A 134,211-nucleotide genomic window follows, 5' to 3' on the forward strand; every position below is an offset into this window, starting at 1 on the left:
TAGTGGCACTTGAGTTATATAGTACGTATTAATTTTAATATTACATAATACATTAATAATTTAATACTATAGACTATAGACTTATATATTAATATTAATAATACATAATACATTAATAATTTAATACTATAGACTTATAGTGATTAGTATAATTTTTTTTTAATACCATAGGTCCATATTAGAGTCTATTAGTATACTAATACTATATAAGTTATAAATTATAACTATATATAATATAATAGATTAATAGTATTAGTAATTTAGTACTAGATTAATAGTATTAGTAATTTAGTACTAGACTATTAGTATATTTTTTTCTAATACCATATTAGAGTCTATTACTATACTAATACTATATATTATATAATAATACATTAATACTATAGACTTATAGTGATTAGTTATTATCAATCATGATTAATATAAGTTATAACTATATAATAGATTAATAGTATTAGTAATTTAGTACTAGATTAATAGTATTAGTAATTTAGTACTAGACTATTAGTATTTTTTTTTTAATACCATATTAGAGTCTATTACTATACTAATACTATATATTATATAATAATACATTAATACTATAGACTTATAGTGATTAGTTATTATCAATCATGATTAATATAAGTTATAAGTTATAACTATATAATAGATTAATAGTATTAGTAATTTAGTACTAGATTAATAGTATTAGTAATTTAGTACTAAACTATTAGTATATTTTTTTTCTAATACCATATTAGAGTCTATTACTATACTAATACTATATATTATATAATAATACATTAATACTATAGACTTATAGTGATTAGTTATTATCAATCATGATTAATATAAGTTATAACTTATAACTATATAATAGATTAATAGTATTAGTAATTTAGTACTAGATTAATAGTATTAGTAATTTAGTACTAGACTATTAGTATATTTTTTTCTAATACCATATTAGAGTCTATTACTATACTAATACTATATATTATATAATAATACATTAATACTATAGACTTATAGTGATTAGTTATTATCAATCATGATTAGTATAAGTTATAACTTATAACTATATAATAGATTAATAGTATTAGTAATTTAGTACTAGATTAATAGTATTAGTAATTTAGTACTAGACTATTAGTATATTTTTTTCTAATACCATATTAGAGTCTATTACTATACTAATACTATATATTATATAATAATACATTAATACTATAGACTTATAGTGATTAATTATTATCAATCATAATTAATATAAGTTATAAATTATAACTATATAATAGATTAATAGTATTAGTATTGGACTATTAGTAATATAGTATAGGCTATAGCTATATGTTAGTAATATACTAATATTAGTTATAGTGATTTAGTATAAGTTATAACTATATTACTATAACTATAAGTCTATAAGTCTATAACTTTTAACTATTGTCTTAGACTCTTACTCTATGTTAGACTATTACTAATTTACTAATATACTATTAGTATATATTTTTTTTAATACCATATTAGAATCTAGAAGTAGAGTCTAGAGTCTAGACTATTAATATAATACTTGTATTAGTATAAATATTAATAATTTAGTATTACTATAAAATTATAAATATTACTATTAGTATAAAATTATAAATATGTGTATTAGTTAATAATTACTTAATGATGAATTAGTGATAGGATTAGGTTAATTAGTCAAATGAAAATTATATACTTAATATATATAAATTATTAAATTATATATATATTTAATTCGGTCCGGTCCGGTCCGAAAAACCGCCGGACTGTGGACCGGACCGAAGCGGACATGGACTAATGAAACGAATCGTTTTGACTTTAACTCAAGCGAGCACAGTTTTGATAATCTTCCTCGCGTGCCTTCCATGCAAAAGCTGGATGGGTCATTTCTTTATGCATTCAACGGGTCAACGGGTACTAATTAATGCAACCTCTTTTAGTTTCCATGAAAATGCGCTTTTTCTGCTTGGTTCCTCAGAAAAACCATGACTACAAAATTTTTCATTTTTTTATGCAGGCTGAAGAACTTGAAACTTCAATAAAAGAGGAGGTAAAAAATCGATCGGAGTTGGAGAAAGAATTAGACGCAGAAAAGGAACAAATGAACGAAGTAATCATCGACATTGAAGAAAGAAAGAAAGCAAGGGGATCTGATTTCGACGAAGGGGATCTGATTTTTGGGAAAATTTGAAAACACTTCCTATGGTGAAATTAGAGCACCCGGCAACTATGAATACAGCACGGACAAAGAAAAATGTAGAAAATGAGAGAGAGATGTGATATCCCTGCATAAAATGACGCCTCCAACTAGAAGTTTTTAGCAGTTTCCAGTCATTCATTCTTTGAAATATAACATCCAACTGATACTTACCATTGGTATGAAAGAAACTATTAAGTTATAGGATGATTCACCGAAAAAAAGGAAAAAAGAGAGATTGTTTTTCATTTCATATTGTTTAGAGAATTTAACTAAGGATACAGTGATAACAAAAGAAAACTAAATTCACGAGAATAACACAAATAGAGAGAGTGAGCCCCAGAGCGGGGCAGACGGCCAGTTGGAGGAGAGGAGGGAATTCGGCGCATTTTGGAGAAACGAGTGTTTCTTTGGATGCCGCAACAATTGTTAAATATCAACCCAACGTGTGAATATGAATGTGAAATTGTCTTGTATAGCTGCCCCATAAATTAAGCTTGTCCTCAAGCATTTATGGTGTCTCCAAAATATCAGAAATGTCTCCCAACAGTGCCTCAAATTGTCAATGACGGAGGCTGTAGATTAGTTTGTCCCCTAAGCTTTCTCCTATAAAAGGAGATCAGTTGTAAATGGAACAGGAGTGTGGAAAATCTAAAGAATGCAGTGTAGAGATAGTTTTTGTTAGAGTTTGTATATTTTGAAGAAGTTTCGAAATATATTGTTTTCGTTACAGTGGACGTAGGCAAGTTGCCGAACCACTTACATATTGTCTCTATCTTGTGTTTGAGTGTGTTTCTGGATGGTTTTGGTACAACAATTGGTATCAGAGCTTCGGTTTTGTGCTATCCAGAAAATTTAAGTTGATCCAAATCAACTTTTGATCACACCAGGAGGTTCGTCTCGAGAAGACGAACACGTTGCCGCAAACGGAATCAACAACGGAGGCCGGAGCAGCTCACACGTGCTCCTAGAAGGTCGGAAGGTGCGATTCACGCGCCAACGGTCGTCCAGAGGTTGAAGACGAGTGCATCACACGCTCCCACGCGCCTCCACTCGCGCCAGAGGTTGAAAACGCGTGAGTTACACTCTCTCACGCGCCCCCACGCGCTCCAGAGGAAGACGACGCGTGAGTTACACGCTCCCCACGCGCCCCCACTCTCGCCACGCGCTACACGTGCTCCACCTGCTGTTCCTGTTCGATCTAGACCGTTCAAAATTTCAGATCTGTTTTGGGCTTGTTTTAAGCCATTCGGAATCCGATTTCAACGATCCAATAGTGGTTTCCAACTATTTGGATCATTCCGGACTCATCCGTACGGTTGAAATTTTGAAATTCATTTTACAGAAGTAAGTAATTTTTCAGATGGAATCAGAAGGAGAAATTACAGGTGATATGAACTCTGGAAATGCTAGTAGCTCTGGGCGTAGATCCATGGTGTCAAATGCCAAATTTGAAGTTGAGAAATTCGATAGAACTAATAACTTTGGTATGTGGCAATGTGAAGTTATGGACGTTTTGATCCAACAAGAGTTGGATATTACGCTAGAGGATAAATCGGAGGACATGACAGAGAGGGATTGGGACAAGCTTAACTGACAAGCTTGTGGTACAATCCGTTTGTGCCTTGCCAAAGATCAAAAGTATTTTGTCATGAGAGAGACAAAATCAAGTGAACTTTGGCGGAAATTGGAAGAAAAATACTTGACAAAAAGTATTGAGAGTCGCTTATACTTGAAGAAGAAGTTCTTCAGGTTCCAATTTCGAGAAGGTATGTCTATGTTTGATCATTTCAATAGTTTCAATCATATACTTGCTGATTTGCAAAACTTGGATGTAGAAATCCAAGATGAAGACAAGGCTTTACTTTTATTAAATTCCTTGCCTGATACATATGAGCATTTGATTACCACACTTTTGTATGGGAAGGAAAATATTAGTTTTAACGATGTATCTAGTGTTTTGATAAATAATGAGTACCGTAAAAAAGATAAGGAGGTACAGCTAAATACATCAAATGAAGCCTTTATAGCAAGAGGGAGATCAAAGTCGAAGTATCCAGGAAAGAAGAAGGATTCTCATTTGAGAACACGGGCCACATCACGTGGTTCATCAGTCGGAAAAGGACTCGCCAAAGATGAATGTGCCTTCTGTCACAAAAAGGGACATTGGAAGAAGGATTGTCCCAAGCTAAAGGGACAACAGAAGATCCAACCCTCCACAGCCAATGTCGCCAACAGAGATGAAGATGCAGATCTTGCCTTGACAGGTCTATCATTCATTTGTCATTCTGATGAATGGATAATGGATTCTGGGTGTACCTATCACATGTGTCCCAATCGGGACTGGTTTACTGACTTCACAAAGAGTGATGGAGCAGTACTTATGGGCAACAATAATGCTTGTAAGACTCAGGGAATAGGTAGCATCCGCCTGAAGCTGCATGATGGAACTGTCAGGACATTAACAGAAGTTCGATACGTTCCAGACTTGCGGAAGAATCTTATCTCACTTGGAACTCTGGATTCAAAGGGATTCAGAATCACCATAGAAGATGGAATTCTCAAGGTGGTAATGGGAATTCAGGTGACTATGAAGGGCTTAAAGCGAGGAAATCTGTATTTCTTGCAAGGAAGTACTGTTAGTGGAAGAGCTTCCACAGTCTGTGAGAAGCTAGATGAGACTGATGATGACACCACCAGACTTTGGCACATACGTATGGGACACGCCGGAGAAAAAGCTTTGCAAACACTTGTAAAGCAAGGTTTACTCAAAGGTGCCAAGACTGGAAAATTGTCTTTCTGTGAAAACTGTGTATTAGGGAAGCAGACGCGGATCAAGTTCGGAACCGCAGTTCATAGTACACAGGGGATACTTGACTATGTGCACTCCGATGTTTGGGGACCTACCAAAAATGCATCTTTGGGAGGTAAACATTGGTTTGTAACATTTGTTGATGATTATTCTCGTCGTGTATGGGTGTACATGATGAAGCATAAAGATGAAGTGTTGAAAATCTTCCTTGATTGGAAGAAAATGATCGAGACTCAAACCGGGAGGAAGATCAAAAGGCTTAGATCTGATAATGGAGGTGAATACACTCTAGACCCCTTCATGGAAGTATGCCGAAAAGAGGGAATTGTAAGACACTTCACTGTACGAGGAACACCGCAACAAAACGGTGTGGCAGAACGGATGAATCGTACTTTACTAGAGAAAGTGCGGTGCATGTTACTGGATGCTGGATTCAGTAAACAATTTTGGGCTGAAGCTGTGACGTATGCATGCCACCTCATCAACCGATTACCCGCAGCTGCCAATGGCGGGAAGACACCCATTGAAATGTGGAAAGGTACACATGCTACTGATTATGACTCTTTACATATTTTTGGATGCCCAGCTTACTATCATACTAAAGAAAGTAAGCTTGATCCTAGAGCTAAGAAAACAAAATTCTTAGGCTTTAGTATTGGTGTAAAAGGGTATAGACTCTGGTGCATAGAGTCAAAGAATGTAATAATAAGTAGAGATGTTACATTCAACGAGTCTGAGATGCTCAAGTCACATGAGCATAAAGACTCCCATGAAGGCAGCCATGATAGTGAAGTACCTTGTGAGTCGCAGAAGGTGAAGTTTATTACGCCAAAAGAATCAGGAGTCGCTAATGGAGAGCATGGACAACTTGAAGTTGATAGCCCAGTCACTATATCTCCAAGCCAACCTGAATCGATTGCAACAAACAGGCCGAGAAGAGAGACACGTTTACCAGCACGTTTTGCAGACTTTGTGACGTATGCACTGCCAGCTGAAGGAGATTAAATCCCAACCACTTACAAAGAATCCATACAGTCTAGTGAATAGGCTGAATGGAAAAGTGCAATGAGCGAGGAGATGCAGTCTCTTCATAAGAACCAGACATGGGAGCTTGTGCCGCTTCAAAATGGAAAAAAGTCAATTGGTTGCAAGTGTTTTTTTAATCAGAAAGATGATCAAGCTGCTAAAAGTGGTGTGCGATTCAAAGCTGGATTGGTAGCCAAGGGCTACGCTCAGATAGAGGGAATTGACTATAGTGAAGTATTCTCTCCTGTTGTAAAACACTCATCCATTCGGATATTGCTAGCTTTGGTTGCACAATATGATCTTGAGTTAGCCCAGCTTGACGTAAAGACAGCTTTCTTACATGGTGATCTAGAGGAGGAGATTTATATGTCCCAACCAGAAGGTTTTAAAGAAGCTGGTAAAGAAAAATGGGTTTGCAAACTGATGAAATCTCTCTATGGGTTGAAGCAGTCACCTCGGCAGTGGTACAAACGCTTCGACCACTTCATGATTGACTTGAAATACACTCGTTGCCAATACGATCACTGTGTGTATTTCAAACAACTTGCAAATGGATCTTTCATATATTTGCTTTTATATGTAGATGACATGTTGATTGCATGTAAAAGCAATGTGGAGTTAGATCGATTGAAAACTCAATTGAGTCAAAAATTTGAAATGAAAGATCTAGGAGAAGCACGAAGAATATTGGGGATGGAGATTAATAGAGATAGGGTGAAAAGCACAGTTCACCTCACTCAGAAGCAGTATCTTGAGAGAGTACTACAACGTTTCAACATGAACTTGGAGACAAAACCTGTAAGTACTCCAATGGCCCCATATTTCAAACTTAGTGCATTGCAGTCTCCTAAAAGTGATGAAGAGCGGGACTATATGAAAAATGTCCCGTATGCAAGTGTTGTAGGAAGCTTAATGTATGCCATGGTGTGTACACGACCTGATATCTCTCAGGCCGTCAGTTTAGTCAGCCGATATATGCATAATCCTGGAAAGACATATTGGCATGCGGCTAAATGGATTCTACGGTACATTCTAGGGACCGTAGATCTTGGTTTAAAGTTTGAGAAGAATGAAGATAGTCTAGTAACTGGATATGTTGACTCAGACTATGCTGGTGATCTTGACAAACGACGATCGACAACTGGATATGTGTTCACTATGGCTGGAGGACCAGTTAGTTGGCGATCTATCTTGCAGTCTACAATTGCACTATCCTCGACAGAGGCTGAATACATGGCTGTAACAGAAGCCGTGAAAGAAGCCATTTGGTTACAAGGACTGGTAACAGATTTGGGCTTTAAACAGCAAGAGGTTACCGTTTACTGTGACAGTCAGAGTGCAATTCATCTGGCCAAGAACCAAGTGTATCATTCTCGAACAAAGTATATAGATGTCCGCTTTCACTTCATACGTGAGATATTAGATGAAGGGGACATTCTACTTCAAAAGATTGACACTGAAGACAATCCAGCAGATATGTTGACGAAAGTCGTCACAGGGATCAAATTCCAACACTGTTTGGAATTAATCAATATCTCACACTGCTGAGCACCTTCAGGTGCATTGGTGCTTTAGGGCGCATTTGATAGCGGAAATCTCTCTTGGCAGATATAATGAGTATTTCAACGAGGGGGTGAAATCATTTGAAGGAAGCATCAGTTTGCAGCAGCTTAAATATGACACACATGGGTGGAGGGGGTGATTGTTAAATATCAACCCAACGTGTGAATATGAATGTGAAATTGTCTTGTATAGCTGCCCCATAAATTAAGCTTGTCCTCAAGCATTTATGGTGTCTCCAAAATATCAGAAATGTCTCCCAACAGTGCCTCAAATTGTCAATGGCGGTGGCTGTAGATTAGTTTGTCCCCTAAGCTTTCTCCTATAAAAGGAGATCAGTTGTAAATGGAACAGGAGTGTGGAAAATCGAAAGAATGCAGTGTAGAGATAGTTTTTGTTAGAGTTTGTATATTTTGAAGAAGTTTCGAAATATATTGTTTTCGTTACAGTGGACGTAGGCAAGTTGCCGAACCACTTACATATTGTCTCTATCTTGTGTTTGAGTGTGTTTCTGGATGATTTTGGTACAACAATAATGGCAGCGGAAGATGCAGCAGCAGACGCAACAACTAACGCGGCAATGGTGGCGGAGGAGAAGCTTTGGGAGGAGTGGTGCTGCTGATGCGGTGGGGGAGCTTCGGGGACTGAGAAAACAAGAATGGGAAGCGCAGAGAGACCATGGTGGTATTTTGGGGAAGACGAATGGGATTTGATTTCGACGAAAGGGATTCCATTTATTGGTTTTTCACAGAATGGCGACTTGGGCGTGTCCTATTTTCTCCTGCAAGGATCCTCTGGTTTGTCCTTTCAGGTATGTCTTCTTCTCCTCTGCCTTTCGTGTTTTGTTTTTGTACTTTTTTTTTAGTATAACAAGCCAGGTCAGCAATCGGTGCACAAATGGTAGACATGATTGCTGGAGTTCTGCTGCACGCAGTGCCGCACACAAGGCTGGAGCCGCGGGCGGTGCTCCTGGCCTGTGCAGTTCCGCTACTGCCTGTAGAGTAGTTTCGCACCAGGCTGGTACTGAAGACTGCCGTGAAGCAGCTTACACCGGAGAAAAAGAAAAGGTGCACCAGTTAGGTGCTGCTCGCAGCACAAGCGACGGAGGTGCGGCACTGCACGCTGCGCCGAGTGAAGCAGCGCCATCGTGATCCTCTGTTGCCGATAGAAGCTGCGGTGGTGATGCTTGAAGGGTGGTGGGCAGTGGCGTTGAAAGGGTGGCATCGGTTACGAATTATTTTTTCCCTTCAGTTACATACGCTGTAGCTGTTAGATGAAGAGGAAGATGAACAGTGGTCTTGCGTTTGTGTTTAAGGATGAAGAAGCAGATTATTTTCGTTTTAAGGCATCTGGACTTGGGCTAGAGCCTTTTTTTTTTATGTGATTTAAAAGCATCTGGGCTTGGGCTAGGGCCTTTTTTAAAATCATCTTTGGGCCGAATTGTTTTATGTGATAAATTGGGCTTTGGGCTACAAAATGATTTGAGTTTGTTTTAAATTTATTTGGGATGAGAAATTTCTTAACTAAGATGAATTTGGGCCAATTTGTTTTGAATTCATTTTTTCTTGGACACGGACACGAACAAGAAATAGAGGCCTGTTTTGATGGGCCCAAGGAGCAGCCCAAGAGATATATGGAATGGGCCATTTTGTGGCCCAACCAGAGAGCCTATGGCTTGCGACCCAGCGCACTGGGTGCACATTGTAGCCCATCCACTTGATCTACGTTCAATTTAAAATTCTTAACAAAGATGAATTTGGGCCAAATTTGTTTTGAATTCATTTTTTCTTGGACACGGACGCGAACAAGAAATACAGGCCTGTTTTGATGGGCCCAAGAGGCAGCCCAAGAGATTTATGGAATTGACTATTTTGTGGCCCAACCAGAGAGCCTATGGCTTGCGGCCCCAGTGCGCTGGGTGCACAACGTAGCCCATCCACTTGATCTACGTTCAATTTTTTTCTTGGGTCATTAGAGAAAATGAAGGTCTATGTGGTGTTTTGAACCCAAGACCACAAACACAAGATCTATAAGCTCAACCATTGGGCTAGATCAAATTGTTAGTGTGTATGCTGTTCTTAGTTATTTAAATCATCATTTCATTATGGCACATGAATATTTTTTCTGAAATATATTTTTGCATGTGCTTATTGAATATATGCATATCATGATATTATGAGATAGTTTTGTTACATTTGTTAGGCATTTTATTTTACATCATAAATTGCCTAGGTTATTATTTTTTGTGAATAATAATTATATGGGCGAAATGTGATGATTTTTTTTTTTATATGTATTATGTTTACATATTAAAGTATGAGCTTATTTTATCACTTGTATTATTAGGCTATTTTTAAGAATTAGTCTTCATTTTTGTTAGAATGTGATAAAATAGAGGATTAAGTAGCCTGAGTATGAATAGTCAATACTTATGATTAGCTCAAATTGATTTTTTCAATCTAGGAATAAATTATTTTTTGCATCTGACTAATTCGGTAGATTGCTTATCCTAGTGGGAGTATGGTTAAGATTGATTTGCAATTAATCTCCTATACGATATAAATTTGTGCAAAAATTAAGTTAGAAAATAATAATTAGGCATTGAGGAGCAAGAGATGATTATGAAGCTTAGCGAATTTTCGATCGTGTGATGTGTATTAATTATTTTTGTTCTAACTTAGATTAATGTGGCAAATTTCTTAGATGTGTGTTAATTAAATGTGCATAGATTAGTAACTTTGAGTTAACTGAGAGGAAAGTCTAGAGATTATTTATGCGACTTAATAGTCACATTAATCTCCTCCATGAACAGTAGTTGGAAACAAATTAAGATTATTATGAGTGTTAGATAATAAACCACTGTCAAATAGATTGTATGCGTGGGACGTAAGCACTACAATTTTTCATAGAAGTTGATAGGATCAACTGTCAAATAGAACTAAACCACTGTTTTGCATTTGAGAATTTTGTGGGTAATAACAGAAGTTGCGCATTATTTTGTAATGCAAAGATTAATTACTTCTATATTTGAGATTGAGCATTATAATCTTGAAGCAAATTAAATTAATTCACATATAAGTACATACTGTTTAAAAATTGCTAGTATGTTTGGGAAGTAAGGACGTTAAAATTTGAATGTGCAAAAGTGTCGAGGAAATTATTGGTTGGCATATTCATTTTAAAGATTTTATCAGTGCACCTCTCTGTGGTATTGACATTGGTAATTTTGCTCAAGTTTTCTTTCTTTCCAGCAAGAACAAATAGGTTCTTGCAGATATATAAACTTAGGAGCATCCCTTAAGAGTAATGTAATACCAAATACCTTAGAGGTTTGTATGGTAACTGTGGAAAAGTCTGAATACTTTTGTACGACTTAATTAAGTCTAAAAATCTTGCTCGTGGTCACACTGATGCAATATAGGTTTTAGGCTAAGATGATTTCTCGCAAAATTTTTCTTTTCTTTCCTATAGTGGATTAGAGAATACAAAAAATATTGAGTAAATGAAAAATTGAGATATTGCTAGCTAGCTGAGAAAATGTCATATACTACGTTTATTGCACAAGGAGATGTTTTTGGCACTTTTAACGTGATATTGGCGGAGTCTATATCGAATTTGGTTTAAGACTCATTACAAATAGTGGAGTTATTGAGAATTCCTAGAGGTTTATAAGGTGGATGGTCACTTATTGACTTGCTGATATTATTTCTTGGGTGGAGAGATGATATATTAAAATATGCCGTGGAGGTATAGGATGATGGATGTGAAGTTTGAGAAATTGAAAGTTTTGTTGCTAATGAGATCCATCTCCTTTATTTAGTAGAGTCAATATGAAAAAGACAATATGAACATTTTTTTTTGTGAAAGTTCCTATACACGCACACTAGGGGACATAGTATTGTTTCATCATATAAATGCGATTCAAATTTTCTTTTAAGAAAATATATTTTTAAGTTAAGATATTTTTTAAAATTGCAATCGTATGAGTTATATGATGAGAACAATTATCTCGCAATTTAATGACTTGCTAAGAATGAAGTTATAAATAAATTATGGCGTAAAACAATTGTTACATCATGTTTGGTTGATGTAATATGGGGTTGTAGCCTTAATTATGACTTGTCGTCCTTGGATCAAGTTCATTCGCCATTAAGAAAGTGAGTGACTATTTTTGTGCAAACATGAATTCTATTAAAAGTCTAGAGGATCTAAGGTTGATCATTTTTTAGTTGAGTCAAGAAAATTACTCATATTTTTGGCGAGGGTGGAGAATTATAGATTTTTGTAATACTTATTTTTTGGAAAGAACGTTTTATTACGTTTCATTCCAAATTGCCTTGACCGTAATATTTTTAAATTTTTTTTTTATAAAAGATCGTCGAAAATAGTGGGAGTAATTCAACAACTAGTGTAATTTTACCTTTGAGTGATGGTGTACCACTAGTGATTGTGACTCTCAAAATTCTTAGAATATAAAGATCTTCATAAATAACGTGTTAGCTATATATCAGTGTTCTCTCGTCGTTTAGATATGAGAAGAGAATATTTGTAATATGACTCCGCTAAAGGTATTGAATTCACATTGTTGAAACCTCAACATAGAATTTTAGATTCACTTCATTTATATGATCCAACCTGAGGTTGTTGATCTGTTTGACAAAGGAAAAGTGGAGCTGATAGAGGTATAGATCTATCTCTTGGCAATAATTGAGTTGCATTTAGATAACTATTGATCGCACATTTATTGAGAGTTATCTTAAAAAAGTCAAATAACTGATTCTTGCAGGCGAATTAGATAGTTATTTTTTGTAATGTTTAGGCACAAAGTACTGGAGCGCATGATTGTTGCTTATACCATTTTGTTACAAAAAGCAAATGAATGCGGTTGGTAGGTACTGTTTACATGCAGCCTAAACGAACCATCTATTCAGAGATACTCAATGTACCTAGTTTTTTTTTTATTAAAGACCTATTGAATAAAATTAGGTTCTTTGAATGCTTTTGACAATTTTAGAAAAGTGTTGTCTTAAGAGATATGATGATCTAGTTGTCTTAAATTATTAATTGTCGCCTAATGAGGGTTTTCTATATACGTGGTGATGGATATGAGTTTGTAAAAAGTAGTTAAGGCTTCACGTCTTGTGAGACTCAGTATAAGAAAAATAGTTTCTATTAGCTTTTGTTCAAAATCCATAGACAATTAATGATATGAAAAATACTAAAGAATTTAGTTTTGCCTATATTATTTGGAGTTTCCATTATAGTTTGCTGATGGGAGTTAATGGTTGAGATTTGGTTAGAGGGTAAATATGGCTTACTTGATTAGGTGAGTTTGTGATGTGATTTAGGCAAGTCATTAAATGTAATGGCTACATTGTTGTGTTCGTCCTTGGGGGCAAAGGCCTTAATCATTTTACCCTTAAGAAAAATAAATAAGGGTTATCTCACATGCTTTTATTAAATACAAAAGATTCATATCAAATCTTGAAGTCACAAATTGAGTTTGCTGAATGATATTTGTGATCACCTTGTAAATTTTTAAAAGTCGCAATAGAAATTGCTAATTACAATCTAAGGTTTATATTATGAGTTTGATCTTAAATGAGATTTGCGATGAGTCGCTGACTTCATGGTTGTACAAATGATTTTTATATAAAAACATAGTCACTTAGTAGGAGCATGTTTTTTTTTGGAAAGTTACTACACATGAGATTGCGCATGGAGAGAAATGGTCATACACCATTTTTGAGTTGTGGTTTGATTTTTTTTTTTTAGTTGACCATGTGATTTCTCTCTCTCGTAGTTTTGCTTGTCGTGCACATAAAACTGATATGTTCTATGATCATGTGGCGTGACTAAAAGCAGCTTTTGGTAAGACAGACAATCACCATAGATTTGGGAGTTATGGTGAAAAATGTATATCGACAAGCGTAGATCGACTCACTCACACGAGCAATCATCTTTGGCGCTACAAATGAGTAGTGAGCAAAGATGAGACAATGTATCACTCGGTACTTGTCCAGAGAGGGATAAGTTATAAGACACAAAAGATATATCACCTTAGTGGGAGCTAAGATGCAGTCTATCATATTTAAAAGGACCATGCATGATTACCTACAATCAATGTAGCCAGTGGTTTAGTCAGATGCGAGATCCTTTTTGGTACTTCGGATAGCGAGAAAATGAAGGGACTTGAGTTAAGCGCTGAGATAGTAACTAGGCTAAGATCTGTACGATGTATTGAGATGATATATACGCTATTTCTTTTGAAAGAGAATTTCAACATAACATGTATTTCATACTATATGTGCTTTTGCCACAAACAATAGAGGTGAGTAAATAAATCCCTGTTTCCTCACCGTATGAGTTTTGTAGGTCATAATTGATGATCTTAACTTATTTATGCCCTTAGGAGACCTTTGACTATGTCACAATATTGATGTTTTAGTGCTGCTACTTTGGCATGTTATCTATGGCCATGAATGATGCGGTCTAAAGAGGCATTGCTGGGAAAGCGATTGGTCTGAAACTAAATGACATGAGGGCGAAGAAAATACTATTTGGTAACACATTGCTATTGGTGTGTACTCACTGTCAGCAAGTTATGTTGCTTATTGGAAGTTGCGACATAACTGTAAGTACATTATGTTTTATGGAGATTGATTGAGTATGGCTCTGAGTCATTTGGACTCTAGAGGGATTAGGGATGTTTAGTTTGATTTGACCAAATGAGTTGGGGCATAACGAGACACTTTTGAGATGTTGCTATGCTGGTCTTCTCTTAGAGAGATTTGGTATAGTGTTCCTATTTTTCTTTTACAGCTGTGCTCGATGGTCGCACGACATATTTGTCAGTATGAACAAAATTGAGAACATATTGAGAGATACAGACTTGGAGTCTTGCCTACTATGTGTGAGTGAGAGATGTAAGAAAAGGGCACCCATAGTGAGCGCTCCTTCACCTTCTCTTGGGGGTTATGAAGTGGCTCTTAAGCCACTTTATGAGACTTGATGACTGGCCCTTGAAGGCCAGCCGGGGCTTACACTAGAGGGGCTATTTACATAGAGCCCCTCCCCCTTTTGGATGCATTACAAGCATCACAAATAAGCTCTCTCTTTCAAATGGTTCTCTTTAGTCTTGACATCTAGGCTGTAGAATTTATGAGTGACGCTCTAGTTTTCTATACCTTACAATAATCTGATGAAATTACCTGCTACATTGTAATCTTTTGGTGGAACTTGGGAGGGGTCAACCCTTCTAAATAAGGCAGTATATAAGTCCTCTTGTTTCTCGGGATAACGAGGAGATCGAGAAAAAACAACAGAAACAAGCATTTAGGAATAATAATACTTTAAACTACAGACAAGAGATAGATTAACGTAATGGATTTGTAACATATCAAAATATTTTCTCACCTTACTTAATGCGATAGGATCTCTTGTTTTCTTTCTATCTAAATACAACCCACTATTACATACCACAAGATCATAGGATTGTAATCAGAGACCAAGACTTGATCCATGTGAATTGGAAAGAAACCAAGACATGATTTCACTATAGGAGATTTGATCTTTAGAGATGAAGTCTTTTAGGGACGAATTAAATTTCATCCCTAAAAGTACTTATTTGGGATGCAAATTAAAATATCGTCTCAAAACATGGATACAGTTTTTATGCGTTTGAACAGAGAAATATCTGTTCAAACTAGACTTTCTGTGACAAAATATGGCGTCTTAAAAAAAGAAAACGGTTCAAACATTAACAAAAATGTTCGAATAGTATTTTAATGACCGTTTGAATGGTTACATGATAATTGTTCGAATAATAGTCGTGGCAGGAAAGTATATACAATTGTGTCAGGGAAAGTTCGAAACCGTTCGATCGAGATATTTAATCATTCGAACTGTAGTTTTGGTGAGAAGTTATAAATAAATATGGTAGGGATATTGCTGTATTGCTCGAACGCTCCAATACAAGTTCGAACAATATTTTAATTCACGTTCGAATGCTGAAATAACAGTTTGAATAATAGTCGTGGGGGGAACATATACACAATTGTGCCACGGGAAAGTTAGATCTCGTTTGAACGCTATATTTAATCATTCAAACCAACTTTTTGGTGGAAAATTATAAATAAATCTGGCAGGGATGATTGCAACATAGTTCGAACGATACTTTTATGTTTGAACGGATATATAAACTGTTCGAATGCTCATAATAGTCATTTGAACAGTACGGTTTAATCAGAAATTTATTGAAAGAAATTTAAATATTTTAAAAATAAATATTATTTGAGTTTATTAGTTATCATTTTCAAAAGATAAAAAAATCTACCTATACAGATTTATTATTATTTATGATAAATTAAATATATTATATTCCTAAGAATTTTATATAATTAACTTAAATATTAATTAATGAGTTTTATTATAGTCAATAAGAATTTGCAATTAAAAAAAACAATTACCTTCTAAGGAGTGTCATTTTTTATATTATCATGAACGGTAAGTAAAATAAGGAAAAATATTTTTGACAATAAACAACCTATCTATATATAACAAAAAAAAAAAAACGATATAATAATTAAATCCACAATGTTCGATACAACACAAAAAGTCAAATAAAAAAATAAAACTACTGTGTAAGATTATCAAGGTCCTCCTGGATGACAGTAATGCGTCCCTCAATCTCTTGGAGTCGAACCATGATGGGCGCAGTGATGCTCTCCACGATCCTTTCCATGACATGGATCAAAAGAATGCGATGCTCCTCGAGCAGGGATCTTATCTCCGTGATAGTAGCCCCTACAACCTATCTATCAACACCGACATCATAAAATTAATTTGAGCCACTATCTTGTGCCGCTGGAAAATTAATTCGAGCCTTCCGCAAGTGGTCCTAGCTCTTGCTAAAGGTGATCTTGTTAAGGGGCCCGATCTGTGATTGCCTCCGCTCTGTCATTAGCACCTTAACCCCCAATTGGACTAGGAGGTCAAAGATCATCAATGCATACGGTAGACCACCTCCACTCAAATATCGTGACTCAGATTGGATGCATGGGTGGAAGTATAAAGGCGAATCAATCGTCTCTCCTCGTGCTATCCATAACATAAATCGAGTTCGTTCGATGCCGAAGTCAGTCTTGTGTTTCCACAGATCAATATTATGGGAAACAACTAAATTCAGCATTCAGAAAAATGCGATACAATCTACCTGTTTGATCACCTTGTTGCCATCATATGGAGGAGATGAATGGTCATGCATCAACTGACGAATCTCATCGTGTGTGGGATCATCATCTGTTAGAGCCTCATGTTTGATGACATCTTCACCATCTGTCCCTACAGTCGGTTGTTGTATAGGGTATGCAGCAAGCTCACATTGGACCCAAGAAAATCAACAATAATGTCTACTGAGATAGTAATACTCACTCCCCGAATGGTAAACGTGAAGGACTCCTCATTAGCCTCTATCTGACCCATGGCCCGATAAAACTCACTGACAATGTCTGGATAGGCGACAACCCTCTGCTGACAAATCGAGCCCCATCCTCTATCGCTAATAATAGAAAAGAGGCTCCGTCCATCCCACACAATATCTCGAAAGTCATCCAATACTTAGGATGTTTGGTGCATGGATATAGATTTTATATGACTGACAGAGAACGATATAGAAAAACTCAAAATTGTGGGGTCATAGTCGAAGACGGAGAGGATAACATTGACTTCGATGGAGTTGTTGAAAATATCATTGGGTTAAAGTACGTGGAGGGGACATATGGTTTGATTGTTTAAATGTAATTGGTGGGATGTCTTAAATCCTAGGTTGGGAGTGCGTAATGATGAATATTTTGTGAGTCTCAATACATCTTGCATATGGTATGAGGACGATCATTTCATTCTCATTTGCCAAGCAAATCGAGTTTTTTATTTAGATGATCCGAAGTACAAAAACTCATGGCGAGTGGTACAGAAGTTTGCACCAAGAAATGTATATGATTACATGCCCGAGGCAGATGAACAACATGAAGAATTTGATGGTCTAACAAATGAAGAAGCATATCAAGAAAACAAATCAAACATTAATCTATTTGTTGATCTTAGCCAATATGACATGATTCCATTGCGTAGAGAAGATGTTGAACCAAAAGTAATTGATGGTGGATTGTCAGAAGAACATGAGTCAATTGAAGTATCTAGTGAGGATGAGGGTGACTAGTCCAACAAAGCTGATAATGAATAAAATTAAATTTTGTGTAAGTATCGTTGTGATAAATATAAAAACATTTTTACGAATAATAATTTATTACAGTTTATAACAGATATGCCTCCCAAACGCACAACAACTTGTGTGCCATCTCCGTCCATTACCGACTCTCCAATTGGTTCGCCTACCATGAATGGTGAGGCAACATCACCAGACCCGGAACAAAGAATTTTACCAATGTAACCTTGAGTTTATGTGATGATTTAATTAATAGTGTTTTAAAATAAAATAATTTGTTGGATATTATGTGCTTTAATTACTGTATAGCTATTGTAAGACATCGCCGAGGTCGAGATACTACTAGGGGTGTTTGCACAGAGAAAATAAGGAAAACGGAAAAAATTAAAGTTGATATTCCTGATGATCACACCGGTGGCTCTATGGATTCAGCAACTTGACTTGCTTTTTATGTTGATACCCTTACTCGCACATATGTACCGATGACTACATCCTCCTAGGCTAACGTTCCCTAAGATGTAGAAGACCACATAAAAAATCCTTGCCTGGTAATAAGTTACTTAGAAAAAAAATTAAGTATAACAGATTAATTTATAATTAGTTTGTATTTAGACTAATCATTTATAATTTTTTCAAGGATGAGTTTGAACTTAATTTTGGTCGGCGAGATGATCGACTAATGGTGGAGGAGCTGATGTCCAATGCATTTTGGAGGTGCAAAGGTAGATGTCATGCACACTATCAGAAGTTCAGTAGTGCAACAGAGGTGCGTTAAAATCCATATCAAGAAATGCCACCAAATAAATGGGAGAAGTTTTGTGATATATTTGAAAATCTTGCATATCAGATAATTTCGCAGCAATCTTTCTTTATGGTATATGATAGATGCATTAAACAAATATAGTAATAATATTGTTTCTTTTATTTTAGCAAAAATATACCATTCGAATGAATTTTTGGGACGAAAATATTTTATCCCAAAAAATATTCTCGTTTGACCGCTTTCGACTGGTTCTGCTCGATTTCATCCCAAAAAAACCTTTTGAGACGGACCTTTTGGGACAAATTAGAGATGAAATTTTTTAATCTCTAATACCCTTTTGGGATGAAAATGCCATTTTTTGGGATGAATGCTTTCGTCCCAAAAAAAGCATTCTCTTGTAGTGTTTGTAGCTAGCTTCAAAGAAGTTTCTTCTAAGCATGATTTGTAAATGTTTTATAAGAGAGATCTTTGGTCTACAAAATAAATCATAAAAAACTAATTTACAAATTGATGGAATTTGATGTTCTACGTCAAATTGTAAACTACTTATTATATGGAGTATATCTGATATCCCACATCAATATATACGTACCCGTCATTGTGTGAGCTTTATTTTTGCAATTCTATTTATAAATCAAACACTTAGATCTCATGATTTCTTACATTTGGAGTGTGAAACACAAGGACCTTCCAATGAAACATCCCATAATTTTTTAATATATATTATATATGAATTATATATTGATCTAGTTTTGGACTAGAAGCAATATCCTTTAGGATCTTAAACCATGATCAGGCTGTTGCTATATATTAGTGGCATGCATGGAGGGTGTTAGTATCTGGTCATTCATGTAGTTCAGACAAAATTAGACATGCCGGTGTCATACAGATTGGTCATGTATTTAACCTTAGAGGTCCTCATTTGTTAGCATTTTTATTACAATGGCATGGTTATCTTTTTTTTTTTTTTTTTTCCCAATAATGGATCGCTTGGTTTCATATAGACATGAGAGCTGATTGTTTAACTTCACCGTGCCATATATATATGAGCATATATGTTCAGAATGTATACATTTTTTGAATATTTCTTCATGGGATCCGCAAGGGGTTCCTTTTTCAATTGGTGAAGTAGTTTTTGGTTATTAATCTTACATTTGGACATGCTGGTCATCATACAGATCATCGGTATGTTGTACCTCAGGAGATCCTTAATTGTATCCCATTGCGTACATTGGCTATATTTGCTTATTTTCTTAACGCATGAGAAATTGTTTCATATAGCTTGAGATTTTCTGTTTATATGCTTATGTTGGTTGTATTAACTTAGGCCTCGTTAAGGGGAATGGGAGAAGATGAGAAATCTTTAAATAATAGTGATATGGTTTGTGTATAGTAGTAAAATAGTTTGAGTTAAGATGTTTTATTAGGTTTTAGGAAAGGAGAGAGTAAAAGTTGAATAACAATATTATAAAGTTAAAAGATTGTTAGAATACAATTTTTTAATATTAATTTTATTTTATAGTTTGAAAAAGTTGAATTTCTTTTTGTGTTTTGTTTAGAAATTTTTGAAAATTGTAATGATTATATAAAAAAGTTAAAAATTTAAAATTAAAAAGTGTTTATGTCTGAGTGATATTTGGGAATGAAATTATAAAAAATTTTGAGATAAGATGAGATGTTTTGTATTCCCAAACGAGGCCTTACTCGTTTTTGGTTTGTTTATGTTGCTAAGTTATGGTGACACTCCAGTTGAGTTACTAACTTGGTTTTGCTTTCTCTCCCAGTGTAAGGGGAGAAAATCTACGGTTGAGTATTTGTACAAGGCACACTAATCAAGAAGCTTTGGTTTAAATTTCTTTGTGCCGGTCAAGTTTGTGTCTACCATGTTTTCACAGTGATTAATAATGTTTAGTAATAACTGCTTATGCTTCCTCCAATTTCAGAGATACAAGTTCAGATTAGAAGATGCAACCATGTAGTAAATTTTCAAATTGCTTCCGCATGCAGCTCGTGATATTTAGATACTTTAGTTTGTTTCTCAACTGGCTAATAATTAGGTTCCTAATTAGATCCTATATCACTACAAGAGAAGTGGTTTTTTGTGGCCAATTTCTTTTTGTGTCAACGACATAATATTGGACGCAAAAGGCTAATTTTGTGCATTTCCGGCATTTCATGAGATCTACTCTGATTAATTTTAATGTTCATTCTCATTTCCCTCCCATGTTTTTTTCATCGGGCAAAATAAGATTGGTTTTAGCAGTTAAACATGCATTGCAATCATTGACAAATTCATATGAACATATAATTGAAATGAAGAACATTGGTTTTTGCACTTATTCCCAAGAAGATTGGGGCATTGGAGGTTAAGGATTATTGACTAATCAGCCTTGTGAATGGGGTCTACAAGATCATTTCCAAGGTGCTTGTAAATCGACTAGGAGGAGTTTTGGGGTGGATCATTACGAAACCCCAAAATGCATTCGTACGGGAAACACAGATTCTGGATTCAGTTCTCATTCCCCATGAATGCCTTGATAGTAGATTGAAATCGGGAAATCTGGGGTCTCCTGTGCAAGTTGGATATGGAAAAGGCTTATGATCATGTCAAATAAGATTTTTTTTGTTGTATTTACTGGAGAGATGTGGTTTTGGGGAGAGGTGGTGCATATCGATGGCGTGGTTCTCAATTTTGGTAAATGGTTGCCCAGTTGGCTTTTTTAACAGCTCCTGAGACTTAAGGCAAAGAAATCCCTTGTATCCACTTCTATTTGTCATAGTCATGGAGGCACTTAGCAGAATGATTTTAGCGATGGGTAACAATGGGTTTTTTGCTGGCTTTTCAGTTGGTGACACACATCGAGATACCATCCACATTTCCCATTTGTTCTTGGCGGATGATACCCTTATTTTTTGCGAGAGAGATCTAAACCAGATTTAGTCACTAAGGGCATTTCTATTTTGCTTTGAGGCGGCCTCTGTAACGCCCCACTTATTTACCCTATTGGGTTAACCCTAGAATTTAGAAGCTTAGCTCACACACTTAGAAGGAACACCGACTTTCACTATGAGAACTTAGTTAGATTTTATTTCTCAAAGCTTTGATTTCGAAATTTCCATGTTTGATCATCCATTTCTAGCATTCATTAACTATACTTGCATTTTTGTTAGCCTTAGCACATGTCATTTTGTGTAGTGACATGTCAAACCCTAAAACCGTATCGATTGGCAACCATGAGTACTTTGTGTGAAATGGACCAATATACCCCTAGCTCGAAATATTTTCATGCCATTTTTATCAAGGGCATTTCTATCCTTAGTCCTTTGAATTATCCATAAAATTTCCTACGGTTGATTTTTTGGAAAACCCTAACCGAAACCCTAAATATTTTGAAAATACCAATTTTAACCTTTTGAATTTTGGCCAACTCATTTATTTTATTTTCTCCAATTTATTTTATTTTATTTTTGGCCACCATTTCACCACCCAATCACCACCATAAGCCACCATAGAGAGCACTTTAGTGTGCCTTGCCTAACCACTAGAAGCCAGGCAAAAGTCTAAGAGAATAAGACGAAATAGCAACACCTTGTGGAGGAACCCTAACCAGTTACACCAAGGGGTGAAACCCTAGCATTTAATGCACCACCTTTTCTCTCTCCACCCTCTACACGGAAACTCTCTCTCTCTCTCTTCCCTTTTGGCTAATTCTTTTCCTACACCTAAGGCATCATCATGGTAACCTACATGGAGGAGCTAACTTGAGAGGCATCATGAACCACCGCCCAAACCACCCAATGAGGAGCCCCTTATGCCCAACGCCACCTTCAATCCATGGGTGATATAAAGCCCTCTTCACCTCAGTCCACTTTACTTCTTCACATATCTCTTGAGTGTTCTTGAGTTATCTCTTTAAGTTCTTCAAGTTCTTGAAGTGTTCTTGAGTGTTCTTAGTGTTTGAGTGGGAAAGCTTCAAAGGGATCCAATCTTTGTAAGTATTTCCTCTCTAGATCTTAGTTTTCATGTTAATTTATGTCTTGAGGTGTTACTAGTCATTTAAGCATGAGAATCCATAGTAGCCGATTTGCATATTAAGGGTAGGGTATTGATTGACTTTATTTTTGAGGAAATTAGCTATGGCATGTCTTAATTATTCATGGTAAGGTTTGATCATGTCATAGGATTATTGAAGGTTTAAAATGAGATAACAAGTGTGCCATAACTAGGCTTTAATTTCTATCTTATGTTTATCATCAAGCATGCATGGATTGATTTTGTGGAGAATAGACTTAGGCTTGAATCATGAGCATTTAGAAAAATCTTCTAATTGGGATAAGAGGAATGCATGATTAATTAGCATGTCATTGGTGGTAAGAGCATATCATGCATCACTAAGGTTTACTTAGCATTTGAGGATTTCATAAGGCATGACTAAGTGTTGGGATGAACTTGCTCAAAGTTAGGATTTAAGCATGTCATTGAGGATTTTAGTGAGCATGTTCCCTTGAAGATTTTGTCTTGCATGCATTCATGAAGATCATTAGTTGAGATCATTTAGGCATCAACTAGAGTGTATGCCATGCATTAAATAAGAATAGGCTATTAATTATTGAAGTTTCAAATGTTTAGATAGCATGCAACATTTAGATGTCTAAGGACATTTTCGTAATTTCTCTTTTATGTCGAGATTATTTTTCCTAAGTTAGTTTCTAACCTAGTATAATTTTATTCACAGCCACTACTTCACTTCCAACTTCAGCAGCCTGTAAGTTGGCCTCTAACTTACACCTTGATTGATTATTTATGATTTATTGATAAATGTCATTTTTACAACTGTCATTTTTATAACTATCATTTTTCCATGAACTATCATATCATTTTTGCATCCAAATGTTATTTTTGTGCCACTCATTTGCACTTCATAAAAATTATTTTATCACAACCCTAAAGGTTAGGATTGAGAAGTATCCCAGTGGAACTCTTCTGTCCACTTTGGAGTGATTAAATATAGAGTGGTAATCCCTGAGTTGACGAAGAACAGTTAACAGGTTTCGAATGAGTTCTTTTTAAAGTGCTGGAGCGAAATCCTATCTTTATGACACTTAATGCTGGTGGGTATACATGTTTTGATGTTATGTTATGTTATGTTACCAATGCAGACACTTGTGCAGGTTGGGAAGCGTTATGCTAACCCGCCTGTATGCCCCTCTAAGTAGCACTGTAGCCATGAAGTTGAATATAACAAATTCGGGATGCTCTTTGTTGCAATGGGAGCCGTGGGGTTGGTCCTTTCTTCGTCGCGGAGGGACAAGGCTGCCTCTGGCTCGACCCTTCTCCTTGGTCCGCGGGGAGGTAGGTTGTCCAAACAGCTTGGGACTGGACCCGCTCCTGCCCTTTGGCATTGCGTATTTAATTCCTGATTGAAAGATAAACATGTCATCATAACTTTATCCTTAGCTTTGTAGGAGTTAGAGTTCAGAAACCTAGGCCCTCTAGCCTATGACGTGATTTGCTTGCCGCTTTTTACTGGGTCGTTGATGTCCTCATTCTTTGGTGTAGTATTCGGGCGGTTGTAGGACTCGGTTCGCTCTTTGCCGCGAGGCTGGTCCCGCTCTCTGCTGCGGGGATACAAGGTGGCCTCTGGCTCAACCCGTCTCCTTGGTCTGTAGGGAGGTAGGTTGTTCGGGCAATCTGTTACTGGAGTCGCTCCTGCCTGTTGACGCCTATGAGAAAGGCAAGTCTTTCCCTTTGAGTAGTTGAGGACTGACCCGCACTCCGTTGCGGGAGGGATAAAGCTGCCTTAAACGTTATGCCCATCCCTTTGGTACCCCGCAGGGGAGGTAATTCGGACAACGATGTGGTTGGTTCACTCTTTCATCCAGATGGGGGTCGGGATAAGTTTTTCGGGCCGCAGGGGGGGCTGGTCTTTCTCTACCAGACGAGGAGGTTGAGCCTCCTTCTCACTTATCATCCTTCGTGGAGAGGTAGACTGTTCGAGCAGTTTGGGATTGGACCCACTCCCGCCCGTTGACATCGCATGAAAGGGTAAGTTTGGGTCAGGCCGGCGCTTATCCCACAATTCGTTATGGCGGAAGTCCGGGGAAGGTTTTCGGGTAGCCTCGAGACTAGACCCACTCTCCGTCGCGGGAGGGACAAGGTGGCCTTAGGCTCAACTTACCCTTTTGGCCCTGCCGAAGGTACGCTGTTTGGGCAATCTGTAACTGGACTCGCTCCCGCTTGTTGACGCTTACGAGGAATGTATGTTTTTGTCTTCAAGTGGCCTAGGGCCGACCTACACTCCTCTGCAGGAGGGATAGAGTAGCCTCTAGCGTGACTCGTCCCTTTGGTGTCCTGCGGGGAGGTAAATGGTCGATGAAGATTTTGTCGATGGAGATTACGTTGATGGAAATTTTGTTATGTCCCTAAAACTTGACATTGAAACACAATACTTCTTTTATTAGGATCTGTAATGTATGCACGAAAACATAAATTCACAATAATTAAGTTAGCTTAGCAAGAAAGTTTTCATAGATGTTCGGCATTCCAGGGGTGCCGCAAATCGTTTCCTTGGGAGTCTCGGAGCCGGTAGGAGCCTGGGCGAATGGTGGCGGTGACCACGTAGGGGCTTCCCATCGGGGGCGTAGCTTTCCCTCGTCTCGCGTCTTTGTTCCTGTTTCTTTGAGTACGAGGTCTCCGACTTTGAATGTTCTCGGATGCACTGACTTGTTGAAACACCGCTCGGCCCTCCTTTTATTGGCAGCGGTTCTTATCTCTGCCTCTAGTCTGACTTCTTCCAGCAAATCAAGTTGTTCTTCTAGTCGCCTGCCATTGGAGTCTTGCTCGAAGTGCTGAACTGTAACACCCCTCTCATTCTTTCTGACGTAAACAAATTTCGAGGACGGGAATTTGTGACTGTCTGCCCTTTCTCTCTAGCGACTGTGAGTCTCGTTATGCGTGCCAAATCTCGATGGTGTGTTTTAAAGATATTATGTGATTTCTAAAGTACACCCAGTATTTTAAATGAGCTGAAAATATTTATATGAGGTATTTTCAGTGTTATTGAACTAAACTTGATTTTAAATAAGACAATTATAATATTTTTGAAGAGCTCCAAAAATATTATAATTGTCAGAAATCATTTTAATATCATTTATTAAAATGATTTCAGTTATTTAAAATATTATGAGATTTAGATTATGTTGAAAACTCTAATTAATTAAATGGTTTTATTCTTTTAAAGATATTAAATAAGATTTGATCATTTTAGTAATGATGAAGGAATATTATTTTATAAACTAAAGTTTAGTTTAAATAATATTCTACCTTAATTCCTTTCTGTGCTTTTAATTAAGTTAATGTTTACGAATTTTCAAATCAGTGTTTTAATTCCCCACCGTTAGATCGTCTTGTAGATCCCAAGATGAAGGGCCTCGATTAAATACTCAAGCCCTCTCTCTCTTTCTCCCTCACTTTTCCCTTCCCTCTCTCCCTCAGCTCACGCGTACGTTGCCCCCCTTTCCTAGCCGTTTCTCCCACAGCCCAGCTCGGTGCCATCGTGCGCTGCCTAGTCTCACCGCTACCACCGGCACCTTCCCCTCACGCCAGCAACCAAGCCAGCCACCACCGACCTCCCCCACAAGCAACTCTCTCTCTCTTCTCACGGTAAGCCAACCGAAATGGGTAAAACCCATTTCTCTCCCTGTGCTCCATCGCCCAGCCCTAAGCCCAAACCGCCACTTTATGTGGTGGATAGCCACCATACATGGTGGACAGCCACCGTATGTGGGTTAGCCGCCACGTACGACCCTTCTGATGTCATCAACCGTGACGATCAGCGAGCAACACATGGGTTAACCCCGACAATGGTATAACCCTCTATCCCTCGTTGTTTATGTTATATGTTGGTTTGTTGGTTAGGTTGTGGACTGTGCTGTTAGTATTGTGGAGTTTGCTGTTTGTGATGTGTCGTGTAATGAAGTGTTGGGCATAGTTGGGAAGTGTGCTATGTAGTGTTGTGGACTGTGCTGTAATGGTGGCGTGGCATCATGTGGATTGGGAAGAGAGCACACGTAAAGTGTACTCTTGTGGTGTAGTGTCGGATAAGGAGAGTATATGTAAAATATACCCTCTTAGCGTATTGTGGAATGGGAAGAGTACACGCTGAGTGTACTCTGTGTGGCGTACCGTGTATGAGGGAGTGCATGTGGAGTGTACTCTATGTGATGGAGTGATGCACCATATGGTGTGTATGCCATAGTGGTGATGTGGCGTAGCGTGTGTGGAGGGAGTACACGTGGAGTGTACACCATGAGGTGAAGTGACACACCGTGCGGCGTGTCGTAGAGATAAGGATGATTGTGTGGTTGATGGGCGTAGAGCGTGGTGAGTAGTGTAGGGAACTGTGGAACAGTGTCCCGAGAAAGTTAAGACGTGGCCTGTAGTCTGAGGTGACAGGTGTCACCATAATTGACTTATGGTAGGGAGTATGTGTGAAGTGACAGAACAAGTGTAAGAGTGCGCAGCAGAAGCATGACTGGAGAATGTCATGAAGTGACATGGTTACTGGCAGTCGTGCTTGTGATGGGTGAGGAGTTAGCGTAGGAATGACATAGCAGAAACGTGATGAGATGTCATAATGTGACAGGAGTACATGAGGGACTGTACTCATGACGAGTTAGGAGTTGGCATAGAAATGACGTAGCAGGATGTCAGGTGACGTGACAAGGTCACGGTGCAGCTTGGGAGTAGTCTTGAGCTATATGACGTGACATGAGGCGTAGTTGTGAATGGAGTCTTGTCGTGTTAAGTGTTGGGATGAACTGTCAAAAAGGGACGGGTAGCATGAAGAGTCATGCTAGCTGGGTTAAGAGAAGGTTGGTATCGGAGTATGGCACTTGTCCCTACAAGTAGGTGATCAACATGCTATATATTGGTCTTAGGTGATAAATGGGTAAGGTACGTGTGTAATCTGGTTAGACACATGCACCGGATGGATTCACCATATGTAATGGGTAATCTATCCTAAGCATGGTTACACGGTGCTTAAGCCTCAGAGTTGGCTTAGAGCTGTGTGGCGTGTATAGATGTGAATGAGGATTTAGTGTGAGTTAAGGTGCATGAAGATAGTGACGGGTGTATTGTCTAGGATTGGGATGCGTGATTCCGTCGGTCGGAATCATGCGTCGGCATGTGGTCAACAGGAAGAGTAAGACGAGGGTCTTAGTGTCTTAATCCTAAGGTGAATCATTGGTTCATTTTAGTGGATGAGCACTCGAGGCAAGACCTTGAGTTTGGAAGATGTAATGACCGTAAGTAGATCCCAAAGGTTTTAGCATAGTAAAGGGCACGTAAGAGCACGGGATAGAAGGAGTGTGTTCCAAGTGAAGTGTAGCTCTATTTATAGTTTAAGTTGCTTATGCATTAGATAGAGAATGACGTCAAGGTTATGTGTATGTATGTAGGTTGTCATCTGACACGCATATAAATGGACTGCATGATATGAAAGTAGCATGGAGTCCAGGTAAGTATTACGTTCATACTCTTCTAGAGTTTTCTAAAATATAAGAAGTGAAAATGAAATGCTTTTCCTTTAAGATGCTTTACGAAACGACACGAAAGATGTTTTACAAAAGTACTCTAAGTGTTCAAAGGTATACGTATGTAACGGCCCCTTCTTGGCAGCCTCTTTTTACGCACCCAAAAGTATTAATTGTACGCATGTAAATGAATGACTATACATGGTATCTATTGTATTTATTTTCCAAGAAAAGAAATGTCGAGGCTCATTTAACTGATATTTTAACGACGCGAAGAAAGTATGTTGTTTTAAAATGTCTCTATGAACTGATGCCATGAAAGATAATGTTTAAGCCCATGCTTTCAAATGATGTTTTCCATGAAGGAATTGTTAAATGAAAATGACTGAACTGAAAAAAAGGACTGAACGTTTAATGTATAAAAACACGTAACGACCACATGAATGAATGAAAAGGGTACCAATGGACTGGGCAGATTGTAATGCCGGGTAAGTAGTACTGGAAGTGCGTCCAGTGTTGCCCCCTGACAAAAAAGGGATTCCCAACGGGTGGAGTCCGGGTCCAAATGAAGACCGCTAACCCCAACACACGGGGCGTAACAATGTGTATCGGCCAATGAAAGTGATAAGAAAGAATGCAAGAACCCATGAATGCATCGAATTCTTTAAGAAATGAAGGCACTGACGGGAGAAACGTTTTACGAAAAGAAAATCACTTTTTTTAAAGAGAAACTCCGTCCAGTGATGTTTTCCAAAGAATGCATGTATGTATGTACGTATAGTATGTATGTAATGATAAATGCTTGAATGAAAACCTATGTTATTATATTTTAACTGTATGAAGTAATGCTTACAAGTCATCGACTCATTTTAGTTTTTATGATGCCCCTCCCCCCACAGGAGCCCAATGAGCAGCATGGTCAGGACGGACACGGCCCATGGGGAAGAGCACGAAAGTCTAGGCATGAGAGTTTTAATTGTGCGAGATGCCTTTTTATTTTACTGTAAGATTGATGTTTTTCACTGTAAACCTCTTTTATTCTCAAAGCACATTTTATTTTATAATGTAGACTCTTGCACCCTGGGTATGGAAGTAAAAAGTTTTAAATCGAACGGTAATTCCCGTCGTCCTTTCTAAAATCATTTTATAAAAAGTCACACCACAAGGACGGGCGTTACATGAACTTTGTAGGTGGGGATCCCGATTTCTATTGGTGGCATCGCCTCGTGACTGTAAGTGAGGGTGAAAGGAGTTTCCCCTTTTGGTGTCTTCACTGTGACCCGGTAGGCCAACAGGATAGCAGGGAGTTCCTCTGCCTACATGCCCTTCTTGTCGTTGAGTCGCTTCTTGAGCATTCCCATCAACGTCTTGTTGGTCGCCTCCACCTGCTTGTTAGATTGGGGGTGGCCCGAAGACGAGTACCAGAACTCAATCCCCAACTCCCGGCACCAGTTACGGTAGTGATCAGAATCAAACTGCCTCCCATTGTCCGATATGATAGTGTGTGGGATGCCAAACCTGCAAATCACCTTCTTCCATAGGAACCGCGTGATGTTGTTCACCGTGATGGTGGCTAGGGCCTCGGCCTCAACCCACTTGGTGAAGTAATGCATAGCTACTACCACGAATTTTACTCCTCCCTTGCTAGGGGGAATGGGCTGACCAGATAGATTCTCCACTTGGCGAAGGGCCAAGGTGAGGTGATCGATGTCAATTCTTTCAGCGGGCAGTGGGGCACTTTGGCATACTCTTGGCACTTTTCGCATTTCTGCGTATACTCCTCGGCATCTCGTAAGTTATGGGGCCAGTAATACCCCTTGCTCATTACCTTTCCGACTAGCGGCTTTCGTCTTGAGTGACCGCCACAGATCCCTTCATGTATTTCTTCCAACACATAATAAGCTTCTTCAGGGGAGATGCACCTCAAGGGAGGCGTCAAATGGACCCTTCAGTACAAAATTCCCTCGATTAGGGTGTAGTGTGTCGCTCAGTTCCTAATCTTTTTGGCTTCTTTCCTATTGTCGGGCACCTCGTTGGCGTCCAAGTACTTGAGGATGTCCCTCGCCCAATTCGGTGCTTCGGGCTGTATCTCCATTAGCTCGATCCCTACAGTAGGTACTTCAACTGTTCAGATCACTGTTTGCTCTAGCAGGGGGAGTTGTCTTGCCCAATTGTCGCACATGCCAGCTTGTTTGCTTTCTGGTTTTCTGCCCTTGACACCTACTAAATCTAGAAGTACCTGAAGTGGGGGTGCTCGCCAAGTATTTTTTTAGTTTTTTTCTCTTCACGGTAAACTCCCCTCGTACTTGATTGACCACCACCTGCGAGTCGGCTTACACTTCAATTTCTACAGCACCCAAAGACCTGGCTACTGCCTGTCCTTAAAGCAATGCTTCATACTTCGCCTCATTGTTCATGGTCTTGAACGCCATCTTGATGGCATAATTGTACTCTTCTCTCTCGGACGTAACGATATGCACCCTCACTCAGCCATCCACGAACACTTGTTAGGGCTTCACGGGAGGTGCATGTTCGCTCTCGCGAGTTGCTCTATGCGGGGGTAGCTGGCTTCTGCCCCATGATATGCTCGACCGGTGTAGTAGACCAACCTTTGGACTCCATCCTCTTCATGCACTAACGCTGAAGAGACTACTTGGGGGGAGACTGACAAGTATAGGGTCAGTGTTTCCCCACACCTGGGTTAGCTGAGGAGCGGGGGGCTTGTGAGATATTTCTTAAGAGCCTCGAATGCCAGGTCGCACTCGCCGTCCCATATATGTGCCTTTCGCAGTACCTTGAAGAAAGGCAGACACTTGTTAGTGGATCTTGACATGAACTTGTTGAGAGCCGCCACTCTCCCGGCCAATCCTTGCACCTCGTTTATGCTTCGAGGTGGGGCCATGTTGAGGATGACCTCCACCTTTTTGGAGTTGGCTTCAATTCTGCGTTTTGACACCATGCATCCCAGAAACTTCCATGATTAGATGCCAAAGGCGTACTTTGCCGGGTTCAACTTCATCTAGTACTGTCTCAGTATTGCGAAAGCCTCCCTCAGATCGCTCAAGTGTTGTTTCGGAGTCCCACGTTTAACTAACAGGTCGTCCATTTTTGAACATACGGTTGACCAGCCGCGAGTAGGTGGCCCCTGCGTTCTTCAGCCCAAAAGGCATTGCCGTGTAGCAATACAGGCCTTGGTCGGTGATGAACGAGGTCTTTTCCTCGTCCTCTGGATACATGCGAATATGGTTATACCCGGAGTAAGCATCCATGAATTTTAGCATACAATGGCCCACCGTGGAGTCGACGTTCAGATCGATACGGGGTAGTGGGAAGCTATTCTTCCGGCAGGCTTTGTTGAGGTCGGTGAAGTCAACATACATTCTCCACTTGCTGGTCGGCTTTTTCATGAGCACCACATTGGATAGCCAATTCTGGATAGTGGGCTTCTCGAATGAATCCAGCAGCTAACAGGCCATCCACTTCCTCAACTATGGCAATGTTATTTTCTGCACTAACACTTCAACATTTCTGCCTCACCTCTTTGGCCTTTGGGTCTACCCTAAGGCTGTGCTGTATGACTTCGAGGGCTATTCCAGACATGTCCTCGTGCCTCCAAGTGAATACGTCTTGGTGCTCGACAAGAAGTTGCTGCATGGCACTCCGTGCCTCAAGCTTCAGTTCGGTTCCGATCCTTGCCATGGCTTCTGGTCGATCCGAGCTTAGGGGAACGAACTCCAACAGCTCGTTTGCTTCCACCTTTCTGAGCCTCTGCTCATCTCGGATTTCGCCTTCTGCCAGGGCACAAAAGGGCAGCGGTGACAAGGTGCAGTCATCCACCGTAGGGTATACCGCATTCACCCTACCATTTGGAGGCATCCCTTCCTGAGTATGTTCCAACCTCTTTTCCGCGGCGTCTCCTCCTCTAATCTTGGGAGTTTGACTTTCTCGTTGGTCAGCTTCCATATTCGTCAGCGGTATTGGTGAGCTTCCGAGTTTTCTGGAATGAGTTGTCGTAGGCATACGAAGTACACACAAGATCTACAAGGATCCTACAGATGGGGCCACTGTTAAAGTCGTGTTTCGCACGCATTTGGGCCAAGTTCCAGTAACTCAGGTATTCAGAACTGAGCCTATGAAAATAGAGAAGAAATTTACTAGGAGAGGGTGGCCTTGGAGCAGGAGAGTCTCCGATGCCAAAGTTAGTAGAGTATTTTGGAAGTTTGTAAATAATAAGAGAGTCTAGGGATCAGAGAGTTTTTCTCGTACCTGAAACTTGCTATTTATACTGGGATTATGGGAGGGGGACAGATCGTGCTTGCCCTGTGGAGTCCATGTCTATTTTACTATTCCTTTTGTCATAATCCTTTAATGCGGCGTGGTTGCTTGATTTGCCTTACTTTGCTGGCATTTTGATGGTCCGTCGATGTTCCCATGTTAGAAGATCAAAGGTCTTCCGTCTTTCCCGCTCTACCCTATTCAAGTCCCCATGAGCGGGGTGCGGCTGAGCGGCGTCAGGTCTGTTCGTCCCATCGGCCATCATTATTTACTTTTCCTTGCAAACGACTTTCTTTGTGGGCAAATTTGGGCCCTGGGACTAGGCATCAGGGCGCAGCCCATTACTTCCTGACAGAGTGCCTAGTGGACTTATGAAGTGGGGAAAATTCCCTTACACTACCCATATTTTAAAGTGCAAAAGGTTTACCTTGGCTTATTGACAAATTTTATTTATTGCGGAAAATGGAAATAAACTTAAAACAACCTGAAAACTACAAAGAAAAAAAAAAAAAAAACGCAAGATAACCATACGTTGAAACAAAGTTGGATGTTTATCAAACATGAGACGCTTATGCCTATTCATGTATAGTTCATTTTCTAAAATTTAAGATCGATGAAAAATAATAATTTTCAACCACAATTCCTAAACAATATTTGAACAAAGTTATCAATTTGATCATCGTATATATATAAGACGTGCTAGGCGGTGGAAACCCACAAAACCAAGACCAAACTTAGGCCTAGTTTGGTTATCAAGATATCTCATCTTATCATTACAACTTTTTCAAACTGATCTCACATAAAATATAATAAACAATTTAATATTTTCAAATCTAAAAACAAAAATAATATTAAAAAATAATATTCTAATAATATTTTATTCAATTTTTAACTTTTCTATCATCTTATCTTATCTGTGTAACCAAATGAGGTCTTAAAATATGCAGTCAAAGTCTTGTGATCTCAAACTTTCTTCGGTCTTTTTTTTGTCCTTATCTTATTCTAAAATTAACTACATTGAGAAAAAAAAATTTCCGGAATATATATTTATAATTTCAAATTGTTCTCTTTCTTTCTTTTTCTAACAAAGTAAATTCATTGGTACTAATATATATATATATATATATATATATATATATATATTGACGTACGTGGTTGTCACATGTTGCGTAAAAATCAACGAAATGATTACAATTAGAATTCACGCTAGTCATTTAAAGAACAAAACAACTATACCTAATCAGCAAGCCATTGTGAAAAGTAAGAAAAGTAAAATTAACATAAAAAACCAAAACTTAGAAACTTATATTAAAATTTAAAAACATTATAAGAATTTAATTAAATCGTAAAAGGTTTATCGTGGCTCAGTGAAAGAATATTATTTATAATGGAAAGTGGAAATAAACTTATAACAGCTACCAGAAATTAGGAACAAAAAAACCACAAAATAATTTGTAGGTTCATATGAAATAAATAATTTTCTTAACATAGTGATGAACTGGAAGACATGACTGGCGCGCACGTCCATTCACCAAGACGAAGGTTCATCGATTCTCAGTCTCTTTCAAATTTTCTTGGCTCTCTTTTTCTTCTTAATTCGTTGAAATTAAGATCACCAACATAAAGATCCCGTTCATATGAAATTAATAATTTTTGGTCAACCGGAAGACATGACTGTCACTTAAAGTTAAAACCCGTCCATTCACCAAGTCCAGGTTCATTGATTCTCAGAGTCTCTTTCAAATTTTCTTCGTTCTCTTTTTCTTCTTACTTCGTTGAAATTAAGATTACCAACAATGGACGGGTTTTAACTTTAAGTGACAGTTATATCACTTATATATCAAACTTCAAATTGGTTGACAGCTACCTCTTGCTGTATCAAAACTAATCACGTAATATGCCTCGTTAAAATACATAATTTGCATTTTAGGAGAACCTAAAATGCCTAATCAACATGCCATGTTAAAAAATCTAAAAAAAAATCAATTAACATAAAATAAAATAAAGTAATTGAAATCAAGAAAATCAAGCTAAAGTTAAAAAGAAAGCCTAAAATTATACAAATGTTTTTAAATCAAAATTAATACTTTGAAAGAAAAAAAAAAAAAAACAGAAAAATAACTTGTAAGCTATTTACCAAATTAACAACTTTCTTAACATAAAACGGTCAGATCGATATTTACCAAATATAAATTTTATGCCTATTTCCCAATAGATTTTGCAGAAACCTAAATTTAAGATGAAGAATAAAATCTTCTAATATAATGACGCGGTTTGCCAAACAATAGATCAACTGGAAGTTTGGACTTGTGATCATGCCGTGGAAGACCCGCGGCCAAGACCATTAATGTGCATCAAATGTCCAAGTCAACTGATCTCAAATTTTCTAACGGTATTGTTCCTATCACAGGCCAAGACCATTAACGTGCATGATCAATTGTCGGCCAAGTCAACTGATCTCAAATTTTCTTCCGTCTTGTTTACGTCTTCTAGGTTGAAATTAACATCAACCCGTGATTCCCACTAATGGTGATGTTTGTTAAATTGTTTGATAGTTTCGAAAGCAAGGGAGCCTCTTTCCTATATATATATATATATATATATATATATATATATATATATATATATCTATATATCTAGCTAGCCTATTAGTACTGCTAGCTCTTCTCATAATCTCCAAGTGATCTCCAAATTACTAGCAACCATTTCTTTAAACAAGTTTTTTTTTTTCAAGTATCCAATGGTTCCCCTAAGCACTCAAAGAGCCTCATCATCAGTACGACCATCTTCTTCCACTTCTCCAAGACCTCGATGGATATATGATGTTTTCCTCAATTTCCATGGTGAAGACACCCGCAAGAGTTTTACAGACCATTTATACACTGCTTTAGAAAAGAAAGGCATTATTGCCTTTAAAGACGACGAGAAACTTGAGCGAGGAAAGTATATTTCTCAAGAGCTCTTAAAAGCAATACGTGAATCCATGTATGCCATCCCCATTATCTCAAAAAACTATGTTTCTTCAAGATGGTGCTTGACTGAACTTGCCCAGATTGTCGAATGCATGAGAGAGACGGGTTTGACAGTTTTGCCTGTTTTCTACCACGTTGATCCCTCTGAGGTACGAAACCAAACTGGGGCTTTTGCAGAAGCTTTTGCTAGGCATGAAGAAGACCCTAATATTGATATGGAGAAGATGCAAACGTGGAGAGTTGCTTTAAAAGAAGTGGGCAACATATCTGGATGGCATTTTCATCTTAGGTAACATTTTTTCTTTTATTCTTATAGCGAGAGCATGCGTGGATATGTTGGAGATTCTCAAATTTGTACCCCCATAAAATTGGATTCCGACCAGTTTTACCAATCAAATTTAATTGGATCCATATAAATACACATGTTAGACTCATGTTGAACAGTTAGTGGTCTAGCTCATGTGACAAAAATTATAAATTCTTGATGTGAAACCTAATCCCTTTAATTAAATAAATTTAACATTTGATCCTTATGATCTATTACTTTTTTGCTAGAGAAGTGCTACTGCCATGATTAGGTTTGGATACAAAAAACATTTCATCTCAATCTCATCTTATCTCATCGTATCTCATCTAGATCATTACATATTTATCAAATTTTTATACAAAATATAATAAACAATTTAACTTTTTCAAATCTCAAATGAATAATAATATTAAAAAGTAATATTCAAACAATATTTTATTTAACTTTCAACTTTCATCTCAACGTACTATCCAACCTCCGGTAAGAGATTTCACAAAAATAAATTTATTAACTAATATGGCTTTACGTGGTACACTAGATTCAGATTGAATATTTGATGATCTATTTATTGTTTTTGAATCAAGATCTGTTTGGTTGCTTTTGCTTGTGGATGACCATGAATTTACGGAAACGATGAGGGAGATCTGCCAGCCCATTAAACTGGTGCTTGCCCCCTAATATTAATCGTTTCATCTTTGACCATTGGCCATCTAGCTATTGCCATCACCCAATTTTCCCTCTTGGTTGGATTTTTTTAAAATATGTATATTTGTTTGACTATTAATTGTATCATCACTCATGGTTCCTCCTCTCTAGGGACTTGACTACTTTCTTAATTTGCATCCATATCTATTCCTCTAAAAATCAGCATTTCTATGGCTTCCCTTCATCCTCAGAGCTACAACATCCTTGCTCTGGCCGCTTTACTATATGCATCAATTACTTTTGACTACATATCATTACATTGCTCCCTAAGTTGATTCCCTTGTACTTTACTATCAATTATATGAAACTGCATCATCATGCCTTGCCCCTTTGGATTTGGCATCAACAGCAACTCCCAGATCATCAACGTACCAAGAAACCCTGATTCCTTATCAAAACCTACAATTCTCCTATGGATTCTAATTTAGAAACAACCCCCCAAACTCTCCTAATTCTCACCAGAAAACAATGGAAATGTAAGGGTCAAAAGTTAAACATTATTAGGGTGCTATAATATTGTAGATATGAGAACGGTACTCTAATTTTATTGACAACCCATATTTATGGTAGAGTAATACCTTATACAAAGGGAGCATGGAGGTTACAACCAAAATCCCAAAACCATGCTCCTTATAATGTGCTATGATGCACATTAATGCATTATCATACATTTGGCTCTTGAAAGGCTATCACTATCTCATAATAATTAATTATCTTATCATTTTTCCCAGGTATGAATCAACAATTGTCCAAGAAATCATTAAAAGGATACTTCAAGGATTGAGTTGTAACTTTTCAACTCTTTCCAAGGACCTTGTTGGAATAGAATCCCGTGTGGACGAAATGATGAACATACTTGGTATTGGATTGGATGATGTTCGCTTTATAGGAATTCATGGTATGGCTGGAGTGGGTAAGACAACTTTGGCAGAAGTCATTTATGATAGAATATCTTACCAATTTGAAGCTAGCAGCTTTATTGCCTGTATTAGAGAAGAAACTAGAAATCGTGGTTTAGTTTCTTTACAAAAACAACTTCTTTCTAAGATCTTCATGGAAAGGGCAATAAATATATGGGACGATCGTGAGGGAATGAATATGATACGGAATAGGCTCTGTTACAAAAAAGTATTTTTAGTACTTGATGATGTGGACAAAGAAGAACATCTAACAACATTAGCAGGGAGCCATGCTTGGTTTGGTCCCGGGAGTAGAATCATTTTAACGACCAGAGATAACCATTTATTGAAAAGACATGGAGTGAATGATATCTATAAGGTTAATGAGTTGAATAATGATGAAGCATTGCAGCTCTTTAGTTTGGCAGCTTTCAAGAAACCCTATCCTGAAGAAAATTATGTGGATTTATCCAAAGGCTTTGTGAAATATGCTCAAGGCCTTCCTTTAGCTCTCAAAGTTTTAGGGTCCTCCATGTTTGGTAGAGGAACAAATGCATGGAAAGGTGCTTGGGATCAACTGAAAGCAAATCCTAATAAAGGAATTTTAGATATACTTCAAGTAGGTTTTGATGGATTGGAGGATTTGCAAAAGAAACTGTTTTTAGATATTGCTTGTTTTTTCAATGGAGAGGTCTTAGATAACATTTTAATAGATATATTAGAAAGTTTTGGTTACTACCCATACCTCAATATTGATATTCTCATGGAGAAATGTCTTATAACCATCTCATCTAAAAGGTTGAGGATGAATGATTTGCTACAAAAATGGGTCAAGAAAGAATTTATGATGAATCCCCTAAAGAGCCTGGCCGGCGTAGTAGATTGTGGCGTTATAAGGATGTCCTTCATGTGTTGAAGAATAATACTGTAAGTGGATTAATCCAGATATAAATGTATAGTGTATTTTCATTCTAATTCTTAAGTTTTTTGCAAATATTTCTCACACAAATTTATTGTTCTTGGTTTTTAGGGAACTGACTTGATTGAAGGCATAGTGCTAAACTTACCTAATCAAAATGAGGAACGATTTAGTGTTAGAGCCTTCTCAAAGATGAAGAAATTGAGAATTCTTAAAATTCACAACACAAGTTTTGTCAACATGAGTTGTTCTAATCTCTGTGATAAGTTATTGAATCTGCATTGGCACAGCGACCCTTTAAGATTCATGCCAACACATGGGTTACGGGTGCTAGAATGGTCTGAATATCCTTCAAAATCCTTGTCAAACAGCTTTCAAGCAGACAATCTTATTGAACTTAGATTTCCGTGCAGTCACATCAAGCAACTGTGGAAGGGAATTAGTGTAAGGTGTTTTCTTCTTGATCTTCTTGTTCTTCTTTCTACTAATGGTACTAAGCTTGTTAATGCTTTTTTTATTTTGTTCAATATTTATTGTTTTATAACAGAGTTTTGGGAGTTTGAAACGCTTTGATCTTAGCGGCTCTCAAAACTTGTTGGAGACACCAAACTTCACCGGAGTCCCAAGTCTTGAGACACTAGACCTTGAAGGTTGTACAAGTTTATCTAAGGTCCACAAATCTATTGGTGTTCTCAAACGACTTAGACGATTGAATCTACAGGCTTGCAAAAGGCTTAAAAGCTTTCCAAATGAGATTAGCTTGGAGTCTCTTGAACATTTTTATCTTTCTGATTGTTCAAGATTTGAGAAGTTCCCAGATATTGTGGGAAACATGAATTCATTGCGGTTACTTTATTTGGATGGTACTGCCATAAAGGAACTACCCCCATCATTTAAGAGTTTATGCGGCCTTTCCATATTGTCTTTACATAACTGCAAAAAGCTCTCAATTTTTCCGAGCGTTATTTGTAGTTTGTCATCTCTTAAAATTCTCGATGTATCTGATTGCCTAGCACTTGGGGGAATTCAAGACATGAATGGTGAGGGGTATCTGGGACAATTGTATAAAGGTGGAACTGCTATCAAATTCACTAAGTTTTTTGCAGTGCCAGAGTTTGGCTCAAATGATGCTTGCTCTTCGCAAGAAATGTTTATGGCCAATGATGACTCTATTGGGGCCTTCTACGTTGGTTTTGATAATAGAGTCTACTACATTAGAACCTTGAATCATGAAGAAAGTAATTTGCAGACAAAAGGCAATGAGGTTGTGTGTCTCTTTGATCTCTTCATAAGATGTTTTGTGGGAGTGGTTATTTAATATACTCCAATTAACATCTTTCTGTTTTTTGTTCTTACTTCACATGCAGGAAAATAATTGTTTTATTCCCAAGGTATTGTGTGGATCTTCCTTCGGAGCTGAAGTTCGAGAGTGGTTCAACAAGGGAAGTTTTGGTTCTCATGTAACACTTCAAATCCATCCAAACTTAGATAATAATAGTAAGTGGGAGGGATATGTTCATTTTACTATTTATGAAGTTGATGAGGTAGATAATTCAAATCCAAGGATTTTCAAGGGTAGTCATCCGGATGAAGGCTAGTTTGTTGAACTTGTTTATCATTTTGAGACTAATGAAGGTCCTCTAAAAGAACCCTTAGTCCTTCGTGCCCCCAAAGACCCGTCTGTAGGGCCAATTGGGTTTGGGGTGTATGTACCAGCCAAGTGGTTTTTGGAGCAGTCAAATAATTTGGATGGATGGAGCTACATTGGAGCATCCGTTAAAACAAGTAGCTCGAACGTGAAGGTGAAAGAGTGCGGGGCATGCCTTGTATCTCAACATCCTCATTCTGAATTCTATATTAATTTCCATATTCCTTATGGTTTAAAATTAGAAATTAGGCGTCATCTTTGTTGCTATTTGGAAATGGGTAGTCATAATGTTGTACCTATTCGTTTCTAAGGCATAGTAAGGAATTAAAATATGTGAGATGGGTCAGTACTCCAGGCCAAGTTGTTTAAATGGATGCAATTCATGTATATATTGAGGCTTCATCAATTCTTAATGCCAGCGATTGGACAAGACGGTAATTTGAGAATGCAGAAGTGTGAGATTTGCAGTGCTCTATACCAACTGTACATTAATTATGAGATACAACTCTTCATTCAGGCTGTACAAAAGAGATCAGCTATGCAATTCCAGATTTAATTTAGGTAAAATTTCCCTTGGGTTAACATTGACCGACCTTAGCAGTGTTCCTTTACATTTTTTCCACAAATTTCTAATTTAACAATATCGACCGCCCTCCTAAATATATGTGTGTATGTAAAAGAGTTTATAATATATTTCTAATATTATTACAGAAGCAAAGTTTTAAAATTTTATAAAAATCTACCATATATAATTTACAATTCATTAAGGTTTTTTTTTTTTTCTAACCCCTCTGATCTCAATCTTTCATCTGTAAAAATGGTTTTTATGCTCTCCAATCACACATCACCACGTCGTGACTTCATTAATTACTTTACAATAAACTAAATCACTAAATCCTAAAATATGAGCCCTAAACTTTTATAAATTCTAATTTTATAATATCTCTTTTATCATTCCATACACCACACAGCATATCTCTTTTATTTTCTTTTTTTCTTTTTTTCATAAAAAGTATGTGATGTATGAATGATGAGCAAAATAACTTAATTAGTTTAGTAAAAATAAAATAAATAAAATCTAAAACATATAAAATGTACCGTGTGAGATGATTTTTAGTATCCCTCCTAATTTTAATTTTAAAAGGCTTTGTAGTCACTATTCGAACTGCCACTTGGAGAGATCGTTCAAATCTCACGGCCATTCAAGCGTATTAAAAGAAGAGCGGTGCTATTCTGCCGCTCAGAGTAGCCCGCTGCAACTTACCACTAGGCCAAATCACCTTTTTATTTTTTTTTTCAATTTTTTTTATTCATATTTTTTTTTATCATTTTAAAACATTTTAAAAAAAATATAAGAAAAAATATCAATATACTAATAGTCACTTTCTTAACTATTAAGTAAAGAAAAAAATTAAAAAAAAAATACATGAGGTGTCAAAATGAGTGGGCAAATTGGGTGGGCAAAGTAGCATTTTTCTTAAAAGAATGGGCAAACTTTTTCCACCTTTAATATTTAGAAAGTTAGCAATCAGTTTATCGGTCCCATCTAGATCAGAGTTGACTGGCCAATCCTATTAAGATATTGTTATTATATTTTATGATAATGTTAGGTGGCACCAAATGTGCTTCTCAAATATGCACACTAATGTAAATGATTTTTTAAAGTATTTTTTAAACATTCTTAATCATTAAGAAAAAAAATACAAATTCACTAAGAATCACTTTCGTAATCACATCTCAAGAGCCTACTTAGATTGAGATAAAACTACACCTAGGAGTTGCGGGTGACTTGAATGCCTAAAAAATAGTGTATGAGAGCCAGATCTTTCATTGCAAACTGTTGACTAAAAGTAGTAGTGAAGGCATTAAGATGTGAGGGGTTTGAACCTGTGAGAAGAATATCATCTACATATAAGAGTAAAAAAATAGTGCTTAGAGATGAGTGATATATGAAAAGTGAAGGGTTAGCAGAGCTATACTAGAAACCATGGGGAATAAGGAAAGTACTAAATTTATCAAACCAGACGCGATGGATCTGTTTTAAGCCATATAAGGCCTTGTCTAACTTCCAAACATAAGAAGAAAAAGTAGGATGGATAAAACCTGGAGATTGGTAAATAAACACGTCCTCCTGGAGATCACCATTAGGGGTGTAACGGGTCTAGTTTGGTCCGGTTTTGGACAAAATTTAGAACTGAACTGGTATGCACCGGTTTTACATTTTCGCACTGATTCCGCATCGGTTACCCCCTAAACCGGTACTTCCGGTTTTACTGGTTCCGGTCCACTTTGGCCCGATTTTTCAGTTTTAATATACTATATTATATATTATATAATATATATAATAGTATATAATACTATAGTGATAATATATTGTAGTATATTATAATATATATTATAATTGTATTATAGACTATAGTGATATAGTATTAGTATAACTATTTGTTTTTTATTTTTAGAAAAGTTGTACTGATTAATCAACGAATGAGGTTGTGAATACATTGAGGGTAGTCCTCTACATGGATAGATTCCTCGAGGAGATCTAGTGAACTTTTGGCCAAACAATGAGCCACTACATTAGACTCATGAGGGACATACAAAACTTTCCTAGCTCCTACTTGAATTAGTAGCTTCTTGAGGTCTGTTATGATCATGCCAACTGAGCTCCAATTCGTCTCCGGACCATTGACGGCATTAACCACATTTAGTGAATCTCCTTTGAGGATGATGGATCTGGGGCCTAAGTCATAGCAGAACTTGATAGCACTTAATGCTGCAATAGCTTCTCCAAGCAGAGGGTCAGGGAAGGAGGAGCAGGTGGACCTTAGAATGGCAGAGACACAACCATTCCAATCCCTAATGATCACACCAATACCTATTCTGCAGTTAACCTTGTCAATGGCAGCATCCCAATTGATTTTGTATTGGTTGAGGGGGGCTTTGCACCACTGGGTTGTGTGAGGGGGAGGCAGGAGGGCCTTTTTAACTCGGGCATTCTTGGACAAGTGGAGTTCAGAAACCATTGTGCTGACTTGGTTGGTGACTTGTCAGGGAGAAAGGAGTTGGGATTCAAACACCCATTTGTTCCTTCTATGCTAGATCAATTTGATTGTAAGGGCCAATACAATTTGGTCTTCCTCAGGCAGAAGAGAGAGGAGTTCATCCAGGATCAAGTTAAAGGGAGCCTCACTGATACAACATTTCTGAATCCTCCTCGAGCTGCAAATCCATACATCCTAGGCAGCTCTGCAATTCCATAAAACATGAGAGGTTGTCTCGAGTTGCAGCAGGCAGATTGGGCAAAGGGGTGTATCAATCACCTTTCTTTTATGAGGGTTAGCCTTTGTGGGGAGGATGTCGTTTGTAGATCTCCATAGGAACATCTTAGTGGAGTTTGGAACTTTTAGGTGCCATATGAGGTTCCATAAACTAGGAGAGTTTGATGGGAGTGAGGGTTGTCCCAGGTTATCTGAAGAGAGGGAGACTTGGAGATGGTATGCTGACTTAACAGAGAATTTTCCATTGTTGGTGCATCTCCATGCTAGTTGATCAGGGCTGTTGCAGGGACTAATGGGGAGTTTTGAGATGGAAGAAGCCTCTGTTTCACTGAAGATATTGTAAAGCAAGGGAAGGTTCCATTGGAGAGTGTCTTGGTCAATGAGATTAGACATAGTTGCCTCGGGTTCAAGGATTTTGGGAGGGGATTGGATCTTAAAGGAAGTAGGGGTGGGGGTCCATTTGTCAACCCATATCTTAACTGTCCTACCATTGCCAATTTTCCAGATTAAGCCTTCAAGGAGGAGAGGTCTAGCAGCAGTGATACTCTTCCATACAAAGGAGTCATGTGGTCTAACTTTGGCATTGGGGAAATCAGTATGGGGAAAGTATTTTGCTTGAAGAACTCGTGCTACTAATGAGGAGGGATGTGTGAGTAGTCTCCAACCTTGTTTGGCCAGTAGAGCTAAGTTAAAATTTTCAAAATCCCTGAAGCCTAGACCCCTTTCTTTCTTGGCCATGCCTATCTTCTTCCAGCTGAGCCAATGTAGTTTTGACTTTTGATCTCCTAGCCCCCACCAGAAAGATTGCAATAGCTTATTGAGGTTCCTCAGGATGCCTTTTGGTAGTTTGAATATGCCCATAGAGTAAGTTGGTATAGATTGGATTACAGATTTCATGAGTATCTCTTTTCCTACTGGCGACAGCAGAATTGGTCTTCCAGTTACTCATCTTAGAATTGATCCTATCTATTATTGGATGGAAGGCCTTGATTTTCTGTTTGCCAATGTAGGAGGGTAGGCCTAGGTATTTGTCAAAGGGACCTGAGACTTTGATGCTTGCCATTGCCACTATGGATTGTTGAGTTGCCAGATTGGTGTTTTTGCTAAAGAAGATTGAGGTCTTCTCAAGATTGAGTCTCTAGTCCGAGGCTTGTTCATAGGAATTGATAATGCCATGAAGCCTTCCCCATTCAGTAGGATGAGCCTTGCAAAACACAAGGCTGCCATCTGTAGAAAAGAGATGGTTAAAAGAAAGTGACCCTCTGGTAAGAGGAAATCCTGAGATCAGATCTCTTTTAGCTTCATTCAAGGCAAAGCTTAACATCTTTGAACAAATGATGAAAAGATACGGGGAAAGAGGATCTCCTTGTCTAAGACCCCTTGAAGGAGTGAAACTGGGTTGAGGTGAACCATTTATGAGGATAGAATAGGAAACTGTTGTAACACATTGCGTAATGAGATCAACCCAGGCACTCTCAAAGCCAATTTTAATCAATACAGCCTTCAGGAAGCTCCATTCGAGCCTGTCATAGGCCTTTCAGGAAGCTCCATTCGAGCCTGTCATAGGCCTTACTCATGTCCAACTTGAGTTCCATATATCCATCCTTGTTGCTTCTCATCCTGTTTTGCATAGAGTGAAGCAGTTCATAAGCCACAATGCTGTTATCAATAATCAGTCTACCTTGTACAAATGCACTCTGAGTGTCTGATATCAGATGAGGCAATATGTGTTTGAGCCTATTGGCAATGACCTTTGCAATGATTTTGTTAAAAACATTGCAAAGGCTGATGGGTCTATAATTAGTCACTGACATTGGAGTTCTTTTCTTGGGAATAAGGGTGATGAAGGTTTGGTTTATGGACTGGAAGCCTGACTTTGAATTAAACATATCAGTAACAGCTGCTACATCTGCCTCACCCACAATGGACCAGTGGTTTTGAAAGAAAAGAGTAGGAAACCCATCAAGGCTAGGGCATCCAATAGGGTTCATTTCGAAGACAGCCTTCTCTACCTTTTCAATGGTGTATTCTTTGGATAAGTTGGAATTCATCTCAGCTGTGGCATGTGGTTCAAAGTTATGCAGTAGTGTTGTTATGCCACTTGGGTTGGCAGAGGAGAAAAGGTCCCTAAAAAATTCTTGAAACTGCACTCCAATTTCCTCTACTTTTGACACCATGTTCCCTTCCTCAGTTCTGAATTTTGAGATGTAGTTCCTTTGTTTCCTTTGAGTGGCGCATCTATGAAAATAGCTGGTGTTTCTGTCACCTTCTTGCAGCCATTTTTGCATGGCTCTCTGTCGCCATTTTAAATCATCTTCCTCAAGAATGCCATCGATCTCCCTTTGTAAGTTATGAATCTGGTTGTTATCTTGGCCAGTATTTGTATCTTGTAGGGACCTTAACACCTCTCTTTTGTGGATAAGATTTTGTTGAAGGTTTCTTCTCAAAGAAGAGTTCCATTCTCTTAACTGGAATCTACATCTCTCAAGTCCTCTTCTTATGAAATCTATTTTGGAACCAAGTTGGAGTGCCCCAGACCTGAAAATTCCTCCTACTTGCTCCATGCTGCTTCATATCTGAAAATTCTCTTTTATGGAGTGAAGGTTGGTGCTTGCATTTGGTTTGTGACTAGTAAGGGGTTATGATCAGAGTTTAGAAAAGGCATGATAGTCACTGAGTTGAAATTAAAAAGGTGTTGCAATTCACAATTAACAAGGGCCCTATCCAGTCTTATCTTAGTAAAATGAGTCCCCTCTCGGTTGTTACACCAGGTGAACTGAGAACCTTCATAGCCAAGATCACCCAAGTTGCAGTCTAGAACTGCCTGCCTGAAGTCTTCCATTTGTTTCGATGGCTTGGAAGGTCCACCTGACTTTTCACCATGGGACATGATTTCATTGAAGTCCCCCAATGCATAACCATTGAGTATTCTAAGGAGGTTTAAGGGCTCTTAGTAGGCTCCAGCTTACTTTTCGGTTTGCCACTACAGGTTGACCATAAAAACCTGTAATTATCCTATCCTTGTCAAGGCCATCTCCCTGTATCTTAAGGGATATGTGACTAAGTGAATAAGAAGTTAAATCCACATTGAGGTCCTGTTTCCAAAGGGTTGCTAGACCACCATGTCGACCTACACTGTCAACTATGAAACTGCCCTCAAGTCCCAAACTATCCGAGGGTTTCCAAGCCCTCGGCAGTTCCAGCAGAGGGTTTTCATGGGGATTGACAGGGCTGTTGAACAACCTCTGCCATTGATGTATTCTTCAATCTCTTGGACATTCTTGGAGATCGGATGGTTAAAGTAGTGGTTTTTCTCTTTTTCCTGATATTTGGGAGTACCGTAAGCATGTGAGACTTCGTTGCAGATGAACTAGAAGCTGACTCCCTCCTGGCCCTCCTTTTCCAGTTGGACAAAAGGTGATTTTTGTTTTGTCTAGTTGGACTTAGTTGAGTACCTGGTCGAGAGTGACTTACCAGGTTATTGTCCTCTGCAAAGGACATGTCATGGTCAAGGTGTTGTAAGTCAGGCTGCATGTTGGTAGGAGCAGGCATGTTAGCCGCTACTACGGGGTCCCCGATGCAATTTGAGGTTTCCTCAACTGGCAACTATGACACCTCGGTTTCCTGAGTGCGAAAAGTTGACATCTGCTTTTGCTGGATCCAGAAAGTTATCGTTCCTGCCTAGGTCAAGAAGACCTGTTTTCAAGGCCACACTACAAGAAATAAGGCTTTTTGCAGCGATTTTATGTCTGTCGAAAATAAAATCGTCGCAAAAAACCTTTAATTGCGGCGATTTTTACACCGTCGCAATCTTTATACATAAAATTTTGAAAGCAGTCTTTTGCAGCAATTTTTTTGACTTTTTGCGACGATCATATTTGCTAAAAATACTAAATTGGTCATTAATCGCTGTAATTGCGAAAATAGTCTTTTGCAGCGATTATTTAACTTGCAAAATCGCCACAAAAATCATTTTCAGCAATTTTTTAATCGTTGCAAAAAAAAAAATAATAATAACGATGGATACTCCTTATTTGGGCTATTTAAATTTCGCCGGTGAATTAAAACACGGATGGAGAAATTAACTGTAAAGTTTTGCGGCGACTTTATTATCTGTTGCGGCGACTTTTAGTAGCCGCAATAAACAATAAGAATTGAAATTTATTTTCCATCGAATACACAAAGCGCCACAATAGATAATATTGTGGCGAAAATTGTCGCCGTAAAATATTTTGGTCCCTTAAAGTATTTGTAGCGGCGATGTAAACTTGCCGCAAAAATCTTATTAAATTAAAAACCCCGTTCGTTTTCCTTTTCATTTCCCTCCACTCAGGCTCCCCCCCATCTCGCCCCCCTCTCTCTGCATTCCCTACGACGCAAACAACCCATGCAGTCGCGCACAGCCCATGGCCAACATTCCCACCCCGCCACCGCCACCTGAAGTCGAAGGCCACCCACCCCTTCTTCCCCAGCCCCCGCCAGATCTCTTGCCTCCCCGAATCTGGCCTCACTCCTCTTTCTCTCGGATTTCTCTATATCGCGGCCTCTAGGGGCGCCGTTCGCCACCACCCACACGTCAACGCCGTCGCCAGTTCTCCGTCGGAGCCCCCTCTCCTCCAGGCCTAGCCCAGTTCTCAATCCGATCCCTCTCTCCCTTGCTCTGTTCGCACAGCCCACGGCCACAGGTCTCGCCAGCGCCACTGTACTCCTTCCGAGCCACCACTCCACGCCAAGCGACCACCACGACCACCCATGATATTGCCTTATGTTTTCACATTTATGGGTTCTTTTCATTCTTGTTATATTTGCTTGAATATTTCTTGTTTTAGTTCTGTTTGGAGATTGGGTTTTATGTTTATATGTGTGATCACTAGTTTGTTTATGGGTTTGTTTTATCTGTGTTTATATCTGTGTTTAATTTATCAATTAATATTTCTTTTTTCTTTTTTGAAGAATCAACTTTTTTCCAGGTTCACAAGGATTCCAGAAATCTGTTTCTGATGTCTTTTTGCAAAATTGCAGATGGTAGTGGCACCATGCTGGTAATATAGGATTTTCTTAGCTTTTTTAGCAAGTATATCTTATATATATTCTAATATCTATTAGTACCATATAAAAGATAGTGGGATATGAAACATTGATGCAATTGCCTAGATTAAACAATTTTCGGGAAAAGGAAGCTTGTTTTGAAAAAAAAGCATTACGTTGGAGTTTATTTTTATCCCCTGAAAGCATAAGTGTATAATTTTCATATATGGATCAGTTATTTTGATGTCTCTATATTTCATATATGATTGTTTTCACTTTTATAAAAAAATGCTGTTCTTTTTAGGGGTTTACCTTCCTCTTGCTGGAGATGGAAACCACTTTTCTTTATGAATCTATACATGTATTTGAAACCTTTTATATCTACTCAGTCTCTCATATTGAGCCAACTTGTTTTGTGGAAGTTGGCTCAATATGCCAGATTCCGAGGGAGGGGAACTCAGGGTGAGTCATGTCAATATGCCATAAACTGCTGAGCACCAAAATATGCTCTCTGTTGTTTGTGAGAGGTATTTCCTTGAAGCAGTTTAATATTCCCGATCTCCTGAGTGACGAGTCTGGCTCTTTCATGTTGCAAAAGAAACATGAAAGGTTGGTGCAGCTCTTCTCCTCCTCACGCATGTTGGCGATAGTGTTGCTAGAGGTGGCGGTGGTGATGGGGTTTATCTTCTTAATTTTCCTGAGGGCATACATGGCATTAAGGAGTAGTGAGTTTAGGGTTTTGGATTTATTTAGTTTCAGAATATGTATATATATATATATATATAGACTAAGGGCATGCTTGAGAAGTGAGCCAACTTTCTTTTTGAATCTATTCATGTATTTGAAACCTTTTATATATGGTCAGTCTCTCACATTGAGCCAACTTGCTTTGTGGTATACCCATGTTATATATGTTCCTTTTATTTGTTTATGTACTAGGTGACTAGTGTTGGGATGAATATTGAGTGGGGATTGCTCATGTTTACCTTTTGGATTTGCTCTACCCCCAACCCCCTTCATTTTTACTTTTATATATCTTTTATCTGTTTCATGAGTAAGCATGATTTTTAATGATCATATTGTACCTCTGCAACATTTGTAGCAAAATAAAATCAGAGTCCACAAAAGTGAGCATGGAGCATGAGTCACGTACATACCTTAATTAAGCATGTCATCTCCCCTCTCGATTCCCCCCTAGCCCAGCACATATTAGAGATCATCTTAATTAGTTTATCACATATAGGAAATTTATGCCTGCATTAACTGTCATCATCTGAGGAGAAAGGACCGAGAATGGCAAAAAACAGTGATACTCCTGTGAAGGGGAAGGATTACAGTCTTTGTTTCTAATGTGGATGGTATGGCTAGCATATTGGGATGCTAGCCATACCCTCTTTGCTTATGAATTTTAATCTAATGACTTGCATTGCATTTTTAAATGATTTTTTCCTATAAGGATATCATATTAATGTTAATACTTTAACCAGCTCAATCTGTCTAGAGATATAGGAAGTAAGATCTAAACTCACAGCCAAATGGTGATTGTGTGCAGCAGAATAGTGAGGTAGAATCACTGATTCTGGAGGAACTACTTAGATGGTGATCCATAAAAATTCCAATATTTATCTTTATGTTTGACACTATTTAATGAGTGGTTGGTTTTGCATAAATTTAATTGGGATCTTGTAATAGGTTTTAATGGGGATTTTGGAATAATATTCTAATTTCTTGGCTTCTATGTAGGGGCGAAGTAATGTAATGTATAGTTTTGCCTCTTTGTTTAACCTAAAGTGATGCTTCTGCTTCCAGCTTTCACTTGGATCATGCTGCATCCCTACCATATTTTCTGGAAAAAGGTACCTAACATAAATCGTGAATTAACAGAAGTTGTGTGCTGTCATTTCTTTCTCTGCAGACAACATACTTATTGGAACTTTGTTCAGCTTGTGTTTTGTGCATTGTACTAGCCTTTGTGACTGCATGCACCACAAACTTCATCTGTTACGTGGTTCTGTTTTAGTGCAGTGGCATTAAATCTTTTGTTTGTCTTCTTCCTTTTTTTTTAATCTTTATTTGCAGCATTTAATATAATTATAGGGAGAATAAGGTATTAAAACAGAGAACTCTAAGCTCGTCTATTGACCGCTTGCGATCCTTAAAGCTTCTTTTACTAAAAAGTATGGAAGCATGTTAGTATTTTTAAGTGCTTCTACTTTTCAGAAATTGTTTTTAAAGTTCTTTTAAACCTTTATTAAAAACTATAGCATGCTAATTTATATGTAATGTGAGGAAAACTTTTTTTTTTTATAAGTAAAAGTAAGACTTTATTAATAGAAAAAGGCATAGCCCAAGGACACATGAAGTACACACAGAATACACCTAATAACCACTAAGCACTGATGATGGATACAAGCAAATTATGATGTGAGGTAAACACTGAGCTATTTATGAGAACAAATACTTTGCTTCTTATTTACTAGCAAGAACCCTTCGTGATATGTGAGGCCTTTCATATCTTAACAATTTATTCGAGGGGAGAGGAAGAGGGGTAAGTGATGTGGGTCCCCACTGTTGACATCTATCAAATCATTTTCTTAAAGGGAGGGTGAATCCTACAGCTTAATGTACCTATTTGAGTGTCTTGTGCCTCAAACTGTTTTGACAAGCCAACTTCCACCATTTTAACTAGGCAACAGATTATTCAAATAGTCCATTTATGAATGCCTGACAAATCAAGTGTCACCAAATTATGCCTATAAAACAAAAACGCCAACAACTGGCTTTTTTTTATGATGAGGACCCTAGCTTATGTCATTGTGTGTGTGTGTATACATTTGAAGACATGCAGTCTTCTTGTGAAGCTGGGTGCGGATGCATATTGGTTAAGTGGCACCCCTTTTTATGTCAACTTGTATATATATATATATATATATAGTTGGATAGTATATACAACTAATAAGCAAATAATTGTTTATGTAAACATCTGACTATTGTTTATGCACTTTGAACTGTAAACTTCCAATCCTTTGTGAAATTCCATATCTGGTTATCTTTCCCCCATCTTACTTATTAAGTTGCTGCATATTAATTTAGCTTCTTCAATATCACAAACCTGCTCTGTTTTTTTCAAGTATATCCTACAATTTTTGCCTTCAGTTTATTCAAAGTTTAATATATGGGATCACTAAGGAAATAGCTCATATATATCCTTCTTCTCGATGAACAATTAATGAACAATTAAAGATGTATTTCTTGTTCTCCCTGCGTTTTATCTATCAATAAAAACTTATGGAGTTCATTTTCTTTTGAATGCTATTCCAGGACAGTGCATTGATGTTGGGAAAACCATGAATGGCACTTTGCTATTTTCTTCCGCGCATGACTAACATGTTCTTTTCAGATTCTTTTGTTGAAACCAAGTTTAGTTGATGATGATTTTTGGTTTCTGGTCTACACAAGCTGTTGAAGTACCACAGTTGAAATTGGGGGCATTTGGTAAATACACTTGGTAGTCTCCCTTATAGAGATATGCAGAGGCACTCAAGTGGCTGCGGGATCAGTAAGATATAAGAATCTATCTTTTGAACTTATTCAATTTTATTGCGAGAGTAGATTATTTTTTGGTAGTCTCCCTTGTGAAATGCTTTTGTCCTGCGTTGCAGCTTAAGCGTGGTGGCATTGTATTGGAACCTTAACCTTGGAAGTCGTATGTAAGCAACTGTCAAGTTTATGAGGTAACATGTATTTTGTACTAATGTTAATTGTTGATAGCTTACTGTACAATCTTCCACAATATACATGACAACTAAGTAGCTATCATTTTTTGAGTAGTTACATTAATTTTGTTGTTAATTGGCAAATTTTATTTGGCATTCTTGTGATACTCTTCAATCCTTGCAGGGTGCTCCCAGTAAATGTGTTTTTTTAGAGTACTTTGTTGTTAAGTTCAATGATCTTGCTCAACTCTGTTTTTTCCCTTTCCACAAGTCTGAGATTAGTTTTGGTGCAGTTCTTAGTGTAGTTACTATAGATTTTGGGTTCTTTATTTAAGTTACTATAAACTTTGGATCTTTTTTTAGTATGTAAAAAGAATATTAGTGCAATCCATAGTGTAAGGTAAAATTGTGAAGCCTGCAAAACTTTGATGTGTATAATATTTTTTCTCTATACTGTTTTGTGAATTTTTATTTTATTTTCTGAAACACTTTTTCCGGTGAGTAAAATTCGCCGGAAATAATAGTATAATTTATTCCCGACAACATGAAATCGCCGGAAACAATATTTTGCTGCGAAACATACCCGCTGGAAATACTTAATGGCGACGATAATTTAAAATCGTTGGGGAAAAATAATGATTATTTGCGGCGATTTATTAACTTTTTGTGACGGTTAATATCGCCGGAATAACTTTTTTCAGCGATTTTAATGGTAAACGAAAAGGCCATTTCTGTCGATTTTTTTTTTAACAATTGCGACAGACTAAAATTGTCAGAAATAGTAGTTTTTTTCTGATGATTTTTTAAAATCGTCGAAATTGATCAAAAATGGCTTTAGGATCTCGGCGAACCTGCAACGATTTATAAATTGCCGAAAATGATCAAATGCAGCGATTATTATATGTATTTGCGACGATTTTGAGCGCTGGAAAATACTTGATTTCTTGTAGTGCCATCGCTTCCTTTTGAAAGTTGTTGTTCCTGCCATTTTCATGCTGCTTGCTCTCTGAGCTATCCTGCCGTACTTCTATATCCCCTTTCCCTGAGCTGCGAGGATGGGCATGGTGGAGTTCAGGTTTTGCGAGGGAGCATGCTCTAAGCTAGGTTCCATATTGGAGGAGGCGGCCCTCTTGAGATCTACCATCTGCAATGTTGCTCGAGCAGTTGGATTTGGAATGTAATAGCACTCCACAGTGGAAACAGAAAGTAGGGAGGCGTTCATATTTGAATGAAATCCAATGACGTGAACCCCCCATCGTGATAACTCTTCCCCTTGTCAGAGGCTCAGTGATATTAAGAAGCACTTTGATACGTAAAAAACTACCACAGGCCCTGTCTTTATCATCGACATCCACGAGTAGAACTCGCCCTGCACTCTCGGCTAGTTTCTCCCCTATGTTCTTGTTTAAGCCACCGAAAGGGAGATCGTGGAGCTGTACCCAGAAAGGCACGGGAGAAAAATCTGTCTTTGAGAGTTGTTCCACCTTTGCACTCTTGCACACTTATTAAGTACCTGTCAAAGGACCATGGTTGCACCATTAATATCCTGCTTTTCATAGCTAGATTACTGCATTCGATAAGGAACTTGTTCTTGCCAATATCCTTGAATGACATTCCACCCTCACTCTTCCATACTTTGGCCATCGTTGCTTTAAAAGCTCCTTTATTGATTTCTTTGTCTGTGACCACTAGAGCAGCCAAGCTAGTGTTGCTAATATGCTGTGACTGGCGAATATCCTCCTCCGAGAAGTTGAACTCTTACTGCTCCTCCTCGGTTAACTTTAGTCCCTCGCTTAGATTTGCTAGTTCCTCCTCCATTGCACGATGTAAGCAATGGAAAGATCCTCCTCCGATCAGAGATCAAAAGAGAGTCACTCTACGTTCCAAAGGAGCATAGAGAGAAAACCCCACCTATCTTAGAGAGAGAGGGGACGTTTTCTATTAGTATAACTATTAATATAATAGGCTATAGTGATATAAGATTTGAAATAATATTATATTAATTAGTAATTTATCATATAATACAAAACTATTTTATATATAATTATATATAAAAATTATATACAATATAAAAAATTATAATATATATATGAACCGGTCCGGTTCAGTTCGGTTCAGTCCAGTTTTAGAAAAGAAAAAATCAGAACCGGACCGATTTTGACTAGTTTTAAGAAAAATAAACCAGTACCAGACCAAACCAAACTCGGTACCAGACCTAACCCACCGGTTCGGTCTGGTCCGGTCCAGTTTACCAATTCACCAGTATTTTTTTACACTCCTAATCAACATGGAGGAAGGCATTCTTGACATCGAGTTGGCGAACATCCCAATGGCGAACAAGGGCAATATTGAAAATGATTCGGATGGTGCCGAGCTTGATTACAAGAGAAAATGTCTATGTAAAATTGACACCATCAATTTGATGGAAGCCCTTGACAACAAGGCGAGCGACAACAAGGCGAGCTTTCAACCGATCAAGAGTACTGTCGGTATTGATTTTGGTCTTGAAGACCCACTTGTAACTAATAATATCCATGTGAGGGGAACGAGGCACGAGTGTCCAAGTGCTGTTGTCTTGGAGAGCTTGGATCTCATCTTGTAGTGCTTTGGTCCAACCAGCATGTTTAAGGGTGGAGCGTATTGTCTTTGATTCCTTGGGAAGGTCAACAACAGTGTGATAGTGGGCATACTTCAGGTTGAGTTTGCGGATCCCAGCCTGAGAGCTGGTTACCATGTTGTGGCAAGGAGGATTCGGAATGAGTGGATCAATGGGCGGGAAGGGGGCTCGGCAAAGGGGGGAAGGTCATCATGTTGGGCACTAGGAGGCTCGACTCAGGGGTGAAGCCGGAGGAGACAGCTCCACGAGAGTCAAAGATGTTATTGGGGTGGCGTCAATCACGGGTGGCGTGGAATCAACTGGTGGAAGAGGTACCTGCACAGAAGAGACACTTGTTGGTTTAGAAAGTGTAGAGCTTGGTGAACGCCAATCCATAAATGTTGATAAACTTTGGTCAGAAGCGGGAGGGAGGTGGAGATTCCCAGGCTGTTTGTAAGGGAAGGTGGATTCATAAAAAAAAAACATGTTAGGAGATGAAGGTTCGACGAGAGGTGGGGTGGTAGCATTTATACTCTTGGTGTTTGTCACTATAGCCCAACAAAATACATGGGAGAGTTTTTGGGTTAAATTTGTTGTGCTTATTGTCCCAAGTATATGGGTAGCATTTAGACCCTAAAGACCCGAAAATATGTGTAGTCGGGATAATGACCAAGAAGAAGGGAAAATGGTGAGTTAAGATCTAATGTAGTGGAAGGAAGATAATTTATTAAGAAAACAGCAGTTGAAAACATTTCGACCCAAAAACGTTTTGGAACACCACTTTGAAAAAGTAAGGTCATACCTAATTCACGAATTGTTCGATGCCGTCATTCCACTGAGCCATTCTGCTCGGGGGTATGAGGGCATGAGTATTGATGGAGAGATCAATACCTTGTTGTTGAAGGTGAAGATTGAGTTGGGCGTTGGTGAACTCACCACCACCATCGGTTTGAAAGATTTTGATATTTTTGTTGAATTGACGTTCAACAAATTTCTCAAATAAAATAAAGACATTAAAAAATCAGATTTTTTTCATAACGGAATAAACCACATATATTTAGAAAAAGCATCAACAAGACATGCATAATATTGAAATTTTCCAATAGATAAAACTAGGGCGGATCCCCATAAATCACAATAAACTTTATCAAATACATTTAAACCAATAGTAGAAGAGGGTGAAAACAGAAGTTTGCTCATTTTTCCTAACTGACAACTCTCACAAAGAGAGTTGCTTTTATTTTTGTTGAGAACATATATAAAGCCTTGAGAACGAAGAACAAGTGTAGATGCATGGGGATGTCTCAACTGTTGATGCCACACTTCTTTAGAAACAATTCGAAATCGAGTGGAGAAGTGTGCCTCAAGTGGTAGGGATAGTACATATAAGTTACCCTTCCATCGTTCGTTCAACAATGTGCGATTAGTCGCCCTTACCCTAATAGAGAAAGCAACACCGTAAAATTCACAATTGTAAGGATGATCAGTTGTGAATTGGCGGATGGAGTATGGATGGAACTGAAATACTGGTTGAGGGCAATCTCAGAGAATATGAATGAGGGGCTTCTCCATCCCGAATGGATATTCAAGTTCTTCGTGCTTTGGATATTCCAACTAGATTTTGTATTAAACGTTCACCATGCATAGTTAGATGGTGTAAACCTGGGATAGGTTGGGTTAAACTCAGTGTGGATGGCAGTTGTCGGGGGAATCCCGAAAATTGTGGGGGTGGTGGTGTTATAAGGGATGATAGAAGAGCATTTAAGGCGGCGTTTTCGTCGATGTTTGGACATGGCACAAATAATATGGCAGAACTGAGAGCTCTCATTGCTAGGATAGAGCTATGTAAGGATCTTGGATTTTATCAAGTGGAGATTGAATGGGATTCTTGTTTAGTGGTCCATTGGCTATCAAAGGGAGTTTGTTCAGCGTGGTACCTCTGGGACTACTAGGATGAGCTAGTAGCAGTTCTAAGGGGAGTTAACTTCTCGATTTCACATGTTTTTAGGGAAGCAAATCAAGTTGCAGATTTCTTTGCTAGACAGGGTGAAACTGGTATGGTTCGAAGGTATGGAGTTCATGATGCACTTCCGTAGCAAGTGAGGGGCATGCTTAGGCTGGACGCATCTGGTCTTCCCTCTCCCATCGTTGAGGTTTTCAGTTTTAAGGAATTCTATATTGGGAATTAGCTAGCTAGGGTCATTGTTTATTGGTTTGGTTGTTAATAGGCTTGTGCGGATTTTTATTTGGTGGTTATATTGGTATTCCTCTACCTAAAGTGAGGGTTTTTTGAATAAACTTGGGACGGAGCTGCTATGTGTGTGGCTACTGGCTCTTCTTAAAAAAAAAAAAAGCAATATACACAATCTAGATAGGTTTATCTACACAAGCTGTAAATATTATGTCCACAAAAAATTCTGTACAAGTCCAATCACATGATGCTGCCAAAACATCAGTTGTCGCCTATCTAGTCACATGATGCTGCCAAGAAACGTGGGCAAGTCCAGTCAATGACATCACACACTAATAGTTAACCAACATAGTAATAATTAAAATTTTCATACCTTATCTGAAATAAGCACCTATTTCCATGGAATTACATTGCATTGATATTGTCACACACCTGAAATAGCACAAATAATATTCAATACCATGTGCATAGTAACTTTCGAAAATGAAGGTAGAAACAATTAAACAAATAAGCAAAACCTCACACCTCCTCATTGCCCGATGGCATCGGTTGTGTGCCAGTGTTAATTTGAGATTTTGGAAGGTCGCGCAATTGTGATTCATCATCAAATATTTTTCTGCAAGTTCTAAAATCACACAGAAAAAGAGACATATATTAGAAAGGAATATATACAATAAAAACCAAAAAATGAAAGGTACCTGTTTCTTCTTCCTTTTCGTTGCTCCTTTCTCCACGGCCGAAACCTTTCTTTTCGTCGGGGGTCTCCCTTTTCCCGAACACTGTGGGGGCTTAATATTTTTTTACCCTTGTCCGCGACGACATTTGCTTTGACCTTTGTTGAACCGGATTTTGATTCAAGTGTTAAACTTTCAAATTTGTTCTCAAAGTCATCTAAAGCGTGTAGGAATGCATCGACATGGCAATCACTTGGAGATACACGAGTCTCTAATTTTAAACATCTCTTCACCACAACCTCATACCTCCGTGTGTCTGCATTGGAGATACAGTGTCTATTGCATTTTTCATTGCCTGATCTTAGTCGATTATGATGGCTTTGGGCGACTGACCATTCATGGACTTTTGCCATGCTCGAAACAACCATTCAAATGTACTTACGTCCTCGCTGAAAATCAAGCCAGCTCCTAACAGGATTGACTGCCCATGATGGTTTACACAAACAAAGGGAGCAAAAGGCATACCATACCTATTTGTTAGGTACGTCGTGTCAAATGTGATAACATCCCCGAAATACTCATATGACGCTCGACTTCATGCGTCAACCCAGAACACATATCTTAATCTTCCCTCATCATCGACATCCATGACAGAAACAAAACCATCATTCATCTTCTTTATTCTCTCAAAGTATTCACCAAGTGCTTGGCCAACCCCTTTACCTAACTTTAAGTGTCTGGCTTTATTGATAAAATTGCGACAATCTTTCTCTTGAAAGTCAAGATTCTCAAACCCCCCCCACGTCTTGAATCAGTGCCTCGAAGTTCTTGTTCATTCGAATACTTGCCCTGTCATTCAAATCAAGCATCCTTTGGCTGTATTCATCCAAACACTCGTAAGATCTAAAAAATCTAGACTTCTTCGGGCAGACTGTACTATGATTGTGAGTATTCTCAATAGTTGTCAAACCCATACCCCATTTGCAAGTTTAGCATTTACCTTAGCATTACAGCTTGTTTTAGTTGTGGGTCGTGGCCTGGAGACATTACTGTGGCTAGGCACGTACTTGCCAGCACCCGCACACCCAATTGTCACATATGTCGCACTCCCATCTACGTCTTTCTTCGTTCTAAACGTGTTCACACCAAAACCCGCTTGCTTGACATATCGTTTGTAATATGTCATAAGCTCTTTCTCATTGGCAAACTCCATACCACATCTTGGTACTTCAACTCGTTCATCATCATCCAAGACTTTCTTACTCCTCTCAGCCTCCGTCTCTTTAATTACCTCGGATGAATGTTCTAAAAATGAAAAAGTATGATTTTTATATAAAACGAACAAGATGTTTTGTTAACGCACACTAATCAAAATGTCATACCGTTAGTCATTTCAAAGTCAACACTATTAGGCATAGTTGATGACTCATTTGCGTGTTAGGGGGTCTTTTCAGTCGAATGTTGCAAGTAGGCATAGTGTTAGAAACACTGAAATGGAATATTTTTAAAAATAAAATATATCAACCTCGCCTGTTTCTTGAAATCTTCTCAATTCCTCCGGATTACTCGAGGGAGGGTATGGCATACTCGGTCGAACAGGTGGCATCGAGGGATGTTGGCATTAGGCACATTGTTAGAAAGCCTAAAAAATTTTAAAAAATAAATAAAAAGGACATAGTACTTGGCTACTCTCTTGAAATCTTCTCAACTCCTCCAGATTACTCAACGGAGGGTAGGGCATAGTCGATCCAATAGTTGGCATATATGGATGCTGCAAGTTTTGACAGTGTTAGAATGCCTCAAATGCACATACGAAAAATTAAAAAAAAAAATTAAAAAGGACATGTACCTAGCTAGTCTCTTGAAATCTTCTTAACTCCTCTGGATTGCTCAAAGGAGGGTATGGCATCGCGGAATGCTGCAATTAGACCTTGTGTTAGGAAGCCTCAAATGCACATACGAAAAATTGAAAAAAAAATTAAAAAGGACATCTACCTGACCGGTCTCTTGAAATCTTCTCGACTCCTCTGGATTACTCAACGGAAGGTATGGCATAGTCGGTCCAACAAGTGGCATCGATGGATGCTGCAATTAGGCCTTGTGTTAGAAAGCATCAATTCATATACGAATTTTTTTTAAAAATACATGGGAGAGTTTTTGTGTCAAATTTGTTGTTCTTATTGTCCCAAGTATATGGGTAGCATTTAGACCCCAAAGACCCAATGAGATGTGTAGTCGGGATAATGACCATGAAGAAGGGAAAATGGTGAGTTAAGATATAATATAGTGGAAGGAAGACGATTTATTACGAAAACAGAAGTTGAAAAAAATTCAATCCAAAAACGTTTTGCAGCACCACTCTGAATAATTAAGGTCGTACCTAATTCACGAATTGCTCAATGTCGTCGTTCCACCGAGCCATTCTGTTCGGGGGTATGAGGACATGAGTATTGACGGAGGATACCTTATTGTTGAAGGAGAAGATTGAGTTGGGTATTAGTTAACTCACCACCACCATCGGTTTGAAAGATTTTGATATTTTCGTTGAATTGACATTTAACAAATTTTTCAAATAAAATAAAGACATTAAAAAATCAGATTTTTTTTTTTCCGTAAAGGAATAAACCACATATATTTAGAAAAAGCATCAACAAGACATGCATAATATTGAAATTTGCCAACAGATAAAACTAAGGCGGGTCCCCATAAATCACAATAAACTTTATCAAATACATTTAAACCAATAGTAGAAGAGGGTAAAAATAGAAGTTTGCTCATTTTATCTAACTGAAAACTCTCACAAAGAGAATTTTTTTTTTTTTTTTTTTAATGTTGATAACAAAAATAAAGCCTTGAGAGCGAAGAACACTAGTACATGCTTGGGGATGTCTCAACCATTGAAGTCACACTTCTTCAGAAATTGTTCGAAATCGAGTGGAGAAGTGCGCTTCTAGTGGTAGGGACAGTACATATAAGTTACCCTTTCGTCGACCGTTCAACAATGTGGGATTATTCGCCCTTTCCTTAATAGAGGAACCAACATCGTAAAATTCACAATTGAAAAGGATAATCAGTTGTAATTGGCTAATTGATAAAAAAAATTTTGCCAAATCAAGAACAAGTAAAATATCTTTTAATTTAGAGCATCCTGAGCTGGTTCCCTATAAAATTCCCTAAATTTTAACTAAAATATACCATTCCTTAAATTTCATCCTAAATTTTACCTATCTTTAAAATACCCCCTACATCTCATTCTCTATATTTTTCCTATTCTATTACAATAACTTTTTCCTATTCTTTCTTTATTATTTTTTTCTCTTCCATTTACATTCTTAACTACTAACTCTTTTGTCTTTTTCCTCTTGTTTTCAAAAATACATTCTATTATATTCTGTAAACACTTTATACGATTTTTATCTGGATACAATAATACTTTTAAAATTAATACAGTATTACGAATAATAATTTTTTCTTAAATATGTGCGTTTTCATCCAATGTTTAATTATTTTCAGCCTTCCACCAATGGTAACATTTGTTGTCCTTTCTCTAATGGTAACTGATTACGCCCAAAGAATAACGTCGTAGTTGTAGCATAGCTTTGGGGTGTCGATTCCTTAGGGAGACAGATTAAAGAAACACAAAAAGAATAAAAGAACTAAAGGAAAATGTTTAATTATCAAGAAGAAAGAACTAGTTTTAAATGCGATTTAGCAACTAAAACTACCAGGATAAAAATAAGGATTACTCAAATTACAAATAGCAAAGCATCAGGAATTCCTTGCTCAAATCGGGTATTTTTGTTCATTCTTGATTCATCGAATTACACAATTGGGAAATTCAACTCCAAAGTCCCCAATTGGAAAATATAGAAGTACAAACCACATTAATCCAAAGATAACTCTTTGATAAATCATTCACCACTTTTTAAACTCTGTGAATTATCATCCTTATTGACAAAACCCAATGACGACAATATACCCAGTGGGCAATATTGCAACAAAGATTTAAATGAATAAAGATAATGAATTAATCCAAACATAATGTATGGCTCTTACTTGGGAGCTGAAATTCCAGAGTGGTTCAATATGAGAACCAAACTTGGGAGCTGAAATTCCAGAGTGGTTCAATATGAGAAGTTTTGGTTTTCATGTAACACTTCAAATCCATCCAAACTTAGATAATAATAGTAAGTGGGAGGGATATGTTCATTTTACTATTTATGAAGTTGATGAGGTAGAGAATTCAAATCCAAGGATTTTCAAGGGCAGTCATCCTGATGAAGGCCAGTTTGTTGAGTTTGTTTATCATTTTGAGACTAATGAAGGTCCTCTAATAGAACCCTTAGTCCTTGGTGCCCCCGAAGATCACCCTTCTATAGGGCCATGTGGGTTTGGGGTGTGTCTACCAGCCAAGTGGTTTTTGGAGCAGTCAAATAATTTGGATGGATGGTGGTACATTGGAGCATCAGTTAAAACAAGTAGCTCGAACGTGAAGGTGAAGGAGTGCGGGGCGCGCCTTCTATGTCAACATCCTTATCCTGAAGTATATAATGCCTTTAATCCTTATGGTTTAAAATTAGAAATTAGGCATCATCTTTGTTGTTGTTTGGAAATGGGTAGTCAATATTGTTATACCTATTCTTTTCTAAGGCATAGTAGGAATTAAAATATGTGAGGTACGGTGGGTCAGTACTCCAGGCCAAGTTGTTTAAATGGATGCTATTCATGTATATATTGAAGCTTCATCAATTATTAATGCTAGCGATTGGACAAGACGTTAATTTGAGAATGCAGAAGTGTGAGATTTGCAGTGCTCTATACCAACTGTACATTAATTATGAGATACAACTCTTCAATGTTCAGGCTGTACAAAGAGATCAACTAAGCAATTCCAGATTTAATTCCGATAAAATTTCCCTTGGATTAACATCGACTGACCTTAGCAGTGTTCCTTTACATTTTTCTACAAATTTCTAATATTACAAACGGGGGCTGCTACTTTCAAAAAGGGATCCCATAGAGGGATCCCACACACTAATGTGGCACATTGTGAGTCTGCCACGTCTCCCCCCTCCCTTTTTTTTTTCCTTTCTTTTTTCTAAAGCTGTAGGCCCTGAGGTGGTCCCCGACCACCATGGCGGGCACTGGGAGGGCGGAGACAGAGAGGGAAAGGGGGAGGAGGGGAGACGCACGAGAGATGGGAGAAAAAAGAAAGAAAAAAAAGGAGGGGGGAGACATGGCACACTCATAGTGTGCCACATTAGTGTGTGGGATCCCTTTGTATGATCCCTTTGTGTCTATAGTGTTTTCCATTACGATATCAACCTCCCTCCTATATATATATGTGTGTGTGTGTAAAAGAGTTTATAATATGTGTAGTATTTCTAATATTACGTACAGAAGCAAAGTTTTAAAATTTTATAAAAATCTACCATATATCATTTACAATTCATTAGGGTTTTTTTTTTTTTTTTCCAACCCTCTCTGATCTCAATCTTTAATCTTTAAAAATGGTTTTTATGCTCTCCAATCATAGAGTACCATCAGCATTGATTTTGTGAATAGTAGTAAGATGATCAAGAGTACCGTCGGCATTGATTTTGGTCTTGAAGACCCCCTTGCAACCAATAACATCCATGTGAGGGGAACAAGGCACGAGTGTCCAAGTGGTGTTGCCTTGGAGGGCTTGGATCTCATCTTGCAGTGCTTTGGTCCAACCAACATGGTTAAGGGTGGAGCGTATTGTCTTTGGTTCCTTGGGAAGGTCAACAACAGTGTGATAGTGGGCATACTTCAGGTTGGGTTTGCGGATCCAGACGTGAGAGCGGGTTACTATGTTGTGGCAAAGAGGACCCGAAATGAGTGGATCAATGGGCGGGAAGGGGGGTCGGCAAAGGGGGGAAGCGGGAGGGAGGTGGAGATTCCTAAGCTGTTTGTAAGGGAAGGTGGATTCATAAAAAAACATGTCAGGAGATGAAGGTTTGGCGAGAGGTGGGGTGATAACATTTATACTTTTGGTGTTTGTCACTATGGCCCATAAAAATACATGGGAGATTTTTTGAGTCAAATTTGTTGTGCTTATTGTACCAAGTATATGGGTAGCATTTAGACCCCAAAGACCCGAAGAGATGTGTAGTCAAGATAATGACCATGGAGAAGGGAAAATGGTGAGTTAAGACCTAATGTAGTGGAAGGAAGACGATTTATTAAGAAAATAGTAGTTGAAAAAACTTCGACCCAAAAACGTTTTAGAACACCACTTTGAAAAAGTAAGGTCATACCTAATTCACGAATTGTTCGATGTCGTCGTTCCACCGAGTCATTCTATTCGGGGGTATGAGGGCATGAGTACTGATGGAGAATACCTTGTTGTTGAAGGTGAAGATTGAGTTGGGCATTGGTGAGCTCACGTGTGTTCTTGGTAATTTAGATTCCTCCACACCCATTCCATCAATCATTTATCCTTAATTAAGGACCCAGATTATGGTTTGGCACAATGGTAGGTTCAAGCTAGCTCTTTAAATATTACCAGATAGCACAACAAAATCAACGACATTAAGTCCTTGTCGCTTGAACTTGGTGATGATAGTCTGGAATGTGTTGTTTGGAGCATGGATGTTGTTGTTTGAGCCACTCAAGCTTGCACCTCTGGAGTCCCTTCTTCCTAATGGAACCTCCCAGCTGGGTCTACCACTCGGTATATTCAAAACATGGTCAAGTTCTGATTACACACACACACACACACACACACAAATGTTGGCTAGCCAAAAGTTGTTTTTAGGTAAGAGTATATTTTCCTCCGACAAATTATAAAGTTTCTACATTTTGTACCTCAAGCTAACAAAATTCACACATTGCACGTTCAAACTATAAAAAATTGACATTTTATGCCATAAGAATTATGGCTCTTGAGGTGAAATAAAAAAAGGTCATGTGGCACAATCTTAACTATCAAAAATCTCAATGGACTGAGCAAAATGCTCATTTTCTTTTATATAGTTTAGGGATGCAAAATATATTTTGGCTTATTTCTGTCATGCAGAAAAATTATGACAAGACTATAAAAGTCTGTCACTTTACTAGAACAGTGGAGTCTCTAGCAGCTAGAGCCACAATATCAGTACAAGATACTGTATGTGGGCACTCTTTCTCAAAAGAAGATTTTATCTTGTCCAGAACTTCAAACCCTCGAGCAGGGTTCCCGTTTGGGTTCGACCTCTTCTCACTGACTATTCTTCTGCTACTGTTCAACAATAGGGATGCGTCGCAACTGTTTGATGCAGATGAGGACGTCGAGCCTGAGGCTTTGGCTTCGTGTATTGGGATTTGTCTCCCACTTTTTGGCTATGTATTTGGATTGTATTATATTTATATTGGATAACTGTATAACTTTTGAAGGCATTTTATTTTGGAAATCTGTATTTAAATTTCTGGTACCTAGTTGGCTAATTTTTAATTAACCGCTGCGATTTTTGTTGTGCACTTTTTGCATGTTGCCCACACTTGAGCACTTACCGTTGGAATGCGTGACCCGTGTTGTCATCATCCTGACGTCACGATTCCCACATTTTTGTATGTGGAAGTCGGGGCGTCACAGCAGCCCTGCAAAATACGAAGACTTTTTTGGATATAAGTTGACATGCATGCATTGATAATGCAGTGTAGTCTTTATAACCTGTTAAATGAGATGAGTTTTGGGAAGTTGGAAGACCTGGACAAAACAGTCATGGAAATGGAGCCTAAGCAATGAAGCAGCCATGCGAGCTTCTTTGGCCACAGCCTTGGCCACTATGGACTTCACAATCTGTTGAGCGAGTGATCATAAAACTGTGGATCGAGGTAACCCGGCCCTCATGGGTCTTGCCAGAGAAGTAGCAAAGGGGAGCAAAGGCAAAAAGAGAAAGAATTAAGAAAGGGTTCGTAAACTGAGACATTATTATTATTGTCTCTCTCTTTTTGTCCCAATACTTTTAAGGTCAAGACCCCTCTCAGTATAAAACACTCGCAGAGAAATGTTCCGGACCTGTTATGATGAAAGCTGATGAATAGCATAAGGGGGGATTTATAGGGGAAACTTTTTGTAGACATCAGAATACCTTACTACTATTTATTATTTTATTATTAATTTTCACTTACTTTTTATTACTATTCAATATTCTATCATAATTTTTTCATTACTATTCACGGAATACCTAAGAATACCTCACAACCCAAATTTTATTTTGACTTTGCAAGTAACTTAAATTTTATTTAATAAAGATGTATGAAAGATGTGCAATAACTTACCCCATTTGTTTTCTAGAAGATGGAGTTGCTTAACTCCCCTAGTTCTTCTACACAACCACCTCCTATTCCGCAACCTCCGCACAACGACTGACGTGTCATTTATTTAGTTTTTTAATTGAAACTTGCGTTTTGAATTTGGGATACAAAATCTCCCACCCCACGTTCTCCCCCCTGCGTTCTCTCTCCCCCTCCCCCTCCTAGCTTGTTGTCATTCTCCACGGTTTTGCCCCTCCGCCCGATTGGTTGTGCTTCCGACATCATCACCGGCCGTCTTCTACTTCCACCAGCCGAAAGGTACTATTTTCTCTTTCTATTTTATCTTTTACTTTCTCTCTCATTTTTTTGATTTCTAGGGTTCCAGTTGATTGAGAATCGAGAATCTTTGCCACTTTTTTAAATCTGTTGTGTTGTTGGTGGTAGTGCTCCTTTTATTTTTCTTTTGCTTTATCTGTTGACTTGTTGGGTTTGTTTAAAAGTCGATCAAGTCTAAGATCTGTCATATTTTGAGGGAGTGGGTTTGTTTTACATATATTTTTCTTCTTTATCTTTTCTATTGCTGTTTTTTTTTTATTGTAGATCATCATTTGATGCTTTCCCAAGCAAATGGGAATGGAAAACACTTTTTCAGCTCATTTATAGTATACTCTGCAATAGATTTGTTGAAAAATTGGTAGCTTCTTCCACAGACATGTAAAACCCATGTCCTATGAGTTTTATCTTTTATTTTGGTTTTGCAAACATCAAAATAGTAACAAGAATTTTGATCCAACGGTGTTTCTAGTAACTAAATTCAAGATGTATCAAAAACTTTAGAATGTGGGTGACTTTTGAATTGTAAAATCTGCATGAAAATTCTTTGGACTGTTTGATGGGCAATAGGAAAATTTTGGACAAGTTCAGATGGGAGGGATCCATGCCATGGAAAAAAACAGTGTTTTTAATAACTAAGTTCAGATGTAATGAATCTAGATCATCATGATGAAAAGTTATCAAAACAGGATGGGACCTACTTTGGAAACAAAACTAATCATCTTTGAATATTTATCTTTGGACTGTTTGAGAAGAGTGTAGTTGAAGTGAAGTTTTCAACTCCAAAGGAGCTGAATGATATACTAGTTAATTTCCAAATCATCAGTTGGACTAGTTGCTGATTTTTTTTCATTCATTTTTTATACATTGTGATTGAGATCTAATTTTGAGCCTTTTGTTGAATGTGACATTAATTGTGTACTGATGCACGTATGAGTTGGTTTGTTGCTGATATTAATTGTTGTTCTCAAAGAAATGGTTAGTTAGTTTTATATATTGAATGGTTCAAGTATTAAAGCAACGTGCATTTACATAGCTGTTAGTTAGTCTGACTTATGTTCAGTTAGCATTTTATTTTTAATTTGTTTGTACATTTATAAATACCAACATTTTATTTGATTTCCCAAGCTGTTAGTTAGTGTTATGTTTAGTTATTTGAAGTTTGAATTGTTGGTGCAGGTATAAACCACATAATGAGCGTGCATTATGTGTATGTGTTTGTCAAATCAGATATGGGCATGCAGAGGATTGATGCTTTTAGCATACAGAAAGGAAGATTGGGCGCGCATTATGTGTATATGCGTTTGTGAAATCAGCTAACTTGTTGTTCCTGTGACTTGTGTGTGTGTGTGTGTGTGTGTGTTTTTTTTTTTTTAATGTAATTTCAGCATTGGGTTTGTAAAGGGGATAAATGAGAATGGATGTGTAATATTTTCTTCAAGTGTAATACATTCAAGAAGTGTAATATGATATGTAAAGGGGTTAATATTTTCTTGAAGTGTAAAGGGGATAAACCAAATATTGTCACACAAGGTTTATTTTCTTGAAGTGTAATATTTTCTTGAAGTGTAAAGGGGTAAACCAGATATGTAATATGATTGTAAATATGGCTTAGTTGATCATTTATGCAAGTTGATCAATCTTACAGGTTATGGTTATGAAGGAGCCATGAAGGGGGTTAATTTTTTTTCCACTAAGATTACAGGTTATGCTTTTTTTAGTTGTGGAATTTATGCTTTCTCATATAGGAGCCCTACAACTTAATGGATGCTGCTGAGGTGCTTATAGATATTTCAAAGGACATGGTTGGTCAAGTCCAGCTTGTTCAATTTAATCGGAATGGTTCAATTCAATGAGAAATTGAAATGAAGACTAAGCTTCAAGATTGCATTGAACAGCTTAAAGAAAGATATATCTTGCGATTTGGGATATGGAAACTCTGATTGAGGATCTAAAATCCAAGGTTGCAAAAGCCAAAATATCCATAAGCACCTCAACTTTATGGCATTCCTGCACTTTAAGCCATTTTCAATTACGAGTTATTCGCAAACACAACTAAAAGACTTCCTACATGCAAACCTTAGCATGCTCATGTGTGCAAGAGCATATACAACTTAGAAGAAAATAGATTAGATTAGATTAGATTACTCAAAATGTTTCATGCAAACCTTACAATGTTTCATGCTCCTCTCAAAAACAAGAGCTACTTAGTCAAAATAGATTAGATTACATTTGAAACTATCCCCATACATTCTATAGCCCGATCCAACGAAAAACTATTACAAGATATATGATCCAGAACAAACATAACAGTATACGTGCACCCCTATTCTCTGCGCTCCACCTTTGAAGTTTGTCTTCTTGCTTGTGAAGCTCATTCTCTCTCTTTATTAGTTTATCTTTGATTTTTTTTAACTTCATACTCACTCAGCAATAAATTTCCTTCCAGGATTTTTGTGGACAACTTTTGTCCTATGCATATCATCCCCCTGAAACAACAACAAATGTGAAGAACTGCCAACAAACTGCCAACAACAATTTTTCTGGGTTTTATAAGTAGGGTATGAATAATTGCTTATATACCGATTTGTTAGATGTTAAGAAAAAATTGATTCTATTTATTCACAAAACCATAAAGGGACAAAGAGATGGACCTCAAAAAGTTCAATAGCCAGTCAAAAGAACTCCTCTAAAACTTTATTTATAGTCTCATAAATAAAGAAAAAAATAAAAAAAAATGAGGGTCCTATAAATGAAAATAAATAAATCAATCAATTTCTGGTCAAAAGCACTTCTCTTTTAGGATTAGGCAGATTCAATGCATTCTTTCATCTTCTATGTATGAAGTTCAAATCGCTACCTTTCACTTTTTCTTGTAATATGCTTCACTTCAATTCAGGGCAAGGTCTTTCAAGCCAGCTTATTCCCCCAAAAGCAAGAGCTAATGAAAGGGATGACTATTCTTCTTCAAATGCAAAGAGCTTTTATTCTATTATAGGAAAAACCCAAAGATCTCAAACACACAAAGGCCAAATATTTCTACTAAGTTCGAAGATCTTTTAGCTCTACTTAAAGGCCAGCATCGCAAACGTAGATGATAATTCAACAAAAACATAAAGATAAGAAAAAATTGCAGAAAGCAGTTAAAAGAGATTTATCACCTTGACAGGACTGTCGTGGCTTGGTCTAAAACTTGTAACCCAAATGAAATGGCGAAATGGGTGTGATTGAGTGAGTATTAGCTTGAACGAAAGAAGGATTTTTGAGGGTTCGAGGCACAGATTGGGACTCAGGGGCTTGGGAGAGTGACGATGAGAAAGATGGGGACTGAAGGGGGTGAGGGACATGGGGTCTTCGTTGAGGACGAAAAATAGCTTTTTCTAGGGTTTCAGGGGTGAGGGGCCTCAGGGTGATGGGCGAGGGAAGAGTACGATAAGGGGTTGAGGGAGAAGAGATGGTGTGATACCCCATATGATATGGATAAGGGTAGGTGGTGTATGAGATCTCACATTGCTTGGGAATGAGAAGTTCTTGCTCTTTATAAGGTTCTAATGGGGCTCCAATTGTATCATTGACTAGTCCTTTTAGAGTATAGGCCATGTGGTTTGGGCCTTCCTTTGGGGCGTTACAAATGGTATTAGAGCCAACTCTAACGCCCTGTTCTCGGAGGTCCGGAGAGTTAACTCTTGTAACCTAAATCCAATAACATATTTAAATACTCCAATATTCCAAAAAAGTACAAATCCATTTATTTAAACAAAAAATATATGTTCCTCTACCAGGACACCAAATAAATACCTCAATGAGATAATTAAAAACTCCATAAATATTTAGAAATATCTAAGACTCCAAATATCAAATAACATAAAATCGTAAACCTATTAAATAAGACTCTCTAATAAACTTGTATCCTTTGGCACTTATTCCACTACGATCATCACACCTTGCCAAAACTTTCTACTCTTGTTCTCTAGCTGAACCATCAAAATTTATCTGAAAAATATTATGAGATAAGGGGTGAGTTATCAACAACTCAGTAAGCAGAGGACATATACTAGGGTGTAAACATGAGCATTTACAGAGATCAGAATGCAAAACAAAACATTTTCATTTTCATAATGCGGAAGCAGAACATGTTATCAAAATATCAGAGCGAAGACTTAGAAATAATTTCAAAAAAAATATCCTTTGGCATAGCATAAATGATCATCATCATCATCAGAACATCATATCAGAACAGAAGCCATGTATAACCCCCGTGGTAGGGTTGTGCATCTGCGGATAGCCAAGCAGAACATAAATTACTCTGTCACCAAGGTGTGCACTCAAAATAGAGACCACTACTATAACCCGTGGCAGGGCCGTATCCACTATTATAACCAGTGGTTGGGCCGTATCCACTATTATTACCCGTGGTTGGGCCGTATCAACTATTATAACCCGTGGTTGGGCCGTATCCACTATTATTACCTGTGGTTGGGCCGTATCCACTATTATTACCCGTGGTTGGGCCGTATGCCACTATTATCACCCGTGGCAAGGCCGTAACTGAACAGAATGGAAATAGAATCAAATTCAGAATTAGAGAGTCATGCCAAAGGTTTTCAGAAATCACATCTTATCCAAACAGAGTACTCAACAAAATCATATCATCTTCGTAATCAAAGCAGATCCAAAGCTTGTTTACATAATTATGCACAAATTTTCAAATTCACTCTTTTTGCATAGGTCAAAAATAGAATGTCAAAAGTAAGCTCATGTCTACACCAGTCATGACAAAAATGCTTTCTCTTTCATCAGAGTTCAATGAGTAATGACGAACAAATAACTGAAGTTATTTTCACATTTCTTTATAAAACACATAATGCACATTTTCAAAAATGAACATCAGTTCATTTTTATTTTAGGCAAAGTCTAACATAGGAACCCCGCTTACGAGGACTTCTTAGCTTTTCGAAAATTTCCTCAAAATGCCGAACAATTAACAATCGTCACCTATAAGATAATCACGTAATTCTTGAAAATTTTCAATTAATCACACATTTCGATATTTAAGTCTAAGCTTTTAAAATAACCTATTTAATTCCTCAAAACCTAAAATTTCATAACCTCAAATTATAAATCTTCACTTTCTAATTTCATCAGTATCCACTTAAACGAATCCATACCGAAGAGAGTAATCGAATAAATATTATGATAAAAGAATACTGGTTTTTTCTAAAATACTAAAGTACCCATAACGTATTATAGATTAATAGAATACTATGGCTACTTAAAAATCCCATAAAATAAGGCCAACTTAAAAAAATGAGTTCAATTGAAAACTAAATAGTTCAAATTAACAATATTATCATTTTTTTTTCTTTATGTATAATAAAATCCAAGCCCAATCATTAAAACATAAACCCATTAAAACTAAAACCACGAAACCACATATCAGAAAACTACATCATACTAAGGGGCAAAACTATAATTATCAATCAAAATATTTCCTAAACCTATGGAAGTTTACGGGAACAATTAAAATCATATTAGAAACAAGGCAACGTCTCGCGGTTCGACAGTAACGGAGAACCTATCGAGAGAAGTTTCGAGCGGTGGGAAGCGGCTGGGCATGGGCCTCACCAATCGGCACGGGGTGACAAGGGTCTCACAGCCAGTGATTGCTGCTAGTTTTACGGTGGTTTCCAGTGCGACAGATGGTGGTTTGCACTGGCTTGCGGTGGAATAACATTGAGGGAGAGAGAGTTGTACGCATCATGCGGCTTGCATGGGGCTTCGGACGGTGGCTCTGGACATCACTGGGCGGTGGAGGCTTGCTTTTTGGCGTCGTCTGATGCTGCTGACGGTGGCGTCGTTGCTCAACTGAGGCAAGGCATGGTTCTCACTTTGAGCGACAATGCTCTGTTTCCATGGTTCCAAAACAGAGCAGCTCCGATTTTTGCTTTCGACGGACGATGGTGGATGGTGGTGTTTATGTGTTGAACGGCTGAGTAGTATGGGTCAACGGGTGGGTCTGGCGGCTTGTGGTGTCGTTGCCGTGTGAGTGGAGCTGGTTCCCGTTTGATGACACGGAGAGGCTGTGAACGAGAGGTTACAGTGGGTGATGGAGGCTGAGGCGTGAAAAAGAAGAAGCGGCAACTCCCAGTTTTCATTGAGGATAAAGAACGTGCAATTATATAGATGAATGGGTGACCAAAAAAATAAATATAAAACCCTAGAGAGCCGAGAGACGTGTGCGCGGATGTGCTGTGTGTGTGCATGGAGTGGATGAGAGGAAAACTTACGGGAATAAAAAGAAATATAGACGGAAAGAATAAAACGTGCGGAAAGAAAAAAAAAATAACGTGTAAGAAAATAAAATAAAATAAAATGAACTAAAAATAAACAAATAAAAAAAAATTGAGCATGATTGGGTCCGGGTGTTACAGATGGGCACTAGCGTCGGAGAAGAGATGGGTTGAGGGAGAAGACTTCAGCGCTGGGGGTGAGAAATGAAGAAGGTTGGGTTGAGGGAGAAGATATGGGTGCTAGGCGAGGGAGAAGAGATGGGTTGCAGGAGAAAGCTTTGGTGCTGGCGATGGAGAAGAGATGGGTTGAGGGAGAAGACTTTGGCTCTGGGGATGAGAAACGAAGAAGGCTAGAGTCTGAGGAGAACAGGATGGCTGGGGATGGCTTGGGGGAGTGATGGGTGAGAGGGAAAAACTGTGACGTGGGGTAGCAGACTGGGTTCAGGTGTGTGGTGTGCGATAACCGACCAGTAGCTGAGTAGAATTTTTCCTCTATATATAGTAAACAGAGTAGTAAAAATTGATGAAAATACAATAATATTAAATTAGCATTTGTCTAGAAATTATTTGTCTTGTTCTTGTTGTCTTCGAAAAATCATTTCACATGTTACAAAAGGCTTGCAGTCTTAAGTATAGCATTGTCACATCCCATCTTTCATGCTTATACATGCTCTCTCTCTCTCTCTCTCTCTCTATATATATATATATACCTAAATATATATATACCTAAAAAAGGTTCCGTCTATGGAAGCCTTCATGACCATTCGTCTAGCAGAGATTCTGACGTCATATTTATATAGATATCCAACAATCACTATGCGTTCATCACCAAATGAAAGGCTTTATTAGTAACTTGTTCAAATTATCAATTAATCATAACCAATTAATATTGATGATTGATTACTGAAACGCCCCGGTCCCGCACGGGTCGGAGAGTTACTTCCTAACACCTAAACTCACCTTTTAACAATATAAAAAAATAAACTCCAAATTCCCAATACCATATAGAAAAATCGATTCAATCTAATTTCCTCAATATAACCAATTTTTCAAAATGCCAAGTCATCAAAACACAATAAAATTTCTTAATAAAAATCGACAATACTCGTAAAACTTCTTATGCTTAAACCACTATACTTAAATCATCTCACCCAATGCCTTATAATCTTGATCCTCAGCTGAACCAACAAAATATTGGAAAAATATTGTAGAGATAAAGGGTGAGCTATCAACAACTCAGCAAGCAGAGAGCATATACTAGTATGTAAACATGAGCATTTATAAAGTTCGGTATGCAGAACAAAACATTTACTTTCAGAATGCAGAAACAACATATTTACTTTCGGAATGCATAAACAAACTTGGTACAAAACATGAGAGCGAAATTTTCAGAAAAACAAACTTGTTCCCGAAAAGAAAATCCTTTGGCATATCCAAACTGAAACATTAAATTCATATCATCTCATAGCATCACATTGGGACAAATACCATGTTTAACTCCCGTGGTAGGGTTATAAACCACCATTATACCCGTGGCTGGGCCGTATACCATGTTTCACCCCCGTGGTAGGGTTATAAACCACCATTATACCCGTGGCTAGGCCGTATTCCATGTTTCACCCCTGTGGTAGGGTTATAAACCACCATTCCTCTCATTCCTCTTCAGACATTCACTCTTCCTTCCCTCATAATTTGGTTTTACCTCCTCCACCACCAGATAGCTATTTTCCACCTCCTCTTAATGAGCTGCAATCTACCAATTCTACTCTCCAATCTCAAACTCCTCTTGAAACACCACTGCCCACTACCTCTTTTGATCCACCTCTTCCTTCACCTCATCTTGATGAGCTTCATGCCACCTCCACTCCTGACCCACCTCCTCGAAGGTCTACCAGAGATAGACATCAACCTGCCTATCTACAACAATACCATTGTCAGATAGCAGAATCCCTGCCTCTCACTGAATCCTCTTCATCCTCCACCTTTCATCCACTCAATCAGCACCTCACCTACAAACACCTCTCCTTATCTCACCAATCCTTTTCTGTTTCCCTCTCCTTATTTTCTGAACCTCAATCCTATAGTGAAGCTGTGAAATTTAAACATTGGCAAGATGCAATGCAAACTGAACTCAGTGCCTTAGAGGAAAATAATACTTGGACGATTACCACCCTCCCTCCCAACAAAACTGCCATTGGTTGTAAATATGTCTACAAAGTGAAGCTTAAATCTGATGGTTCTTTTGAAAGACACAAAGCTAGACTTGTGGCCAAGGGATACACTCAAAGAGAAGGTTTTGATTTCCAAGAAACATTCAGTCCAGTGGCCAAACTCACCACAGTTCGAGTCTTCCTTGCCTTAGCATCTATTCAAAACTGGTTTTTATCTCAAATGGATGTTCACAATGCCTTCTTACATGGGGATCTAAATGAGGAAATTTATATGGACATACCACCAGGTTATAACATTCACAGAGAGCAGATTGAGGGGGAGAAATTAGTATGCAAACTGAATAAGTCCCTCTATGGACTCAAACAAGCATCAAGGCAATGGTTCTCAAAGTTTTCCAACTCACTTACTTCTATTGGATTTCAGCAATCTAAGTCTGACTATTCTTTATTCACTAAAGTTAGTCAAAAAGGGTTCACAGCACTCCTAGTATATGTGGATGATATCATAGTGGGAGGTGATTCTCAAGATGAGATTGATTCACTCAAAACTTACCGTCACAGCAAGTTCAAACTCAAAGACCTTGGACCCTTAAAATATTTCCTAGGCATAGAGGTTGCAAAGTCATCTTCTGGAATCAATATATGTCAAAGGAAATACACTCTCGAAATATTGGAAGATGCAGGTTTACTTGGCACTAAAACTGTCTCCACACCTATTGAGTTGAACCACAAGTTGAGCCACACCACAAATGAGATTCTGCAAGACCCCACAGCCTACAGAAGGCTCATTTATTTAACAATTACCAGGCCAGACATCACTTATGCTGTAAATGTTCTTAGCCAATTTATGGACAAACCTTCACAAACTCATATGCACTCAGCCTATAGAGTTCTAAGATATCTCAAAGAGTCCATTGGTCAAGGCATCTTCTTGTCATCAAGATCACATCTACATTTAAAAGCATATAGTGACTCTGATTGGGCTGCTTGCCCCGAAACTAGAAGGTCTGTCATAGGTTTCTGTGTGTTCATTGGAGACTCATTGGTAAGTTGGAAATCAAAGAAACAAGTGACTGTCTCCAAGTCTTCAGCTGAGGCAGAATACAGGGCATTGGCTACAACAAGTTGTGAAATTGTATGGCTTCTTGGTCTCTTAAAAGAATTCAACATCAACCATGAACAATCTGCTCTCTTGTTCTGTGATAACCAAGTAGCCATTCACATCACAAAGAGTCCTATCTTCCATGAAAGGACTAAACACATAGAGCTGGATTGTCATTTTGTTCGAGAAAAGGTCCTAGCTGGAATAATCACTCCTGTCCATGTTGCCTCAAAGTTCCAATTGGCAGACATTTTCACTAAGGCTTTATCATCTTCTGTTTTTCAATTCTTATTATCCAAGATGGGAATCCTAAATATCTATGCCCATCTTGAGGGGGAGTCTCACGAAGTAAAACATAAAAAGAAGGATGAATGCAAGCAAGGAAGACATGAAGACACTGAGCAACAAAGCTGCAGTACATGAGGAAATATATGCAGCAACAAAAGTTGAGATAAAGTACACTGCAGAAAAAAAGAAGTGAAAAGCAACAGCAAAAGGAAGAAGAAAAGCAACAAGAAAAAGGAGAAAAGTGTGGTCACAGAAAAGCAGGGGATTATCTGTGAAATACATGACTGCACACACAAAACAAAGTCAGGAAATCAACTTGTAAAGCACTGTCGAAACCATGCTGTCCATAAAGCTGCTATAGATTACTTGTAACTAAGTAGAAAGTTTAAAATTATTTTCTCTCTGCCTTTGTAATGTATAAATAGTAGTAAGTGTTGTATCATTTTATTCAGATCAATGAGAATGAGATTTCTCTTCATGCTTGTGCATTTCAAATTTCTGTGCATGTTTTAACACTGGACACTTTGAACTACGTTCTGTTGGTGGAGCCCTAGTACAACTCCCGTACCCCCCACTCACCTTGTTTTGTTTGTTTTCCAAGCAATGTTACTCATCACCCTCCATTTACATTCGTTGATATGACACATTTTGAATCATATGTTTAAGAGTAGCATTACAGCCACCGAAAAATTGTCCCGAAAGATGTCCCGAATAATGCATTTCATTTTTTCATTTTTTTTTCTTTCATGTATTTTTTTAATCATCGTAAACACTTAAAAAAATAAAAAAATTCACAACATCATTAAAAAACACTTCCTTAATCATTATATAAAAAAATAAAAATAAAAAAACGTTTCGGGAGAAATGTTCAGGACCCATTTTCGGATCCCAAGCATTTCTCTATGTTTTTTTTTTTTTTGGATAAGAAAACCAATTCTTCATTCATAATAAGCAGTTTACACCGAAGAATCATACCAAAGGAAATTAGTAATTACACCTGGGTAAGAACCCCACCATAAGCTAATTTCTGAGACACTCAAGCCAAGCTTGGCAAGTGTGTGAGTTACTATATTGCAGCTTCTGTTTACATGTGTAAGCTCACATGTTTGAAAACAAAACATTAGCTTCCTAACTTCACTAATCACGTTTCCCATCGTGGCCATTGACTGGCCATTTCGGTCAAACTCGTTTACAACCAGAAGAGAGTCTGATTCAATAGACAGATGATAAATGCCCAGATGAAGACACAATTGTAACCCTCTGAGAATTGCTAGACCTTCCAGCTCATAAACATTCAGACTTGCCCTCTCTCTTATCGCTGCCGCCATTAGCACCTCTCCCTTTGAATCTCGCAGCACAGCACCTATACCTGTCACCGATCCATCTTGGGAGAAAGCTCCATCTACATTCAATTTGAAAGTGCCAGGAGGTGGAGCTTTCCATCTGTCGTGCTTCCTAATAACAGATAGTGGTTTGTTCCTTAGTTCACGGAAACCTTTTTGCATAGCTAAGGCCCTTCCCAATAGATCTTCAACATGAACTTCTTTTCCTTCAAAAATCTTCCAGTTCCTTCTATTCCAAACACTCCAACAGATTAAAAAGAAGCATTCCAGCAGCTCAGCACAAGTGTAAAGTTGCATTTTTAAGGCAGCATCAATAAAAGAACTAAAATCATCCACCTGCATTTGTTTTGGGAAGTTTCGAATCCAGAGTTCTCTTATGGATGGGCAGGAAAGTAGTGCATGCAAAGTGTCTTCTCTTCTATCATTACAGAACACAATTTTCTGCAATGTTTACATGTTTTTTCCGAAGATTGTCCTTTGTAGGTAACACTCCTTTTACAGCTTTCCATGCAAAAACTCTGATTTTTGGAGGGAGTTTCATTTTCCAGATGGCCTTCCACAATTTCCTTAAGAGGGTTGTATTCGATGCTTCCCCTCTTTGTGTCTTCATTGTTTCTGATCTAAAGAATCTATATCCACTCTTAACTGTATATCTCCCATGAGCTTCCCTCGTCCAGCAAGTCTCATCTTGGTTGCCTTCACTAAGCACTATCTTCATGATCTGTAAAGCCACTGCAGGGGGAAACATGGAGGTGATTTTGTTGACATCCCAAGCTGTCTGTCCAGGGAGAAATAAAGAATTCATCGTGGCTTCCTCTACACCTATGACCGACACAGAATTTATTTCAGCAATCCCCTTAAAGCCTAGAACCCACACAACTTTCCATACTTTTACTATTCTTCCCGAGCCTATTCTCCATCTGCACCCCTCCCAAAGCTTTGAGATTGTTCCCCAAATTCCTCTCCAAGCAAAAGAAGGATTGTTTCCCAAACCAGCATCTAGAAAGTGGTTTTTCGGAAAATACTTTGCCTTAAACAGCTTGTGTAACAACGAATCTGTATTTGTTATTATGGGCCATCCTTGCTTGGCCAAAAGGGCATCATTAAAAATCCTCAAGTCCTTGAAACCCATTCCTCCCTCCTCTTTTGTTTCACTCATCTTCTTCCAGCTTATCCAATGAATTTTCTTTTCTTCATTTTTCTGCCCCCACCAGAATTTAGCCATCATCTGTTCAAGCTCATTACACAAAGAAGATGGTAGCTTAAAACAGCTCATTGAATAGGTAGGAATTGCTTGTGCAACAGCTTTTATCAACACTTCCTTTCCTCCAGCAGAGAGTACCTTTTCTTTCCATCCTTGCAACTTCCTCCACACTCGGTGCTTGATTTCAGAAAATGCTCTAGTCTTTGACCTCCCCACAAAAGACGGGAGTCCCAAATATTTTTCATACTCCTGGCTTTGTTCCACACCCCAAAAATTCAATAAATCTTCCTTTGTAGATTGTTGCACATTTGAGCTGAAAACTAGACCCGTTTTGTTTCTATTTATCACTTGACCCGAAGATGCTTCATAAAAGTTGAGGAGTGATTGAATTCTCTGATTTTCTTGCATATTTGCCTTACAGAATAATAAACTATCATCTGCAAAAAGTAAATGAGAGATCTTTGGAGCACCCCTACAAATCTTTACAGCTGACAAATCCCCCCTTAACTCAGCAAATTTGATCAAAGAGACCAAACCTTCAGTACAAAGTAAGAAAAGGTATGGGGAGAGGGGGTCACCTTGTCTCAAGCCTCTAGATGGAACAAATGGACCTTTTGGAACACCATTAACTAGAACTGAGAAAGAGACAGTGCATTACATCAACATGCAATTTGCAACGCAAAATTTATGATGAAGGATAACATGTTTATTATATTTATGAAACAAATCCGTAAATGCATGTTCATTGAACTGCAACTACCATATAGTGCTCTTGTTCTTGCTTTATTTTATCATGAACAGTGTATTTTGTGTTGAGCAAAACACACACATCAACGATGGCAAACTAAAGTAAAAGTAAGCACGATGAAGCACACGACACATAATATACGTGGTTCGGCAAATTGTCTACTTTCACAAAACTGCAAAAATCTTATTAAGCAGAAGAGATTACTATCACTCAATCTCAACTCACACTCTATAGGGCTTTTTGCTCTCTCACACAATATGCACTCACTTGACAATTGTTTTCTCTCAAAATATGCTAAAAGTCATGCAAAACAAGTCAAATATGACATATTTATAGTAAACAGTGTTGTAAACCCTAATCTGACAAAAATACGTTCTTCGCTAGAGCGGTGTGTCTAGCGCTCATTGAGTGAACAACCAATCAACATTGGCTCGAGCAGGGTGTCGAGTGGGGCTCGAGCGAACACTAGGGTTTGTGTCTCGCTCGAGTCTCGTGCTGGCGCGAGACTCGAGCGAACTCACAGATTGAGCTTCGCTCGAGTGCACTTCGAGCAAACTCTCTATTTCTCGATTTTCAGCTTTAAAACCAGTCTCCACCCCAACAATCTCCCACTTGGAGACTAGGTCTCCACTTGTCAGCCATTGTTTCCAGCCAAGCCCTATCATCTCTGCAGCTCACAGATCCCGTCTTCAAGCTAGAAGAAGCATTGAAGTCAAGCCAGACTTCAGTCTTTCACGTACATTGCCCTTAATCAGTATATCCACTGGGTGACTCAACTCCCACTGCACTAGCAGTATCTAGTCTCGAACCGATCTTGGCAACCTCAGCCAACTTTCCCAGGCTTACATGAGGAACGACAAAGCTGACTCCTTTTGGCTTCCTCATATGTTTCGCGCGATTAAGTCTGCCTTTTTGCACTCTTGTATTTCTCTGCACATCACTGGACCCTCATGTTAAATACAAAGAGTTAGATCTCTTATCATGCGCCAAAACCAGTGCACCCTTAGTGATCTTCCAAGCTTCTCTAGAGAATGCTTCTGCATAACTACTGTCATCAAGCTGTCCTACAACAATTAGGTTTTTTTCCAGATCTGGAACAAATTAGACTTTCTCAATTTTTCAACTCCAAAACTAGTCTTCACCCCAACATTTTGGCAGCCATTTCAATAGTTATGTATGGTGGTAATGGAGGAGTACACTTTGGAGAACAATTTTTGGAAGAGGAGAGAAAAGGAAGGAAGCAAAAGAACGGGGAAGAGGAAGAAAAATAAATATTTCATCAAATATTCTATTCACCAAAATGTTTGACAAGAATTAATAAATAAATAAATAAATAAATAGAATATATAACATAATCATATAAAAAATCAATTACCTAAAGGCCAAAAATAAAATAACACAAATAATTGCATTAATGTGGTATTCATATGAAAAAGAAAAACTAGATCATTTACCTTATTTTGTGGAGCTGATGCCATAGTTGGATGGGAGGGATGCCTAATGGCATTAGAAAGGCCCAGCACGATTTTTTGAACAAATTCTTGAGCAAAAATATTTACTTATAAATTTAGAAATCAAGGTAAACCTTCAATCTTCTATCCAACAAGCAATTTGGAGAGGGAGTTGTGGACCTACAACTTGGGATAGATGACTCGAGTAGGGATGTCGGGCCCAAACCCCCCCCCCCTTCCTTACCCTTGCCGGAATTGCCTACAATCCGGACAGAGAATTCATGAATAAGCTTTAATTTTACATTTAGCGAAAAAAGAAAGGCAAAAGGATAACAAGAGTTACATAACCTATGTATAGCAGCTGTGTTGGAACCGATGGTGGCTTTTAATAAATCTTTGAAAATTGCAAGAAGGTTGGGTTTATCTCAATCTTTTTCGAATGAGGTAGAAGGTCGAAAAGTCTGGCTGGTTGCTAAAGATCAGGTATTGCGATTTCTATTCTGTCATCTTCATCACAATATATTTCTTTTATTGCTGATTTCGTGGGTTCAGAAGCTTTGTTTTCAGTGGCGTATGCTAAATGTAGTTCTATTCTTATAATGGAGTTGTGGGAATCCTTGTTAAGAGTGAAAACTGTTGAAAAACCTTGGATGATTTTATAGAGGAATTTAATATCATTAAAAATGATTTAGATAAGATTGGGGGTGTTCCTATGTTGACTACAACTGTAAAGAAGAGTTCATTAGTTTCATTGAGACTACTTCAATGTATGATCATCCTTTCTCTGGATCAGAATTCACGAGGCATTGTAGAAGGGATGGGCAATTTATTTGGAAAAAATTGGATAGAGCTTTAGTTGGTTTCTTTTCCACATGTTGTTTTAATACACTTGGAAACAATACATTCAGATCATTGCCCTCTGTTGTTTGAAAATAAGGGGCCGGCTGAAAAGTTAGGTCCTTCTTTTAAATTCCAAAAGATGTGGATTATTCATTCAGATTTTTTGGAATTGAACCAGCCTTATAATAAGACTAGTTTGAAAAGGATGGTTTTAAAATTGAAAAGACTGAAAACTGCTCTAAAGAATTGGAATGCCTCAATTTTTTTGTGACATTCTTAAGAAGCTAGGTAAAATAAGAGATAATATTCAAGTGGCAGAGTTAGCACTACAAACATTAAATTCAGAGGATAATCTTAGGGGAGGTTTAAATAATGAGTTGAGATGAGATGATTTGAGATGAAAGTTGAATAGAATATTGTTAGAATATTATTTTTGTTTTGAAATTTGATAAATTTAAATAAAATAATTTAAACACAAAGACCAAGTAAAATAAAATAATCAAATCCAACAACACAATAATTTTAAAACCCACAAACAACTAATTTAAATTAAAGAACAATTTAAATGAGAAACAATATTAAATATTAAGAAAGCATACCAAAATAAATTTCACAACTTAAAAATCATGAAATAAACCAACGAAAAACCCAATAAATTTTAAAACAAGAGAACAATATTTAAATTAATAAAAATAATCATTCAATTAAAAATACACTAAAATACGGGATATCTCACCTCATGCTTTATAAACCGACTTGAACAAAGAACACTAGTTTTATTATTTTTCTTTTCAATTCCATTATGAACTAATTCTATTTTCTAGAGTTTTGATGTAGCATAGCATTGAACACAGTTTACATTCCAAGTTATTTTATTTTCAATATTTTCATGATTAGTGTTTATTCCTTATTTTTAATGCTTACAATTTTCTAGCTAACTATTGTTCGATCTTTTGGATTACAATGAGACCGAGAGGTTATTTGTGATTAAAGTTCTAGGATTAAACACCATTAGTTAAGCGAAAGCAGAGATGCTTTACTGCAACTAGTGTGATTTTCAAGAAAAATCTAAAGAACTTAATGAGTCTCCAATTAGTTAAATTCACATAGAGATATGGAGTTATTAGTTGAAGATATTTTTGATATTGTTCGAAAGAAAATATTAAATAGTTAAGGGATTTTTATCATCAACCTGGAATAATTGGGATTCTATAACAAGGAAGAATGAACTGTGTGGGATTTGCTATGTGAAATCAAACGCTCTAGATCTATTCTTTTTATTTTTAAAATCTTAATTTTAATGTTTTTTTTTTTTTTTAGTTTGATTTAGATAAACCATTCTTCAAATTTTAGTTTTTCAAATAGTAATTAATTTAGTCAATTTCAATACTCAATAGCATAATTATTCCCTGTGGGTTCGATATTTGTTTTCTTTAAAACACTTTACTACTTGTTACGATTCTGTGCATTTGTAGATATATTTTTATGCGAACAATAATAATCAACTATGCAAGGTAAGCAATTTACATCCAATGTTAACACAGGAGACTGTCTTTTCATAAAACTTATGCAAGTGGGCTAGGGAAATAATCTCAAAGTATATAAAAGCTTTCTTAAAAAATATCAAGAATCAACTCAATAAAGAACACTAGCTTTAAAGAGAAATCTGATCTCTTTCGTTATACATTTAAAGAACAAGAAATCCGATGAAGGCTCTGAATGGGTTGGTGTGAATATCAGGTGTACGACCATTAATGCACATGATCCCATCAGAACATTTTATTTTTCCCTCAAACAAGATATATATAGATAGAATAAAAGGAGTATCCAATACAAAGTTAACATAGAGTACAAAAAAAAAAAAAAAAAATCTATGGGGAATCAAATCTAGTGTGGGTTCCCAATACAGAGAGTCATGTGTGACAAGATCTTAAGTAATGCTGCTACACCAGAGTGAGTTAGCAAACCTTTGACCAAGCTCATGAGCCTTTAGAACTTAACAACCTTTTCTTAATTGATAAGTTCCATAAGAACTCAAGAGTTAAGCGTACTTGAACGAGAGTATAGGGGTGACATCCAAAGGAGTGGGTGTGAATAATACAAATATATACTTATTAATAAACCTGTAAATCTAGGAACTACTGAAATAAGTTTGAAAAAACTGAGACGAGGTCCAAATTTTTGTAGCACAACCTATCATAATGTGTCACTAGATTCAATTACATTCTTCAATACTGTCCCTTTTGATGTGGATCAGGCTATTGTGAGATTGAACTTTACAATGATCCATTATAAAGCTCAAGAAGTAATAACACCACTAAAGCTGTGAACACTACAACGAATTGGCTGCGGAAGAAACTCCGTTGAAAGCTACCAAATAAAACCTCGCAGACGGAGAGAGGGAGGGAGAATTGGTATGACTACAAGAACAAAATTACTTTTCGTATGTTAGGTTCAGGGAAGACAATTTGGGCCTCAAAGGTGGACTAATTGGACTGACAAAAAAAACCCACACCTGTGATAATCAGTATTCAAAAACTTGAGTTAGGAAAATGAGTTTTATGATATTTTTGAAGTATTTAATTCTATAAAAAAAAAAAAAGAGAAAAAGAAAAAAATATTGTAAGGTTAATAAGGAATAGGCCCAAATTATGGGCTAGTTAGGATTGGCCCTAGAATCCATTCAGCTCGGCTATCAGTCATGGGCCTAGCCCAGCCAGAAATAAAGCTCAGAAGGGTCGTAGCTAAAAAGTATGAAAAAAGATGAAAGGGGCCTGCGGGGCATCTCAACTTGTTCTGCAAAAACCAAAAGGATCCTTCAATACATTAAAGACAAGAGGATGTGCTCAACGCCCAACGCTGATGAATACGCATTAATAACTTTAAGCGTTAATACCACGTTTTCTTGTAGTTAAGAGACTAATTCAGCTTTAACTTCCTTCCTCCAGAAAAATGCAATACCCCACTTCTTTCTAAACTGTCAATAACATTAACTGTGATCAAACCCCACTTGATTTCGAATATATTTTCAATTCTCTTTCTGATTTTTTGACAGTTAATATGGATGAAAAATAGGTAACGTGCACTGCTTTAATTAACTGTGCAGATGGGTAGCTCAAAAAGTTAGGTAATAAACCTGTCTCTCTTTAATGAAAGCTTTAATTGTACAAAAGCTTAGACCCAACTTGATGAATTATATATGTTTGGACTCCACCGTTAGATGTCCATGATGTAGACGTCATTTCGGGTCTTCAAATTGCGTCATCAAATCATGACGTATACTTCTCGGAGTTTTTCACGTGTAGTAAATTGGGTCATGGTTTCCACTGCTTGCATGTGCTGGACTTTGAACTACGTTCTTGTATAAGCATATATGCTTATTTGTAAGTACGGCTTCTACGTAGGATCTGAGAAAGCCCGCTAAGTTAGCTTCATCATCAGCAAAATTAGTTTATTTTAAAGATCTATTTTGGAGACGGTGAACATAGACAAGGATACGACATTGCATGTTGCTGTGAGAAATGCTCAACATTCGGTTGTGGAGTTACTAATTGGCCACAAACCAAGGTTAGATAAGATGGTGAATGAAGCCGGAGAATCTGCACTCTCTCTTGCTGTAGACAGAAACATTTACCATACTGCTAAGTACATCTTAGACTCTGTTCCAGAATCAATTAATAAGCTGTGGAGGAAGGGACCGCATGAATGTGTTGCACGTAGCCATCATTCGGATGGTGGCAATTAATCTGTTCACTGATCCTCTCCCTACCTTGGTCAAAACCAATGTTTTTATTTTTTATTTTTTATTTTTTTAGTTATACTTTATATATATATATATATATATATATTAATATGAATAGGCATAATTCAAGTACACATGGGGTATATATGAGATAACACCTATTTAGGAGAAAAAAAAAAAGAAACAAGAAAATCATGAAAATCGAGATCATTGAAATCTACATCTTTGGCCCAAAGAAAAAGGGTTCTAATAAATAATATTCTAATCTCTTCCAATGAACGCTCTCTGTCTTCAAATGTCCTGTCATTTCATTCATTCCAAATGCACCATAGAAGACATAGAGAATCGTTTTCCACATGGCTGAAATTTGTGGGATGCTGCCAAGGTACTTCACCGAACATGCCAAAAGCTCGACTACTATAGTAGATATAACTGAGGCTAGCTCTACCCTTCTGAATACATTCACCCAAAATGCTTAAGTAATCTCGTTATGTAGTAGAAGATGGTCCAGAGTCTCCCTACTTTGTTTACACATGAAGCACCATTCTACCACTACCACCCCGCTTTTCCGTAAGTTATCTGTTGTCAAAATCTTACCCAAAGACGATGTATAGGCAAAAAATGCCGCCCAAGGAGGGGCCTTGTTTTTCCAAATTCTTTTCCATGGAAAGTGATTGTTCTATGGTTGCGTGAGGGCCTTATAAAAAGAGCAAGCTAAAATGTACCTTTCTGATAGTATCCACTACAAAGTATCAGCTCTTTGAGTGCGCAGTCTTACGAAGTATATGACCAAGAAGAAATCTTCGAAGTTGCTGACTTTCCAATTTTGGGCCGCCCTAGTGAATAACAATTTCTTTACGCACTCCCAACCTAGGATTTGAGACATCCCACCAATTACATTGAAACAACCATACCATATATCCCCCCACATACTTTAACGCTATGATATTTTCCACAATTCCATAGAAGTCAATATTATCATCCCCATGGCTTCCTTCGACTATGACCCCACAATTTTGAGTTTTCCTATATATTTCTCTATCAGTTGTGTGAAATCTATATCCACGCACCAAACATCCTGAGTACTGGATGGCCCTTCTGGAAATGGTTTCGAGGAGGAGTTTGGGTGATGACCGTGGTTCACAAAGGAGGGCAGATGCTTTGGGAAGTTTGGCTGGCAGCGGCACCTTGGCTTCATCATGCATGAGGGATAACCGTATAAGTATATATATATATATATATATAGGTGGTAAAAAAAAATTAAAAGCAAAACCCTAGAGATGAAGGAAGGAGGGACGTGATCGAAACAGACGTGAATCATGCAATCCGAGGGAAAACAGACGTGATCGAAGCCGTGCATGTAGTGCGTAAATAGACGTGAAAGTGTAGAGTATGAAATTATTTTCACGGGCTAGGGCTCTATAACCTGAAAATAATTGGCCCACGACTTGGATCTTGAACGGGGTTAATGCATGTCCTGTTTCTAAGTTTTGGACCTCAACTCAACCTAAAAAAAAAAATTACACTTGTCCCATAAATTTTTCGGATGAAAATCTACTTGGTTTACTAAAAGATTTAAAAATCTAATTATCCCACCTATTGAAAAATCATAATTCTCCGAAAAAAAAATCCGGACTCGAGGTCCAGAAATTAAAAAAAAAAAAAAAACTTGTTAACCTGAAGTGAGCTTTTCTTACCTATAAACCCAAAAAATTTTGTCAAGAGGGCTTAGCTGGGCCCGGGTGTTACATCCTCCCCCCCTTAAAAAAAATTTCGTCCTCGAAATTTGTTGCATCCAAAATCAAAACTCAAATACTTAGACCTTCATACATATTTGCGCACACTGCATCTCACTTCAAAAAATCCAAATCAAGTCTAAATTATAAACCTCAGCCATACAATTAAAAACCTAATAATTCTGGACTCTCCACATAATCCATGAACCTCATACAAATAGCGAAATAAAATCTCATGCTATCATATCACCAAAAGCATGATTCCGCTGCGCATACTAACAACTTGTAGTCCTAAACGCATTGTATCTCAAATCAAGTACATTTGAAAAGAACTAACCTCCACATTTAACCAGTCCATACAATTTTTTTTTTTACCAGATTTAAATGTCGCAATGTCTCCCAAGATGTATGTAGACTCTAATACATCAATATCACAAGTCTAAACCTCCAGTTCCTTTTCAAAACACGGTCCACGAAGTCAACCTAAAATCTAAACCTTAAACCTTGTCAGAGCTATTTCCTACAGCCCACAAAATACGCCTACCGGAATTAAAATCTCAAATGTCATAAATTTGTTTCCTTAAATTATGCAAAATCTAAAACCTCAGATTTTGTCGAACTCACTCCAAAGGTCCGCAAGTGCTAAAACCTTACATATCATAAAAAATCATATCCTGAAACCTGCAGAATTCTACGACCTTAAATCTCCTCAAAATCATTTTTTTTTAAATATGTACCATCTCTAAACCTCAAACCTCGAAATATTCAGTCCATAAAATCTGACGAATCTCAAATCCCCAAAGTTTTGAACTCGACGACGAGCAGCCATCCTGAGATCTTAAACTCAGTTAAATGTTCTAGGGAAAGAAAACAAAATATGTATAAACAAAATATAAATACCAGTTAAAATATTTAAAAACAAGTAAAAAAATAAATAAATGATTCAATGAAATCTTGAACTTTTTTTAACCATTCTTAGCCATTTCTTTAACCAACTCATATAGTCTTTCCTATCCTATATAATTGTAAACCCGACATCACTCTAAATTGCCTTACGTCTTAGAATCTAAACCTCAAAATCTAAACCTTAAATTAATCTTTATAAATATTATCTCTTATATTCCACAAATTAAGCTTGTCGGATATAAAATCCCTAAACCTCAAATCTCAAAACTCAATTACAAAATCTTGCAAAATCTAAAACCTTAACTACCCACACAATCGTCTCTTATTCTTTAAACTTCTACACCTCAACTCTGAAATTTCTTCCTAAACCCATAGATATCTAAACCTCCAAGGTTTATAGTATGCATAATTCAAACCTGGCTTTGATACCAACTGTAACGCCCCGGTCCCGAGGTTTCAGAGAGTTAGCTCTTGTAACCTAAATCCAACTTCCATAACATATTTAATTATTCCAATATTTCCAAAAAGTACAAATCTATTTATTCAAAATCCAAAAATCAGAAACCTACTCAATAAGACTCTCCAATAAATTTGTACCCTCAGGCACTTATTCCACTACGATCATAACATCTTACTAAAACTTCTTACTCTTGTTCTCCAGCTGAACCATCAAAATTATCTGAAAAATATTTGAAGATAATGGGTGAGTTATCAATAACTCAGTAAGCAGAGGACATATACTAGTGTGTAAACATGAGCATTTACAGATATCAGAATGTAGAACAAAATATTTTCATTTTCAGAGTTTGGAAACATAACATGTTATCAAAATATCAGAGTGAAGATTCTGAAATAAATTCATTCAAAAATATCTTTTGGCATAGCATAAATGATAATGATCATCATCATAACATCATATCAGAATACAAGCCATGTATAACCCTTGTGGTAGGGTTGTGCATCTGCGGATAGCCAAGCAGAACATAAATCACTCTGTCACCAAGGTGTGCACTCAAAATAGAGACCACTACTATAACTCGTGGCAGGGCCGTATCCACTATTATTACCCATGGTTGGGCCGTATCCACTATTATTACCCGTGGTTGGACCGTATCCACTATTATTACCCGTGGTTGGGCCGTATGCCACTATTATCACCCATGGTAGGGCCGTAACTGAACAGAGCGGAAACAGAATCAAATTCAGAATCAGGGAGTCATGCCAAAGGTTTTCAAAAATCACTTCTTATCCAAACAGAGTACTGAACAAAATTTTCAGAACATAACAAAATCATATCACAAGATAATATATGCACGAATTTCGTATTCGCTCTCTTTTTCAAAGTTCAGGAACAAAATATTAAAAATAAGCTCATGTTTACACCAGTCATAACATAAAATATTTTCTTCTTAAATAGAATCTCATGAGTAATGCAGAACAAATAACTGAGATAGTTCAAATTTATTTTCATAACCAAAAATATATATTTTTCAAAAATCAACCTCAGTTCATTTTATTTCAATGCAAAATCTAGCATAGGAACCCCGCTTACCTGGACTTCTTAACTTTTTCGAAATTTACCTCAAAATGTCGAACAATAATTAATCGTCACCTATAAAATAATCACGTAATTCTTGTAAATTTTCAATTAATCACATACTTTGATATTTAATCATAAGCTTCTAAAATAACCTATTTTAATCATTCAATACCTAAAAATAATCATAACCTTAAAATATCCCCATTCTTTAAATTTCTTTGATAATACTCAACATTTAAGGTAAGTACTAGTAAAAATTTCGTTAAATAATAATAAACAAATAGCTTTAATCATAATTTAAATGTTTAAAATAAAATTACACAGTTACTAAAATAATTTACTACCAATAATACAATTTAAAAATCCTATTTATTTTCTATAAAAATTTCTTATATTTCCCGCATAAACAATGTATAAACAGATTTAATATAAACAAAAATTTCAAATTGAAACCATCTAATAATAACGGCAAAACTGTAATTCCATATCAATATAATATGTAGTACTAAGTTTATGTAGACTCTAAAGAGTAAACGTTTTATGCGTTTTCGGTGCAACAGTCGGTGACAGTGACACGAGGTACTCATTGAGAGTAAATGGTAACAGCCAATCGGAGTGGCACTGGGATGAAGACGGCTTCCAGTTGGCCGTGGTCTCCGTTGCGTGGTAGTGGGGCTGCGGTAGCGAGTGAGAGAAACTTGATATGAGGGCAAAAGGAGTAGAGAAAAAAAAAAGATTGGGGGGAAGAAGGCTCGTCGTGGGCTTACCGAGAGGGACACGACGGACCTGGGTGCACGATCGGCATGTTTTAGAGGTTCCCACTTGAGGCTGAGCAGTTCGGCGGCCGCGTTGCAGTTCACTATGGAGGGAAGTAGGTGCTCTACTTTCGGTGGTGCAAAACAGAGTCTTGCGTGAGGCGTTGCTGCGGTGCACTGCTGTTGCTGGCCGTTTCCTGGACATGGAGCCAGTGGCTGTTCCACGGTGGTCCCATGGTTGACACTAGGAAAACTGGCTATTAGGCTTCACGCGATGGTGAGGACGGCATTGAAGTTGGACAGTGGGAAGGTGTATGAGGATTGCTCTGTTTTTAGTTGTGAAAATAGAGGCTCACCGTGTGACTACAGGTGACTTGGTGGCTTTCATACACGGTGGTTACAAGGCTAGGTACGGTGGTGGTGGTTTGGGTAGTTGGTTACGCATGGTGGATGACCCAGGTTGCTTCCAATGATGGCGAGGTTGCACGGGTGTTGGTTTTTAAGGAAACAATGCACGGAACAACAACCAAATGCTTCTCGGGTTGGGCTCGACTGTGATGCCCAGTGGCTGGAAATGGTTTCAAGGAGTTTGGTTGATGATCGTGGTTCACAAAGGAGGGCAGATGCTCTGGGAAGTTTGGCTAGCAGCGGCAGCTTGGCTTCGTCATGCATGAGGGATAAGCGTATAAGTATATATATATAGGTGGTAAAAAAAAATTAAAAGCAAAACCCTAGAGATGAAGGAAGGAGGGATGTGATCGAAACGGACGTGAATCATGCAATCCGAGGGAAAACACACGTGATCGAAGCCGTGCATGTAGTGCGTAAATAGACGTGAAAGTGTAGAGTATGAAATTATTTTCACGGGCTAGGGCACTATATCCCGAAAAGAATTGGCCCACGACTTGGATCTTGAACGGGGTTAATGCATGGCCTATTTCTAAGTTTTGGACCTCAAGTTAACCTAAAAAAAAAATTACACTTGTCCCATAAATTTTTCGGATGAAAATCTACTTAGTTTACTAAAAGATTTAAAAATCTAATTATCCCACATATTGAAAAATCATAATCCGCCGAAAAAAAAAATCCGTACTCGAGGTCCACAAAAAAAACAAAAAAAAAAAAACTTGTTAACCCGAAGTGAGCTTTTCTTACCTATAAACCCAAAAAATATGGGCCCAGATGTTACATTGAATAACTCTATTCTTTCTTTTGACCACTCCATTTTGCTATGGAGTAAAAGGAGCAGGAAATTCTTGACTAATACTCTCTTTATCACAAAACCTCTCAATGTTAGAATTTTCAAACTCTCTTCCATGGTCACTCCTATTTCTGACTATTGATTTTCCTTGGTCATTTTGAAGTTTCTTGCATAATGTTCTAATCATGTTAGGGGCTTCATCCTTTTCTCTTAAAAGCGCTCTACCCAAGAGTATCTAATGAAATCATCTACCATCACTAGTATGTATTTCTTTCCCTCCAAACTCTTAGTTCTAAAAGGTCCATTGAGATCAATGTACAACAACTCTAATGGTTGTTTGGTCAGGATGGCCGTAGTATTCTTGTGAGCTGTTCTTACTTGTTTTCCCAATTGACATGACCCACAAACATGAGTCTCCAATTTACCCAGCTTAGGCAATCCTACCACCAATTCTTTCTTGGCAATCTTGGACAAATTTCTGTGATTCACATGTCCAAGTCTTTGATGCCACAGATCAGTAGCCTCACTCTTAGCACTATTGCAACTTTACTGTGAGCTAGGAGTGATGCCATAACAGTTATCAGATGTCCTGATACCCTACATCAAATTGTTTCCATCATCATCTGAAATAATGCACATTTCTTTTGAAAAACAGACTTCAGCACCATTATCACACATTTAACTTATACTGAGTAGATTTTCTCTTAATCCATCAACAAACAAGACTTCCCTTAAGGCAGGTAGTCCAGGTATTTCAATTTCACCCCTCCCAATTATATCGGCTTTTCCCCAACTCCAAATGTCACTGTTCCACATTTGTACTCTTCAATAGTTTTAAAAGGGTTCTATCACCAGACATATGACAAGAACACCCACTATCAAGGTCCCACAAGGAGGTGCCCCTGGTCTTTAGAGCAATGTGAGCAACATGGCACGTGTTTCGTTCTCCCTTTTTGACCCACGCGTTTTTTATTTTTGGAGAGTTAGCCTTCCTAGCCTTTTGGCTAGTAGTCAGTTGGTCTAACTTGACATTGAGTATATCATTTTGTCTAGTTAAGGCCATGACTTGACTACACAGATTCAGATGCCCTCTTCTTGAGTGGTTCTTTTCATCTCTCATGGGATGCCTCCTAAGCTCATAACAGTTTGGTCGGATGTGACCAACCTTACCACAAGTATGGCACACGTAGTTCTCTTTGTGATCTCTTTGTCCCATGAAGGATGAGATAAATTTAGGAGCATTCATGAGATTCTTACCTCTTTTTGAAAAATCCACATTTATACTCTTAGAGGGTGTAGGATCATGCATAATGTACATTTTCAAATTAAAACAATTTGTTCTAACATGACCCGTCTTTCCATAGTGATGGCATAAAGGGCTTGTATTGTGAGCTCTGTCTCTCAGGAGGTGGACCAAACTCTTGCACATGTAAGGGTGTCTTACCTTTTTTAGATGGGTGAGTATTCCTATTAGCAGTTGATTCACGAACAAATATAGTTTTTGAGGTTGTAGCTGTATCAGATCTCCCTTCAACATATCCCACACCGCTCTTGTCACCAAAGGACTTTCCTAAGCTTAGGAGTTTGTCAAGCTTTTGTTTCTCAGTAGAAAATTTTTTCAGTTTATTGTTTAACAAAATCATCCCACTTTCCTGAGTTTTCACCTAATCTTCCAGCGACGCATTCTTCATTTTTAACTGATCTGTTAGACTGATGGCTTCATTTAATTTGTCTTGAATCCCTTCATTTTCTCGTTTGCAGACTTCTATCTTCTCAATGTGTGCTTTGTTGAGTTTTCTCAATTTAACACATTCCTTGTATAACTTCTCATAGATTTCTTACAACTGATCTTCATACCAAGATTCATTTCCTGATATACTCCCATCATCAGACACTTGTTCACTATATTGACTTTTGTCACCAACTGAAGAAGTAAACGCCATGAAGTTGTGGTGTCCTTTCGGAGAAGAGTTCTCTTACGAGTCACTTGAATCTAACTGACTCTCGCTCAGGGATGCCATCTTAGCTCTTTCTTCAACCTTTTTGTAATTAGCACATTCTAAATGAATGTGTCCAAATCCATGACATTCATGACACTGTACTTGTATCTTGTCATTGTTAGCACTAGTGTATTTCTCAGAGCTTCTCTCCTTATTTCCTGAACTCGAGCCTTCGTTGTATTTTTCAAACTTTTTCTTCTCATGTCTCTGGTTCTTGTTATTTCTGCCCACAGACATTTTCCTGAACTTCTTAGCATAGAGTGTTATTTCCTTGTCACTCATAGCCAACTCATCTAATGACTCATCTGATTCCTCTCTAATAGTATTGAGGGCTATGGACTTGTTCTTTTTATCCACAGGAAGAGTATGTTCATAGGTTTGTAGAGAACCCACCAGCTCTTCAATTCTCATAGTGTCCTCACAATTTCTGTTCTCTGGGAGTTTGTCCCCTAAATTAAAAGGAGAATTGACAATATCATTCAATTTAGCATAGAAAGCAACAAATGTTTCATCGCCCTTTATTCTAAGTTCTTCAAAGTTGGTCGTCAACATTTGAATCTTAGAGTTCTTAATAGCCTTGGTACCTTCATGGGTAATTTCAAGGATGTCCCATGCCTCTTTGCAAATCTCACACAGGGAGATTCGCTTGAACTCCTTCTGGGACACAGCCATGAAAATTGCATTTAGGCCTTTACTATTCCAATTACACTTGTTGACTTCATCCTCAAAGTAATCTTCCATATTTTTGGAAATTTCAACTCCATCAATGATTGTAACCGGTTGTTTCCATCCTCTTGTCATGGAAACCCACACTCGTTCATCTATGGACTTCAAGAAAGCTCTCATTCGAACTTTCCAATACTCATAATTGCAACCATCAAAATATGGTGGCGATGTGAGTGATTGAGATCTATCCATTTTAACCACTACAACAGGATCAAACTCAAGAACTGAATCTAAGGAGAGTGAACCCTCTCTGATACCAATTGAAAAAGCAGTGCTTCTACCCAACACAACACCTAGACAAATCACACAAATAATTAATACAAAGGTTTGGTCACGAAGTGGAAACTCATTTGAAGAACGTCTTCAAACTCTAAAACCACTATGGGTGTAGGTTACCACCACAAATCCACTATAGAAACTTTAGATTGTTACAACTAATTTAGAAACACACACAAAACCTTTGTAGTAGCTAAACTTGGCTTTCAACACCACGAGTGACCCATTCGATCTCTACATGGATGTAGTGTGCCAGAACTCAGACCTTTCTATAACATCTCACGAGAACCTCTCGATCTCTGCAGCAACAGCAACTCCGGAAACCTTCAAACCAATGAACACATCCACTCCAATGGACTTAACTGTGTTTTTAATCTTGAGTGTGATTTGGTGGAGGTATATTTTCCAAGAGATTCAACTTTGAATGTGGGGGAGAGTTTCTCTCAAATGCTCTTGGAAGGGGACTCTCTTTTTGCTCATTTTCTCAAAAACAGAACATAATGTTCTATTTATATCTCCCCACAAATGAGGTGCTCAAACCCTAGGAAAAATTAATTTTTTTGAATATTCGCTCGAGCGGATTGTTGAGATCTTGTTGAGTGCACATTGTACTTCTGAGCTACTAGAGCGCCATGTCGAGCGATGCTTGAGCGAATTCTCTTACTTGACTGCAACTTGAGCAGTGTGTAAAGCCATGTCGAGCGAACTCTCTGGATTGAGTTTACCTCAAGCGCTGTGTCAAGCCATGTCGAGCGAACTCTCTGACTTCAATGTAGCTAGAGCCGTGTGTCGAGCAATATCGAGAGAACTCTCTAACTTGAGTGTAGTTCGAGCCGTGTGTCAAGTCATGCCGAGCGAACTCTCTGACTTAAGTGTAGCTCGAGCGGTGTGTCGAGTCATGTTGAGCGAACTCTTTGACTTGAGTGTAGCTCGAGCATTGTGTCGAGCCACGTCGAGTAAACTCTCTGCTTGTGTTCTACTCGAGCCGTGTTGACCCTCTTTTCACTTTAACACACTTCAACACTTGTTACCACACAATTTGACAAAGGTTTTCACAAGAATATGCCAACGCACTCATTTTTAAATTAACAATCTCCCCCTTTGGCATTTTTGTGACAAAACCTCTAACCTATACATTTGGATCTAATCCTGACACACCCCCACATAGGATTCCCATATACAGGTACAATCATGAACTATCACGAACAAGTTTGGACATTTCTGCACACTTGACAAACAGGTAAGCGTACCAAAATAAGTGCAAGAAATATTCGCACATGTGTAATCAATATCTGTTATCTAAGTTAGAAGCAATAATTCTAGTATACACATGACAAGCACAACTTTCATCAAAACAATCTTCATTAAGAAAATATTCAAACATTGAGTTTTAATGAAGAAAACAATACATTAGCAGCACAAAAATTGTGTTTCACAAAAAAAAATCTTTTCACTATGATTAGTCGCTACTCCCCTAAGATACATATCATCACTCCTCCTACATATGTGCTCCCCCTGCTAAAAATATTTGTAGCGGCGACAACAACTCATTGATGAGGGCGGAATTGAGTCATACCCAGTATTTGCGACACATATATTTGCGGAGATAAAAAAAATTGCCGCAAATACTCATATTTTCAGTGATTTCTCTATTCAACGAAAAGAAATTACTCAAATAGGAAAACGAATTATTAGCAGCAATATATACGTTGCCGGGAAAAAAATAGTCGCAAATTCTACATTTTCTTGTAGTGTGAGATGATTTTAGATAAAAGTTGAAAATTGAATAAAATATTTTTAGAATATTATTTTTAATATTATTATTATTTTGGGATTTAAAATAATTGTAATGATGAGATGAAACCGTTTTGTATCCAAATGGGGCTATATCAAATATAATAAGACAATTAAAAATAATAATAATGCGGTGAGCTATCCAGATCCTCCGGCAATCATGCAAGCCACGTGCACTGACGCTAATGGGCAGAGGGTCATCTGATGATATATAAGAAAGCCTCTCTGATCTTTTGTTGTTTTGTTTTAATTAGATAATAATAGAAACAAACATGTTGAGTTCACTATTATTTATAAATCATCTCAACTCATCTTATCTTATTTCTAAATCCAAACGGGGCCCAAGTAATAAGAAATACTCTTAATTATTTTAGTCGGCCAACCAAACCATCTGGACAACGAAGGCTGTGTGGGAGTCTTATGCCAATGAAAAAACAGAGCCCGCCAATCTTTTATTTATCAATTTATTGATCAAATGTCTGTATCACTTTTTATGACTAAATAAACAAATAAATGAACAAGTAGGTTCATTTTGTACACTCTCAAAAATAAAAACACTTTTTGTGACGATACTTTTACGACGACAATTACCCGCTGAAAATACATAATGGCGACAATAATTAAAAATCGTTGGGAAAAATATCGAGGCATTTTAGGAGATTTATTAACTTTTTCTGACGATATATATCGTCACAATTGGCTTTTCTCAACAATTTAATAGTAAACGAAAATGTCATTTCTATCAATTTTTGGGACAATTGCGATGGACAAAAATCGCTGCAAATAGTATTTTTTTGCTACAAGTTTTGCTTATCGCTGAAATTGATAGAAAAAAAAATAACGCCTTTATTGCGTCACACATGCAGTGATTTCAAAATCCCCGAAAATGAATAATTCTGGCCATTTTAGGGGGTTTTGCGATTATTTTGAGTGCTGTAAATGACCTGATTTCTTGTAATGGGATATATTGTATCTACCATCTAACTTAAGTTTAAGGAGTTTCTATTTAGCTAAATGCATGTGGGTGGTACTTGTATCGCATGGACTTTTTTCCCATATTAAGATCAATGTTTCACCAATTCTTCTGCAAGACATTTTTGCAAGAATTTCGATTTATTAGAATTTTTATTTGAATTCTAATGCTTAAAGCGAGTGAGTAATGCCAAATACAGTTTTAAGTTATGCAAACTTCGCGTACTCCTTTTAAATAAAAGTGTGGTCTACCATTAAATTTTTATGTGAGTTCTAGATGTATTCATTTTCTTCAAAATGAGTATGCGGTACTTGCACATTGTAGATTAATTTCACAAACTAGTTTATATTAATATATATTTATTTTACATAATTTATTATTATTATATCTTCACGAATAGTTTATTCAATAAATAAGTTGTATAAAAACTAAATTTGACCGAATTAATTGTGAGTAGTATAACCAGTTATCTTGTTCGTTTATAACTATAGATTATGTCAATTTATAAATTTATTTTATAAAATTTCTTTGTAGCTGAAGGCTAAAGAATTTCTCCTTATTTATATGCATAAACTTATATAATGTGGGTAAAACCTTAAGGAAAATGCTAGTTTGCCCCTTCAAATGTACTGCCCAAAGTTATAGTTAGTGTATTTTATTTTAATTTTATTTTTTTATATTTTTAACAAAATCACTATTAATCAATTTATATTCTTTAAATATTTAAAATATATTTAAAAAAAATGAATGACCTCAGAACTAGCAATCACGCCTATAAGTAAGAGCGGGCGGACCACTTGCATTATCCAAACTTGAATGTAGCAAATATTTTTCTTATTTTAATATAGTTTGGATAGTGAGATGAAATGCGATAGTTTTAGATTAAAAGTTGAAAGTTGAATAAAATATTTTTAGAATATTATTATTATTTTGGGAATTAAAAAAGTTGAATTGTTTATTATGTTTTGTGTGAAAATTTGAAAAAACTGTAATGATGAGATAAGATAAGATAAAATGAGATGAAACCGTTTTGTATCCAAATGGGGCTAAATCAAATATAATAAGACAATTAAAAATAAAAATAAAAATGTGGTGAGCTCTCCAGATCCTCCGGCAATCATTCAAGCCACATGCACCAATGCTAATGGGCGGAGGGCCATCGGATGATATATAAGAAAACCTCTCTAATCTTTTGTTGTTTTGTTTTAATTAGATAAGAATAGAAACAAACATGTTGAGTTGATAATAGAAAAGACATGTTGAGTCCACTATTATTTATAAACCATTTCAACTCATTTTATCTCATCTCTAAATCTAAACGGGGCCTAAGTAATAAGAAATACTCTTAATTATTTCCATTGTCCAACCAAACCATCTAGACAAGGAAATCTTATGCCAATTAATAAATAGAGCCCACCAATCTTTTATTTATTAATTTATAGATCAAATGTCTATATCATTTTTATGACTAAATAAACAAATAAATGATCAAGTAGGTTCATTTTGTACACTCTCAAAAATAAAAACACCCTTTATTTCAAGAAAAATATGTTATAAACCTTAAGATCAGAAGACGTGTACCAAATGAACTTACTTAAATGAGGGGGTTGTACTAGGGCTCCACCAACAGATCAACGTAGTTCAAATGTCCAGCGCATGCAAGCAGCGGAAACCATGACCCCATTTAGAGTCCATAACCGCCACAAATGTTTTATCAAAGCAACCAGAAAGATGTTGTACATTTAAAGCTAGATTTCAACAGTGGAGAGGTTCAGCTCTATCCAATTTTTCCCAAATAAATTGTCCATCCCTTCTACAATGCCACGTGAATTTTGATCTAGAGAAAGGAAGATCATACATTGAATTGGTTGTATTCAACATAGGAACACCCCCAATCTTCTCTAAATCATTTTTAATAATATTAAAATCCTTTATAATCATAAAAGGTTTTTCAACAGTTTCCACCCTTAACAAGGATTCCCACAACTCCCTTCTAAGAGTAGAACTACATTTAGCATATACTGTTGAAAACAAAGCTTCCAAACCCATGAAATCAGCAATAAAAGAAATATATTATGATGAAGATGACAGAATAGAAATCACAATACCCTCTTTAGCAACCAACCAGACTTTTTCCCCTTCTACCTCATTCGAAAAAGATTGAGATAAACCCAACCTTCTTACAATTTTCAAAGATTTATTAAAAGCCATCATCAGTTTCAACACAGTCACTATACATAGATTCTCTAACTCTTGTTATCCTTTTGCCATTCTTTTTTCGCTAAATGTAAAATTAAAGCTTATTCATGAATCCCCTATCCAGATTGTACGCAATTTGGGTAGGGGTGGAGGAGAAGGGGTTTTGGGCCTGACATCTCTACTTGAGTCATCTATCCAAAGTTGTAGGTCCACAACTTCCTCTCCAAATTGTCTGCTGGATAGAAGATTGCAGGTTTCTAAATTTTAGAAGTGAACGTTTTAGCTCGAGAATTTGTTCAAAAAAAAGTGCTGGGCCTTTCTAATTCCATTAGACATCCCTCCCATCCGACTATGGTATCAGCTCCACAAAATAAGGTAAAAGATCTAGTTTTTATTTTTCATAAAAATCCCACATTAATGCAATTATTTGTGTTATTTTATTTTTGGCCTTTTGGTTATTAATTGATTTTTTATATGATTATGTTATATATTCCATTTATTTATTTACTTTTGTCAAACAATTTGGTGAATAGAATATTTGATGAAATATTTATTTTTCTTCCTCTTCCCCGTTCTTTTGCTTCCTTTCTTCTCTCCACTTTCAAAATTGTTCTCCAAAGTGTACTGCTCCATTACCACCCTACACAAATACTGAAATGGCTGCCAAAATACACCGTTCATGATAAAATAAAGCAAGAACAAGAGCACTATATGGTAGTTGCAGTTCAATGATCATGCCTTTTCAGATTTGTTTCTTAAATATAAGAAATATGTTATCCTTCATCTTAAATTATTTTGCGTTTCAATTGCATGTTGATGTAACCCACTTTAGGTAGTGATTCATTTAAGTATTAAACATATCATTCAAAATGTGTCATATCAACGAATGTAAATGGAGAGCGAAGAGTAACATTGCTTGGAAAACAAACAAAACAAGGTGAGTTACTAGGGCTCCACCAACCTAACGTATAGTTCAAAGTGTCCAGCACATGCAAGCAGCGGAAACCATGACCCCATTTAGAGTTCATAAACGCCACAAATATAGGTTAGTTTAGATTATAAATTCATCTCAATTTATTATTATAATTTTTTTAAATTTTAATATAAAATATAATAAATAATTCAATTTTTTTAAATTTTAAAATAATAATAATATTAAAAAATAATATTTTATCATTACATCATTATATCAAGTCAATTCAATTCACTTTAACGTCCAAACATACCTAATCGAAACTACCAGAAAATTTTCGTACAATTAAAGCTCGATTTCAATAAGGTTGCGTTTGGACGTTGAAGTGAGTTGAGTTGAGATAATAAAATATTGTTAGAATATTATTTTTTATTATTATTATTATTTTAAAATTTAAAAAAGTTGAATTGTTTATTATATTTTATATTGAGATTTAAAAAAATTATAATGATGAGTTGAGATGAGTTGAAAGAATTTTTGATTCCAAACTAAGCCTTACCCACCGGAGGGCGTTCAGCTTTTAAGGACTGGGGACTGGAAACTGGCCCCAAAAGAATGTACGGTGTGTACCCCCTCCTGCTCCAGCAATGAATATAGACACTGACTCCAGAGCTAACACATTTATTATAGAGTTCTATTTGATTGAGACGCCTCCTCGTGGGTCTGTCTACTTATATAATATGTATATTTATCCTCATTTGAGGTTGACATCGATGCACTCCCACGGCAGCTACCTTCCTTTGATCGATATGTTAATTATAATCTTCATTAATAATAGCTGTAACTAAATATTAATATAGTTAGTTGATCAACAGATCAAGTGCATATAATGGAAATAACTCTGACGTGGAGCTCTCTCTTCATCTTGACCGTTGGAAAGTAGACAATTTGATCTTGATGTGATCTAAGATAATTTATAAATAATAATAATAAAATAATAATAAAATATTAAATAATAATTGAGTGAAACACAACTTTAATATTTTATAAAATTTTGAGAAATGAAAAAAAAATTAAATAAAAAATATTATGAAATTAAATATAAATAAAAAATAAAATTATTATAATATTTATCAATATTATATATAAATAAAAAATTAAATCACTATAACATTTATCACTATTAAATATAAATAAAAAATAAAATCATAATAATATTTATCAATATTATATATAAATAAAAAATAAAATCACTTTAATATTTATCACTATTATATATAAATAAAAAATAAAATCACTATTATATATAAATACAAAATAATATTACTATAATATTTATCACTATTATATATATAAAAATAAAATAAAATCACTACAATATTTATTAATATTAAAAAATTATTATAATAAAATCACTATAATAGTAATTATTAAAAATAAAATCATTATAATATTTATAGAATCTACAAATTTTTTAATTATCTATCTAAAAGTTAATAACTCATGAACATACTTCACATATTTAAATAACTTAAAATACTTTTAATAAAACCTATAAATTCATTCAAATTTTTATTCTTAATTATTCATAAACATTTCTAACACTTTTAAAATATTCTTCTTATCCAAACGTAGCCGAGTACATAAAGGCCACGAATGTTTTATCAAAGCAACACAAATGTTTTATCAAAGCAACCAGAAAGATGTTGTACATTTAAAGCTAGATTTCAACAAGTCTTCCCCAGTGGAGAGGTTCAGTTAATTGAAGGACCGGGGACTGTAGACTGGCCCCAAAAGATTGTACCCCCACCTGCTCCTGCAATGAATATAGACAGTCACTCCAGAGCTAATACATTTATTATAGAGTTCTATTTGATTGAGACGCCTCCTCTTGGGTCTGTCTACTTATATAATATGTCAACAGATCAAGTGCATATGATGGAAATAACTCTGATGGGGAGCTCTCTCTTCATCTTGACCGTTGGAAAGTAGACAATTTCATCTTGTTGTGCTACCCATCTGCACATTCAAAAGAAAAAGGAAGACGTAAAGCTCAATCCATTATTGACTGATTTTCGTAAAGAGACGTTTTAGATCATATGCACAGAAATCTTACAAAGCAAGATCTTACAAAATCAAACTTAGGAAATGCTTGAAAAATAAGATGAAATGAGAATTTTATAATAGTAATAAGATAATTTATGAATAATAATAAAATAGTTTGAATTAGACTATGAATTGAGTAGTGATATGATCTCAGATAATTAGTAAATAATAGTGAAAAAATAATGATAAAATATTGAATAATAGTTTAGTGAAACACAGCCTTAATATTTTATAAAATTTTAGAAAATGAGAAAAAAATTGAATAAAAAATATTATAAAATTAAATTTGTTATAATATAATTTTTTTAATATTATATTTATTTTGAGATTTGAAAAAGTTTAATTATTTTTATTTTTTTGTTTGAAAGTTTGGAAAAGTTATAATCATGATTAGTTTGAAAAAATTTATATTTAAATGATGTTTAAAAAGAAATTAAAAAATAATGAGATGGAATGGGACGAGACCAAAATAATTTTCAAATATCCCCTTAGGCCATGCATATACTTTGTCTTTTGTTTGCATGATTTAGTGGGAAAGGTAATTACTTGTAACTAGTGACAAGATGGTGAAGAAATAGTGAGAGCTCAAGCCGGGAAAGTTCTAATGGCGTAAAGAAATTGTTATTAACAGCAGCTCCCATTTTTTGTAGACAAAGAATACCTTTATTGTTTAGGATCTCTGCAGAGATGAGTACTTATTCATGCTAATTACACTGATAAACATGATTTCAAGTGAAAGTACCAAATTAAATAATGCATATATATATGCTCCATAACTCTCTTTTTTTTATTTTTTTTAATATTGTATTTATTTATTTTAAAATAATTATTGGAGACGCCCAAACTATTGAATTTTGTATCTCTGTAACTATTTAATTTATCTATGCTTGCTTTGAGAAAAAAAATCGGCAACAAAGAAATAAAAAAGAAATTGAAAAAGAAAGAAAGGAACATTGGCATTTTGACTAGTGGTTGCAACGAGCACATACACGAAGTAAACAGGAGGTCGTAATTATCTGATAACCGTTCAGTCCAAATCATAAAGCTGCTAAACGTCCACTCCATTCTTTTTAGCCCGTGTGGACACGTATTTATCAGTGTCTCAGTTCTGTGTTTTGTGTTCATGCTTAGTGAAAACAACTTCTCAAGTCTATACCAAATATCATGATTTAGAATGAAAGTGATGGTAAAATGTTTGCTTCCACGCGTCTCATCTTCATGGTAATGTCTGAAAATGAAATGGATAGAAGAATGAGAGTTGCTTTCATTGCCATAAAACTTTGAGCTCCTATTTGCACAGCTTGACGAGACCAAGCGGTGCCACAACCAGTTGGAGAGGAAGTTGCAGCCTAACAGGTTTCACCACCGGCAACCACCCCAAACATTCTCAAGCCCTAAACTTTGGTATAATCCCCTCTCTTTATCTCAAGGAATATTATATTTATGTGATTAATGGTGTTGTGTTTGAGTATATGGACAGATTATATATACATATTTATTGAATGTATTGATTGTGATAAACTCAGAAGAAGTAATGTGTGGTTGGGAATGAAATGGAGTTATAAGTGAAGCATAAACATTGTGAAGTATGAGATTGTGTTGGTTTGTTCTAGGTGAACTTAAGTACTGGACTATGGATTGCGGATTTGTATTTGTATGTATATTATCAAGAGGCTTATATTTGGGTAAAGTGTTTGTGAATGTTGATTGAACAGATTTGAATATGTTGGGTGTGTCATGCATGAACAATGATTGTGTGATGTATTTGTGTTGAGCTCAAGTGATTGATGGATGAAGTATGTGTATCATGGTGCTGATTGTTTGAATTTGGACAAAATTGTATGTATCGTGTATATTGTGCATGGATGAAGTTTCTAAATAGAGCAGGTGCTTTGAATGGATTGTATGTTGATCTTTGGCGATAAATAGGTAGAGTACAACTGTAATTTTTCTTGGCTGCATGTATTGGACAGATTTAATATTTAATCTTTGGCTTCACTTGTATTAGATGTTTGAGCATGGAAATGGTTTGTAATTTCATGATTATGCTTGATTTTTTACTATGCTACATAATTGAATTATATTGAGATGGATATAAATGTATGAAGTTTGGATTGAGATAGATTATCTTGAAGTGTTGGGATTAAATGACGGAGATGTAGTGAAGTTTGAAAAGTATGAAGGTTGTATTGGTTTCTAAATGTTGGATAGCAACTTTATTATTGAGTCCTTCTATCCTTGCTTAATTGAGTTAGTTTCGGATGTTTTGGCGTATGGACTAAGATAGGGTGTATTTAGTTGAACTTTTATGGTGGAAAGATTTTATGTATATTGAATATATTGTGTATGGATGAAACTTGGGAAGCCTTGTCAATGTGTGTTTTTGGTTGGTTGTGTTATGTGTACATGGTTTGGATTGTGTTGTGTTTGTATGTGAGAAAGTGAATGGGAACTTGAGATGGTGTTGGATTGGTTTGTGTACGTATGGAGGAAAGGTGTTGTAATTGTAGTTTGTATCTCATGGTGAAGTGAGATTAATTTGTAAGGCTTGTTGAGTGGTGCTTTGAATGTTAAAAGTGAAGTATGGGAACTCACTTTACGAGTTAGAAATGAAGTTGGGCTTTTAGGTTCATAGATAGACTTATTTTAAAAGAAACTGGCTATACTTGAAAGATTGAATAATGGTTTGAAAGAGATTGATGGAAACGATAGGATTGGTGCCTTGGGACTTTGAAGTGAAGCATGGAGATTCACTTTAAAGTACAAGGCCATGAAGTTGGATGAAAGAAGTTGAATGGTGACCTCAAGTGGGTCAGAAGCTATGGCTTGCTGAGTGTATGGGTGTAGTTTATGGGACTATATGGTTGTGTGGTGGGATGATTTTGAACTTGAATGATAGACGAATTGAGTATGAGTTCTTTGGGTTGATTGTATGCATTGGATGAATTTGGTATGTTGTATTTATGGAGGAAGGGTATTGGACATTTTGTAGTTGATTTGAATGGATGCAAATGTTGTGACAAGCCATGAAGTTTAATGCAAAGTATTGGAGAGGTGTGACCTTAATGGGTTCTAAGTCATGGTCTTGGAGTTTAAGAAAGTGAAACTACGGAAGGTGAGGTGGAGTTAGGACTCGAAGATGGTGAGATCATTAGTTAAAAATGAACTTGGGCCTTTAGGTTCATAGTTTAGGTTTAAGATTTATGCAAATGGCTATGCTTCAAAGATTGAATGATGGTTTGAACAAGTGAAATGAAATGGATGTTATAAATACCTAGAGGTTTAAGTTTGTACAATTAGGAATATTATGAGGAAGCATGCAAGTAAATAGTTGAAGAAGATTAATTGGATAATTGAATTGGTCTAAATGAAAGAAGTTTAAGTCAATAGTAGTTTTATGGAAGTTTTGTGTTTAAAGTTCTTATGTAAATGAAAAAGAAATGACGTAAAAAGGTTTTTCTTTAAAAAGAAAAGCATTAAAAGGTCTGGGAAATGCTTTTATGAGGAAGGAAACTTTCTAATTTAATTTAATAAATTCACTTGTAAACTCTCTTTTAAATTTACAAAGCAAGTTTTAATTTTCAATTATAGAATCTTTTATATCTTGGGGCGAAAATGAAAAATCTTAACAATTTTATTAATTCCCGTGTGATTTTCTAAAACAACTTCTTAAAATCCTATCATAAGGACGAGCATTACAGAAGATGCGTAAAGTTTGTACACCATATGACTATATAATTCATTTACTACCCGTATATGCCCGACTTTACTTCCTAAATCTAATTCTTATATTGCTTATTTGTAAGGAAGGATTCTACGTAGGATCTGAGAAAACCTGCTGAATTAGCTTCATCATCAGCAAAATGAGTTTAGATGATACAATTTTGCAATTCGAGGAGATGGATCCAACGAAGATCTATAAAGCTGAGGAGATGGATCCAACGAAGATCTATAAAGCTATAGTTGACAATGACCGCATCACACTCTTTAAAAACACAAGGATGAATTCCTACCTACAAGATTCTAAGAATATTCTCAAGCCGATAACGGACAACGAGGACTCCATTCTACATGTTGCAACAAAATTCAAACAAAAGGAGTTTGCTGAAAAACTCATCAAGTCGAACCAATCACTTATTGATCTGAGAAATAAGAAAGGTGACACTCCACTACATGTTGCAGCAAGTATAGGGTGTTCGGACATCATAAATCTCCTAATAGATTGTTCAAGTTCACATATTTTGGAGACGCTGAACATAGACCAGGATACAGCATTGCACGTTGCTGTGAGAAATGCTCAACACTCGGTTGTGGAGTTACTAATTGGCCACAAACCAGGGCTAGCTAAGAAGGTGAATGAAGCCGGAGAATCCGCACTCTTTCTTGCTGTAGACAGAGACAATTACGATATTGCTAATTTAATCTTAGCAGTTCCACATCAATCAATATGCTGTCGAGGAAGGGACCATATGAATGTGTTGCACGTAGCCATCATTCGGATGCTGACAAGTAAGTTCACTCACCCTCTCCCTACCTTGGTCAAAACCAATGTTCTTTTTACTTTAAAAATAAGTAAATGGTTAAATTATATTAATATGAATAAGCATAGCCCAAGTAGACATAGAGTATACAAGATATAACACCTATTTAGGCGAAAGAAATAGAAACAAGAAAATCATCAAAATCGAGACCATTGAAATCTACATCTTTGGCCCAAAGAAAAAGGGTTCTGACAAATAATAATCTAATATTCTCCAATGAACGTTCACTGTCTTCGAATATCCTGTCATTTCATTCCTTCCAAATGCACCCAGCATAGAAGACATATGAGAATCATCTTCGACACGGCTGAAATTTGTGGGATGCCGCCGAGGTTCACCCTACATGCCAAAAGCTCAACCATTGTAGTAGTCATAACCCAGGCTAGCTTTATCCTTCTTAATACATTGACCCATAATGCTTTAGTAAGCTTGCAATGTGGTAGAAGATGGTACATAGTCTTCCCACTTTGCTTACACATGCAGCATCATTCTACCACTATCACCTCGTGTTTCTGTAAGTTATCCTTCATCACAATCTTCCCCAAAGACGCTGTCCAGGGAAAAAATGCCTTCCTAAGAGGGTCTTTGTTTCTCCAAATTCTTTTCTATGGAAAGTGATTGTTCTAGGTTGTGTGAGGGCCTTATAGAAAGAGCAAGCTGAAAATGTACCTCTCTAGTAAGTGTCCACCACAAAGTATTCGCTCCTTGGGTGCACAGTCTTATGGAGTATATGACCTAGAAGAAATCTTCAAAGTTGCTGACTCAAGTTCCAGTAGAGTAAATCACCATTCCTCTCCATGAGCTCTACCATTGAAGCTTCTTTCTCATGTGCAAGTAAGAATACTGTAGGGAATAAGTCCCTGAGAGCTTTATCTCTACACCATATGTCATGTCAAAATTTAGTTCTTGTGCCATCTCTCATCATAATTCTAGTATGACAAGCATAGGCTCCCCGCCCTCATCCAATATGCTTCCATAGACCCACGCCATAAACCCCACTTACCTAAAATCTAATAAAACATCTTAACTCAAATCATCTCACTACTATTCACAAACCATTTCATTGTTATTCACAAATCATTTCATTACTATTTACATATTTCTCATCCGATCTCACTCCCCTTAACGAGGCCTAAGTTAATGCAACCAACATAAGCATATAAATAGAAAATATCAAGCTATATGAAACAATTTCTCATGTGTTGAGAAAATAAGCAAATATATATAGCCAATGTACACAATTGGATACAATTAAGGATCTCTTGAGGTACAACATACCAATGATCTGTATGATAACCAGGATGTCCAAATGTAAGATTACTAACCAAAAACTACTTACACCAATTGAAAAAGGAACCCATTTTTATACATTCCAAACATATATGCTCATATATAAATATATATATAATATGGCACGGTGAAGTTAAACAATCTCTCATGTCTATATGAAACCAAGCGATATCCAATATTATTGGAAAAATAAAGATAACCATGCCATTGTAATAAAAATGCTGACAAATGAGGATCTCTAAGGTTAAATAAATGACCAATCTTTATGACACCGGCATGTCTAATTTTGTCTGAAATACATGAATGACCCGATACTAACAACCTCCATGCATGCCACTAATATATAGCAACAACATGATGGTTTAAGATCCTAAAGGTTATTGCTTCTAGTCCTAAACCAAAATATAATTCATATATGTTAGAAATACTAGATCAGAATGTACAGCGGAAGCGATATTACCTCACTGAAAATATATTGGATCTAGTGCGGTGTTCCACGGATTCTCTAGTGTCGTTATTCATCCACGATCTTCACATCAATGGTGGATTGTGCTACGTGGTAATACCAGAGCAACACTCACACGTTCCACAACCAATGCCGTGACTAGAGAGAATCATTTGAGAGAGAGCTTGTTTATCCAAGTGTTTTCTCTAAAGAGGGGGAGAGACTATGTAAAATAGCCTCTCCAGTGTAACCCCCTGGTTGGCCATTAAGGGCCAGCCATCAAGTCTCATGAAGTGGCTTAAGAGCCACTTCATAACCCCCAAGAGGAGGTGAAGGGGTGCCCACTATGGGTGCCTCTTTCTTACATCTCCCATTCACACATAGTGGGCAAGACCTCAGGTCTGCATCCCTTAATATGTTCTCAATTTTGTTTATACTGGCAAATAGGCTGTGCGACCATCGAGCACAGCTGTAAAAGAAAAATGGGAGCACTATACCAAATCTCTTCTAGAAAAGACCAGTATAGCAACATCCCTAAAAGTGTCTCGTTATGCCCTGACTCATTTGGTCACATCAGACTAAGCATCCATAATCCCTCTCGAGTCCAAATGACTCAAAGCAATACTCAATCTCCATAAAAAATGATGTACTCACAGCTATATTGCAACTCCTAAGAAGTAACATAAATTGCCGACAATGAGTACACACCATGATCGTTGTGTTACCAAATAGTCTTCCCTTCGCGCTCATATCATTTAGTTTCAGTCTAGTCGCTTTCCCAGCAATGTCTCTTTAGACCACATCATTCATGGTCATAGATAACATGCCAAAGTAGCAAATACTAAAACATCAACTTCGTGACATAGTCAAAGGTCTCCTATGAGTATAAATAAATTAAGGTCATCAATTATAACCTATAGGACTCACACGGTGAGGAAGCAGGGAACCATTCACTCACCTCTACTATTGGTCGCAAAAGCACATGTAGTATGAAATATATGCTACGGTGGAGTTCTCTTTTTAAAGAAAGAGCGTATATCTAATCTCAATTCACCATACAGATTTTAGTCTAGTCGCTATCTCAGCGCCTAACCCGAGTCTCTCTATTTTCTCGCTATCCAAAGCACCAAATAGGATCTCGCATCTGGCTAAACCACAGGCTACATGGATTGTGGGTAACCATGTACGATCCTTAGACCTCATCTTAGCTCCCACTAAGGCGACATATCTTTTGTGTCTTACAACTTATCTCTCTCTGGACAAGTACCGAGTGACACATTGTCTCATCTTTGCTCGCTACTCTTTGTAGCACCAAAGGCAATCGCTCGTGTGAGTGAGCCAATCTAAGCCTGTCGATATACCTTTTTCACCATAATTCCTAAATTTATGGTGAATGTGTGTGCTTACCAAAAATGATTACAATCACGCTACATGATCATATAACACATCAGTATCATGTGCACGATGAGCAATATCATGAGATACAGAGAAATCACATGGTCAACAACAAATTATTAGACCACAACTCTCAAGTGGTGTTTGATGACCATTTCTCTCCATGCGCATTCTAATGTGTAGTAACTTTCCAAAACATGATCCTATTAAGAGACTTTGTTTTTACATATAAAAGTCATTTGCACAATCATGAAGTCAACGACGACTCATCGTGAATCTCATTTAGGTCAAACTCACAATATAAACCTTAGATTCTAGTCAGTTAGTCCAACTGCGGTTTTTAAGAATCTACAAGGTGACACAAATATCATTCAGCAAACTTAATTTGCGACTTCAAGGTTTCATGTAAATCTCTTGTATTCTACAAAAGCATGTGAGATAACCATAATTTATTTTCATTAAGGGTAAAGCGATTAGGGTCTTTGCCCCTAAATACAATCATAATAGTCTAGTCATTACTTTTAACGACAATCGCATCACAAACTCACTTAGTCAAATAAGCCATATTTACCCTCTAACAAAATTTTAACCTCTAACTCCCATAAGCAAACCATAATGGAAATGTCAAATAGTATAGGCAAATTTAGATTCTTTAGTATTGTCCATCTCATTAATTTTCTATAGATTTTGAACAATAGCTCCTAGAAACTGTTTTTCTTATAAACAGTCACATAAGACATGAAGCCTGAGCTACTTTTCACAAATCCATGTCCATCACCTCATAGTATGGAAAACCTCTTATTAGGCGACAATTAATTATATAAGATAACCAGTTCGCAATATCTCTTATGATGACACTTTTCTAATATTGTCAACAACGTTCAAAGAACTCCATTTTATTCAATAGGTCGTTTAATAAAAAAAAAACGACTAGGTACATTGGGTATCTTTGAATAGATGGTTTGTTTAAGCCGCATGTAAACAACACCAGCAGCATTCATTCGCTTTCTGTACCAAAATAGTACTAGCAACAATCATGCGCTCAAAGTACTTCATGCCTAAACATCACAAAAGCTAACCATCTAATTCTCCTATGAGAATCAGCTATTTAACACCTTCAAGAAAAGCTTCAATAAATGTGCGATCAATTTCTCTCTAAATGAAACTCAATTAGTACCAAGAGATGGATCTATACCTCTATCAACTCCACTTTTCCTTTGTCAATTGGATCAACAACCCCAGGTTAGATCATATAAGTGAAGCGAATCTAAGATTTTATGTTGGGATTCCTACTATGTAAATTCAATACCTTCAGCGGAGCCATATTACAAATATTATCTTCTAGTCTCTAAACGACGAGAGAATATTGATATAAAGCTACCACGCTATTTATGAGGATCCTTATATTCTATAACTTTTGGGAGTCACTATCACTAACGGTACACCTTAACTCAAAGGTATACTCCCACTAGTTGTTGAATTACTCCGACTATTTTCGGCGATCTTATATAAAAAGAATTTTGAAAATATTAAGGTTAAGGTAATGTGGAATGAAATGTGATGAAAATGTTCTTTCCAAAAATAAGTGTTACAAAAATTCACAATTCCCCACCCTCGCCGAAAATACGAGTAATTTTCTTGACTCAACTAAAAAATGATCAAGTTTAGATCCTCTCAATTTTTAATAGAATTCACATTTGCACAAAATAGTCACTCAGCCTTTCTCAAAAGCGAATGAACTCGATCTAAGGACGACAAATCAGAATTAAGGCTGCAACCCCATATTACATCAACCCAAGTGTGATGTAACAACTGCTTCGCACCATAATTCATTTATAACACCATTCTCAACAAGTCAATAAACTGCGAGATAATTGTTCTCATGATATAACTCATACGATTGCGATTTCGAAAAAATTTTAACTGGAAAAATATATTTTCATAAAAAAATTTTGGATCACATTTATATGATGAAACAACACATTTATTATCAAAGTCCTTAGTGTGCATGTATAGGAACTTTCACATAGAAAATGTTCATATTGTCTTTTCTCTTTGACTCCACTAAACTAAGGAGAGGGATCTCATTAGTGAGAAAATTTTCAATTTCTCAAGCTTCACACCCATCATCCTATGCCTCCATGGCATATTTTAGTATATCATTTCCCCACCTGAGAAATAATACTACTGAGCCAATGAGTGACCATCCAACTTCTAAACCTCTAGGAATTCTCACTAACACCACTACTTTCAATATGTCTTAAATCAAATTAGGTATAGACTTCACTAATATCGCATTAAAAAAGCTTTAATAAAAACATCGTTTTTTGCAACAAGTGCAGTATGTGACGTTTTAGCTGCTAACTAGCGAATCCTTATTTCTTGCATACTCAATATTTTTCATATTCTCCAATCCACTATAGGAGAGAAAAGAAAAAAAAAATTTGCGAGAAATTATCTTAGCTTAAAACATATCTTGCATCAGTGCAACCACGAGCAAAACTTTTAGTTTAGGTTTAGATAAGTCATACCTAATTATTCAGACTTTTGCCATAGTTGCCATGCAAACCTCCAAGGTACTTGGTATTACTCTCAAGTGGTGCTCCAAAGTTTAAATATCTGCAAGAACCTATTTGTTCTCGCTAGAGAGAAATAAAACTTGAGTAAGATTACCAGTGCTAATACCAGATAAAGGTGCACTGATAAAATCTTTAAAAAATGAATGTGTCAATCAAGAATGTCCTCAACACGCTTGCACACTCAGATTTTAATATCCTTACTCGCTAGACATACTAGCAAGTTTTAAAGAGTATGTTCTTATCTGTGAGTAATCTAAGTTGCTTTAAGATTATAATGCTCAACCTCAAAATATAGGAGCAATTAATCTTTGCATTACAAAAACAACGCGCAATTTCTACTATTACCCACAAGATTCTTAAAGGCAAAATAGTGATTTAGTTCTATATGATAGTTGATCCCATAAACTTCTATAAAAATTGTAATGCATGCGTCCCACACGCACTTCCAATTTTATTCTAGACATTTTAGAGGTTTCACAATAATGATGGTCTAAGACTATTTGACACTCAAAATAATTCTCATTCGTTTCCAACTACTGCTCATAAAGGAGATTAATATGACAACTAAGTCGCATACATAATCTCTAGGCTTTATATATTTTTTTATTTTTTTGGTTATCTCAAAGTTACTAAACTATACGCATCTTATTGCACATACATCTATGAAATTTGCCGCGTTAATCTAAGTCAAAACAAAAATAATTAATACACGTCGCAAGATCGAAAATTCGCTAAGCTTCCTAATCATCTCTTGCGCCTCAATGTCTAATTATTAATTTCTAACTTAATTTTCACTCAAATTTATATCGTATAGGAGATTAATTCCAAATCAATCTCAACCATACTCCCACTAGAATAAGTAATCTACCGAGTTAATCATATATAAAAAGTAATTTCTTCTTAGATCGAAGAATTCAATTTGAGCCAATCATAAGCATGGATTAATCAAACTCGGGTTACTTAATCCTCTAGTTTATCACATCTAAAAAATATTTTAAAGACTAATTTCTAAAATTAGCCTAGCAAATACTAGTGATAAAATAAGCTTATACAATTGCATGTAATCACAATACATGTACAAAAATAATCATATTTCATCCAAATATTGATTATTCACAAAGAATAATAATATAGACAATTTATAACATAAAATAAAATGCCTAACAAATGTGACAAGATTTATCTCATAATCTCATGGAATGCATATATTCATTAACCATATGCAAAAATATTTCAAAAAAATAAGTATTATATACCACAATTACATGTTGAATTAATAAATAAAATCAACTTACATATTAACAATAAGCTGTAGCCCAATGGTTGAGCTTTTAGCCATTGCGTGTGGGGCCTTGGGTTCAAAACACCACCCAAGCATTTTGTCAAAAATCATTGTTTTTAGACAGCTAATGGGCTGCCAAGCTGCAGAGCGGGCTGAGGTCTTCCAAGCACACGGCCTAAATTTGCCAGTGGCCTTTTAAAAAATAATAGACTGCTGCATTTTAAATACAAGAACATAGATGGGCCGGTTTTAAAAATAAATCTGTTTATAGCCCAAAACATTTCAGCCCAAGTAAATAAAATATAACAGCCCAAAATCTTTTTTTTTTTAAACAAGCCCCAGTCAAGCCCTTTTTCAGCTCAAGCCCGTATGCTTTTTACATACAAACTATTCATCTTCTTCCTCAAACCAACGGTTACAGTGCTTGTAACGGAAGAAAAAACTAATGCAGCACTTGTAACCACCGCCAGTTGCTGCGTGGCTGGCATTAATGGTGACACTGCAGCTCCTTGCAGAGCCACCACGTTGTGGCAGCGCCGCCCCCTCGTCGCACTGTGTGCAGACAGTCCAGCGCTACACCAAGGTTGCGTTCCTGAGGCACTGCTCCTACGCAACACCACTTTGCTGAGACTCCAGCTTTATTCCGCCGCTGACTGGTGCTCGCAGCACCTGGTGCACACAGCACCTAGTGAGCGCAACTTTTGCTGGTGCAAGCCGCACCATAGTGCAGGTGCGCTCTACGAGCAGTAGTGCTCCTCTATGAGCACGCCATCATTGGCATCTCTCTGCCCCCGGAAGAGCTCGCTCGCAGTACTGGCATGGTGCACGATGTTCTGCCACAGCACATTGCATCGCCTGGTACACGCTGCACCGGCCTGGTGCACCGTTGCCCCTGCGCTACATGTCAGCACCGAGATGCAGCACACGTCTGGTGCTCGAAGACATGGGCTGAGCTGCACCCATTTGGTGCACTCAGTGCCGTGGTCATCGTTGCACCTAGTTGGTGCACTTAACGCCCTGGTCAGCGAAATACTGGCACACGGAGCGCCTGGGAGGCGCAGAACAGGTGAGTGTCGCACCATAAGCGACGTAGCAGCGATGCATATAGATGGTGCTTACTGTGACACCTAGATTGCTTAGCATAGGGCTAGGTGCGACACTTTCGTTGTGTTCAGCAGCCTTTTGCGTGAGATATTGCCCCATGTGGTGATCACAGCACCGGGGAGCACAACATTAGGCAAACAACACCCTCTGATGCACGTCGCAACACCGTAGTGTCTAACGGTTCCAAGTGCATGGGTCCTTGCTACTTTGCGTGGGTGGTTATAGCCATTGCTTATGCAGCGGCGCTACCACCGCAACAACCAACCTCGACAACAATGGTTACAAATCATAGGAATACAAATTCACGTCATAAAAAAAATATTTCTTAAAAAAGACAACACGACAATCATAAATCAGGAACAACCGATCAGCGTGCTCTAATACCAATGTTAGAAATACTAGATCAGAATGTACAGCGGAAGCGATACTACCTCACTGGAAATATCTCAAATCTAGTGTGGTTGTTCCACAGATTCTCCAGCATTGTTATTCATCCACAATCTTCACATCGATGGTGGAGTGTGCTACGTGGTAATACCAGAGTAACACTCACACGTTCCACAGCCTAGATGCCGTGACTAGAGAGAATCATTTGAGAGAGAGAGCTTGTTTATCCAAGTATTTTCTCTAAAGAGGGGGAGAGACTATGTAAAATAGCATCTCAAGTTTAACCCCCTGGCTTAAGAATCATTTGAGAGAGAGAGCTTGTTTATCAAGCCTCATGAAGTGGCTTAAGAGCCACTTCATAACCCCCAAAAGGAGGTGAAGGGGTGCCCATTTTGGGTGCCCCTTTCTTACAATATATAATATTAAAAGATTATGGGATGTTTCATTGGAAGATTGTCTCTCCATTTAATTTGCCTCCCAAGTGTAGAAGGTGTACTTCCGGTTATGGTGTTCAAAGAAATTGATTCCAATGCATGTTGAAGTGAGAATGCCTTTTCTTAATTGATAGAAAATGAAATAAGAAACTAGTGATGGAATTTCAAGATGTTGAGTCCTAATTACCTAATTCTAAAAGAAGAATTTCCAAAAAAACAATGATTGTATTTGCAACTGTAAGGATATGTCCACTGGAAAATCAATTTAACAATGCCAGATTGCTCACTCTATTTCTTTAGAAAGTTTAAGTTTAAAAACAACAGTTATTTGTGTAAAGCTAACAGGAAACAAATTGTTATGTCTAAGAGGAATTTAATAAAACACTTAAGCGACGGACTTTCTTTTTCACGGGTTGGTTTCAAAATGGGTTCCAATCTCCCCCAATTCCTTAAAACACAGTTTGAGTCAAGACAAAAGTGCTTGGATGATTTGTATACTTCATCCAAGTCAAAGAAACTTCTATACCCTCTATTGAATTAATAACAATCTTATAAAAATATAATGAAATTTAAAATAAGTCTATTTTTCTAACTGCGTTATGCACACATGAAATTAGGTCTCGAATACTCTCAAATTTTACTATTTAACCAAGAAATTAAAACTCTGTTATCTACAGAATTACTAAACCATTTACCATACTTACGATATGCAAATAAACACAAAATTCTATAAACCCATAAACTTTCCATGACTTCTCTCTTTCCCAAATTAAGCACATAAATTTTCCATAACTTCTCTCTTCCCAAATTAATTCACAACTTTCAAAAATAAATTCCCAAAATATTATTATTAATAAATATAAATATATTTTATTTTGAAATATTTCCAACATTATATATATATGAAATATTTATATATTTATATTTGTATTATATTAAAAGCACAAGAACCGAACTTGGGACCATGGAAGTTCTGTCTCTGATTACAATCCAATGATCTTGTGGAATATAATAGTGGGTTGTATTCAGATAGAAAGAAAACAAGAGATCCTATCGCATTAAGTAAGGTGAGAAAATATTTTGATATGTTACAAATCCATCACCTTAATCTGTCTCTTGTCTGTAGTATAAAGTATTATTATTGCTAAATCCTTGTTTCTGTTGTTTTTTCTCGATCGATCTCCACGTTATCCCAGAGAGTCAAGAGAAGTACTCCTTATATACTGCCTTAATTAGAAGGGTTGCCCGCTCCGAAGTTCCACCAAAAGATTACGGTGAAACAGGTAATTTCATCAGATTGTTATAGTGTATTGTTTCTTATTTCTCAAGTTTCAGGTCCTGGGTTTCAGAGCTGGTGGCACGCTGTATGAGAGTAGCACTTGACAATCTGATCTGATTTTTTGAAGACACATTCAGTTGAGATTTGCCAATGAAGAATTTCTGGCGGAGGCTGTGAAGAATTTCCTAGAGAAGGATACTTTATTATCTCTCTTCATTTTTTAACATTTCCTTTTGTTCTCTTGTAGTTTTTAATTTTCTGTTGGCGGTGATAAAAGAAGAGCCAAATTTAGCCTCGGAAGCTGATGATTTTGGGTGGACTCCTCTGCACTATGCTGCACACTACGGCAGCGTGCAAGTCGTGGAACTGTTATTACAACATGCAGGTTCTTCGGCAGCTTACATAAAGGACGAGGAAGGAATGTCTGCTCTTCACATTGCAGCCGAGAGAGGCCACCATGAGGTAGTGGAGAAGGTGGTTTCACAATTTCCTAGTACGTACGAACTATTGGACAATAAAGGCCGTACGCCCCTCCATGTGGCTGCGGAAACTGGGAAAAGCTTCCGGACATTCAAGTTTCTGCTTGACAAAGTGCCTGATGATCTCATAAACAAGCAAGATAGCAGGGGCAACACGCCGTTGCATCTGGCTGCTGTCCACCCACGTTTCAGAACACTAAATGCACTGGCAGGGGATAAAAGAGTGGACAAAGGGGCTATTAACAAGGAAGGCCTAAGTTGCTTGGAAATTCTTAAATCAAATGCTATGAAGAGTCCGTATATGAAGGTATGACCCATATATATATCCTACTATAAATTCATTTAACTTAGCCGTGTAGTGTTTATAAAAAATTAACGTACTGTGATCAGTAATTTCCAAATAATAGTCTGTAGTTAATGAATAGCAACTAAGCATTTTGTATAGCTGTAAAAAATCGAACTAGAATTCAGATGTATTGCGTTTGGATAGAATTTGGATTTGGATTTGGATTTGGTTTTGAAATCAACCATGAATTGGAAACCAAGATTTTGAAAAACTTAATTAAAAGGCTTGTTTAGCTTTAATGCAAATCCAAGTTTTATTACATGGAAATTGGATTTTAAAGATTGAAATCCATATCCTACTGCAAATCCATTCATCCAAACGCACCAACAAAGAGAATTTGACCAATTTTATGATCTTGACCCAGCTAGCTTAGTGGTTCGAACATAATACGTTACCACTTTCAAAAAAAAAAAAGAAGATCCTATGCTATTTGATTCAAAGGACCATCCATTAATGTCTTTATAAAAGAGATTATTCTATTTCTAATCAATGCCTATTTCAAAAACTTACAGATGTTGATCCCTAACTTTGGCTATCTACCAAGTTTGCAAGCAGCATTTCCCAGAAGAACCATCAAATTAGTACAAACTACTGGGGCCAGCGAACCACAAATCGAGAATAGAAACACATCAAAGCAAGAAGAAAATGACTCGTCTATTAATGGGAAAACAGAACAAGGGGTAGATACTTCTTTTGATAAGGAGAAGGCTAATGTCAACTTACTTGTAGCAACCTTCGTTGCCTCTGTCACCTTCTCAGCTATTTTCGCCGTGCCTTACAGAAAGGATGGTGCAACTTATGGTCAGAAGTCGGCTTTCAGCGCATTTGCGATTGCGAATTCCACCTCATTTGCTTTGTCAACTGGATCAATGTTTCTCCATTTCTTGGCTTTTGAAGTGAGAGAAAAATTCCCTGAAGTATTCTCACGATTGCTAACTGTCTCCAACGCATGCATTCCATGGGCTGTTCTTGCATTGGTGATAGCTTATTCTACAGGCTCATATGGAGTCTTGGCTAATTTCAATCCGAAAATTGCTTCTTGGGCCTTCGGACTTGGTCTATTCTACTTTTTTGGCACATTCCTCCATGGCATGAAGCTGGAAAATCACATCGTACCTGATAGGCTACGTCATTCAATGAGGAAGGCAGGCAAGAACGTGAAGGACCGTGCATGCGGCATGCATGCAATGAGGAAGGCAGGCTAGACTGGGTCGTGGCTAGGGAAAGTTTACGCACGAAGGGGTCTTCAGTAGTTCCGTATTTTACGTCATTTTCTTTTCGTTAGTTTTATTTTGTTTTTATGCTCTGTTTCAGGCTCTGTTTTACGAGCGTTGCATTCAGTTATTAGTCCGCACGTTTTCCTTTTATTTCGGTTTGCAGTTTACATGATTCTGCTTGTGATACCCCATATGATATGGATAAGGGTAGGTGGTGTATGAGATCCCACATTGCTTGGGAATGAGAAGTTCTTGCTCTTTATAAGGTTCTAATGGGGTTCCAATTGTATCATTAACTAGTCCTTTTGAAGTATAGGCCATGTGGTTTGGGCCTTCCATTGGGACGTTACAAATGGTATCATAGACTATCCCAACCAGAAATATGGGACTTTAGCCATGCCACCTATAATGGACAGGCCCGACGAGGACGTCGGGAATTTAAGAGGTGTAGATTGTGATACCCCATATAATATGGATAAGGGTAGGTGGTGTATGAGATTTCCACATTACTTGGGAAGGAGAAATTCTTGCTCTTTATAAGGTTCCATTGGGGCGTTACACTGCTATTTAAGTAGACATGAATTATTAATGGGGGATATGCAAATTAATTCAAATCTGTGGTACATTCTCACCTGAAGAGAAACAAATTATCTTAACAATCTTTTACTCTCTAAGTTTGGGACCTATCAGTATCACTAATAATTAATTCTAGATACGAACGTAAAGGTTTAAACACTACTTAATTGCTTTTGATAAAAGTGAATTTTATTATTAAATTTTTTTATGTGAGTCTCATATTTTATTCATTTTTTTTAAAATGATTAAGCAGTTGTTGCACAATTCACGGTTGTAAATATATTTTTTCTCATTATTTGTGTAACACCCGCAAATTTATTTATTTATTTTGTTTTAGTTTATTTTATTTTCACCCCTAGGTTGCTGTCGTCCACAGCATGCATGATCATACATGTCTCTAGTTTATTTTTTTTTATCCACTCCGTGCACACGCACGACTTAGTTTTTCATCCGCACACACATCTCCCTCGTCTCTCTAGGGTTTTCATATCACATATATTTACACACGTTCTTCCTCTCTCGACAAAAAAAAAAATACCTAGTTTAGTCGTTCTCCTTTTCCCCCTCTCCTCTCGTTTTCTCACAGTCGAAACATAGTTGCTGCCCTCCTCAGCCTCCATCCCCTCGGTTTCTCGCACCCCAAGTCGTGCAGCACCCCAACCACTGGCCAAGCCGTAACACAACACGGTTGTTTTGTTTCCGTGACGCTGCTGCCCAGACATGCGAATGTAAGCCTCAACCACTGCATTGTCGTAGCCAACATCCTTATACGTTCGCAGCTCCACCTCGCCGTGCGCCACCTCCACTTGACCATCTCTGGAACTCTGCTCCCCTGTGGTACACCACTACACCACCACCTTATTACCGAGGACAACCACCTACATTGTGAACCGAAAATTCCCCTATTTTAGCCCTTGAAAACAGAGCAACTCTCAGCCGATGCCCGTGTCGATCAAAGCCACCTCACACGGTGCCAGCGCCTCCACGTCGTTAGCACCGGTATAGAGAACTCCGACGGTCACTCCACGCCACTCCTATCACGCCGCGTCCCTACTAGTAAGCTCATAGAATGTCACGACCTCCTCGCCGTTATTCTGCTCTCTCTCTCCGTGTCTCTCTTTTCCTACGCGAGATTTTTCTCTCTCTCGCTCATTTCTTTCTCTCTCTCTCAGTGTTCTGCCGTCATGTCTCCGCCACCTCCCACTGGCTTGCCCTGTCGCGACCTCCTTCAGTCAAGGTTAACCTCCATATCGCGTACGTAGCCTCTGTTTCCTTCAAATAATTTTGGTTTACGTAAGTATACTACATGGTTCTAAGTTATATTTTACACAAATATTATTAATTACTTTTTTACCCTTTGAACTGCAAGTTATGCTAAGGTGTTTTAAAAATTTTATTATGTGTTAATAAACTCTTATATATTTTTTATTACATAAATCACTTAAGTATTTTAATATATTATTAAGTAAAGATTTATTTTAAGAGTAAACAATATTGGAGTAATGTTGTTTTTACACTTTAGATATGATTTAGTCTATTTAAAAATAGTTATGGTTTAATTTAGAATATTTTGGGATAATTATATTATCTAGTATTAAACTTTATAGTTTGTTTTTATTAATAAATAGGTCAGACTTTTATATATTTTAGTCAAGTTAGTAAATCGATTTTAGAAAGTGTTGATTTGTAATCTTAGGTTTTGAGGAATTAAATAGGTTATTTTAGAAACTTAAGATTAAATATCGAAATACGTGATTAATTGAAAATTTATGAGAATTACGTTATTATGTTATATGTGACAATTAATAATAGTTCGGCATTTTGAGGAAATTCCTGCAAAAGCTAAAAAGTCCAGGTAAGCTGTAATACCCGAATACCACTACATAGGTATTTATGTCATTTATTAATATTTTAAGTTAAATATTTTGAAATAAAGAATTTCATTATGTTATTATTTATTTTAAGATGGGTGTCTTTATTTTTAATGTGTGTTTTTTTAAGACCTTATAATATTTTCTTTAAGTCCTCTACTTTTATCAAATTAAAAAGTGACCCAAACCTTCTCAACCATAGGATAGGTAGGTGAGAAAATATCCTCCTATGTTTGAATCCCCACCGTCCATCCTTTGGCTTGTAAGACAAGCTTTGACTAATCAATTCACTTTTCTCTAAGTGAAACCGTCAGCTTCTTCAACAAGTCACTTGACTCTCATTTCCTCCTATTACACGTCGGTCCCCAAAGCAAACAAAGGAAGAAATTTCCGTAAGCTTTCTTCCTGCGTACGAGAGGCTCTCGGTTTCCACTAACCCGTGCGATTCCTCTCATTCCTTCAAGCCGATCCCTTTCAGTTGTGAACCCAAGCTTTCCATCGAAGATCCTCAAGGGAATCGACCCCGTAAGTGGGTTTCTTTAGCTCTAAATTTTGGATTTGGAATCTTGGATGTTGGGTTTAATCTAGGGTTCTTTTCTTCAGAAATTTCTGTTGTGTTCCAGCCCCAAATATTTCGGATTCTCTTCCTCTTCTCGTTGCGTGTGTTTCCATGGCTTCTAAAAGGACCCAAACAGGTATTATAATCCTTCCATGAGTTTCTTGCAAATTGGGGGTTTTCGGATTTTGTTTTAGCCGAATACTATGTGGTAGTTTCTAGAGACATTTCCTCATTTGTTTTCTCATTTAGCTGCTCTACTTGGTAGTAAACGAAAACCTAAATTTTCTGGTTTAAAACCGAGCACCTTTAGTTTGTCTTGCTGTGGGTCATGCCCTGTTTTGGTGAATTCGAGTTGTGTGTATATGCTTTGTTTTACGGTCCTAAGCCGTGTGTGTTCTGTTTTGTGGGTCTAGTTGTGCGTGTGTGTGTGTGTTCTGTTTCATGGATCTAGCTATGCTTGTGCGTGTGTTCTGTTTTATGGTCTTAAGCCGTGTGTGTGTATGTCCTGTCTTGGTGTGTATAACAGCCGAGTGTCCTAAGGCAGAATCTTCTAGTCCCTTTTCTTATGTTTTCTTGAGTCTAAGTCATGTTTTACTTTTGTTAAACTCATGTCTTTAATTGTTAATTAGTAGAGTTAAGGTTTATGATTTTCAAACATGTTTTCCTCAAGTTATGGCCTAAGTAAGCCATTAAGAGTTTTAAACCTAAACTAGTAAGCTTATTTAGAAACCTTTAAGCTGCCAAGAGTTGTCTCTTTTATTAGTATTGGTTTTAGAAAATATGTGAGGTTTCTTAAATATTGGAAGGACGATACTAAAGGTTGACTTATGCTATGTAAATAGTTTAACGAGTAAGGAAGACGCCTTAATTCCATTTTTGGAATTTAAGGGAGCACGTATGGGTATTGGGTAGCAAAGTCTTTAGTGAAATGAATTTTAATATGTTATTTCCTTTCATTGAATAGAAGTGTAATTTCAAGATTTAAAGACTCTACTTATAAAGCCTCGAGGTAAGTAGCTATGACCATGCTCCTTACACACAAAGCTCTCTTATGAAAGAATATCTCTCTCTTTGTACATGTTCTCTTATAAAAGAATAAATATATATATATATATATATATATTATGTACAAGCCTTCCTTGGTAGCCCCTGTTAAGTATCTTATTGATTACAATTGTGTGTATGTAAGGTAATGCATCACGAAACTTTTATGCATGCTCTCTCTTAAATAGCTATGCCTTACTTATACGTAACATGACATGAAATACTTTTTAAGTAAAAAGCATTTGCATTGGACTAACGGAAGATAATGAAAATGTTTAACTAAAAAGAAAGAAAAGAAAAGAACTAAAAGCATGAACGTACGTAATGGCCATATGAATAAAATGGTACCAAAGAATGGGCAGATGGCAATGCCGGGTAAGTGGTACTGGTAGTGCACCCAGTGCTACCCCCATAAAAGGGGTTCCAACCTGTGGCCGCGGGTGGAATCCAGGTCCAAAAGACCGCTAACCCCAACACACAGGGCGTAATAGTGTGTACTGGTCCAAGAAAGTGAAATATAAAGTAAAGTCATTTCTTAGGAATGTTTAAGCATGAAAAGTACAGTTTATACATGAAAAATACTATTAAGTATGAAAGATACAGTTAAGCATGAAAGCAAAGTTATGCATGAAAGGTACGGTTAAGCATGAAGTACAATGATGCATGAAAGTGTAGTTATTCTTTAATTGTTTATGCATGAAAGCATTGTCAAGAACTAACAAACGTTTATGTACGCTTGTTTTCAAAAAAAAAAAAGATTATATGATTATTAAGTTAACGGCATGGTGTACTGCTTACTGAGTATTAGACTCACTTTGTGTTTATGTTTTAAACATTCAGGTATGAACGATGAGGCTGTGGAGCCAGGTGCTGCTGACGAGGGAAGGACTAAGGTTTAGAGTTCCCGGTTGGTTTGAGTTGGAGGACAATGATTATTTTCTTTATGTTTTTATTATGGGTCCCATGTTGGGACGTTCTGTTGGTTTGACTTTAAAACAATATGCCTTTGGGCAAGGGTGTAAGTACTATGGTGGGATGATAGTAACGGTGTATTTTTTATGGTGGGGTGATGGTAACCCCACATAGGAAGGTTAAATGCCTTTTTGTATGTGTTATGGGGACTGAGTCCCCTCTTAATTAGAACTAGTATGTTTGATGATGGATGATGGACTCTGAGAGTCCTTTATTTAGAATCTTGAACATATCGTTTATCAGGTGCTTACTTTTAAACTGGAAATGCAGTGTACATGCACGACATGTTCACGTCCATCCCTTTTACCCTCGTAGAAAAAAAAATGCATAGTATAAACAATACTATTAATGATAAGGAAAGAACAGATAAATTGCCGCGACCACGTCCCGATCATAGGATTGGGGCGGGGTTGTGACATAAGCGGGGTTCCTATGCTAGACTTTGCATTAAAATAAAATGAGCTGAGGTTATTTTTGGAAAATATACATATTTGATGTTGAAAAGAAGTTTGAACTTCCTCAGTTATTTGTTCTGCATTACTCATGAGATTCTGTTTAAGAATAAATTATTTTCTGTCATGACTGGTGTAGACATGAGCTTATTTTTGACATTCTGTTTCTGAACTTTGAAAAGAGAGCGAATATGAAATTTTGTGCATAAATTATGTCGTGATATGATTTTGTTCTGTTTTGAAGATTTTCTGTACTCTGATATGATCTGATGTGATTTCTGAAAACCTCTGGCATAACATTCTGTTTCTATTTCTGTTTCATTCTGACCTTATCACGGGTGTAAAACTATGGCCTTTGTTCAGGTTGGTACCAACTTTTCTGTTTCTGGTACACCCACTTTGGATACAAAGTGGTTTTCTGTGTGGTCTTTCCTATGTACACACTCGGGACTCCGAGAATGATAAGGGGAAGATTCACATTCTATTTCTACTCGGTTAACTACCGGGGTTTGCACAACTCTACCACGGGGGTTAAACATGGTATTTGTTCTGATATGATAAGATAAGATGTGATGTTTCAGTTTATGCTATACCAAAGGGATTTTGATTATGAATATTTTTGAACTTTCACTCTGATATTTTTGATAACATGTTCTGACGCTGCATTTTGAAAACATTATTCTGATTCTGCATTCTGAAAGAAAATATTTTTTTGTTCTGTATTCTGAACTCTGTAAATGCTCATGTTTACACCCTACTATATGTCATCTGCTTACTGAGTTGTTGATAACTCACCCCTTATCTCCATATTTTTTTCAGATAATTTTGATGGTTCAGCTGGAGAACAAGAGTAGAAAGTTTAGCAAGGTGTGATGATCGTAGTGGAATAAGTGTCTGAGAGTACAAATGCTTATTTGAGGGTCGTAGTTAGTAAACTGATTTATTTTTCGGGTATTTGATTTGATGAGTTGAGGATGTTTTCGAGTTTTTGGAGAATTTCTAATTTATGTTATTGGAGATTTCTTTATTGTCGCCACGGAGAACTTAGATTTTTGGATTGATTAAGTGGATTAATATTTTATGGGATTTTCTGGATTTTATAGTTGTGTTATTTAAGTTAATTTTAAGTATTAAGAGCTAACTCTTCGGACCTCCGGGACCAGGGCGTTACAATTTGTCTAAAGTTCCAATAACTATTTTAATGTTTTCGAAATGGGTCAATTGTATGTAACGTCATCTGCCTTCCTTGATATACAAGGGTTGGGAACTGTTGGATTTATGCAATCTTGATATTATTATGGTCAAAAGTTATTCATATATTTTTTTTATCCTGGGATATTATCTTATGTATTGAAATTACGTTTATTAGGTACTAAATTACTGGTTAACATCCATTATAAAATGCATTAGTCGTGGCTACAGATCTTAGGGGACTCATTAATGGAATTCAATTCATCCTACGACTTTTGTTTCTAATTTACTCTCATTTTTTATACCCATTAATGGAAACACCAAGAGATACCACTCATGACATCATTACAACTAATATTTTTTTTTCTTGTATATTAATTGCCTTATTTTATGTGTAATGAAAAGTAATATGGTAAAAAAAAATGCTACTGCCTGCCTGTATTGGAGTTAATAGTGTAAATAGTTCGATTTAAATTAATTTATGTCATTTCTGGAACAACAGTGTGCCACCAGCTCTCAAACCCAGGACCAGAAACTTGAGAAATAAGAAACAATACCCTACAACATGCTGATGAAATTTACCTGCTACATTGTAATCTTTCTTGGTTAGTGGTAGAACTTCGGAGGCAGGGGGCCGACTAATAGCATCAGGAAGAGAAAATAAAACCCAGTTTCTCTCGGAAGTGGCAGCCCCTCTAATTAAGGCAGTATTTAAATTAATCTTGATGTCTTTAAAAATCATTTCAACAATGCTCAGTTGTTCCTCGGAGCTTCTTATGGCATTTACCACTGTCAAAGCATCCCCTTCAAGTACTATAGCATGTCTCAGCTCCATTAATTTAGTGCACAAGATGGAAGCTTTTAATGTTGCAATGGATTCAACCGAGAGAGCATCAGGGTAAAGATCTCGAGTTGATCTCAGTGTTGCTATAACTCTTCCTTCCCAATTCCTCGTTATCACTTCAGTCCCTACTTTACAATGAATTTTATCATCTGCAACATCTCGATAAATCTTAATTATAGGTGTTTCAAGGAGCTATTGTCCATTGCTGATCTGTTGTGGAAGTAGTTGCTGCACCTTTTGTAGCTTTCTGTTGCATGCTCCTGTAATCACTTATGGCTTGTTTTGTGTGGCTCACCAAAGAGCTAGGGGATAAAAAAATTTCTTCAAATACAAATCTATTTCTTCTCTTCCAATTCTGATGAGCCGTGACAGCAAATTCTTCAATTTCCTCAACATTCAAGTTTAAAACAGAAAAAGGACAGAACTTCCCTGAAAGGCTTATCAACAATTGCACATTTTTGGATTCTTTTGGAACATTTCCCCCATACATCCTATATTGATCTGCAACTCCAAAGAGCATGTGCCACTGTCTCTATGTTATATGGGCAGATGAGGCACATGCTTTAAGAAAGACTTTAAGAGGCCCTCATGACAGGCCCTCCAAAGAAAGACTTTAACAGCATTGGCCACTCTAAGCTTCCAAACATTTTTCCAAATCACAAAGTGATCAATATTACCCGATGTTTGCCCCTTTTGTCTCTCCACTATAGCACATTGTAAGTGGTAAGCACTCTCTTACCACACTCTCTACAGCGAACTTACCATCTCCAGTATACCTCGAGGCTAGTTTATCTTAACTATTGCATGGGCTGATAGGGTTTCTTCTAATGTCTTCGATCTCAGATTTAGAAAACATTTCATTTAGCAAAGAGATGTTCCATTGGTTTGTGCCACTATCAATCAAATATTTAACCTTTGTTTTATCATATAACCCTATGGTAGAGTTTTGAAATCTAAAAAGAATTGGTCTTGGGAGCCATTTGTCTTTCCAAATCTTCACTCAGTTCCCATTGCCCATTTCCACATCAATCCTTCTTCCAAGAGTTGTCTAGCTTCTAAAATACTTCTCCATATATAGGATGCTTTGCTGCCAACTTTAGAGTAAGAGATAGTTATCACACAATTCATTGATAGATTTGCTTAAGTTACCCAAGCTTCTTTTGTTGACCGTTTTTCACGGAGGCTGTTCGTAAGAACGAGTCTAGCTTTCCTTAAGTTTAGGAGCTCTTGAAGTGGTTCACTCTGATTATTCATCACATTCGTAGAACATTGGAACTATCCCATGATAAACTGAACGCGTGGGACACATAGCTACCAAAGCTTGATGGAAGCTTCAGCTATAAATACTATGTTTGGTCCCCAGACTCACTCACTCAATCTTCTTCAGTCTTACACCATCTAAATAGTGTTGAGTAGAGTTTGGAAGTGTCAAACGTCAGTGAGAAAGCACAGCAAAATAGTGAGGAACATCAATGGCTGGAGGTAATGTTTCTTTGGCATTAAACCTACCGATTCTGTTTTAAAGTGTTTATTAAACATTATAGAATCGACATTTAGCTTTCATTTGGTATCAAAGCCTCGTTTCATCTCTACATTGGTGTTTATAGAGTTGCTCTGTTCATCTCTGTTTTTTGGCCGAAAGTTTTAAAAAATTTTAAGTTTTGATTTCTGGATTTTTTTTATTCGAAAGAAGTTTAGAAATCATGTGGAAATAGTTTTTCTAAACTTTCTGTGATTAAAAACGTGTTTTTTGACGTGAAAATGGTCCCAAAATCGTGATCTGTAGAACTGTCTGGAGGTTGAAGACGACTAAAACGACATGTAGTTTTCAACTTTATTGAAAACGATATGTCTTTTAGTGGGGAAGCCTTTCATTCAGTATTGATAAACAACATGTCGTTTTCAGTTTTGGTGAAAACGACATGTCATTTAGTTCGGAGCCATTTATTCAGTATAGAGATAAACGACATGTAGTTTTAGTTTTGTTGAAAACGACATGTCATTTAGTTGGGCCAGTATTCATTCAATATAGCAAAAAAACGACACGTCGTTTATAAGTTTAATAAAACGACATGTCGTTTATATGGCCTATTTTTCTTTTAAACAATAACGAACAACACGTCGTTTTCAATTTTAGAAAAAAGACATGTCGTTTATATGGGTCAGTTTTTCAAAAAAAATAATTTTTTTTCACTTTTATAGATGGTCTGAAAAGTGGGTTTTTGGGCCCACGCCCTTTGCGCTTATAATTGTTATGCTGTATAATTGTGCTTATAATTTTTATTTGATTGAATTATATACAATTGGGATAATTGTTGTGCAAATTTATTTATTATGCTCATATTTAGTTTGCATGAATTGATTAATTTTTCTCTATATTAATACATGCAATTTTTGGATGAGTATATAGTTAAACGCATGAAACTAAATGTTATGCATAATATTATAGTTTTGATTGTGCAATATTTATGCTTATATTATGAGAATATTTTGTGCATAATAATAACATGTTAGTATTAGTTAAAATTATGTAATTCATAATATTAAGCTAGTCTTATGCAATTTAATGTCTAGTGATCCATATAATTTTAATTAATTAGAGAATAGCCACAGCATCTTTAATTAAATAAAATTATATATTATGATTGATTAGGATCACATAAAAAATATTAAACATTAATTGTAATTAATTATACTTAATATTATAAATTTTATCTCACAATAATTTTTATTTTATTTATATTATTAATTAAGATAAAATATCAAGTTATTCATAACTTATTTACAAGAATTATGAATTTAGTAAATGATTTGATAATTTTATCATAAGTTTAATCTAAGATAGAATATATATCAAAATATAATCATAATATACCCTTAGAATTATGAATTAAGCAAATAATTTGATAAAATTCTATCATAAACAATGATTGAATCTTCTTGAATTAAACTTTTAGCTCACGGGCAATTTTATGTCATTATATTCAACTTTTAAAGCATTATTTGCATTGGTAAAGCATGGAACTGTTTATTTAGGCCTCAATTTTAACATAAGCATGTAATCTATAATTTTATGCAGTTGTACAACCTGCAAATTTCTTTGATATGCATTATGATATCCTTGAACTTAAGGGAGATTACTATAAGGTCTGGAAGGAGAGAGTTTTTCTTCATTTAGGTTGGATAGACATAGACTATGCTATTAGGAAAGATGAACCTCCAGCACTCACTAATACCAGCACTGCAGCGGACATCGCGCTTTATGAAAGATGGAAGGGATCTAATCACCTCAGCATGATATTCATTAAGACTAGAATTTCGACTAATATTCGTGGTTTTGTCGATCAGCATGAAAAGGTTCAAGACTTGCTAAAAGCCATTAATGAACAATTTGTCACTTTAGACAAGGCACTAGCAAGCACCCTAATCATGAAGTTCTCATCCTTAAGACTCACCAGTTTGAGAGGTGTGCGTGAGCACATCATGCAAATGAGGGACAATGTGGCTCAATTGAAGAAACTCGAGATTGAAATGTAGGAGTCTTTCCTGGTGCACTACATCCTGAACACCCTCCCGCATCAATATGGACCCTTCAAAATCTCATACAACACACATAAGAATAAATGGTTAATTAATGAACTCATGATCATATGTGTTCAAGAAGAAGGGAGACTGATGATGGAACATGGTGAAAGTGCAATGCTGGCAACGCGTGAAAATGGCAAATCTCAAGCCAATCAGAAAGTGAAATGCAAAATACCTCCCCAAGATGGTATTAAGAAAGATTCCAGGTGTTTCTTTTGTAAAAAAAAAAAGAATACATGAAGAATGAATGCACCAAATTTCAGAAATGGCTTTCAGAAAGGTAATATAACCTCACTTGTTTGTTATGAATCTAATATGATTAATGTCAATATTAACACATGGTGGATTGATTCTAGATCAACAATCCACATTTCAAATTCCTTGCAGGGTTTGCAAAACCTAAGGAAGCCAGTAGGAAGTAAGCAAAGCATCTTATCAGGAAACAAGATGGGCTCGCATATGGAAACTATAGGAACTTGCTATTTAATTTTATCTAGTGGTTTTATTTTAAAGTTGGAAAAGACCTTTTATGTTCCAAGTTTCTTTAGAAACTTGATTTCAGTTTCAAGACTTGTACCTTTTGAATATTCTTTTAATTTTTCAAATCCATCATTCAGTTTATTTTATAAATCTGATTGTGTTGGGAATGGTACTTTGTCCGATGGTCTTTACTGAATTAATTTACAAAACAATGCTACTTATGATTCAATGCATATTTACACTGGCACTAAAAGGTGCTATTAATGATGATTCCTCTAAATTATGGCACCGGAGATTAGGTCATATCTCTTTAGATAGAATTAAAAGATTAGTAAATGAATGGGTACTTAATACTCTAAATTTTCCTGATTTTGAGACTTGTGTGAACCGCATAAAGGGAAAGCAAACCAACAAGTCAAAGAAAGGTGCCAATAGGAGTTCAGACATATTAGAGATCATACATACTGATATATGTAATCATCTCTTTTATCGATGATTACTCACTATATATGTATCTCTACATGCTTCATAACAAGAACAAAATATTAGATGCCTTTAAGATCTTTAAGGCTGAAGTAGAGAAACAATGAGGTAAGCAAATTAAGTTTGTGAGATCAGATAGAGGTGGTGAATATTATGGTAGATACACAGAGAATGGACAAGCACCTGATACGCAGAAAGAAGAAACTGAACATATTGAACATGGTGCGGAGTATGCTTAACAGCTTCAATCTTCATAAATCCTTGTGGACTGAAACACTTAAGACGGCAGTGTATATATTAAACCGAATTCCAATTAAGGCTGTTTCTAAAATGCCATTTGAATTATGGAAATGTTAGAAACTGAGTTTGCGACATATGCACGTTTGAGGAGGTCTGCCTGAGGTGAGAATTTATAATCCATAAGAGAAGAAACTAGACCGAAGGACCATTAGTGGGTATTTCATTAGATATGCTGAAAGGTCTAAAGGTTACGGATTTTAAAGAAATGCAAAATTTCTTGAAAATGACTTGATCAGTGGGAGCGATCAAACCAGGAATATAGTTTCTGAGAATGATCATTCAGAATCTCAACCTTCCACCTCAAGTGATAGATTGGTTATTATTTACAGCACCCGTCAAGTACAAACTGGTCTTGAACGACCAATCATTAAAGTTTCACAAGTTGTTGACGACATTTCAGTAGATCATGTAGTTCAAGAGTTGCCAAAAATATTTAAACAACGAGTTGAACCATATACTTATCAGGAAGATGATGATACAACATTAAGAAGATCTATTAGAGCAAGAAAATCAACAATTCCTAATGATTATGTTGTGTGTCTGCAAGAATCTAACTATAACATTGGAGCTGAAAATGATCCTGAATTCTTTTCACAAGCCATCAGTTGCAAAGACTCAGAATTATGGTACAATGTCATAAAGGAATGGTTGAATTCTATAAAGAGTAACAGAGTCTGGGATCTTATTGAGTTGCCAAATGGTATAAAAGCTATTGGATGTAAATGAGTCTTTAAGACTAAGAAATACTCATTGGGCAACATTGAAAAATACAAGACAATACTCGTTGCTAAGGGATTCACTCAAAAAGAAGTAATTGATTACACTAAGATTTTCTCTCCTATATCTAAGAAATATTACTTGCATGTTATTTTGGCATTAGTAGCCCATTTTAACTTAAAGTTGCAACAAATGGATGTGAAAATAACATTTCTCAATGGAGTTCTAGAGGATGAGGTTTACATGAAACAGCCTAAAGGATTTCCCTCTAGTAATTGTGAGCAATTGGTTTGCAAGCTCAAGAAATCTATATACGGTTTAAAACAAGCATCCTGCCAATGGTATTTGAAATTCAATAATGTAATTTTTTCATTCAGTTTTGTAGAAAACGTTATGGATCAATGTATATACCAGAAGGTTAGTGGGAGTAAAATATGTTTTTTTGTTTTATATGTGGATGACATTTTGCTAGCAACCAATGATAAGGGTTTGCTGCATGAGGTGAAACAATTCCTCTCTAAAAGTTTTGATATGAAGGATATGGGTGAGGCATCTTATGTCATTGACATTAAGATTCATAGAGACAGATTTTAAGGTATCTTGGGTCTGTATCAAGAAACCTATATTAATAAAGTCTTAGAGAGATTCCGGATGAAGAATTGTTCACCAAGTGTAGCTCCTACTGTGAAGGGTGATAGGTTCAATTTGAACCAATGCCCGAAAAATGACCTTGAAATAGAACAAATGAAGAACATTCCATATGCTTCTGCTATCAGAAACCTAATGTATACTCAAGTCTGTACAAGACCTAAGATTGCATTTGTTGTGGGAATGTTGAGACGATATCAGAGTCATCCAGGTTTAGACCACTAGAGAGCTGCAAAAAAAGTAATAAGGTACCTTCAAGGAACCAAAGAATACATGCTTATGTATAGATGAACGGACAATCTGGAAATAATTGGCTACCCAGATTCTGACTTTGCTGGCTGTATTGATTCACGCAAATCAACATCAGGATACATTTTTTTTATGGCCGGTGGAGCTGTATCATGGAGGAGTGCCAAGCAGACTTTGACTGCCACTTCCACTATGGAAGCCGAGTTCGTCTCTTGTTTTGAGGCTACTTCACATGGTGTATGGCTTAAGAACTTCATTTCTGGGCTTAGAATTATGGATTTGATCTCTAGGTCATTGAGAATATATTGCGACAATTCAGCTGCTATTTTTATGGCTAAGAACAACAAAAGTGGGAGTCAATATAAACACATCAACATCAAATATTTAGCCATAAAGGAACGTGTTAAAGAAAAGAAAGTGGTCATTGAGCACGTTAGCACTAAGCTAATGATTGCTGATCCTTTGACTAAAGGCATGCCATCATTGAAATTCAAGGATCATGTAGTGAATATGGGATTTGGTTCCATTATGTAATTTTTCATTGTATGAACAATGTTATTTTAATGAAATTCTTAATTATTTTTATGTTTTTTCTCATATTGATGTGCACCTTAATTTAATTTTGAGAAAATTCATCTATGATGGACCAAGAATAAACATAGGGTTTATTTATTAAGAAATTGTGGCCACATAAATTATAATGTTTAAGAAATAAATATATAATAATACATGGAAGGTAATACTCGTCATTAGAAGACTTATCACCATGATTCATGTATTTATTACTTAAATACAGATTATCGATAGGTTTAAGATGAAACATTAGATTAGAAGTGTGGACCAAGTGGAAGAATGTTGATCGTTTCTCACAGAGGCCGTTCGTAAAAACGAGTCTCTAGCTTTCCTTAAGTTTAGGAGTTCTTGAAGTGGTCCACTCTAATTATTCATCATGTTCGTAGAACGTTGGAACTGCCCCATGATAAACTGAACACGTGGGACACGTAGCCACCAAAGTTTGATGGAAGCTTCGACTATAAATACTACGTTTGGTCTCCAGACTTACTCACTCAATCTTCTTTAGTCTTACACCATCTAAATAGAGTGGAATAGAGTTTGGAAGTGCCAAATATCAGTGAGAAAGCGTAGCAAAACAGTGAGGAACATCAATGGCTGGATGTACTGTTTCTTTGGCATTAAACTTGTCGATTCTGTTTTAAAGTGTT

At 36.9% G+C, this 134,211-nt stretch overlaps 3 protein-coding genes, 1 long non-coding RNA gene and 2 pseudogenes across 5 annotated transcripts; 3 read left to right on the plus strand and 3 right to left on the minus strand.

Moving 5' to 3' along the window:
• Positions 1–35,087: 35,087 nt before the first annotated feature.
• Positions 35,088–40,401, plus strand: LOC108991994 (annotated as a pseudogene).
• Positions 40,402–42,334: 1,933 nt separating this feature from the next.
• On the minus strand, positions 42,335–42,880 carry LOC108992011. Its single transcript, XM_018966445.1, has one exon. It carries the CDS (start codon positions 42,878–42,880, stop codon positions 42,335–42,337), a length of 546 nt encoding a protein of 181 aa, XP_018821990.1.
• Positions 42,881–58,304: 15,424 nt separating this feature from the next.
• On the minus strand, positions 58,305–65,274 carry LOC118349886 (annotated as a pseudogene).
• An 11,468-nt stretch (positions 65,275–76,742) lies between these two features.
• LOC108992010 lies at positions 76,743–93,195 on the minus strand. The gene is made up of 4 exons (XM_018966444.1): positions 93,110–93,195; positions 92,697–92,827; positions 77,584–78,968; positions 76,743–77,465 (listed from the first exon to the last, which is right to left on the minus strand). The coding sequence occupies exons 1-4, from the start codon at positions 93,193–93,195 to the stop codon at positions 76,743–76,745; spliced, it is 2,325 nt and encodes a 774-aa protein (XP_018821989.1).
• Positions 93,196–103,329: 10,134 nt separating this feature from the next.
• LOC108991992 (ankyrin repeat-containing protein At5g02620-like) lies at positions 103,330–119,236 on the plus strand. Of its 2 annotated transcripts, none has more exons than XM_018966424.2 (5): positions 103,330–103,643; positions 106,046–106,748; positions 116,893–116,979; positions 117,223–117,761; positions 118,313–119,236. In XM_018966424.2, exons 2-5 carry the CDS (start codon positions 106,103–106,105, stop codon positions 119,003–119,005), a joined length of 1,965 nt encoding a protein of 654 aa, XP_018821969.1. In that variant the 5' UTR covers positions 103,330–103,643; positions 106,046–106,102; the 3' UTR covers positions 119,006–119,236. The 2 variants fall into 2 exon arrangements, with proteins under 2 accessions (XP_018821969.1, XP_018821968.1); XM_018966423.2 differs by having other exon boundaries at positions 106,050–106,748.
• Positions 119,237–121,800: 2,564 nt separating this feature from the next.
• LOC108991993 lies at positions 121,801–124,221 on the plus strand. The gene is made up of 3 exons (XR_001996243.2): positions 121,801–121,989; positions 122,068–122,159; positions 123,908–124,221. It is a non-coding gene; the product is annotated as an uncharacterized LOC108991993 (long non-coding RNA).
• Positions 124,222–134,211: the final 9,990 nt, after the last annotated feature.

Source organism: Juglans regia, chromosome 11, assembly GCF_001411555.2.
Source record: "Juglans regia cultivar Chandler chromosome 11, Walnut 2.0, whole genome shotgun sequence".
NCBI classification, from domain to species: Eukaryota; Viridiplantae; Streptophyta; class Magnoliopsida; order Fagales; family Juglandaceae; genus Juglans; species Juglans regia.

What these genes read in the sequence shown, in the direction of transcription:
- LOC108991992 (XM_018966424.2), top strand. Translation starts at nt 106,103, where the DNA reads ATGAGTTTAGATGATACAATTTTGCAATTCGAGGAGATGGATCCAACG. An exon ending in AAAAGATTACGGTGAAACAG is followed by an intron (nt 116,980 to 117,222) that starts GTAATTTCATCA and finishes GTTCTCTTGTAG; the next exon opens with TTTTTAATTTTCTGTTGGCG. An exon ending in TGAAGAGTCCGTATATGAAG is followed by an intron (nt 117,762 to 118,312) that starts GTATGACCCATA and finishes AAAAACTTACAG; the next exon opens with ATGTTGATCCCTAACTTTGG.
- LOC108992010 (XM_018966444.1), bottom strand. Translation starts at nt 93,195, where the DNA reads ATGGCGTTTACTTCTTCAGTTGGTGACAAAAGTCAATATAGTGAACAA. An exon ending in ATATCAGGAAATGAATCTTG is followed by an intron (nt 92,828 to 93,109) that starts GTATGAAGATCA and finishes CAAACTCCTAAG; the next exon opens with CTTAGGAAAGTCCTTTGGTG. An exon ending in ACAATCTTCGGAAAAAACAT is followed by an intron (nt 77,466 to 77,583) that starts GTAAACATTGCA and finishes AAACAAATGCAG; the next exon opens with GTGGATGATTTTAGTTCTTT.
- LOC108992011 (XM_018966445.1), bottom strand. Translation starts at nt 42,880, where the DNA reads ATGGTTTCTGAACTCCACTTGTCCAAGAATGCCCGAGTTAAAAAGGCC.